This window comes from Amblyomma mixtum, chromosome 2 (genome assembly GCF_055824585.1).
Source record: "Amblyomma mixtum isolate Tamu chromosome 2, ASM5582458v1, whole genome shotgun sequence".
NCBI classification, from domain to species: domain Eukaryota; kingdom Metazoa; phylum Arthropoda; class Arachnida; order Ixodida; family Ixodidae; genus Amblyomma; species Amblyomma mixtum.
In genome coordinates, this window is record NC_143013.1 from 306,183,759 (window position 1) to 306,323,150 (window position 139,392).

Here is a 139,392-nt window from a genome sequence, read left to right on the forward strand (position 1 = left end):
ACGGCTACAGTGAACTAGGCAGTCAACAGCCTTTGCCATGGAGCCTTGCTAATAAAATTTGTTTTAACAGTCGATAAGCATTTCAGCTCTGAAAACGACTGAGTATGTTTCTTGCGGCAGGAGGTGCTCCACTATGAGCGGCATAATAGGAAAAATCCCGAATTTCTATTCAGTACTCGTAGTAATTATCGCAAGGTTGTACATCAATTGGTAATTTTACGTAGAGCAGCAGCTGGCAAGAAAGGTAAGCGCGACACAAAAAATAGACAGGACAGCTAAAGAACTCCAGGTGGTCGAAACTTCCGGAGCCCTTCACTACGGCGTCTCTCATAGCCTGAGTAGCTTTGGGACGTTAAACCCCACAAACCAAACCAGACAGGACAGCGTTTGTCCCGAAGAATGTACAGAGTCTATGATGATGCGATCAATGATAAGCATGTAAAACTTCAGCATTTCCTTTCTGTTAATCTTTCGAAGCGCTGACGACACTTTCTGGACACATTGGCGCTCAAAGCTGGCCGAGCCTCGACAGTCCGTATACCCCAGGTGCGTTCAGTCGAATAGAGGCCAAAATACTTTTTTTGTGTGTGCGGGGCAGCACATGCTCAGCACTACGGATAAGGGGAAACGGGTCTGCGCGAGTATCGTATCGGCACTCAACCTATGACTCAACGGCCATCAACGGCACATCCCATCATGCTTCCCATGAACAATGGCCGACTTAACACGGCTTATGGCTAATAGGCTATGGCCTATACTATGGCTATGGATGTTCCGCTGCTTGCCTCGCCGTTTGCCGTAGCAGCGCGTGATAAATGCTTATGAGGCGTTGAAGGTTCGCTTTTCAATTGTTCTGACGGCTCTGCGGAAAGAAAGAGAAATAAGATAGTGGAAGGTAAGCGCTCCTAAAGCGCTCTGAGTGGAGGCCTAGCGTGAGCAGTACGATTCAAGGATTGCAGAAGAGGTGGCTAGTGTGCCATGCCGCAGTCAGAGCGTGGTACGTGGATGGGTTGTACCCGAACACCTAAGCGTTACAAGGTCGCTGCGCGTATCGTGGATGCCATGAACCAGAAGCCCCCTCAGTCCATGCAGTCCTTGCTGGCCAGTGCCAAATACCCGGTGAGTAAGATATAGCGTGGAACCACCCACGACTGCTCGAATCGTTTTCATCTGACTTGCGGTTACCTCGGTCGTTTTAAGAGGCTATACCAGGCTATACTGAAAGCCTTTTCCTAAGTGAATTAGGCCGCCGCGGTGGCTCAGTGGTTATGGTGCTCTGCTGCTGACCCGATAGACGCGGGTTCGATCCCGGCCGCGGCGGTCGAATTTCGATGGAGGCGAAATTCTAGAGGTCCGTGCACTGTGCGATGTCAGTGCACATTAAAGAATCCCAGGTGGTCGAAATTTCCGGAACCATTCACTACAGTGTCTCTCATAGCCATAAAACCAAACGTTGACTTCGTCGCATATAAACTGTAACTGGCGTTTTGTGATTGTGTCGTGAAATGCGATTCTTCTAGTGTTCGTTCAGACTAGAGCATTGCTGTTAAGTTGCTGCTCTGACCAGACACGTACGCTGGACCTCCTTGTTACATGGTGGCCGTCCTAGCAGTTACCATAGCACCGGCTGTCTGAAGGGAGAGAGAGGTGAGACTATAGTAAGGGCATATATGAGCGTGTGCTTGCTTTGTGGAGCTGTTATTTCATCACGTATACTCGTATTTGCACGCTTTGCCTTTTGATGGCACCAAAATGACAAGCGAAAGTATATATGCAATTGGCGACGGTGCACGACGGTTTCAGAACAAGAGCCAGCTGGCTGCCCTGGTGATACAAGTTTCACAGAAGCTACCCATCTTGGAGGCAGTGGTGGCCCAAAGCTCGCTTCTGGAGCAGGGCGTGCCTAAGCCCATAGCATTGGTTCTGGTGCACGAGGCGCTTTTTGGGGAGCGGCCACTGCCGCCAGGCGCATGCCCACGCTTCGACCAGGTGCTCGCCTGCCGGCCGCACCTCGAGAAGGCTCTGGCAGCCGTGCCCCAGACAAAAGGTAAAGCTGACTGCGTATAGTAAGGGGGCGGCCTCGTGTGACGCAGGGCTACTAGGCAGCTATCATGGCGGGTCCGCTGGCTACCCTGCTGCTGTACACGGCGCTGATGGTGACGCTGCCACTGGGTGCCTTCTTCGGGGCCCAGTGGGCGCTGGCCGAGCTGTGGCACGCGTCGGCCACTGCCTGCTCGGTGGGTGCCACCGTGGCCAGCGTGCTCTGTGTGCACCTGGTGCTGGGTCTGTTTGTCTACGAGGCGTACCACGAGGCCGTCCCCGCCCAGGACGACAAGAGCGACTGAGCGTGGCGCGCTTGTGCAGCCCCGCCCCCGTTGCCCCGCTACGTCCGCATCAACACGCTGCTGCTGAACACTTCCGCGGCAATACGGCTTCTCGAGGAGGCGGGCTTCACGAGGATCCGGTACCCGCGCCGCTGGGGACTGGACTGGTTTCTGAAGCGAGTGCGCCGTCTAGAGCCGCACGAGTTCCTCAAGGACTTCCATCTGCGTGACTGGCTGGTGTTTGGCAGTGGCGTCCAGCTGTCTCAATTGGATCTGGTGCGCAACACACAGATTCTGCTGCAGGACAAGGTGCGCTTGTTTGGCTTCACTTGTTCGTCCTGCGGGTAATCTGAAAGACTTTTCAGGTGACTTCACCGTCCTGTCTTATTTGTTCCTGCTCTTGTGTCTGCATTTCATTTGTGCTGCGAATTTTTCGACACCATGGATAGCAACCAACTGGCCCGAATCGCCATGCTACTACACGGGACCAATCATTTTTGAATTTGTCACCTGCCATGAAGTAATAGGCAGTGTACACTTGATGTAAGAGTTCAATCTTTTTGTCCATAGGCTAGCAGGCCTAGTAGGCAACACATCAGCAGTGCACCACAATGCAGAAGACAAATGTGATGCATATCACTACACATTGACACACTTGCCAAAAGAGGAAGCACCTGGAACATATGCTGGAACCACTGGAAAGTGGTACCAAGGTTCTACCAGCATCAACCAGCCATGACTAGATCCGGGAACTGTCTAAATCCACACTCCAGACTAATCCAGACCAAATCCAGACAATATGTATGCCTATCAGATAGCAGTAAGCAAGTTAGGAAAGTGCCCAAGCTTTTACCGCACTTTCTGGTCCCAAACATGGCGGCCGCTATGCAGCATTACTTTTCAGATACAATTGAGCCCACTTATAATGGCCGTCTATATAATGAGCGTTCGCTTATTATGAACGAGTACGGTGCTACCGCCAAATTATAGCCGAGCACCTATGCCTAGCTCATATGTCTAGCACTGCGCAGCTTCCACGCTTAGCCGGAATGACGAACGATGGTAATTAAAAACATACCTCCTTCTTGGGTTCTCCCCTACCTGCATGGCTTCTTGGGTCGTGACAGTATGCATTAAGGCAATGGAAACTCATCTCAGATACAACAAACAACTATGGCCGCGCCGCTCGGTTATAGTGAATGAGCAGGTGCCTCACACTCCCCAGTAACTGAAAGTCGCGCTTCCAGCTTAGTGTGGAGGCCAAAGGGCGTCTCTCAGCGACTGCAACATTGCCCGGAAAGAAGATGTCAAACCAGAAAACCAAGAAAAAGGGGGCATTGAAACACAGGCAACCACCGGCCAAGTACGCGCTGATGGCCTATAATTATGGTCTCTCATTGCCTGCACGTGCGAATGGAAGAAGCATCCCAAGTGGAAGCAGAAGCACGTTAGGCACGAGCCAATGGTAGCATCAGAAGTGAAGCTAATATGCATGGTTGTGTATCAGTGAGTGGCAGCGATTTGAAAATCGCTGCTGCTGCTTCTCCCACCACTTAATACTTTTGGCAGCATTTTTGTTTGCTGTTTTCCTACCGTGCCAATCGTCAGAACGCTAACGATGAATGCGAATGCCATTTTCAAACACTTCCGCGCTGTTTAGGGTATGCTCCGCCATCTGCTTTGAAACTAGAAAACTGCAGTTTTGTTTTCTCTTTAGCTTGTATTTTTTCTCATGAGTGGGCTATTTTTTAACCGCTTGTGGAAACAATGGAGGATAGAAGTTGACAGCAAGAATGGTCACCTCTGCCAGTGCAGCACGTGCCCTGTAATGCAGCACATGTTGCGATTCAGTTGTGTCCATGGTTGATTTTGTCGATCTAGGTAGCAGTGTCTTTAAGATGCTGCCTGAACATCTGACTTTAGTTCAGAGAGTGAAGACCCAAGGAATCTGCCCACTATGTTGGTGGTGGTGTTTTGCTCAACTCAGCGGCTGATATGAAGAGGATATTGACATCACCAGCGTTATTTGTCTATAATTTTTAGGATTTAGGAAACTGCAGGCCTGCAGTTTCAGTATGCCTTGGCATGGATATTGCATGCATTGCCTTGCAACATAAGTGTCCAACCAGCAGGAGCACCTGAGTGCAGCATGCTTGATTTGCTTTGGGAAGTCTCGCCAATTGAAGTACATGCATTCTTTGCAGGCATCAGGCATGGCAGTGGTTGCTTTGAACCCCCAGCCCGGTGCATTCCTGTTGGATGCTTGTGCAGCCCCGGGCATGAAGACATCATATGCAGCAGCACTTATGCAGAACAAGGGGTGGGTACCCAATTGACTTTATGCTTGTGCCCTGCCCACAGCCTTGGTTCATCTCAGCATTTGCACCCTGATGTGGGCTGAGGCAACATTCTTTTTGTTCGTTTTAAAGGCTCGCCATATATTTTTTGTGTCTAGAACATCAAGTTACCTGGCCTAAAAGGCAAGACGAACCTACTGTGTTCACAAATCATGGCTGGTGTGCAGTGCAGTCAGTGACAGGAAATTCGTTTGTGTGAACCCAATGGCATCACTCAGTATTTAAGTCCATTGAAGTGCAATTTCGTTTTCCTGAAGTCTGACTGGCCTCCTGAACCAGATTTGATCTGGGCCCGTTTTATTTTGACGTTGGTGCGTTATTCAAAATTGTTTTGGAGTGTGTTCATTACATCACAACTGGCAACATGCCATTTTGGGTTCTGGAATAACTGAGGATGTATTCAGACACAGTGGAGCTGAGGTAGCAACTTGCCATTTTTTTCAGCTCCGTGCAAGCATGTGCATGTATGAACATTATGCTAATCATCATTCTGCGGTATCCCTGAGATGTTAAAGGATGCCGCTTCATGAATATCCTCCAGGAAGAATTTTATGCAACAGTGTATGCAGTTCATTTGGTCAAAAAGCCGTCAGCATCGTAGTAGTTGTGAGCACTGTCGTCAGAAAAAATCGTATTATGCCAACCGTCTGCGGCAGAATGTTCCGGATGGTGCCATACCATTCAGTGTTTCATGCAGCATAAACTTACTTGTAAAGCCTAGCTCATGGCAGGGATTTGAACCGGCGGCCTATAATCGGGGGGGGGGGGGGGGGAGCCAGCGACCTCTAATTGGGGGCATGCGCAGTTCGGGTGTCCACCAAGACAAGTGAGACTGTTACTGCATCATTTCCTTCCCTAAAAAAAAAAAAAATTAGATTTGTCTAACGAGCAAGGCCTCGCGCCGAATGGCTGATGGCGTCCGGTGGACTCCGTGGCCGCGCTGCAAACGCTGTTGTGTTCCACTCTTAAAGGTTCACTGGAGAGGAATCTGAACTTGTATTTTTGCCGCTGGAACTCTATCTACACGTTCCGAGCATTCTTGGAAACTTTGAATTATTGCCCTGTGCGGCCGATTTCCCTAATTTAAATCGGATTAATGTCGTGTTCCCGCCTTTTTTTTTTTTAATTCCCCACAAATGGTGGGAGGAGTCTACCAACCTTTCACCTAGTCCCCTGGTGGCTTGCTGCTCTGCCATCGGTGGAGTAATATGTAGTGATCGGCGAAAGCAAAGAGTCCATGCATATTTTTATTTTCATGGGCCTAATTTACAGCTATGTAGTCTCTGACTAGACCTATTTATTCACCGAAACCTAAAAGAAACAAAATAAAAGCGAAAGCAGTCGCCACGCGACTGCCTGAAAGGCACTTCATGCGTTGGTCGACTCCTCCCACCGTATGCGGGGAATTAAAGAAAAAGGCGGGAGCTGGACGTTAATCCGATTTAATTAGGGAAATCGGCCGCACAGAGCACTAAAACGAAGTTTCTAAGAATGCTGGGAACGTGTAGATCGATTTCCCGCGGCAAAAAGACCAGTTCAGATTCCTCTTCAGTGCACCTTTAAAGGCGAAGCTTAAGCGTGCTGTAAATTTCTAAGCGCTTTGTAGAAGCTGAGTTATCTATCGTAAAGATTTGAATTTCAGCATCTTCGTGCCTTTCCCTCTCGTCTCGTCAATTTTTGCACACAGAAAGGTCAGCGCTCCTCTGCCAGCCCCACCACTGGGGACAGTGCTTCCTGACCCACCGGAGCCACGCTGCTTGTTGGCTGCAGCCATGGCAGCTGCCTGACATCCGAAAGGATCTAACCAGTAGCCATCTCTGAACTGGTATACGCAAGAGCAGTGTGGTTGAGGAGAGTGCGAGCATGAAAAAGTCACCGGAAAGGGCTCACCAACTTTTGCGCATGATTGTGGGTTCTCTGCTGCGTGTAGAAATGTATTGCTTGGCTCAGGTGCTCACGACAACATAATGCAGTGATTCAGCGAGTTGATATGCTCTCCTCAGAAGGTGTTTCAGAGAGCTCCTTTAACATTGCATGTCACCATGAAACGAACAAAGGCTATCCCATGGCAGTATAACATTTCTTGATGTCCCTTTTATTTTGGGTGCAGACGCATCCTGGCTGTGGACCGGAATGGGGAGAGACTCCAGGCGCTGCGGGACCTGGTGCAGAATGCGGGCTTCAAGTCCATCTGCAAGGTGCAGGAGGCCGACTTTCTGAAAATCAACCCAAGGGCAGAGCCCCAGTGTGCCACCGAGCTCATCCTGGTGGACCCTTCTTGCACGGGCTCAGGCCTGTGCGGCCGACCAGGTCAGGAGCCTGACCTGAACAGTGACGAAGGCAAGGAGCGTGTGCGGCGCCTGAGCTGCTTGCAGGCCATGCTGCTGAAGCACGCCTTGCGCTTCCCGCATTGCCGGCGCGTCGTCTACTCGACCTGCTCTGCGTTCAAGGAGGAGAATGAAGACGTGGTGGCAGAGGCGCTCGAATGGTCCAGGGGACGCTTTGTGCTTGCCCACGCATTGCCCGAGCTGCCCAGTCGAGGTCTGGGCCCACTGGGTGACCGCTGTGTGCGCATGGGACCAGAAAGTTCTCTCACACGAGGTTTCTTCCTGGCTGTGCTTGAGAGAGCAGCTGCTTACTGAGTTGTGTATCTGACTGTGTCCGGTAGTGGTGCACTGATAGGGTAAAAACCTTGACAGCTGTATTTCGTGTTGAAGGACGACACATTTTTACCTTAAGGATGTGCAGCCTTAGAAGGCTGCACAGCCTGTCTCTGCTATGATTCTAAAGCACACTTTATTTGTGAAAAGCAAACAGGAAAGTGTTGTATAAGAACAAGCTTTTGCAGCCAGCCACTTTTTCAAGCAGCATATGTGACACCTGCCATAATATGGCCGTATGATGTGCTGCCATCACTCCAGCTGAGATCAAAGGTCAGTGCTGAAGGAAACATCAAGGGTGGAGAAATGGCTGTAAAGTGGTGCTGCACATCCCCATTGCACTTTTGTTCTGGTGATCTGTGTGTGGCTTTCAGTTCTGAATGTATGTGGTGGCATGTCTCTGCTGAGAATGGACAGCATGTGGGTGTCATCTGGCTACAGTTGTGCAAACCTGTGTGACTGCATTCATTGTTTATGTTGTACATTCATGAGAACTGAGAGCTTTACAGAAAATGCCAAGAGGCATGATTTGTACGTAATAAACTGAAGATTCTTTCCCAGAAGCCTGTCCTTTTTTTCCCCCTCAGTTAAACCAAAATAGGACTGTGTGTTTTGCTTGTTAATCATTCATCTTGCTGAAGGTGCTCTAGTACAGACAGTACATGAAGAAAGACGGTGGTACGGCACGCCACAACTAATTTTAGAGGGCACGTGCAAATATACTCAGACACCACGTGCACGAAGAGCACCCCAGAAGCGCAGATCGAGATGTGGCAAGGAACTCATGAAAACTCTTGGAAATCTGTTCTCGGCTGTACGTAACGAAGGTTCATTCATATGAGCTTCCTTATTTATTTCTGGCGTATAGATTGTCGGCAGAATGAACATGAAATTCCTGGAACCGATGACTTGTGAACGTGAATGAGTAAAAAGTTGAATAAAGCATTCAACTAGACTCTAGCATTCTGAACATATCGCAGTGGAATAAGCATCCAAATTTAAGAACGTAAACTATTTCAAAATTTCTCGAATTTTAAACCTTATCTGCATTTCGAATGGGCATTTGCATTTACGGCGCGTGCTGCAATCTCTCTTTCCGTGGCGGGCGACATGAAAGCGCAACAGGGCGTGTACAATTTCTAGGCGAGCCATCGGCCGCGTTCCTACATATCGTAGACATCTGTACATGCGCGCATCGCATTGCGTGCATTGGCTGCAAGTATTCATCCTTTAGCGAGTTCACATCCTGCAGCCTACGCACAAAGTTTGGAACGATCACCCGCGGATGTGTGTTTGAGCTGGTATCCGCTGTCGAACACGGCCTTGAGCAATCGATATAGATCTACAGATTCCTACGCGTCAGATTCCTACGCGTCAGATTCCTACGCGTCGCTTTCGGTTTAGCTTCGTGGCCATGTTTTCGCCTCATCGACGTTCGGCCAGTACGTCAGCAACGTCAGCACGAAGCTGACGAAACTACCTAGCCACCACAACGAAGCCAACGAAGCGGCTCATAGCTACGAAACTGCGCGGCTTCGTAACCCGCTTATTATCGTCTGCTCGCGCGGCTTGCGGGAGCCCATTAGAACCCGCATTACAGTGGCTGTACCCGCATATAAAAGCGACTGACGCCCTGAAATACTGCACTCAACCTTTTTCTACCCAAGCATGCCTGGGCCACCGGCAAAGAGCGCTAAATAAAATTATTATTTCATCGTTCTCTCATGCCGCGGCGCTCTTCCTGAACTATGCGCATGCATTCTGTTTACAATTAATCGTAGCAGCGCGCATAAGCACGTGTATAAATATTACCAGACATGTCCAGCGCTCCCCGCATCACCCCAGACTATGAACGGTGGCGTCCGCTAGGGTTGGGGATGCGCGGACCACCACTTATCGAGCAGACGACGCTCAAGCGGGACGCGCGCGCGCGGCTACTCTGCCACCTCCACTGCTTCACTTTTGCCGATGCTTCGCTTATTGCCATTTACAATCTATGGAATCTGAAGATTGTAGTCATGCGAAAACCTTAAAGGAGATCCGAGACGCAATAATATATATGCTTTCTGCACTGCAAAACAACGCCGATCGATTGAATTCTTTAAATTTCACGGAAACCTTGTTTCACATTACAATCTTACGGTCATGTCGTTGTCCGTGAACTCGCGAGTGAGCTACAACGCGTCCTCCTCGTTCGGAGACGACGGTTTTGGGCGCGCATTAAGCGGCGACACTCGCGTGATTGTAGAAGTGCCCCCTACTTGATGAGACCTTACGCCATGCCTTACGCGCAGGCGCCGCCTCCTCCTCACGCGCGGCGACCGCAACGCAGCAGCCGCCGCAGCAGGCACAGCGCCACCAGCGTGGCTTGCCGTGGTCGCGTTGTTGCGTGTGTCCGCCTTCAACATCCGTGTGCTGGGCTGGGCCGGGCGGCGAAGCGGTGGTGGGGCCTGTGTGTGGCTCCGGGAGCCCTGGCCGCGGCGTACGACGCTGCTGCATGTGATCGCCCCTACCGGTACTGGAAGCTGGCCAGCCTGCAGCCGCAGCAGCGAGAAGCCGCGCCGCGGCGGCGGGCGCATGCGCTTGTCAATGGCGGCGGCTCGGGCTGCAGCGCCGCACGCAGCCCTTCGTAGCGGGCTGGCTGACGCCACGCCGGGCCGGCTAGGCGGCCACCTCTGACGCCTTCTCAGATGACTGCAAGCAGTGCCAGTATGGGGTGAGTGAGCCGCGCTTAGGCCCCCAGCCGGAGTCCTCCACGGAGGGAGGCCGCGGCACCCCGTAGCTGGCCGGGCCGATCGGCGAAGGAAAAAAAAAAAGTATAAACGAAAACATAACGGTACTGTGTATTTCCCCCGGTGCGCATGCCTTCTTCTGAACCAGGCGCATTGATGAGTAAGGAAGTCAACATCCGCTGCGAAGGCTTCGGAACTTCGGAGGAGCCGGGCTGGGGCTGCTGCTCGATTGCGTCTGCATCGCATCCGCTTTCCCAAGAGCAAACATTGATGTGTGTAATGTTGCGACATGCCCGCATACATTTCAGCTCGGTGGGGACTAACTATCAGCCTATTTGCTTATACTACCCGTTATGTGGAGAATCGGACTAGGCGGTGAAGACTAGTGGTCATCAGGCCCGCTCGTTCACACTTGATCATTCCCGTTAGTGCCCGAACATCAGAAATTGAATGTTTGCTGTAACACTGGGAAAATATAATATACAGTGCTTGAATTCAGTATCGACTGCCGCGCTAGTTAAGAACCATCTTAACTGTGACACTTCACGGATATTCATCGCGGAATTTACTTATTTGTGCAAAACATGCTCATTAATATTCAAGAATCATATGGTAAAGATCGACCCATAAAATATGCCACTATGAGTGACCATCAAACTTATTGCTTATTGTGCCCCTCTCCACGATTAAACTTCTAAGACTGTTGAACCTCTCACTGCCTGTTTAGATTGGTTACTCATATATCTCCCTGTAAGTTCTTTGGATAAACTGAACTTGTTTCTCAACTGTTGTAAAAGACTTTCTGGGTGGCACCTCTTATTCTTCTCTGTTTTCAACTGTTTCCAGCTATGCCCAGTGCACTTTTGATCTTAATCACAGTGCTTATTTCACTTTGAACCATTTGTTTGTAATCAATAAAGATGGCTACTAATGGAAGCGATAAAAAGTGCTTATATGTGTTATGTATGAAGTATTCAACTCTTGACAGCTGGAAGCGGCTTTGCAGTAAGTAGCTCAGGGTTCGGCAGAACAGGCCTGCAGTTGGACATTAGCCATAGCATAAGCATAGTAGTTGGACATAATTAATGTGGACATAAGTATGGCTAAAAATTCAGTAGAAGATAGCAAAATTAGGTGGCGCAGTTTCTTGAACCTTTTACACCAGAAGCTACTTTAATGCTCACATTATACAAATCAGAATAAATGTTTGCATAGAGCAGTAATATTGATATAGTGGCGCAGCTGTAGATCTGTATCAACAGTTTGCACTTGTTGCACGATCCTCCCACTCCACAATGCCTCAGTAAGCTGCTGAGTAAGGTGGGAGAGTATTGAGAGGATGCTGCATTGTGCATGAAAGCTGAGTGTCGATTGACGCTAGCGTGCATTCTTTTCATGCTATCACCAACTCACAAAGCAGGAGCTGTGAAAGGTAGATCATGGCAAAGCCTGTGCAGCTACTTCGTTGGGTCACGTCTGTTGTCTTGCGGAAAAAAGCCTGAGTAGATGAGGCCACAGAGCCTCTCATGTTCACAGGGGGCCCCTGGTTGGGAGCAGGGGCTCTGATTGCGACATCCTCATCAGTGCCACTCATGCCCTTGCAAGCACGTTCTGAACCTCTGTTTGTTTTATTTTATACTGTGCTTTGCTTTCACATGTCAGTGCACTTATATCATCGTATGGCTTTGTAAATTCAGCTCTTGATAACTCACTTTTTAGCTTAAAGTTTCTGCATAGCTATGTATGCTTTTTTTTTTATGTGTCTATAACTTCTTTCAGATGATTTAGCTGATTCCCACATTCCTCATAGTCCTGATTGGGATGTGGCATCAATTTTCTGAATATCCTGAAAGTCAGCTGAAGGAACAGTCACTAAAGAAATGGTAAAAATTTACTTTAACATGCATCATTATTGAAATCCTGTCACAAACATCTTAGTTTAGTTTCTACTTGTGGCCCTGATGAATTCAAGATATTAGCCGTTAATTCCTTTTAGTTGCCAAGAAATCCTTTTCTAACATCTTTGTATGCAATTTATTAATCGTTGAGCAGCATTGATGTTGTGGTGAGTATAAGGGTGGGCTCCTGTTTAGATTTTTGTTGTTTTACCTGTAGAAAGCATTATTTCTACCCTTCTTTTCTTGTTACCAACATCGTCTATTAAATGTCATGACAATACATACAATACATACATGACCATATGCATTGTACGACTACAAGTTCAAATTTTAAAACATTATTTTTTTGCCATCTTTTTGCAGTCCCCTTTCTGTTTTGTTATTTTGTCATAAAACTTCTTTACATTGAGGAGCTGTGAAGTAAGTGCCTGTGCCTAAAGCATAGCAGCTTGTGCAGATGCCTATGAAGGTGCGATGAATACGTAAAAGTCAGCAAAAAGCAGAAGTTCCAACATTTGTATGGCAATCTTTACTTGTTTTCTGTCCTTCTCAAAGCAGCTTTTGTGGCTTCTGCAAGGCAAGGAAGGTCAGTAGGTATGATAGTGTCAGTGAAGTTTTAATACAAACGCAACTTCGTGTACATGTGTCAGCTTTTATTCATGCTCCGTACACGCTTGTGAAGGGACAGATGGAACTGTGGAATGAATCTTGTAGTGTTGGAAATGCCAGCTCTCTTATCTTGTATCTGTGGTGTCCTTAGATCAGTATACATGTTCTGAGAGATGGACTGTCTGTGCTCTCTGGTGCAGGGAGCAGCCCATCTTTTCCACGAAAGCGCACGTGTTCCACATCGACCCCAAGACGAAGCGGTCCTGGATTCCAGCCAGCAGCCAGGCGGTGAGCGTCAGCTTCTTCTACGACTCGAGCCGCAACCTGTACCGCATCATTAGTGTTGAGGGCACCAAGGCGGTCATCAACTCCACCATCACGCCCAACATGACCTTCACCAAGACCTCCCAGAAATTTGGCCAGTGGTCCGACATCCGGGCCAACACTGTGTACGGCCTCGGCTTTGGCTCGGAGCCTGACCTCAATAAGGTGAGACAGTCAGGAAGTGTTTCAAGGTACGGTTAAAATGTACGTAAGCCACAGTTAAGGCGTACATAAGTCATATCAGGCTGTAGAATGAAGGTGTAAGTGTTGCGAGGACTTGTGGTTTGCTAGCTACTTTGCTCTTCGATGTTCCTTGCATGCAAGTGGCACACCTTAGTGCTCCTCCCACATTACCAGGTACCCAGTTTTTGTTGGCTGGTTTCGTAGCTGTGGATGTAGCGAACACTGTGCAAGAAGCTTTGGAGCACGGGTCCGAAGAGTAAAAGCCTGCAGATGATCATAGTCGTGCTATGATTTCTGTGTGTGCGCAGTTCATCGAGAAGTTCCAGGAGGTGAAAGAGGCGACCCGGCTGGCTGCCCAGAAGGCTGGCAACAACGGTGTGGCGGCCGTGCGGCCCCCCGAGGGGGAGGCTGGTGGCGGGGGGGACCCCGCAACGCTCCACGGTGGCGGCAGCCCCAAGCACCAGCAGGCAGCCAAGGCGTCGCTGCCCCAGACGACGGCCGAGGCGCAGCTGCGCTATGAAAACGATAGGCTCAAACTTGCGCTGGCACAGAGCTCGGCGAACGCCAAGAAGTGGGAGGTGGAGCTGCAGACACTCAAGAACAACAATGGCCGGCTCACGTGCGCCCTGCAGGAGAGCACGGCCAACGTGGAGGAGTGGAAGCGCCAGCTGCAGGCCCTCAAGGAGGAGAATGCCGCCATGCGCGCCCGCATGCTCGACTTGGAGGCTGGGGGCGCACCGGACGCGCAGGAGCTACGCCGGGAGCTGGCCGCCTTGCGTAGCCGCGTCGAGCTGCTCGACCGCGAGAACAAGCAAAAGGACAAGGTGCGTGCATGGATTCCGCTTGTACTGTGGGGCACTCTGCTGAGTATGACTCATCAACACCTGCCGCAGCCCGAGAGCACAAGAAGAGGCAGTCACCACTTGTATTGAGCTTCCAGAAATCTTCATTTGGAAACGTGTCAAATACATGCAGCTGTGTCTAGATCCACACATGCTACTCCTGATGTCTGCTGGCAGCGGTGCATTACCTGCACGCAAGTTGGGGTACTTTAGTTCCCGTTAACTGACAGACACGAGCTACCTTGAATACATGTGCTGATGACCCTCTGCCCTTGTGGATATCAGGTGCATTGTATGTGGCGCTTTTAAATTACCATATGAACTCGTGTAAGGGCCACAGTTTTTTTTTTTTTCTTTTTAAAATTCAGGTGTGAATTTTGAAGGTGTGGCCCTTACCCGAGATTATACGGTAAACAAAGGTTGCTAGAAGTTTGGTACACTATGCGGTGTTCCGTTGCTGCTCCCATTTGTAACTTTTACATTATATCCTTGCTATTGATGGGCCTGAGCCATATTTCTTTTTTCACGTAACTGCTCTGCGCATGCACACTTCTCCTCCTCTGCCTTTTTCCATGCTCCAGCAATTGAAAGCAAACTACCAGCCTGTAGCGAGCATGTACAGTCCGTATTGGTGACAGGTGCAAATGGCAGTGGTGAGTTTACACCTGCCACTCCACATGCGCAGTTCACGCTCCACAGAACTGGATTGCACTTGCAGCGTGTATGCACATGTTTTCTCAACCTTTATTTTTATTTATTTATTTTGTAGCAGATGAAGTTTCGCGCCTTTCCCTTAGGGTGTCACATCTTGTGAAAAATTAAGTTGGATAAGAACAAATGCAGGGAGTGGTATCGCTCCAGCTTATGACAAATAGTGAACACTAGTGACAATAGTGAATAGGGAACAGCAGTTCGCAATTGGTAGCGAGATGCTGGAAGTAGTAAGAGAATATGTTTACTTAGGGCAGATTGTGACCGTTGATCCGGATCATGAGAGGGAAATAACTATAAGAATAAGAATGGGGTGGAGCGCACATGACAGGTTCTCTCAGATTATGAATAGCAGTTTACCAGTATCCCTCAAGAGAAAAGTATATTACAGCTGTATCTTACCAGTACTCACCTATGGGGCAGAAACATGGAGGCTAACAAAGAGGGTTCAGCTTAAGTTAAGGACAACGCAGCAAGCTATGGAAAGAAAATGATAAGTGTAACGTTAAAGGGACACTGAGGAGAAATTGAAGTTGACTTGCATCGACAGAATACCAGCTCCTGATTACAAAAACGCCACTCATACTGACAACAAAGCTCTTGTAACGTAGAAAAGAGAAAGAACCAAAATACAGGTATCGCCGCCACAGGCCAAACTCGCAAGTACAAGCGTAATGATGTCATAGGACAAAACAGTGTTGCTAGAACCAATAGTTCTAGCAACCAATAGTTCCAATAGTTCTAGAACCAATAGTTCTAGCAACACTAGGACACGAGAAGCTACGAATCACTGAGGTGCCGCAAATGCATGCGCAAATCTCCTTGACGTCACCAGATGGCGCCACATACCCGACAGCTACGCGCGCTCCTGCAGCATCGGGACCAATCAGCGCCTGCTCGCAGCGGTAGGCGGGCTCCCGGTATTCTGCTAACGGTAACAAGGTACACGGTATGCTAAAGGTGTCTATTTGCGAGAACTTCGTTGACGACTTCGAGAACGGGATCCATTGTAACGCTGGCAAAGCGCCGGTGCAAACGTAAACGAAGCGACGGCCGCAACAGCCGATAGATGCCTTCAACGTGCGGCCGGCGGTAGCTTTCTTTTCGGCTGCTGCTGGGCCGCACTGCTGGCTGCCAGAAATCACGGAGTCTGCGTTACGTCATGTGCACGTCATGTTTCACGTCACTTAGTCCTGTGTCGTCATAGGGGAATCCCAAGTTTGAATCAGAGCGGCGGGAAAAACTTTTTCAACTTCGAATCCAAATTTCTTAAAAATAAATGCATCTTTCGCTGCCGGCCAAGTGGCAACAAAACCATGAAAGGCCGAACTATCGGATTTTGCTATAAAAAAAATATTAATAGAGCTGTCCTCAGTGTCCCTTTAAGAGATCGCAAGCGAGCGGAGTGGATGAGGGAACAAACGTGGGTTAATGACATCCTAGTCGAAATCAAGAGGAAGAAATGGGCTTGGGCAGGGCATGTAATGCGAAGGCAAGATAACCGCTGGCCCTTAAGGGTAACGGAGTGGATTCCAAGAGAAGGCAAACGTAGCAGGGGCCGGCAAAAAGTTAAATTAAGAAGTTTGCGGGGATACGGTGGCCGCAACTGGCAAAGGACAGGGTTAATTGGAGAGACATGGGAGAGGCTTTTACCGTGCAGTGGGCATAGTCAGGCTGATGATGATGATGATGAGACTGGAGCAAAATGGAATCGGTTGAAGAATTATAGGATAGCAGCCTTGCATTTCACCTGCTGGCCAATGATATTGGCGTCCAAAAAATGGATACAGCTGAAACAGCGGTTTCAGCTTGCACCTTGCGGTCCCTTTGCGCAGGTGGTCCCAGCGTAATGACAGTACTTATTCTTCTGGGCTGGCGTCAGTTTAACTGCATAGTTCATTTCAGGGTGCAAGTACTGAACTGCAATGTATGACAAACTGCATGCTATATTTGAAAGAGCTTCACATTTCAATATCAGAATGAGTTTTCCTGCTCATCAAGCTGGCTCGCAGCAGGAGCAGGAGCAAAGAGCGAGTATAGCATTGTTTCTGCGTTTTGTCCGTTTGCAGGAGTTGGAAGCACTGAAGCGCAAGCTGGAGGACCAGACGCCGGGCAAAGCAGACGAGCGGCTCAAGGTCAGTGTTTCTGCCATGCATTTCTGCCAAAGAAGAGTACTCTGGGGCACAGCAATGACGCCTGGTGGCACATCTGCAGTTATAACTACGTCAAATGGGTGTTTGTTTCTAAGGCCTTTGAACCAATAGTCAGTTGTCTGAGCAGTGTGCCGAGTGCTGTTGTAGGAGTGTCTCCAGTGGCGATCAAGTCAGTGCTACATATCAAATCATTAGAGTGGCACGACAGTAGCATGAAATGCCCCTTCCCACCATAGGAGCAGCCACGTCACTTCTCACATGGCAGAGATTTTCGATGACCAACAAGTTGGCACAGGAGTTTTCGATTATGACGCATGGCAGCAATGGTGGTGTGATACCGGTATTATTCCTTACAGCCATACCTTCTAGAGTTGTTGCAAGGCCTTCAAGAGCACAAAATTGGCTTTGCTTTCGGCCTCTTACTTCGTTCCATTCTGTACCACTTCATGGTAGCAGCACTGTCTGCCACCTGTTTAGCAGTGACTGAAGGTGTGCATGCAGCCTCTTGAGTGCGTGAATGCTGAAGCAGGGTGTGCGTACAGAGTATGCGTACAATTCATCGTGAATCTTGTGTACTACTTGGACGTCCCCAATGCAGGCGCTGCTGTCTGAGAACGAGGCACTGAAGGGTGCAGCACAGCGGCTGCAGGAGCAGCTGTGTGCGGCCCAGGCACGCCAGGCCGCCTGGGACCAGCTGGCCCAGAGGCTTGCTCACCGCCTGCACGACCTGCGCGACCTGCAGCACGAGCTGGCCACCCTGCTGTCCACCTCCTGACCCCCCTTCGTGCTGTCACACCAGCAGCAGCCCCATCTGACGATGGCGGGGGCCACAGCTAGGATTCCTTCAAAGGACGTAGCGGCCCCCCCTCCAAGTGTGCTAGCCAGCTTAGGATCAAGGCCTCCCCCTCAGCTCCCCTCCTCCTCTTCCTGAGTGAGAGAGGGCCTTGCACACGGGAGGGTCGGCCTTCTTCAAACTGACGGCTCGAAAACTTGGTCCACAACACTGTGCAGGCAGCTGGTACCAAGAAGAAATGTATACATTTTTGGACAGTGCATGTGTGGCCGTGACGCGGTCTCAAGTCTAGGATGTCACGTGCTTTTTGTCCACATAAACCAGTCATTGCTCATTAAACTGTCAATGTCGAGACGCGAGAGAGCATGGTGACGCGGCTTATAGGCAGCTTGATTGATCGAGCTTCTGCGGTGATATTGTCGGGTTTGCTTTGCAGGGTTCTATTGGCGAGAGAGCAGTCTAGCAATATAGGAAAGCTTCGAGGTTTTGTGAAATAATTGTGGAGGCAAGTGGTTCCAGGAGGACACCAAAATGATAGCTAGGTATTCTCTCGAAATATTGTGAAATTCTTCCTTAGCATGTTCAGGCCAGTCGTCTCTTTTGTTCTTCCATTTTATTTTTCCTGTGCTGGTGTCAAATGACACCGATGTGCCACAACTGAAAATTGTTTAGCCCTCAACGCACTGCCCTCAGTCTAGAGTGAAAAATGAATTGCCATATAGTCAACCCTTGGAGCCAACCTAATTCTCATATGAACACAATCTCAGCCAATTTTTGGTGTTGAGGACTCACAAGATCAACTGTCACATGTATTACCTGAAGAATCTCTTTTTAGTTTGCATCACACTGGCTTGTTGATGCATTCACAAACATGTAAATTTAGGAGCACACATATTTTGCACTCATTTCTGCTTCAACTTCATTCCTGCGTTGACGGGTAACATACATACAGATACCACTGTCAAGTGTGTACAGTAACACACAAAAATAAAAGACTGATATCAAACTTGTATTGTGTGTCATGCACTTGTATATACATGCGCTATGTTTTACTTCAGCTTGGATTCTCAAACCTAACACTTTTTAAACACGCTGTTTGTAAATGCTTCTTGTATAATCACAATTTTAAAGTAGGGTTCTCTGTACAAACTAGCTCAGCACATGCATCATTTAAGGTAGTGTTTGGTTTGTTTTATAAATGCTATATTTGAACGCAATATCCTATCCATTTGCTTAGAGCTTGTAGCAACCTTCCATTAATGCAAAGTAATCTTATGTCTGATCAGTCGCATCAGTTCTGGGGGCTTCAGTTGGGTATCATGCGGTTTGAAAAACATAGAGCTACATGCCTACGCTTGTGACACCATTTTGTGATGGGAGCGTGATGTACTTTGTAGAACACCAGGCCTTCTGAGCTTGTGAAAAGTCGGTGGCACAACCTCCAGACACTGGTTAGACAAGCTCGTGGCATACAACAACCCTTGGCGTGTGTTAAAAAGACCAAACATTGATATGAGTGGCAGGTGCACCACCTGTTTCCTTCCCTCCCATTTTACAAGGTACAGTAAGGTTTATCGAATATTTTTTAAAAGCAGAGAAGTTTGCACCCCTTGCTGCATGCATAAAATCTATAGGTGTGCGAAGAACTGCCTTGTAGGGAAGAAGGAAGAAGCTCCTCCTGCCCCCTTTTTTAACGCGAGAGCGTTTAGGCTCCCGTGCTGAGGAAAATTCGGTATCTGCGGAAACGGCGTTATGAGTGAAAAATCTCCTGAGAAGCAGCCTAGGAAGGCCACCTAGGTCACCTGACCTTGAGGCGTCATCACAACCTGCCCACCGGATCGTGAGCAAACTGACCACCATGTCAGGCGGCAGTTAAATTAATGACTGGTTGCGAGAGGTTGCTCGGGAAGAGCAACCTAGGTCGCACAAGCCCCACCTGCCATCGCAGGACAGCTAAGAAAGCCGCCAGTAGTGGCATGAGGACTGCCAGGGATCTATGAATGTAGAGTCGAGAATGACCAATTCCGAAAATATGGGCATTAACTCATCAACGCTATCATGTCATACCCTTCAGGTGGAGTTTAAGTGACCCCTACAATTTTTTCATCAGGTAACTGGCAGGAGTGCATTAAAAATTCTGTCTGGGATCGGTTCTCATCCCATGTAAAACTCTGTTCATGACTAGACCATTACTAGTAGAGTTCCTCGAGAAACTTGTCTCGTAACTGATGTGAGGCTCAAACTTGAAGACGCTGAAAGGGAAAAGTAGGCAGGACATATGCCACTCTTGCACTGCAAGTAATAAAAGCTTGTAAAACCATGACAGTGTTATTAACTGATTATCTCTGGAAATTTGAACACTGTCATGTTTTTGGGTTCTTACATTAATTTTGTTGTTGTCATGGGGTGCAAGTTTTTCGTTTCCTAATAAACCAGTTTTCAGGAATGGCGTGTGTCCTGTAGTCTTCTCTTCTTGCATCTTCATCAAGTCTGTGTCTCACATCGTCATTAACAATTTTGAACTCAACCCCCAGCTTTTTGCTTTGCTCAGCACATAAGCTTATTTGTATGTAGTCCCTTCAGTTAAGGTCCATATGTGCCCCTTGAAAATGTGTTGTTCACTAATTGGAAGCTTTATCATACGTCTCCACTGTAAGGTGAAACAATATTAACTCAGTGCTCCCATAATTAGCTCTATAATTAGAAAAAATTGTAAACACTCATGATGGCACTTGCTGTTTTAGTTCATTCCTGGAGCATGTACAGGTTTGACAGGGCCGCCGCTCATCAATTCACCATCTGCCTGAGCCATTCAAAAGCAATGTCGCTTTTTGCTTCCTCATCACTTGATTTTAAGCGCGCTATGTCGCTTGCTAACATGGCAATCAACACCTAAGGAAGCCAATAGCCACCGACACCGTGGAGCATACAGAAATGTTTTTTTTTTTTTTTTTAACTTATGGTGTTGATCAATGGCATCTGCGGCTTAAAAAGACATGCATAAATTTATAGCATGGTGAAATAAACCAACACATCTCCACCTCAGTCTCAAAGGTCTAATTAACCCACCTGCAACCCGGACACATTCTGGACCTCCGCTCTCTCTTCCAATGGGAAGCCCGGCCTCTGAGGACCAGGGTGGAACGCAAACGGCGCGCATGTGCTGTGCCACGGCCGCTAGATACAAAGCGCAAAGCTTTGCGCTTTGCATCAAGCGGCCGTGGCTGTGCGATGTTAGTGCACATCCCAAATGGTCGATATTATTCCGGAGCCCTCCAGTAAGCACCTCGTCTTTCACTCCCACCTTCAACACCCTTCCCATAGAGTAATGCCCTTCCCCCACGGCGCAGGTGAGGTGTCCACCAACAAGTAGAGACAGCCACTGTGCCGTTTCCATGATGGTAGCTGGTGACCCGGGCCCGCAGGGCGGCACATCGCTGTTATTAACCTCTTCAGAACCATATAAAAGTTCACCCCTCTTCCTCTTCTACGTCCTCGCGGACTTTTCCAGCACCCTTCCCCGACCCGGAACTGGGATCCACCCTGCTCAACGGCGGCCCTGTTTACGAGGCATTTCTGGCCCCGAGCGTTAACAGGGCCGCTCCGTAGAAGCTTCGACCAAAGGAATCCTGAAATAGGGACTCCAACCACGGGGCTCATACTCAATTTGATCAATAAGCTTTTTCAACAAAAACGAAGTTTTTTTCGTGCAAGAAAGCGTACCTTTTCCCCTATGTGTGGATAGATGATATGTGCATCACGGTTTCATTAGCTTCATATCTATCTTTTTCATATACCGTTAATTTTGAGAAACTTTGGACTCCATGAAAAGAATCTCCTTCTATGCAGTGTGCTGACAAGTGGCATGTGCTTTTTAGTTTCCTAACAGCACTAACAGCACTAAAATCACTGGAACAAGTGCATAGCTAGCCTGCAAGCCTCCGAGACTACTTGCGGAAATTACCCGATCTCGGGGGAAACCATCTGCGCTTCCGTGCTAGCTTCTGCCACTTCCGCGCAATAGGACCAACGAAGCTATCAACCTGAACTGCCTGCACGTTAATCTAGTGTTGCACTGTTGCAGCCTGCAGGTACTTTTTGCAGATCTTCGCAGTGCTTAGAGTTGTCGGAGTTCGACATGAGCCCGAAGCCAGTCACCATCGATTTTAATCGCGACCGCTTCCCGTTCTGCATTGTATGGACGCCGATACCTCTCCTGACGTGAGTTCATGGTTTCTCTTTTCATTTGCGGGGCGCAGGTGTGCGCAACTTGCGAAATACTGTTCGCGTTGCGTTTTGACAGTTCATTTGGGTTCTTTGGTTTCAACGATCAGTTGCTTGGAATATTGTCGCCGATGTTAAATTAATCTGAATCGGTCAATCAAACGTAGTTCCCGAAATTCAGTCGGTTACTTGCATGTTTCTTCGTGCTTGCCAGATACGCGTCGCTTTGTGATGCAAGCCGCGTGTAAGAAGACGTAGTGTTTTGTGGCCATGGAATTCACTGACAGAAGCAGGACAATTCTCGGTCCAATGCTCATGCGTTGTGAAACATATTGCGTTAACTGCGTTCAAAACCGTTAAAATGTGTACTGTAAGCGGAGGCATGCTATTAGCTGCTGCATTTTATACATTGACATGATCTTAGATGTTACTTCATGATTTTTTTAGCCTTGAGGTACGACACATTTGTGGCTTGGAGCGAACGCCCTTTCATTATGCGCAGCGCTGTTTACTCCTCGCCCGTAATGTAAACACATTTGTGGCAAGAGGAGCAGCGTACAAAGTCCTGAATGAAAAGGGCTGAATCGGATGGTAATAGCAAAAAAGTGAGAGTGCCGCTTCATTTTGTTTCCGTAAATTGCGAATAACAGGCTTTAAGCTTCTGCTCTGGCCCCTAAAGGTATTCAATGGGTGGCTTTGCAACATTCTAACATCACTGATTTTGCAGTGCAAGTAAGCCGTATTAAGCTGTTTGTTATTTCAGAAGCTAGACGCATGTTTCACTTGCAGGTTTGATAGAGTTTTTCATTTAAGTCATTAAGTGTGCCATTGGCGTATTTGTATTTGTGCAGATGGTTTTGCCCCTTGATCGGCCACATGGGCATTTGCACGTCCAGTGGTGTTGTCCGGGACTTTGCAGGGCCCTATTTTGTGTCGGTAAGTATGGCGTGGGTGACGTGCAGACTCGCTCATGAGATGTGGACATCACTCATGACAAGCGGTCTCCTTGCAGGAGGACAATATGGCCTTTGGCCGGCCTGCAAAGTAAGCAAGTAGCTGCCGAAGCAAGAGCTGTTGAAGTGGCATGTGCTTGTTACAGGTACTGGATGTTGGATCCCAGCCGTGCCAGGGATGGGGTGCAGGGCTGGGACCGGGCCGTTGCACAGGGTTCAGAGGAGTACAAAGGTCGCATGGTGGGTGCATACACTCTGTGTTCTCATGCAAAGCTTTTTGCAGCTTCCTTTGCCTCCATGTGTTTTTTGAGCAAGTTTGCGGAACGGAACACCAGAAATTTAAAGGGATGCTGGGGACAATTGAAGCTGGCCTATATGGATGGCTTACCACATTCTTATCACAAATACACAGCCTTTACTGGAAACGTGGCTTCTATAAGCTAGAAACAGCGAGAAAGTGAAATACAGGTGTCGCCATCACCAGTCGATTTTGTAAGTGAACCACATGCATCACTGCAGTTTTTTGTGAGCGGATCCCAGAGGCTAGGTGAACTACCATGCAGTTCAAAACAGTGATCATGGAGTCCTTTTCGGTGTAGACGTCACAATTTTGAAAGGAATGCGGGAAAATTTTTAAATACAATTTTCTTGGCAATAAATACGTCTTTTGCTGTCGGACGAATGTCAGCATTGCTGGAAAGTTCTGTAGAATTGATCTTTACTAAGAACAGAAAATAGATAGAATTGTTCTTGGTGTGTTCATTGTTTTCGCAGCGCCCTTTTTCAGACAATGTTCTAGCCAAGATACACTAATTAAATTGAGATACGAATGAATCTCTTACCAGGCCATCCTTTTGCTGCACCAAGTGTCACCGCATTGCATTACTTGAAGTAGTCAACTGTTGGTTTTCTTTCATCAAAGCTAAACTCTGTAGTCTTTAATACTTGAACTTTTATGAGAGAAGTCGTCCTGGCAAAGGACTGTACCTCTTGTTCTACATATTATTATCTTATTATAGAAGAAAAAACTATTAACCTCACATCCAAAGTTTGGAGCAGGGATATCAGTATAAGACATCACATCTGTGTGCTGGAATGATTTCATACTCGTGCAGTTTCACATCCTTCTGTGCAAAGCTAAGTTCTAACTGCAACTGAAAAAACACTTAGGAATTCTCATTTACTTCTTGCTTTCCATGGTGGAGAGAAAAGTGCCCAGACAAACGAAGCAAGAGGCGGAGGCACATCTTCGGTTTCCTAAATTATTTTTTTGCGCATTTCTTCATCCTTTTTCAAGCACCTGCACTGTATATAGACTTCAAGAAAAAAAGTTAGCATAGACATTTTACGACTGCTTACATGTGAGAAGGCGTAGACTCACCCGCTCACTGTGTGAATGTTGTCGCTGCACGTTGCGGGGTGATGTAACCCGATGCCACGCAGCTGGCTATTCTACCTCTGCATGGCTTTACGTAGCCTCCGCTGCGACACCACCACACCCGTTCTAATCTGCTCACTTACACCATGAAAGCAGAGTTGCAGAGTTGGTCTTTCTCTACTTAACATTCATAGATCCCCCTAGGAGTCCTCATGCTACTCCTGGCACAGTGGTGCGTCACTGTCCTGGTATGGCAGGTGCTGCCACCGGTGGAATCTGTGCGATCCAGGTTCTTCGCAAGCAACCTCTCGCGGCCAATCATTAATTTAACTGGCCAGGTTGCATGAGGATGCCATCTTTTATAGGTACTACTGTCACTCCCCCCCCCCACACACACACACACACACACACACGCATGCATGCACGCAGAGAGAGATAGATAGACGGGTTTTTGCTCAGTGCGGGCAAGTAAGGCATACGTCTTAAAAAGAAAGATGCAATGGCATGCAGCAAGTCTTTTTATTGGCAATTGTACAAGATGGAGTGCAGTTCCCTTGTGCTAGCAGCACGGGACGTTATAGCGACTAACGGCCAAGCTAGGGTTTCCTGCATTTTTCTTGGTTGCCTACTGCAAGAACCTCAGATGTCCACCCTGCTTTTGATGTCCTTGCTAAGTTATGGCACCATTTCAACCAGTAAACAAGTTACTTTTTCTTTTTCCAGCTTTGTTCATGTCCATATTCGGACCACCACATGACAGTATACTCAACAATTTATTTGTATAACAGAAAATAGTGCTTCATCAAATTTTAAATATACCTATACTGCACTGCTGGAGAGCACTTAGTGAGGTTAGGGTGAAAGCCAGGTTTATTTACCCCAGTGTGGCCCCCGGAATGTGTGTCCTCTCCATCATGGGAAGAATTGCAATGTTTCATACATAGTACTTGCGAAAATTCACCATTGCATGGTGCACCGTTCTTCGATGAGAGGTATGACAAAAGTGTGGCAGGGTGTGACATGACACGTAAAATATTGCAGCATGCCGTATTTAGGCTCCACAAAAGTGATTTCTTAGGTTGCCAAAATTGTAGTGTGTTCAGTTAAAGCGTGGTGGATTGGTAGAGTTCGGTTTCTTTTCTTAACATTTTTGCTTTGGACACTGTGCAAGAGGGCTCCTTACTCTTGTGAAGCAAACAAATTGTATACACTCACTGTGCCATTTCATGCGGTGTACCTGGTTTGCAAACCTTTAAAAATGTTTTCCCTTGTATAGCATGGCACAGAAATTTTTGTGCTTTATGCCATGTGATGGCTACAAGCAGTGATTATAATTGCTTAGTAAGTGCTAAAGCTGCACCATATAAACAGTGTGCCAAACCCACCACTGAATAGAAATGCATCATCTGGAAAAGATTCCAGCATGCTTCTGTGTGCTGATTTTTAACTTTTCTAAGCCACAACCGTAATCGCAGTTGATTTCACAACATCTAACAGTGATTTTGCAGGTTTCTAATTACTTATTTCAGAGAAATGTGCAAAATAATAGTTGACAGGCATACATGAATACAGCAAGAGTAAGCAAGACAGAATATGTTAGGTTATAAACACACCAGCTACCAATGCAAGCTGGTAGACTGCACTATATATTCGTGCCATAGAGAACACAAATGCCACAAAATAAAACTCATTAACAGCAGTTTTTATTCTTATTTACACAGTTCTGTACAAAACGCTGATGCCCGCACACTTTTTTCATGCTTTTTAATATTCAGTGTTACTAGTAGTATGGTGCTTGACAAACATTCCATTTGTGTATTTCATGCATTCTCTTCTTGCATCCACATATATTGGGAGCAAATAAAGTGGCTGGTGTATTGAAGAGGGCTGCACTAGCAGCACTAAGCTGAACCTTGTCTGCACAGCACAACCTGTGCTGTGACAACTGCCACTCGCACGTCGCCCGCTGCCTCAACCTGATGCAGTATAACAGCAGCACAGGGTGGAACATGGTGAAGTTGGCACTCATGATGCCCCTGCATTCCAGATACGTCAGGTGGGTGCTTGGTATCTCTGTGCTGCGCAAATTGCGGTTCGTGTCAAAGCATGCTCAAGGACTGCACAGGCCATTGATTTTGTTCAAAAAACAAATCTATATTTGCTATTCAGCCATTAGCAGAATATTATGCCCCAGCCACACGGTCCCTTTGAAACAAAGGAATGCGAAGAAGGGAGCTCCATTTTGAAGGAATGGAGCTCACTGTCACACAGCTTGTAAGGAGCTTTCCACAGATGCTAATTAGGCACTGGTTACTTGCAGTGTACACAAGCATTTTAAGTACTAGCAGTAAAACCATTGCTAGAGGTCAAGTTTCAAGATTGTTGTGAACTATTTACTAACTGCGCAAGCTCAATGTGAGCGTACTTCCTTTGGCTTTGAAGGGAAATCGGTGAACTCCCTTTCGCATGCACTCCATTCAGGCGTTTTTAAAGGGACACTGAGGAGAAATTGAAGTTGGCTTGTATCGACAGAATACCAGCTCCTGATTACAAAAACGCCACTCATACTGACAACAAAGCTCTTGTAACATAGAAAAGAGCAAGAACCAAAATACAGGTATCGCCGCCACAGGCCAAAAAGCGTGGTGACGTCATAGGACAAAACAGTGTTGCTAGAACCAATGGTTCTAGCAACTCTAGGACCCGAGAAGCCACAAATCACTGAGGCGCAGCCAATGCATGCGCAAATCTCTTTGACGTCGCCAGATGGCGCCACGTGCCAGGCAGCTACGCGCGCTCCTGAAGCATCGGGACCAATCAGCGCCTGTTTTCCGGTGGTAGGCGGGCTCCCGGTATTCCGCTAGCGGTAATAAGGTACACGGTATGCTAAAGGTGTCTATTTGCGAGAACTTCGTTGACGACTTCGAGAACGAGATCCATCGTAATGCTGGCAAAACGCCAGTGCAAACGTGATCGAAGCGACTATAGCGACGGCCGCAATAGCCGATAGATGCCTTCAACGTGCGGCCGGCGGTAGCTTTCTTTTCGGCTACTGCTAGGCCGCACTGCTGGCTGACAGAAATCACGGAGTCTGCGGTACATCATGCTCACGTCATGTTTCACGTCACTTAGTCCTGTGTCGTCATAGGAGAATCCCAAGTTTGAATCAGAGCGGCGGGAAAAACTTTTTCAACTTCGAATCCAAATTTCTTGGAAATAAATGCATCTTTCGCTGCCGGACAAGTGGCAACAAAGACATGAAATGCCGAACTATCGGATTTTGCTATAAAAAAAATATTAATAGTGCTCTCCTCACTGTCCCTTTAATGACCAGTATCCTAGGCATTAATAATGCTAAGCTAGCCGACAGTATATAATACTAAGGCAGTCAACTCTGCATTAATTCAAGATGCAGTGCAGGGTGCATCAGCCATGATTGATGGCGGTGTGGTGATCCTGGTGAAGAACTTCCTATAAAAGGAAGTATGGCTAAGAAATGTACAGGAGGCTCGTAACAGGTAAGCACAGATGAACATGCCAAGAGAACCACTGCAATGGGATAAACCCTATTGAAGCATAAAATTCGCTATTGGCATGTGGACAGCCGCTGCCTCAATTCTCGAAGTCACATTTTTACTCGGAGTTGCAACCTACAGTGCAGCACAGTAGGCATGGTACAGGCTGCAGACGCTGCTCAAACAGCCTCATGTCTAGCTAGTGAAACAATCCTCCCACCAACCCCAGCAATCCAGTGCAATTGATGGCTTCTGGCAATGCAAAGAACTCTGCCAAGTGAGAGCACTACAACTGCCATTGTCAGCAGCTGTTTCAAGCTCACTGCGTGACAAAGGCCTCTGTCGCTGATCTCCATTTGCCCTTGTCCTGCAGCTCAGAAATTTCTTTAACCTCATTTCTCCACTCGGTTATCTGCCGCCACCAGTACCAATTATGATGTGGGTTTCCAAAGCTCGTTTTTTCCTTTCTCAGTTCAGCTAGAGAAATAAACTGTAACAAGGTACCCATGTGGGCTAGTTGCTGTACATCAGACATAACTTCACCAGCGAAAGAATGAGACACGAGGAGAAGAACAACACAGGACAACGCTGGACTAACAACTGAAGTTTAATCGAGAAACGGCCAACCTAGGTCACCATGAGTCTTCGCATGCGTCTTCTGGTGACCTAGGTTGGCCGTTTCTCGATTAAACTTCAGTTGTTAGTCCAGCGTTGTCCTGTGTTCTTCTTCTCCTCGTGTCTCGTTCTTTCGCTGGTGAAGTTATGTCTCAGCTAGAGAGTCAGCTTGTGCTGTCAATGTTCTGCTTATCACCTACTGCTTTCCTTTCAACGAGGTTCGCGTTAAGGCAGACCACATACCTTTCACTGCAGCACGTGGGCTGTGATCAAGACCTGGCTGCCCCCGGCACTGCTGCTCCTGGCCCTGCTGCTGCTGCTGCTGCTGGTGCCAACAGCGTGAACCGCTGGAACAAGCCACGACCCAAGTAGTCGGCCACCACCGAGAAGCCATCCTCCGAGCGCTCCAGCTGCATTGTCAAGACAACACACATCCCCCCCGGCTTTGTTGTCTCCACTGAACTCACTGTTTACCTCAGTAAGGGGGTGGTGTTTGCAGGTTTAGCAAACGCCACGACACATGAGAGAGTGTTGTACCGAAGTGGACTTCGCGGGTCACTTGAAAAATTTTGAAGTGTGCCACTTGAAGTGTGCCATACTCCCAAGTCATGCCATACTGCAGACTGCAAGAACTGATTTTAAACAATGTCATCTTTACCTGCAGCGAACGACGGTGTTCAGGAAAGTGGTCTTCGCGGGTCACTTGAAAAATTTAAAGTGTGCCATGGTCCAAGTCATGCCATATTGCAGACTGCAAGAACTGATTTAATCAAGGTCATCGTTACCAACAGTGAAAGAGTGTTCAGTGCGCCAGCCAAATCTCGTGAGTTTTTAGCCTGGGATCACCATTTCAAAAGTACCACAATTAGTTTTTACGACAGGGAGAAACAGTGGCACTTCATTTCGACCATGACAGTGTGGCTGGTCATTCATGCTCCTCCTCATTTGTTGTCTGCCTAAAAATGTTTCAAAAGAGTTGTCAAATGAGTGACTGCTAACCACAAGTGCTGTGGTGAATTTTTCTCGATGAAATACTGCTACAAAGAACTCTTTTATGGGCACACATATGATCTCGTAACTGGCAACTATGTGTGTTTTTCTTTCCCCCTCCCCCCTTTTTGTTTCTTCTTTTTTTGCTGGTGTTTCAATCTGGCAATAAATTTTAACAGTTTTGTTACCTTAAAAAGATTAGACTGCGTCACTGATGCTCCTGGAAGCTGTTATGTCACAGATAACGAGCAGACTTGCACTTAAAATGCTGCAATCCTAGGGGCGGGGCACACGAGCTGCAGTTTCTGACTCAGCTGGTAAAAATAATCTGCAAACAAAAAGTTGTACTTTGATGATTAATACTATCTTGCATAATTTTGAAGACAGACAATACTCACACATTCCGCTATTAAAGTCAGTGAGTTGAAGGCGGGGAGAGGCAATTCCTTCATTCTTATTTATTGCATGTTTACAACACATATTCACAGCATTGAATTGGGCACAAAAGTTACTAGGGTCACACTTTTCAATGAGCTCCGATTTGCAGACGACATATTCCTGCCACTTGAAGCATATCTCACTACCGTATATTGCCGCGCATAAGTCGATGTTTTTTTTAAAAATGTCCTTCCAAAGTTGGGGGGTTGACTTATAATCGGAGTCGACGTATATGCGGAGTCTTAGTCGGCTTAGCGGGGTCAAAAGTAATTTCGACCAAGTCACGGATAATATCACACCCCGTGAGCTCGTAATTCCATAATAGTTGTCAGACACGGTGCGAAAGTGGATCTGCTTAAAGAAACTTGAATTTAATTTAGATATGCACCAAAGGTTTGTTTTAATACGGTAGCGACTTGTTATCGACAAACCAGCGGCAGCAGTGGCTCATAAGATGATGATCGCGACTGTGTCCTCACAAGCGACGACGAGTTGAGATGTCTCGTGGACAAATAAATGTTTCCTTATGACTCGGCCTTCTGAAAAACTTTTTGGGCGAGGTAGGACCGCAGGGTGTGGCAGCGTCGACCTAAATTCGGAGTCTAACTTTTTTTTAGCCCAAAGGGGGCCGAGAGTTGGGGGGTCGACTTATAATCGGAGCTGACTTATAATAGGCAATATACGGTAACTACTACAAGCTGCTAGACAAGTGTGAGAGTGGCTGCTACAAACAGAGCACTACACACAATGTTACTGATGTGCCAAATGAAGCCTCTGCAGATTGAACAGAGAATGTTTTAAAGTGAAGTGCCAAGAGAAAAACATGCAAAAACCCTGCACTATCTATGTCTTACTAGAACTGCGTCATCTGTTCGGCAAAAGCAACCTCTTCTACACACTGCACACAAGTTTTCTCAAGCCCGAGTATTTCTAAAGAGTAGGGCTTACCTGATGATGAAAGTCTTCGTGAAGGTTTCGTGACTGCTCCTGAGACCGCAGGATGTCCATCACCTTGCTGCAGTGCAAGAGACGGGCAGAGGAGGGGCATATAATGCGAAGCCGTCTTGATGCTTGATTCAAATCAATTTTAGTTTCCTGGCACAAACATCTTCGCAGTGCCCTGCATCAGCCACTTACTACAAGCTCTCACAGAAGCCTTTCAGGCTTCACATCCCATTCAGTAGCGCATGCTTATGAGGCACAGCCAAGGATACTCGCTCCATACCACACCTGGATAGCCTTCTCATTATCTCACAGGTGAAGGCAAAGCTGTCGGTTGGGACATTAGGCTGACACCATTCACTCCGGAGAAGTCCCCAATGCAGCTTTAGCTGCAAATTATGTTAAAGGGACATGCCAAGTGCACGAAAAATGAGCACAATTAAGCTACATTCACTACGGCAACAAATTTGAATAGGGGCGTTTCCCGCCATTGCGGTGCTGCTTATTTCGGATGTAACCTCCGGAAGTTTCGCAGCTCGAAATAGAAATTAGAAATTAGTGATTTTTCTGTCCTCAGAAGGTGCATCGTCACTGGCTCTTTAAATGACTTCATACGCATTATCCTCGATCATTTTCATGCAAAATGAGTATTTGTGCATGACATTATTGCACTTACTCTTTTCGCATCACAATGAAATTTGGTAAAGATATGCCTGACTGTACGCAAAATGCAGCCATACTATTCCTATTCAAATTTATGGTTGCGAAAAAGATTGAAATTTGTTGGAACAATTGTAGTCCCATAGTAAGAAGACATTCTAAACAGTAAAATTTTCTTTTTAATTAGGAAATTTTATACATGCCACAAAATTTTCTCTTTGCATAAAAGGAATTGTAGCAAAATGAGATATTTCTCACTGCTGTCGCGAGTAAACACTAATGAAAAATAGGTGCACAAAAACATCCCTATATTTAAAATTCCCGACTTGCAAGAGGTTTATAAAGAGCTAGCAAAAGTCTCTCGGCGGAGAAATTTTTAGTCACCTGGCACAAATAAAATATTTTTGTTCTGAGCATATCTCCTTAATTCAGGAGAGAAAATAATGGTGATAACTGTCAATAAAATGCGACTACGATGCATGCAAGAAATCCTTTACAAAATCGGGCCAAGACCACTGCGAAGCTCAACACAGAAAAGGTGTGATATGAAACCTAGAAACCGTGAAATGTTGGATGAACACTGAGACCCCATGAGGAATAAAAATAAAAGATGACCTTGGGTTGCTGCCTAGTGCAGTCTGTCTTACCTGTGCTGTGGCAGGCACTCTGGGCAGTCTGTGTCACTCTCGGCATAGTTCTCAAAGCACCTGCAGCAGTGTGGCAGGAAGTGTCAGTGTCATTCTTAAGGATGCGAGGGTGCAAGCATGCAAACAAACCACACTGCAGCACAGAAATCGAGGCCGGTAGCTGGTGATTCAAAACCAGTCTAACACTGATGCAAAAAAAAAATAAATAAAAAGATTAGACACTGTCCTAATGCCTGGGTTGAATGTGCAGTCCTTGTCAAATGTATACAGCCCAAGGGGTTCGCTTCTAAGCAATCCAAAGCTTGGAGAGATTGAGGACTCGAAGCCATTAATTGTTTGAGAGATTACGGTAGCTGAGTATGCACAACCAGGCACGCTGAGGGCCTCGCAAGCAAACCCCCTTGGACTGTGTATTTTTGATGGGGGATGTACAGTCAGGCCGGAATGAAACGCGAACACGCATATGTCATACATTTCTGCTTTGCAGCGAGATATTCCTTTACAACCTATTTTCGATTATGCATTTCAGCAGGCCCTCTACCCAGACACATGAATCAGGCTAGTTGTACACTTCAGCTGAAAGTAGGCAGGTAAAATATTTTGTTTTCTTGACATGCTCTGTTCGCGTTTCATTCCGGCCTGACTGTACCTTCCCAGACTTCACTTCATCATTCTATTCTGCAACACACTGCATGACATTCTCTTAAGCTAGGGCACATTGGGCGCCTGCAGATTTCAATTATGCTCACTGGCAGCGTGCACCAGCTTGAACTGCAATCTGAAGTGGAAAGTGGGCCACTCACTGCTGGTGATAGGAGTGGCCACAGAGGAAATGAACCGACGGCAGCTCCAGCTGGTGGTTGCAGCCTGAACACTTGGCATCCTGCAGATGGCAACGACATGAGTGCGCTGTTCCTACGAGGACACGAGGGAAGTGTACTGGAGCGGAACCCATCGGCAAGAAACACAGGCACAGCTGAGTAACGGCCTGTATCAAACACCCAAAGCGGCATGAAGGCTGTTGCAGTAAGCTGCATTGTTTGCACTGAGCTGGTCATCAGGTATCTATACAACCTGAAGCAGAAATGACCACACCTACAGCTTTATTATTTCTGTTCCTCCTGGCATCTGCCATTTCACAATTGGTATTCAGTGACAGCCATCAGTGCATACAATGTATGCAGCTGCTTCAGCAAGATGAAAACCCGCAAATGCAGCTAGCCTTCAAAATTTCACCAGCGCTGCGACTAGGAACAAGAACAGAGAAGGAAGACAAGGACAAGCGCTACTAACAACTGAAAGTTTATTTGAAAAAACACAGATTATATGCACACAACTGACAACCCAAAGCGCCTGCGCTTCCCGCAAAAAGCACGCAAAAGAAAGTTAAGAATCTAGATACAAACTCCGCAGAGGGAGTGGTATATGACATAGCTTTTAAATGCGGCAAGAATTACATTGGGCAAACCGGGAAATGTATAAATACACGCTTACGTCAGCATAAAACCTCTTTGAATGGTGCTCCTTCATCAAATCTCTCCCCTCATTACAGAGATTATCATCTGAAAAAACCCGGTGTGTCTAATAAAAAAGCATGCTTTCCACTGCTTAACAGGGCGAAGATTAAATTCAGACATCCACATCAGCTGACTAGGGAGTTGTGTGAAGCCTATCACATTCACAAGAACAGCGACACGTACGTTAGCACGCCATCTGTAAACTTACATGAATGTGAAGTTTTGTATCTAGATTCTTAACTTTCTTTTGCGTGCTTTTTGCGGGAAGCGCAGGCGCTTTGGGTTGTCAGTTGTGTGCTTATAATCTGTGTTTTTTCAAATAAACTTTCAGTTGTTAGTAGCGCTTGTCCTTGTCTTCCTTCTCTGTTCTTGTTCCTAGTCGCAGCGCTGGTGAAATTTTGAAGATGTACCAACTAGCTCAAACCACCATTTTGCTGCAGCTAGCCTTTTAACAAGCTTCTCCTTCCATGCCTTCCCTGGTCAACATTTTACACATGCTCATAACTTGACAACACAGCCAACTTGTCATATCTTGATTCAAAAAAGTGGGGAATTAGGCCAGTTGGTCACAAATAATAAAATTGGCGCTTGTTTCGCATGTGCAGAATCACTGCTGAAGGGTTGGTATGTGAACTTCACTGAAATACGGTCAGTTGAAGGTCCCACATCATCCTGTGTCCTTTACTGTGTCTGCATCCCCTTTGCTGGTTTTATTCTTTGTGTTGTCATAACTTGACACGCACAGGCCTGACACCTGAGTACCGAGAAAGCAATCTGCAATGTGCAGTAATCTGCAAAATTTATTTCACTCAATGCTGCACTGTTCACAATAAGCAGACATTCTGAGTAGTAAAAAAGGTGCTTTTTGTTCTGCTTCAACCTTCTTACAAAACAATGTATAATGACCTATTAATTGTTAACCATAGACAGGTTTGTTAGTACTAATGACAGGTACATGCTGAACAAACCTGCATAAAATTTGTGGTCTATTGAGTATGCTTTGTTCTTTCTTTACAACCAAGCTTGAAGAAAAACGCTGTGGGTGCTTTTAGGTCTCCAAGGCTTAAATGACAACCACCAGACTTCACCTGATTGCGTGGCAACTAAAGAGGCTTGCCTGGAAGATGCGTGGCCCGTGGCGCAGCTCGTGCATCTCCTGGCGCACGCGTTCAGTCTCCTGGCGGTACTGGGCGATCAGGCGCTGGTGCTCGTCCAGCTGCCGACTCTCAGCCTGCAGGTGGCGCACCAGGTAGTCCTTGAGCGCCGCCAGGGGCGCTGGTCGGGTCATCTCCACCACCAGCACAGGCGGCAGCAGGCGCCCCTTCTCCACCTGTGCGCCCACAGCAGTCAAGGAGCATGCCACTCTGCCAGGGACAGGAGGGAAGTTCCCAAGGCCACACGGTTTTAATTAAGCAGGCTTCAAGGTCATGTCTGCCAAGGAAACACAAGCTAAGAGAGAGAAGAGAATAACAATAATAAAAATGACAAATGCTTGTGCTATGCTGCTTAGAGGGGCTCTGAAACACCTTCTGAGGAGAGTACATAAACTTTCAACTAGCCGTGGTGGCTCAGTGGATAGAGTACTTGGCTAGTGAGCCGGAGTACCCGGGTTCTAACCCGACCACAGCAGCAGCGTTTCGAGGGGGGGCGAACTGCAAAAGGCACTCGTACTGTGCAATGTAAGTGCAAGTTATAGATCACCAGGTGGTCGAATTTATTCCAGAGCCACCCCGCCGCGGTGGCTCAGTGGTTACGGCGTTCGGCTGCTGACCCGAAAGACGCGGGTTTGATCCCGGCCGCGGCGGCTAAATTTCGATGAAGGCGAAATTCTAGAGGCCCATGTACTGTGCGATGTCAGTGCATGTTCAAGAACCCCAGGTGGTCTAAATTTCCGGAGCCCTTCACTACGGCGTCAGTCATAGCCTGAGTTGCTTCGGGACGTTGTTGTAACCGTACTTCGGACCACGTGGGCCCGATCAAGCCGCTACCGTGAACATTCATCGAGGCCTGCTGTTGTAACCGTAATTCGGACCACGTGGGCCCGATCAAGCCGCTATCGTGAACATTCATCGAGGCCTGCTGTTGTAGCCGTACTTCGGACCACGTGGCCCGATCAAACAGCTACCGTGAACAATCACCAAGGTCGACAACCCCGCGACGACCATGGGAAGTGGGATGTTTGGAATGCCCCTCCGAGCCTCAGCGGATTAGTGTAGCAAGAATGTCGAGGGCCATTGTCAGCAGAAACCCCAGCGACCACAGCGGAGATGACCACTATAGCGGCGACGAAGGCAGGCGAGGCCCAGGAGCTTTTGTCCGAGCAACCACCGTGAATGCGGAGGCGACTTGGCGGCGCCGGTCACGCTGGCGGATAATTGAAGAATTCTGTGTCCCCGACTCGCGTTCTGGGAAATCGGCGGGGAGGCAAGTTCATTCCCCTGCTGGAAGACTTCGGGAGGTTCCTTTCCCGCTGGGCTGGTTGAGTCAGCATTCTCCCCCTCTCATCGACCCAGCTGCGTTAGAGTGGAAAAACCCGCACCTGCCCAGCCGTGGGTGGTAACAAGAACGTCCCCTTCGGTCCATCCGATTGGACAGTGCTCGTCGACCATTATTCCCCAGCCAGGGATCTGGGGAAACCGAACGATATTTAACTCGGCCGTGAGTGTGGCCGAGAGAAGCCTGCTAGCTCCAGTCGACTACGGTTGACGAAGACGTTCCCCTTCCACTGAGAGCCATTCTCAGTCCCGCTCTATGTAAATAATGTAAATATGTGAATACAGTTTTTTCCTTCACTTCCCCTACTCCCCGTCTCCGGCCCACGTTTCCTTCCTCCTTCGGCAATGCGGCGGTGATCCTGGATCCGATGCCTGGTGGGACACGCTTCTAGCATCGACAAATATATCAACTGGTTGGCAGCGGCGGGATCTTCCACGCTTGGTCCTGGCTTCAGCAGTGGTGAGCGCTTGACTTTCTTTAAGAATCTGCCAGGCTTGATAACTCTGGAAATTTATCACTACCTGTAGATTGTTTTTCTGCACGTGCTCGCTTAAGCATTTCACGTAGCAGCTTATTTTTGAAAGTCCTCGTTCGGGAATTGCCATGGATTTGAGCAAGCTAAAGAAGCCAGAGTTGATGTTGCTGTGTGAAAAGCTGGGTATTGAGGCCAGGAAGAGTCACAGAAAGCCGCAGCTGATTGAGGCTATAAAGGAATGTGGTGCTAAGGAGGGAGACAAAATTTGGGAGACCTGGGAAGTCATTCAGGAGGGAATCAGGAACGCTAAGGAGGAGGCCGACAGGGTTGAAAAGGAACGCAAGGAGAAGGCCGACAGGATTGAAAAAGAACGCCTTTACCGCAAGGAAGCCGCTAAAAAGGAGGCCGACAGGGTTGAAAAAGAATGGCAGGAGCAATGCCGTAAGAGACTCGCTGAGCTCGAGGAACTACGAAAACGAGAACAGCAGGAGCTCATACGTACTACTCAGTTTCTCAGACAGCGAAGGGCCCGAGATCGGTTGCGGACTTTTCAGAGAGGCGAGAGCTTCACAACGTTCCTCGCGAATTTTGAACAGGTATGTGCGGAAGAGGAACTAGATCAGGGCGAATGGTCAATGATGTTGCTGGCCATCCTTCCTTGCGATGTCAGCGCCGTATTAGCGCGACTGTCCGATAAGGATGCCAGAAACTACGACAAAGCCAAAAGTGCCCTCTTCCGATACTTCGGAATTCGCGTACAGACCGAGTCTAAAAGCCGAAGTGATAGCAGCGGGCCGCGCTCCCGTCAGTGCGTCAGTGACCAGCCAAAGAGCCTCGCTTGGTCAGCTACGCACAATGTAGTTGCTCAGAAGAACAGTGGCAGTCGGGAAGTTGACGAGATAATCTACGGCACAGAGCGTCGTTGTCAGTCACCTGACAGCGACTGTGGAGCTCCAAGCCAGAGCGCGGCGTTAGCTGAAAAGCGCGATGCCGCGCAGATTGCCCTTGCAACCCAGATAGGCGTAGGCGCAGCGCAAAAAGGTAGTCCTCCAGAAAGCAGTCGCGCGCTGAAAGCGGCAACTGCAAGTTCTATTGTAAGCGAGGAATGCGCCTCAGCGCTGCCTCGAAACAATGATCAGTTCAACGATCAGGGAACGACAGCCGCTCGCGACCAAACACCCGAAATTGAGTTATGCGTCAATGAAAACTGCGTGTCTTTGCCAATTGCCTGCGTCGCGATCGAGAGCCCGCTCGAGGTGCGTCTGACCGAGGCAGCCGTCTCCCAAAACCTGCCTAAGCAGCATCCCTCGATTTTCCCTAATCGCTTGGATATGCTGCCCCAAGAAAAAGGCCTTTGTTTTGGAGATAACGCTGCGAAGGTCCTTACCATTTCGAAGGCTCGTGAGGTCGCGGCGCCAGCAGAGCACGTGGTTGAAGAGGGCAAACCTGAACCTGTAGGCCCGAAGCCTGTAAATTCTCACGGTGATGAGCTAGAGCAGGCTTTATTGCAAACTGTGGGTGAGACGAACGCCGGCGACTTAAACTGTGACGGCTCCGCGTTACCTAACGGCGAGCCAGCCCAGGACTTACTCACTTCTAGCACAGGGGTTAAGAGCACCGAAAGTAGTGCAAGCTATAGTGAGTCTTCCGAATCAGGCGCAAGTGATGACCTGGAGCTAGGTGAGGAATTGAATTCCAATCTTGTGTTACCCCACTCGGATGGATTTCTCGAACTCCTTCGTGTGGACAGAGAAACGTTCACCGCTGGGCAAGAGAAAGACCAATCTCTACGCAAGTTGAGTCACCAAAGTGACATAGGTGTGTCACGGAAGAACATACCTTTCCAGCTCCGTTCTGGCCTGCTGTACCGCCAGTATAAGGATAGGAAAGGTATCCAACACGACCAACTTACTGCCCGCGTCGCGATCGAGAGCCCGCTCGAGCTGCGTCTGACCGAGGCAGCCGTCTCCCAAGACCTGCCTATGCAGCATCCCTCGATTTTCCCAAATCGCTTGGATAGGCTGCCCAAAGAAAAGGGCCTTAGTCTTGGAAATAACGCTGCGCAGGTCCTCACCAGTTCGAAGGCTCCAGAATTCGCAGCGCCAGCAGAGCACGCGGGTGAAGAGGGCAAACGTGACCCTGTAAGCCCTATAAACTCTCACGGTAGTGAGCCAGAGCAGGCTGGATCACAAACTGACCATGAGGCGAATGCCGATGACTTAACCTGTGACGGTTCCGCGATGGCTATTGACGCGCCCCGCAAACCAACAGCGAGGGTTTCCACAGAGCGGCAGCGTATAGAGGTGGCCAAACGGGGAATGTTAATGAAGGGGAAAGTGCGCCTCATGTTGACTGCTGCACAGAAAACCGGACAACCGGTTACCCGCCCCAATTTGGCACCTCAGCGCTCAAGAGTTCGCACGCGCCGCTTGAAGGGAACACAAGCTAAGGGGACGCAACGCGCGAACCCAATCCGAGAAAGGCAGATTCGCTGGCACGGCATTCGCACTCGTTCGCTCCCTTCTCGCGTTCTGCTTTCTGAGCGTCAGCTAAACTTCAGAACCGCGAGACTTGGACGAAGAACAGTGCAGGGTCCCAAGCGGAAGTTTCTAGCCTTGTGTAATTTTGCACCTGCTAGAGTAGCTATCGGACCGCGGCCGCGCAGAGGGCGGCTGAAGAATAGGAACCAGTAAATTCCTCTAATCGTAACGCTGTTTCTGGACGGTTTCGAGGAATAATCCTGTTCAGTTTATTGCTTGTTTCTTTTTGTTCATTTAACTCTCCTGTACAGAAACGCAAGCTGAAATTCCTAGCATTATGCAATGTCTCATCTGCTAAAGCAGCTGTCGGACCGCGGCCGCGCAAGGGGCAGATATGACGCATAATCTCATATTGAGTTTAATGCTTGTTTTTTGTCTTTTGTTCATATCACTCTCCTATGCGAAATGAGAGCGAAAATTTGGAGATTGGCATTGCCGGACTCAGTTTACATGCGTTGCAGTAAAGTGCGAGGTAATGGAAACGCTGATGGCCTCAGCCGAAGCTTTCCCGTGTAATGCCCTTTCCTGACTCCCCAGACGTTATTCCGCTATGCAAATTTGTATTTTGTTTTTTTGCTTTAGCGGGAATCATTTTTGTCTGTTTTGTATGTGTGTTCAGCAGCACCACCTTCCCTTTGTGCTCTCACGGGCGGTGGCTTTCTGTGACATACACCGTGCTACGGCACCCCCCCAAAATTTTAGAAAATTTTTCCCTTTTGACTAATCAAGCTCTGTGTATTCTGGTTTGGTCAAACTTGGAAACTTTCGGAGGAGGACGTAAATTTCACGCGACAGCTCATTTTTTCTAAACAGACTTTGTCGACCGAAAACAGCTTGGCAGTTCTTAAAGTCGGTTTGGCGCTTTCTGCTGGTTGGGCTGTGTACCTTGCTGGTTGAGCTCGTTACAGCTGTCAACGAAGCAGGAAGAACCTTTGGGCCCAGCTGTGACCAAAAGCCGAACGGACACAACTCCAGGTCTCTGCGCGCAGCAGCGTTGGCTGCAACCACTACGAGACCTCTTCGGGCGGCGGACGTGCTGTTGTAACCGTACTTCGGACCACGTGGGCCCGATCAAGCCGCTACCGTGAACATTCATCGAGGCCTGCTGTTGTAGCCGTACTTCGGACCACGTGGCCCGATCAAACAGCTACCGTGAACAATCACCAGGGTCGACAACCCCGCGACGACCATGGGAAGTGGGATGTTTGGAATGCCCCTCCGAGCCTCAGCGGATTAGTGTAGCAAGAATGTCGAGGGCCATTGTCAGCAGAAACCCCAGCGACCACAGCGGAGATGACCACTATAGCGGCGACGAAGGCAGGCGAGGCCCAGGAGCTTTTGTCCGAGCAACCACCGTGAATGCGGAGGCGACTTGGCGGCGCCGGTCACGCTGGCGGATAATTGAAGAATTCTGTGTCCCCGACTCGCGTTCTGGGAAATCGGCGGGGAGGCAAGTTCATTCCCCTGCTGGAAGACTTCGGGAGGTTCCTTTCCCGCTGGGCTGGTTGAGTCAGCATTCTCCCCCTCTCATCGACCCAGCTGCGTTAGAGTGGAAAAACCCGCACCTGCCCAGCCGTGGGTGGTAACAAGAACGTCCCCTTCGGTCCATCCGATTGGACAGTGCTCGTCGACCATTATTCCCCAGCCAGGGATCTGGGGAAACCGAACGATATTTAACTCGGCCGTGAGTGTGGCCGAGAGAAGCCTGCTAGCTCCAGTCGACTACGGTTGACGAAGACGTTCCCCTTCCACTGAGAGCCATTCTCAGTCCCGCTCTATGTAAATAATGTAAATATGTGAATACAGTTTTTTCCTTCACTTCCCCTACTCCCCGTCTCCGGCCCACGTTTCCTTCCTCCTTCGGCAATGCGGCGGTGATCCTGGATCCGATGCCTGGTGGGACACGCTTCTAGCATCGACAAATATATCAACGTTAAGCCCCAATAAACCAAACTATACCAGAGCCCTCCACTAAGACACCTCTTTCTCTGTTTCTTCTTTCACTCCTACCTCTCCCCTTCACTCACTGCACAGTTGAGGTGTCTACCCAGAAGTGAGACAGTTACTGTGCCACTTTCATTCCTAAAAAACCACATTAACTCTCACTGGGTCATCATGCACACCTGAGCCTATACACTTACACGCAGCAGAGAACCCACAATCGCAAGCGAAAGTTGGCAAGCCCTTTCCAGTAACTTTTTCACGCTCGTGCCTTCCTCTGTCTCACATTCCTGTGTATTTATATTCAGAGATGGGTATTGGTTAGATTCTTTCAGGCGTCATGCAGCTACCATGGCCGCGTCCAGTCAGCGGTGTTACTCCAGCCTTTCAGGAAGCTCTGCTGCCCTGGGAATTCTTACGCGCGTCAGCGCCAGTCTTTGAACATGCAAAAATTGATGAGAGGAGAGGGAAAGGCATGAAGATGCTGAAATTCAAATTCTGACTACAGATAACTCAGCTTCTAGAAAACGCATTAAAAGAATTCTTGCTGGAGGATATTTGCGAAGCGACATCCTTTAACATGCCACGAATACTGCACCTTCATTGAGAGCCCCTTTAATGTGAGAGGTGAAAACCTAGCAGTGATCGTTGCCATGCTATGTCCTCTAGCGCCATGCTGCGGCACATAACGCATAACTTCTTCCTTCTACCACTATCTCTTACCTCTTTCTACCCCCTTCCTATACCCTTCCTACCCGCTCGCTGTGAGGATGTCTATGGCACTACAGATCTGGCGGTTTGTGCTATTGACAGCTATCGCTATAAAACCTCAACACGCCAATGTTACACCAGAAATATGGAGGATGCTGAAGTGGAAGAATCCCAAAAAATTTCAACCAACTGGGCTCCCTAGGTGCCTGCCTAAATCTCCACAAACAAGCTTTATTCATGCGGTTGACATTTATAGACATATACCCATAGCTGCTAGGAAAAAAACCGACAACCTTGCAATCAGCTGCAGAGTGCTTTACAGGTCACACCAACCAGATCACAACAAAAGGATATGCTGCAGCACAGTAGCAAGGTGCTGGCTAGCACCTTCAGCCCGAGCAAAGAAACCAAGCGCTTGGATCCAAAGGTTGGGGTCGTAGGCCCTGCAAAGATAATGACCCATGAATGTCACCACCAGCAAGTCATTGCACAAAGGCCATGCACATACCCGAATTTCTCGCACAGCTTGATCACACCGTCATAGTCACCCTGGTCGATGTGGTATGCCAGAATCTGGTGGTACCTGCAAAATGCCAAAGTTGTCAGTTAGGAATCCAAAGCACCTTCACAATAGTATCTCCAATATTTAAGCTAATGAAGCTAACACTACAGGCCAACATGCCAAAGGCAGTCATTAACATCTGACCTGTAGGGTCCATTCAGGCTACCGTGACTTTGCTTGAGCATATTCGTATTTGAATTCAAACTTCAGCACACAGAATGGCATTCACAACGATGTTAGTGCAAGTTTGTCCATAAGTGAATGTACCAGTTCACAGCATCACCCACACATTTATGAACTATTTGTGAACTATTTGAGAACCTAGCCAATTACAAAATATGTACAACTGCGCAAAAACTCCTAGACTTAAGATCAGAGGCAGAAATAAAGGCAGAAATAAAGGCAGGCAGAGTATTACAGCACAGACTTGAAGGTGAAGTGTTATGAAAAGAACCGTAAGTATGCACAGAATAGAAGAAGTTACTGGCAGAGGAAATGCAGCATCAAACCTTATTTCACAATAAATAATTATAAAATGCCTCAGTTCTTCACAATTTAGTACCAAGATGTTTGCAAGTACTATATATGGCTGCCTATTTTTGTTAACTGTTAAGCAGGCAGATGTGTAAATTAATAAAATTTGTTTTTGAGGAAAGGAAATGGTGCAGACACCTGAACCACACTGTATGGGAAGAGAAGAAGGTGGGAGTGAAAGAAGAGAGAGAAAGAGAAAGAGGTGCTGTAGTGGAGGGCTCCAGAATAATTTCGACCACCTGAGGATCTTTAACATGCAGCCATTTCACCTCCATCAAAATGCGGCTACTGCGGCTGGTTCGAACCCAGGATCTCCAGCTCAGTAGCCGAGCAAGCATCAAGTGTGTACCGGGACATTTATCTCCAATGACAGAGACACTCTATGCAACTCACTGTATTATGACATCACCCACTATTCGTACTCTACCTCTCCCCTTTTCCCCATGTGGAATAGCAGGCAAAGTTCTCCTTTTTGCCAGCTGACCTCTCTGCCTTTTCTCTCATTAAAGTTTACTTCCTCTCTCTTCTAAACTCTAACAAATTTTTGCCCCACTAATTAACTGGGATTAGGTCACCCTAGTGAGGATACCAATATTTGTGCACAGAAAAGCATAAAACATTTTCAAACTTATTTTGGTTTGGTTTGGTTTGGTTTATGGGGTTTAACGTCCCAAAGCGACTAAGGCTATGAGAGACGCCGTAGTGGAGGGCTCCGGAAATTTCGACCACCTGGGGTTCTTTAAACGCGCACTGACATCGCACAGTACACGGGCCTCTAGAATTTCTCCTCCAAAGAAATTCAACCGCCGCGGCCGGGATCGAACCCGCGTCTTTCGGGTCAGCAGCCGAGCACCATAACCACTGAGCCACCACGGCGGCTTTCAAACTTATCTTGTCTCCAATCTCAGCACAGTCAGACATTAGCATTAGATGTGTTAAATTTTGTGCACAAGAGCAGAAGAAATTTTCCCGCACCTACCATTAATTCAGTTATACTGATGTGCCCTCCCATAGATGGGTTGTGCCAAACTATAGTGTTAAGGGTAAAGACTCACATCTTGGCACCCTGAAAAACTGTCAAAACACTGCTGCTTGTGCTTTTCTCGAGATGATGCAGGCCTCGCTGGGTCAGTGGTATATATAGTTCAAGAGCCTGTGCCAGCTCTACATTCATGACACTCACAGTTTGGCCTTCTCGTAGAGGTGCAGGATGCCTGCCTTGAAGCCATTCATCTGGCACAGCACCAAGGCCTGGTCCAGGTCATACCGTGACTGCAACAAATGCAACGCTTACAAGCTGTGCCAGTGCCATTTGCACAGGCCTGACACTCCACTGGAGTTCTCTAACCATACCAGTTGGAAAACTGAAGTTCAAATTCAGAGCATCTCCTATCGCAAGTTTGCAGAGGCTAACAGATGAAGCCGCTGCCCATGAGTTATAATATTGGCTTTCAGTGATGCCCTGCAACTTCGCAGCAGCCTTGAGTAGTTCATTTTTACTGCCACAGGTGGCACAGCAATCTCTGCACCTCTATACTCTGAGCCAACCACTGATTTTGAATTATGTAAATGGCATGGTTAAAAGAGTGGCAGCACTCACCTGCATGCTCCGCAGCATCTCCATGATGTGCTGCTCACGGGCCTGCCGTGCCTGCGTTAGGGCAGAGGTCGGTTAGCCACTGCATCACAAGTTCTCAATTTAACCTTCAAATTTAAAAGCTGGATTTCCTCTGACTTTTATAAAGTGCCAAAAAATTCCTGCGTCACTGGCCTCTTTCGCCAATGTGTGTGAAATCAACAGAAAACACATGCAGACCCTAGCACAACATCCACAATCAGCCAGTGAAATCATGAAACAAGGTATTAAATTAGACAGAAATGAAAACCACACAGGATTGAATGAAAATAGCACATACTTCTTCCTGTAGATCGACAAGGTCAGTGCACTAACCTTTCCACAAACTTATTTTGCACAAAAGCTAATGCATTCATTTCAGTGCTTGTACAGCACAAAAAACCTGCCACTAAAACCCAGTATCACTAACCCTGCTCTATGCAGCCAATAATAAGAACTGTTCATGAAGGTACAAGGAACACTAAACACATTTTGTAAGGCTTCTCTCAGCATACTGACACTGGGCACTTCGAACCAAGGCTGAACATCAAACTGCTCTTGTATCGACCTTCTGTCAGGACAAAAAGCTGCTGCTAGCCTCCCCACAGTCTCCCAAAAGTGTAATCTCCCACATCTCACCTCGGGGTTTGCTTCTCGTTTGTATGCCTGCAGGTGCAACTCCAGCAGAGTGTTGTACACCAGGCTGGATGAATCTGGCTGCACCTCCACCATGTGCTGCAGGAACCGCAGCAGCTCATCCGAGTTGTTCACAAAGATGTGGATGAAATCCTCCGGCTGAGACCGACAGGGCCAGGCTGCAACAGCACAAAGAGATTTTTAAGTTTATGTCAATAGGTAAAGTACAGTGATGAACAGACACCATCACCATACCCATCACTAGTTGTGTAGTTTACAATTTACTTATTCCTCGTCACAACAACAGCAATAAATGTCGCCATTTATCAGAAAGACAAAGTATGCACCCTTCCTGCTGGTCTTTTGGGTTCTGTCCTTCCCTGTCAGATAGCAACGCCAGCCTCTCCCCCGTAGTCTAACTCGGCAGGAGGAGGTATCAGTGCGCCGGATTCGGGCAGGGGAGGCCCTGACCCCATCTGTCCGTTATCGGTGGGGTGATAAATATCTGCCAGCAACTGACAGGTGCCCTCACTGCGGCGCTGCACCGGACATTTGTGATGTGCGGCACCTGTTGTGGACTTGCCCAGCGACGGCCCCTATTAGAAAACAGCTCCTCAGGGAGGTCGGCCTGTGGTGGAACCGCGACGGGGACTATGTGAGGTGGACTATGGACAATCACTTCACCAGCAGCCTATGCGAGTACCTCGCCGAAACTGGTCTACACTCCTTCTTTTAACTTTCTGTAACCTACATTCCACTCCCCCTTTTCTCAACTTATGCCTCAAGGCAGACTTCACGAAAAAAAAAAAAAAAAAAACTATGTTGCTGAACATGTTTTATAGGAGCCAGGCTAGAAGTTGATGGTGGCTCTCAATTTCTATCGCATGACCCGAACGAGTACTGATTTCAAACATATTATCATACAAACTAGGCCCTAAAATCTTGTGCGTGCAAAACTTGAGCACGAACAAGCCAATGGTAGAGGAGAAAGAAACTAAGGAGAAGTGCAAAATTATATCCATGGGTCACTTTCTCAAATTTTCTGTGTTTTGTTTTCAGTCCATGCTTTGTTTCCCAATCAGTTTCAGTTTACCACCTACTACAGAAGGCATTCCCTCCTGTAATAACGCTAGCCCTTGATGACGTAATGAAATAAAATTGGAACTGCAGCCCTTACTGCCACTGCGGCCAGTGCAGAGCTGCATGAGCAGCTGCGTCGTCTCGGCTGGGATGGCATCCAGCAGCGCCTTTCCATACTTCTGCAGATAGCCCTCGGCCTGCGCATGGTCCAACTGGCTGATGTACTGCAGTGCATCAGCATAGTCCTTGCAGTCGTCCAGCTGGATGTGCAGATACAGGTCATGGCAGCCATGTTTCTTGGCCAGGTGCCGCGCTTGGGCGAAGTAGCCAGCCTGACGGCAGACCCGCACGGCTATCTCCACGTCGAAGGCCACGTCCTCTGTCTGCACACACACACATGTGGGGCCAGTCATTCGTACCATAATGCATTGCAGCAGAGATTAGCAGATCCAACACTGGTACATAATTCGACCATATGAACCAGGATGTGCGGGATAAACTTTTAACAACAAACCTATGTATGCCATCTCATTCTTTGTATGCCATGCTGCTAGAGCTAGCAGACTAATTTGCATCGATCATGTTCATGCCCCAAGAACAATCAGTCAGCAGTTCGAACAGAAGAACTGAACATACTCTTCAACCAGACCAAGCAATACATGACGAAATCATACAATGTTAACAATGTAACTATGTATTTACTTTTTTACAATGTTCAGATGTTGTATAAGACAGCAAAAATTTGCATTCTGTTTTATATCCTGCACTGAGGAACGGTGCAGTAGACTGGTACTTTTTGGTGTGCACATTACTTGCAGAGCTTCCATAACATCTCATACTAAGTAAAAAGAAGCATAGTATACACGGGTCACCCCATGCAACTGAAGTGGTTTGGTCACAAGTACAGTGTTTGCAGCTCCATTTTTAAATGTACCGAAAATTATTCAGTTCATGAGTAATACCAATGTACAATACATGGGCACTGCAACTAATTCAATAACCTTCTAATAGTTCAAACACAAGCCATCGCAAGCATGTGTATGAAATGAGGCATGTAGGCTGGATCAAGCATGAGCAAAAATGTAGTCACGCCAACAAGGACACACTTTACATCAAAGTACTACAGTCAAATGTTTCACAACTGAAGCAAGAGACTACGGCTAATCTGAAATGCTAGCCACACCATGCTGAAATGCCCCACCAAGAGCAGTATGCCATAGCTTGCCTATCGTTTTTCAAACAACCCAAAAAATCTGAAAAATGTACTAGAGAAAACGACAGATACTTCATGTTTCATAGTATTAAATGGAGCTAGCTGGAGCAAACAACATTGAAACAGGTCTAGAAACTAAAACAGAACTATAATACCCTGTGCTATTTTCATTCTTTGATCTTGTTTTGGTACTGTTAATTCCAGTCAGGGCATGTAACTTCCAATCATCCATGTGAAAGTTGTGAAGAGGTGCCTGGTGAAAGAGGCATAATGGTGCACACCATAATGAAGTCTGTGAGCTTGTCGTCCTCCTCAAGCTTGGTGTAGCAGTTGAGCAAAAGGGTGGTGTGGTCCTCATTGGCAAAGCCTCGCCTGTGCAGCTCCTGCAGGTACTCGGTCAGGTTGCCAATCCGCTGGGCATCCAGAAACTGCACAGGAGACAGAGCAAGAGAGACAGGTCAGGCTGCTTGAGAGCCACCAGGCATAGAGTTTCTCAAAATTACCAAGAAGGTAAAGTGGCACCACCATCTATGCAAGTTTCTTAAACAGTGCTTCATCTCTCAAGGGCATAATAAGGTATATTATTAATATATGGCTTGGCTAGTGTTGGGCCAAAAACGCCAATTGTGTCTCAGAAATCAGTGGCTGTGCCGCGATGCTCTCTGCAGTGCGTAGATTAAATTATTTTAATAGTGCATTTTTCGCCTCGTCAATAAATTTAATGCACTTAAAAGCTCGATGTATGACCGGTATGGAAAGTTTCACAGCACTGCTTTGAGGTTTGCCTTGAGAAAAGTGGTGCTGTTATAGATGAATACACATTTTTGGCCCAACACTAACCAAGCCAAATACGAAACCCAGTCCTCCCGGCATGCCTTTGACAGGTAAAGTGCAGCGCCACCAGTTTTTCCTCTAAGTATGTACGAGAAACTCTACGCTACTGTATTCTCTCCTCTCACCTCTACGCTTCTGTAGCACGTTCAGTGCAATACTTTTAGCGTGACACAAAATCTGCCAAGCTCTTTTTCACAGAGAAGAGAATGTGTGCATGTCATCATGTTCCTGCTGTTCTGCTCCACACATACAAAAAACAAAACATTGCGGCTAACATAATTGATAGTGTATGCACTTCATCGACACTTAAGACTCAATAAGCGATGCAATAGCACATCGGTAAGATTTCTAAACAGCCTGCAGAGGCAACAAGAATATGCACTCTCGTCAACAATGCCAAGTTAAAAGCGGTTGAGACTAGACCAGCGCTGTCTGTTTTGGAATAGGCTTGAGGGATAGTATTTTGTTTCAAGAATCTAACACTGATGGAATGTATGCCTGCCCATGAAATGTATTTGGTTCAACTGCGTGACCTAAGAGGCACGTGCACATAGAAGAACAACCTCACCTTGCGGATGACGTAGGAGGCCTCCAGCTTTCCCACGGTGCGCAGGTACTGCTGCACGGCTCCTTCATAGTCACCTTTGCTGCAGGGTATGTCATGCAGCTAAGCAAACCAGCACCTGACACAAACTATTAATGCCATGCCTCAGAAGTATTTAACACTCAAAATCAAAACTTCACCGTTTTTAAATCAGGTGAAAATCCAGGGTTCTGCAGCAAACATCCAAGGCACAGTTATGGGAACTTATTTTTAGACTATTTATGGATGTCATTGAAGATGTTAGCCTTTCACCAAAAGATCCTGAAGTGTGTTGAGATGGGAGCTTGAGAATTTTTTTTTTATTCAGTTTGACTTGTTTCCTGTAAAATGGTCGTTCGCTAGGAGACAGCCCACCTGCCACAAATGATCACACATGCAAACAAGAGGGAGGAAAATGAGCTTGAAATCCATCTACACTTCCTGAAACTCTCATCTTATAAATGTGTTATATAGCACCCTACATCCCCTGCCTTGAAGCCTAGCACAGTAATAAGTTACGCCTACAAAAGTGCACGGAGAACAGAAAAATCTGTCATATGATCTTTTGCCCCACACACTTGTAGTAACGAAACAACAACCAAGGGAAGTACGACTAGCTATGTGCCAAAGGTACTGACATGCGAGATCGAACTCTATTTTAGAGTGCAGCTCTTAGGTGCTCGTTCCCAGGTTGAGCAGCGTGTCTCGGTGAAACAGAGTGAGGAGCGCAGCAGAGGATGAAAGATGGCGATAGCGAAGAGAGAGCATGGGGAGGAGGAGGGTACGGTGGTAGCAAGAAGGCAGGTCAGGGGTAGGAAACTCTGGTACCAGAGTTTCAGCTTCAACTATACTTCAGCGCACCTGCTTACTGGAAGAGAATTGATGCTTAAAACTGGATGATTCCTGCGTACGCACGTAGTGCGATAGGCAGTGACAGTGGCCGAATTGTCTTAGGCACCGGAACATGAAGCTGCTCTATGTTTGCCAGTGGCAGTTTGAACCCTGCTCGGGGGTGAAGTTTTTTTTCTGCTGGATACTGCTTTCGTGATGACGATATGAAGCTCCAGCTGGCTTCCCTCCTGTTGCTATGGGAGGAATTAGCACCGACACCTATATAATGGCATGCATGAAAGTTTCCTACCCCTCGGCAGGTTGCATGGCGGTGACCCGTGGCATCAGAGTAGCGCATGCCGTCGCCTGCTGGCCAATGACATTATCAGCAAAGTACGCATCACTCGCAAGAGATTGCGCCACAGTAGCGCATGCTGTAGGTGCTCTGGTCATTCAACCGAGGTGAGGCTCATCGGTGGCAGAACGCAGAATGCAGTGTACCCTGCCCACGTCAAAACCCAGAACTACCTCCGTTTGGCACTGCATGCTCCATATGTGGTCGCCTACAGTTCGAGTACCGCAGCAACTGCACTCAAAACTTACATTACTGAGAAGCGTAATCATTGGCAAATTTTTTTCTCCGAAAGTTAAAACTACCATGCAGCTGCAACTTGCACTGAATACGTTTATCTTGAAAATGACTGCACATCCTGTAGGCATTTTCCACCCACCTGTACAAGTGGTCACCGTACTGACGAAAGATGTCAGCCAGGCCATCCTGGTCGTACTTTTGGCTTCTTGCTAAACTGCATAGAGAATATCCATGGGCACCAAGAGTTGAGTGAAGCAAGATTTAGCACTGATTCAACAGAAAGCAATATTTCTTTGCTTTTGAACCTGTACTAGAGATAGCTGGACACAGGCACATGACAAGTAGCCAACAAACACCCACTTTTATTAATTTATTTATTTAATTCAACTGCCCTTACATGGTTTCACTTCTGTGCATTACATAAGATGAGGTCAACAAAAAAGCTTTAATATAAATAAGCAGTTACAAGATATCAATGTCAAGAGCCCAAGTACAAACTGTTACAAGGAAAAATAAAACAATCTGGCTAAGTGGACCACATGACAAAAAGCATGTCAGGGAGTATATGCTCAATATTATACACATCAAAGCTGAAAAAAAGTAAAATTTCGTACACACTGTAAGCAGCTCAATGTTCACATTATCGCCTAGTGCAAAATTCAAGCAATGACAATGTTGAGTCAAGGTGCTTCGGTTCCAAGGATTAATTTATTATGGCAAAAGTCAAACAACATCGTCCTGTCAACTTTCATATATGTTATTCTTTTCGGCATGATGATGACATGCAGCAAGGTAAGGAGAAGCATGTGGAACGCATTACAGTGAGGACTTCACGAGATGCGTCAGCACTCCAGCAACTCTAATCAGCATGCTTCCCAAACCCAACAACGAAACTTCAATGACAAAGCAGTGTCTTGAGCAACTGTTTCATATTGAGTTTTTCTATTGCCACTGTCACTTTGAAACAATTAGTGCATGACTCACTCTGAAGCCGCTGATGTAGAGAACAGAAACCAAGAAGAATGAAAAGACAATGCCAGAACCAAGTCAAGTCAACCCTTCCTGCTCACTAGCACAAGATGACGTGCTATCTTGAATGAAGATTTCACTATGCAAGAAAGACCAAGTGTGGCTGCCCCAACAGGCCTACCTGATGGCCAGCGAGTACTGGTTCTTGCGAAAGAGCAGCTCCAGCTTGCTCTGGGTGTCCCTCTCACGGAGGCAGAAGAGTTTGCCCTCTTGCACCAGCACATACAAGGAGCCCCACTCCGCCATCACATCCACCACGCCGGGGATAGCCGCCGAGTAGGCTGCATGAAGCATGACGGAACAGGCATGTCTAACACAGCAAACTACACTCACTTTCATACTCAGGATGAAGCACTCCTCCCTCTGTGAGGTTATTTTATTCACAGTTTTCATGTAACATATATAAATAGACACAACTAGCATGCTTGCGCATCTTTTTAGGGGCACTTCTTTTAAGAAGAACTCTAATAAGATAAACAAATTTTCCAATCCCTTCAAGTTTGTCTTAAAGGAAGTCAACTGTATATCCTGTTGTAGCCACTGTGTTGACCTGACACCACACATACAATGAAATCCTAAACTCAAAAACCATCCTCCAAGTCTCTTCAGAAATTGCAAAGATGTTTTCAAATTTATACATGAAACATATAGTTCAACAAGCATAAGCAGTTTCCTGACATCCAAGCTAACTACAACTGTTTCAGCTTGTCTGCATGCAAACTCACCCACAAATTTGTTCTGGATATCATAGATGGTTACTATTGTTTTGTCTGGACCACCAGCACTCCTGAAAAAAATAAAAAACAAAAGTCAAAGGGGAACAGCAAAAAGAACCTTCAGCTCTATTCCCTGCAAATAATTGTAGATCCCCATTTTGTAAAAACAATTACGTGTAATCAATGTGTGACAGTTAGGTACACAGCATATGGGACATTCCACTGACAGAGAAACCTTCTGTAGCCATCAGAGCTATACAAGGTTTATATCCGCAGGCAACAACCAGACAGTTTCTTGAAAAGCACAGCATGTTGTACAATGATCAGTTATATACTGATATACAATGGAGGAGTCTTCCGACGTTGGCATTCACGGCATGTTTTGACGTAGGCCCGCACCGATGGGAGTAACCTGGGCCAATAATACTTTTGTCTAATCCGCGCGAGTGTACGGCTGACTCCAAGATGGCCGGCGGATGGTGCATCATGACAGGCACTCAAGATCTCAGACCGCAGCTGTGATGGTACGACAAGTAGGAACACTTCTTCGCTGTTGGCAAAGTTGCGCTTGTAGAGAACACCAGACCGTAAAGTGAAGGTGTGAAGCCCTCGAAGAAAAACACGCGGAATGGGAGCTTCACTGCCTTCGAGGTAATCGATGAGCGGCGCCAACTCCGTGTCCGCCCTCTGAAGCTGCGCCATTTGGGTGGTACTAACAGAGCCCAGGAAAGGAAAATCATCGGTGGTTTCTTTGGTATTGATTGGGATAGGCGCGCGCGACAGACAATCCGCATCCTGATGCTTGCGGCCAGACTTGTAAACTACTGTTAAGTCGTATTCTTGCAAGCGTAAGCTCCATCTAGCCAAGCGTCCTGAGGGGTCTTTGAGGCTCGCCAGCCAGCATAAGGAGTGGTGGTCGCTTACCACACGGAAGGGTCGTCCGTAGAGGTACGGTCGGAACTTGCAGATGGCCCATATCACTGCAAGACATTCTTTCTCCGTCGTAGAATAATTGGTCTCGGAGCGCGTAAGTGTCCGACTAGCATAACTGATGACCCGTTCTGCACCGTCTTGCCACTGGATCAGTACTGCACCAAGGCCAACATTGCTGGCGTCAGTGTGGATGTCCGTGGCAGCATGCTCGTCGAAATGGCCGAGTATCGGAGTGCTTTGCAGACGGCTGCGAAGCTCGACAAATGCAGCCTCTTCGTCGGTCCCCCAGAGGAAGGGCGTGTCGTCACGGGTCAGTGCGTTCAGCGGTTCCGCGATTTTCGAGAAATCTTGAATAAAGCGCCTATAATAGGAGCACAGGCCCAAAAACCGGCGAACGGCCTTCTTGTCAGTTGGGCATGGAAAACCTGAGACGGCAGCAGTCTTGTCAGGGTCCGGGCGAACACCTTGTGCGCTGACAACGTGACCAAGAAAGCGAAGTTCCTCAAAGCCAAAATGGCATTTCTCGGCTTTGATGGTGAGTTGCGCGGATTTGAGCGCTTGTAGCACAATGCGCAACCGCTCCAAGTGTTGGTCAACGGTGGGCGAAAATATAACGACATCGTCCAGGTACACCAGGCAGGACTGCCATTTCAAGCCGGAGAGGACAGTGTCCATCATGCGTTGGAAAGTGGCCGGTGCTGAGCACAGACCAAATGGGAGCACTTTAAACTCATAGAGGCCGTCAGGCGTCACGAAAGCCGTCTTCTCCCGGTCTCTCTCGTCCACTTCGATTTGCCAGTACCCGCTTTTAAGATCCAATGACGAGAAGTATCTGGCGTTCCGCAATCGGTCGAGCGCGTCATCTATCCTGGGCAGCGGGTAAACGTCCTTTTTGGTCACGCTGTTAAGTTTCCTGTAGTCCACGCAGAAACGCAGAGTATTGTCCTTCTTTTTGACAAGAACCACAGGCGATGCCCACGGACTGGTGGACGGCTGAATGACATCGTCTGCAAGCATCTCGGCAACCTGATTCTGAATGGCTTCTCTCTCCACCGGGGAAACACGATATGGGCGCTGGCAGACGGGTCGCGTAGTCTCGTCAGTGATGATACGATGCTTGGCGAGTGGAGTTCGGCCGACCTTCGAGCACGTAGCGAAACAGTCCGCAAATTCTGCCAAGAGGGCCGACAGAAGATCCCTCTGAACCGACGGCAAGGCAGGATTTATTCTGACTGACTGAAGAACGTGATGTGGGCCAGCATACTCCGGAGAGGGTCCTCCCACGGTGCACAAACCTGGAACCTCAGCAATGTCGTGGAGGAAGGCAATAGCCATGCCTTTGGCCAGGTGCTGATATTCGTTGGCAAAGTTAGTCAGGAGGACGTGGGTGCGGCCGTCACGTAGTTGGACGAGACCTCTTGCAACGGCAAGTCCCCGCTTAAGCAGCAGTGGACTATGGCTGTCCGCTAGGCCCTCGTAGTCATGAAAGAGGTCGTTCCGCACGAGCACCAGAACACTGCACCGCGGCGGCACCGTGACGTCGTTCTCGACAATGCGCAGAGCGTTGCTGCAGGGATCGCGGGAGTCAAAGCGCGCCACGGCCTGTTTGGTCGAGAACGTGACACGTGCCTCCTGAAAGTCAATCACAGCGCCGTTCGACTGCAGGAAGTCGATCCCCAGAATCAAGTCTCTGGAACACTCGGGGAGTACGACAAATTCACCAACGTACGTAAAACCACTAATCCCAACTCTAGCCGTGCACTTGCCCACAGGGGAAATTAGGTGGCCACCAGCGGTGCGAATGGGGGTCCCCGTCCACGGTGTCAGAACCTTCTTAAGTTCTCCAGCGAAGGCACGGCTCATAACAGAGTAATCAGCACCGGTATCGAGCAGCGCGGTAATGTCAGTGCCATCAATTGTCACACGCAAATCGGATGCAGCGTATCTGATACTGTCGCTGCCTCTCTCTGTCCGGGTATCGTCGGCTCGAGGGTTCCGCGATGGAGGATCTTGACACGTCCCGACGTCAGCGGCCTTGCCTCCAGAGGTCGCTGGTGTTAGTTTTCCCGACGCGGACTCGGCGAGCGACGGCCAGCAGAGCTACTCTGGCGGCCAGGGCTGGAAGAGCGATAACGGAGAGGCGAAGGGGAACGGGACTCGCGCCTTCCAGAGTAGGCAGGGTTCTGGCGTGCCCAGAGATGCTGTGCAATCTCATGCGGTCGTTCGCCGTTCTGAGGGCAGGGTGCGTCGGGATGGAAACCGCGAAGGCCCACTTGGCGGTACGGACAGGCGCGGTAGAGGTGACCAGGCTCCCCACAGTGGTAGCAGAGAGGCCTGCGGTCCGGTGTACGCCACAAATCCGACTTGCGAGGGCGTGGCCCAGCTGCAGCAGATGCGGTTGCAGAATACGTGGCGATGTTACTCACGGAGGTCGACGGGGTCACACCGTAGCCAGGCACGCTTGCGTGACATGTGCCGATGTTGCTCACGCCAGGCGTTGGGGTAATGGGACCGTAGCCTGTCGTGCGACATACAACAGATGCGTACGTGGGTCGGTCATCGAACCGGGATGGCGCTTCGGGGACAGGAGGTGCCTGCGCAGCCTGTCGCACCTCGTCCCTGACAACTTCGGACAGCGCTGCCAGCGGGGCAGGTGCAACCTGAGGCAGATGGATCCGTTGCAGTTCCTCCCGGACAACGGAGCGAATTAGTTCACGCAAGGTGTCTGCACTGCCGCCGAGACACGACGAAAAGCCTTCGGGCACCATGCAGTTGATGTCCCGGTTGTACTGGCGGGCCCGTTGTTGCAGCGTCGTCTCCATCGTGGTCGCCTCGGTTAGAAATTCCGCCACCGTGCGGGGTATGCTGCGCACGAGGCCCGCGAACAGCTCCTGCTTAACCCCACGCATGAGATGGCGCAGCTTCTTCTCCTCTGTCATGTTGGGGTCGGCGCGCTTGAAAAGACGGGCCATGTCTTCGGTGTACATGCGCACGCTTTCGTTCGTGCGCTGATTTCGGGAGTGCAGCGCAGCTTCAGCCTTCTCCCGGCGGTCAGAGTTGGGGAACGTAGCCAGGAGACTCCGGCAAAACGTCTCCCAGGTGGGAAGTGTAGCCTCGTGGTTTTCAAACCACGTCCGAGCAGACTCTTCCAGGGCAAAGTAGACGTTATTCAGCTTGCGCTCGTCGCACCAGCCGTTGTAGCGTGCGACCCGCTCGAACGTCTCCAGCCAGTCCTCAGCGTCTTCGAACACGTCACCGTGAAAAGATGGCGGTGTTCGCGGTGGGTGGCAAAGGATCGGCGCCAGGGGCCTGGTGTCAGCGGCCATGGCAGTTGGACTCGACGGTAGAGGCTGGATCGGCGGCTGGGTCCTGGTGTCAGTGGCCATGTCAGTTGGACTCGGCGGTCGAGGCTGCGTCGTCCTTGTTGGCGGGGGAAGGGGCCCAAATTCAGGCGACTCTCCGCGGAGACGGCGGCTGGGTCGCTGGTGAACCGGTGTGAGGTCCGTAGTGACGCTGTACGGAGTTTGCAGGTCGGGAAGCGTACCCCGCATCTCCACCAAACTGTAGCGTGCAACGCCAAAAAGAACACCCGCGCAGAGACGAAAAACCTGCGGCAGTCCCCCAGTGGTTCGAGCGCGCGCGAGAGAGCCAACTAACTTCTTCCTCTTCTAGTGCATGCACTACTTCTGTCTCTTCTTCGAATGCATGTATCAATATAAACTTGCAATGCACATCTATCTAGAAAGGAGAAAAAATTATGCATTGTCTGAAAAAAAAACCTGAAAGAATTTAATTAATTATGTTATTGTTATAACATAATTATATATCATTAAATAACTATAATTATATTATATTATACAACAGTGTTACATAATATTGTAGAATTATATTTATTACAATAGTATCATAATTATTTTAATTAAATAATCAATTATAGTAATTAAATATAGAATGCTATAGCACAGGAAAAATTATGGGCAGCACAGCATTAAATACCTAAATACTTAATAACTTGACTTTTTCGCCACCACGGTGGCTCAGTGGTTATGGCGCTCGGCTGCTAACCCAAAGACATCCTGGCCACGGTGGTCAAATTTAGATGGAGGCGAAATTCGAGGCCCGTGTACTGTGCGATGTCAGTGCACGTTAAAGAACCCCAGGTGGTCGAAATTTCCGGAGCCCTCCACTACGCTGTCCCCCATAGCCTGAGTCACTTTGGGACGTTAAACCCCGATAAACCAAACTAAACTTGTCTTTTAAATCAAAATGGAGAAAGCAATGATGCAATGGAAACTTCCTTTATTAGAGTGTTCAAAAGAGATTTAGTTACATATTTAGTTGAGCGATATTCCTCTGTTTGATACATCTTTATGTATTTCTACGTTTATTATTGTGACCTCTACCTAATAATGCCTCACAAATTAGTGGTATAAGTGGTCCCCTTTTCGTGCTAGAATATTTATTACACTACTTCATGTATTATGTGTCCCTTGTTATTATGTTCTGTTATTAATGCTGTATTTTAGTAACTGAATTGGAATTCCATGTCTTAAGTGCATGTTTTTTGTTCTTGTAAAAAAAAAAAATTCACTGCTCCCGAACTTCGTTTAAAGGTTTACGGACACAGACAGGTACTCTGTACTTTGTGTTCGTGACCTTTGAGTTTCCTGTACATAGCAAACTAAGAATAAATAAAATGAATGAATGAATTCACATCAGTCCCACTGCTTCTCCTGCCTCCCTGCTGTGACACTTATCACAGCTTCTTTTTTCCTCTTCTTAGGACCAGAAAGTTGTCTCCCATTTCAAGAGTACGAAGAGGGCCCATTTGCCCGAGTGCTTCCCTGTCTTTCATTTGAGGAGCTGGACACTCAAGTATGTTCCGTCAGGTTCATTCACACTCATGTTGGTTGAGTAAATCATAATACACAATCACAACAGCTTCCTACAGAGTACTGCACAGAAAGCTATTCTTAACATGGTTACCACAACGGCAGCTGGTTCTTATAATATCTGAGTCCACCAAATGTTGGTTTCAACGGTTGCTGAGAACAATTACGCAGCAACAAAAAAAGCACACATGCTTTCAACTTTGAATGGGTGGTGAATGACTTGAGGCACTGAATTAGAAATGAATAGCTGATCGCTCAGTCATGAAGGACGCGGCAAGAGTAGATAGTCATATCTTTGCCCTTCGTCAATAATGGTAATGCTGAGAAAATGCCAATGCTGCAGCAAGCGAAACACTCACCTAGTTGCCTTGGCATCCCTGGCCACAAGCACCAGGTACGTGCGAAACCAGCGCAGCAGCAGTTTCTCATCCTCAAAGACAAAGCAGGAGCCACGGCCCTCTGGGTGGTAGAAGTACACAGCCTGCGGACAGACACCTCTCCTCACTCTTGCGGCACTGCAGTACAGGTTGAGCACTGGCCAAGATAACACGACAGCTAAAATACCTTCTTTACGTCACAGCCAGAAACAAGCAACTCTGTTAACACTTCTCTGAAAAGCGAGATCCACAGTCTACCAGTTAAAAGATGAGATATTTTTCAGTGCTTAAATTCAATATCTGACACACATCAGCTTTAATTAATAGATGCTGTCATTGCATGTTCTAGACAGTTAATGTGGGAACTATTTCACTGCATCACAAATGTGCAAGGCTATGAAATTCCTTCGACTAACTCAGAATGGGGCTGTAAACTTATCTTCAACACTACAGAGAGCAAGTTTGTTCCGCATTCAAGACAGCAGCATCCAGCGACCATCTGACAAAATTATCTAGGGTCCTAAAAGTAGGATGCGAAACGTAGCAGCTGACTGGCTGAGCTATTTTGAATAATACTTTCAACGTGCAAAATCGAGAAAATTATGTCAGAACATATTTGTAATTTTCATCAGTATTTGCACTAGGCTACATGGGTTCTATAGCATTTAACGAAAAATAAATGAGTGCTAAAGAAAACTTAGCATGGCTGATACTCTTCATGCTAAAATGTGAAGAAACCACATTCATACCCATACAAGAGTCTCTTGGTTTCAGAAGGAGGCTCATCCTAAAGTATGCAACATGTTACCTTCATTAAAGAAACACAGAGATCCTGAATCTCTAAAGGATTGGGTTATTCCACTGTGAAAGTTACATGAAAGAATAACCAAACATACTGATGCAATTAAAGTGCCACCACTATAGGGAGAAAAAATAGAGTGTTTAGCATAGGCAAGTGCGGAATATCATGCAGTAGCAATAATTACGGTGGGCACTAAAGGTCCTTGCGTGCTAAATGCATTTGGCCTAAAGGCCTTTGCTGTGAAGGCCTCTGGCCTAAAGGTATTTACCTGTGAATGCCTTTACAATAACAAATTTTTCTAAAGACCTTTGCCCTAAAGGCATCTGACCTGAAGGCATTTACCTTGAAGGCCTTCACCCAGCTGTACCCTTCATTGAGGCCTTCACCTGTGTACACATGGCAAGCTGCCCACAACACAGTGGGCAGGTGGCCTGCCTGCTAGAAAGAAAGCGTAAGGGATGTATGTATATACGTATGTATGCCCGAGATCTGAAAATGTGCCTGGTAGTGTGACTGCACTAAAAAAAAAACCTGCTATCGTACCTTAACAACCAGAGGTTAGGTAAGCCAGACCGGCAGTAGGTCTTATTTGTAAGCTGTCAAACCCTGCATGTCAATTCTGCAGTGGCACAGGAATGTCTTAAATGGAGCCACTCACGTCCTCTCGAGCGGCGACAAATTCGCCCTCACTGCTGAGTGCGGCACACTGTGGGGCACAGCCGTGAGCATCCAGAACAAGCTGCTTCGTAGGTTGCCCATGTGCACCCAGGACCAACGACAGGACCTGGTTGGCGGTTGCTGCAAACAGCTGGCTGGCCCCAGCGAATCCCAGCGCATTGATGGAGCCCGACTGCAGGTCCACCACAGTCTGGCGGCTCTGCTGGCGTGTCACATCTCCACGATAGAGGAGGAGGCGTCCATCTTCCAGGCCCACTGCCATCAGTGTCAGCCGCTCGTCCACAGCCAATGACTTGGCCTGCCCAGAACAGCTTATTACTCTCAGTGTGGGTGCCCCAAAAGACAAGACCAGAGAAAATGGCGAAGAACAACGTTCTAGGCATAGCATTGTACCCTTCAAGTGATTAATCATTAACTATAAACTTTTTCCAATTGCTCATATTCACATTTCGCACTTCGAGACAAGGATTGTGGTCTGATACATTTGACAACCCTGACAGCAGCTCAATGGCAAAACACAGTATCATTTGATGATGGACCTTGCAGTCATCAGTATAAGAAGCTTTTCAAGCACTACTCTTTTTCTTGAGATTTTTAGCTAATGTGACAGGAGAAGGTGCCATGCACTTCCTTTCATGTGCGCCGACTCCAATCACGCAGCAACTTCAACAAAGCGTCACTGAGCTCTCTAGGACGCTCAAATGTTTTCAAGGCAACGAGACCGGAATAGTGAATAGGCTGTCATTCTAAAAGTCAGTAGGTTCAGGCATTCTGATAGTCAAAAGGCAGGCAGGGAACTTGCACAGCAATTTTAAAAATGATCAAAGATATTAATGTGTCATCAGCCAAGCATTACATATGGTCCCTGTGTAACAATAACTACCCACCGGAGAGGGTGTTGTACCAGCAGCTGCTCTGACGATCCGACAGCAATGGGGAACTCCATGCTTGTCAACCTATGCAGAACGAGACGTGAACCACACAATACAAGGTCCAAACTCTATTCAATGCTTCAATGCACGTCTAATTGCACTTCGCAGTACCTGGCTCGTGCATTACCTGTATGATCCATTCAAAACAAATACGGGTAATGTGACTAACCTTATCCTGGTTCCAGACCTTAACCAGAGGGTTAATTCCGCTCTCGTCTGCCTGCGCAATGCATCATGAATCCGCTCAGAGAAGGAAAGAAGGCGGGGCAAGGGTCACCAAATAAGAGAAGAGAGGGCACTCACACCCAGGGTGATGAGCAACGCATGGTTTCGCATCTGCTGCACCAACTCGACAGTCAGTTCATAGGCGCGGAAAGTGGTCAGCTGGAGTTGCCGGCTCACGCACACCACGTGACCGCCCACTTCTCCCAAAACAAGCTGGCCTCGACCGCTCGCGCTGCATGTCACGCTCAGTTCCTGCGTATGGCAACTTTTTTGGTTAGCTGTAACTGCACCCGAACCACCAGGCACTTGCCTGTAGCCGGTCGAATGCCTTGTCGCCATCTCGGACCACCTCCTTGTCGAAGAAATTGAACCTGCGCCACTAAGAGTGATCGCTTGTTGCAGTCGAAGCAGCGCTGTCACACACGACTCACCTGTTTGAAGGCCATAGCTGTCTGCTGCTGCGAAGCGAATCAAGCACAACGGCTACTGCCCTTTCGGCATATGGCTTGAGTCGTCAGCTCTCTCGGTCGGAACCGAGGCTGAACGCAATGAAACCTGATCAATGCAACAAAATATCATCGGTTCATCATCCAAATCAACAGCGATCAGGAGGCGGGCACCATGATCGCACTACAGCCAGCTAGAGCCAAGACCTGAGCCAACAGTAGCCACTTGTCAGTTTATAAATGTTGATGATGATAGGGTGTGAAGACCAAGAAGTACCGATGATGTTGATAATGAGCGTACGTAATTTTTCAGTTTCGGGCAGAGGCGGCGAAAGTCGGAGGCGTTTGTAACAAATGAAACGCATCTGCTAGCTGTCTGGCGACTTTTAAAAATCGCGTTTCATATGTCCTCAGTATGTCCTCCATACGTCCTCAGTTTTCTGTAATGCGCCAAAAACTGGAATAAAGAAACGAAATGAATGAAATGAAAACTGAACCATGTTGAAACCATAAACTCCGTTTCAAGCCCTGCCCACGTAGCACGCGACGTTTTTTAAAGTTTAATGATTTAATTTTGAGACAGATCGAATGATGCAACATTAGTAAACGTGGATCACCGCGTGGAATTCATCTACGCTTGCCTTCTCTTGGAATCCACTCTGTTACCATTAAGGACCATCGGTTATCTTGCCTTCGCATTACATGCCCTGCCCCAAGCCAATTTCTTCCTCTTGATTTCGATTAGGATGTCATTAACCCGGGTTTGTTCACTCTGCCACGATCTCTTAACGTTACACGTATCATTTTTCTTTCCATAGTTTCGTTGTCCTTAACTTAAGCTGAATTCAACAGCGCTCAATAAAAAAAAAATTGCAATATTTTCCCCCCTTTTGTAGTTTGTTTTAATTTCAGTTGCCAGACCATGGTTGTGCCGTTACAAGCTCAGAGGTCATGTGAGGTGCACAACCCTACTGAAAGAAGTTGTCGGTCGGTCGGTCGGTCGGTCGGTCGGTTTATGGGGTTTAACGTCCCAAAGCGGCTAAGGCTATGAGGGACGCCGTAGTGGAGGGCTACGGAAATTTCGACCACCTATGAAGTAGTTCTATGATGCAATAAAGTCATACAGTTTGTCATACAAATATCATACACTTATACAAATCATAGAAAATTATCATACAGATGTCATACATTTCTGTAAAATCATACAGTCGTCATAGAGATGTCATAGAATATCATACAAATTGTGCCGCCGCGGTGGCTCAGTGGTTATGGTGCTCGGCTGCTGACCCGAAAGACGCGGGTTCGATCCCGGCCGCGGCGGCTGAATTTCTTTGGAGAAATTCCGGAGGCCCGTGTACTGTGCGATGTTTCAGTGCACGTTAAAGAACCTCAGGTGGTCGAAATTTCCGGAGCCCTTCACTAAGGCGTCTCTCATAGCCTGAGTCGCTTTGGGACGTTAAACACCATAAACCAAACCAAACCATCATACAAATTGTATGATATTCTATGATGAAGCCTCTATGAGGTTATTATAACTTTTTTTCAGCAGGGAAAAGCTGCTATATAACCACTGCTTTGTCGTTTTAATTCATTCACACCTTTACGCTAAACTGTTTCAAAAACTGGAATGGCAGCAAGTGAGCGAAGAGCAGAACGCGCCGTCTTTTGGGGTCCCTATCATGGTCCTTAACCAACCGCCATGACGTGGATTATGCAGGTAGATCGCCGCGCTGAGTTGCATTAATATTTATTCAGAACTTAGGGCAGACTTTAAATAAAAGCACATGTCATAAAAGCGTTTATCTAAAAGGTGCCAGAGCACCTATCCATTTCTTTCTTCGTGTATGGGTGTCGGTATTTTTTTGGCGCAGTCCTACCACGTGCTGCACTTGAAGTGGGGCGTCATAATGTCCCCGAGCTGGCAGTCGAATGTCTTGCCGAATTTCTCGAAATCCATTAGTATGTGGTTCACCCTGTGGGAGCAGAGAGAACAGGTTAGCGCAACTTCCGTGCGTACAACGTTGCACGGCTGAGCCGTCCAAAACAAGCTCAGTTTGCAATAATGTTCATTATTTTACACACATAATACAAAAATCTGTCGCAGCGCGAACGAAACGGGGTAAACAAGAGAGAACAAACAAGACAGGACGAGAGCTGCACTTCCAACTGATAGTTTATTGAAAAACCGAAGCTTGTGTACAGTCCTACTCATCATCTTGTGGAAATCAGTAGGACTGTACATAAGCTTCCGTTTTTCAATAAACTATCAGTTGGAAGTGCAGCGCTCGTCCTGTCGTGTTTGTTTTCTCCTGTTGTTCCCGTTTCGTTCGCGCTGCGACAGATTTTTTATTATGTATCAACACCAACTAGCCCAAACTTCAGTACTTCTGCACAGGATTTTACACAGCGACAGGGCAAGTCAGTACTTCAGATGTAGTGCAAACACGTACTAAAGATGTTATTTGGCGAGCTTTTAGTCAGAACCTCGTCATAACATATCTACGGTCTGACGAAATGTTCGACAAAGTCACATCTAGAGCCCGTGCTCCCGGGAGTTGCAAGTGCAAGAGAAAAAAGACCCCAGAGCACACGAGCTGTTTGCAAAGTGGGCTGAACAGCAAACTGTCTGATCACGTTACAGAAGTTACCAAGGCGCAACTGTATGGAGAACAACGTAATCGACTGCTTCCATATGCAAGACACGCTAAATACTGGCGTTATATATCTGTCATGGAGTTACCGCGATTTCCTTGCCGCAGGCGTCACTATACTGCTTCTTCTATGCCAGTAAGGATTTTCGTAAAGGGATCGCATACAGTAATGCCATTTGCGAGTAGTACATACGTACTCATGCGGAATAGTGTGACGTACGTACGTACGCGTACTGAAACAGCTGCGAATTGCTGGAACTCACCTCAGGTCTGGAGGCGGTTGGTTGGTGTCCTCAATATAGTAGGATTCGTAAATACGGCGCCGAGTGTGGCACCAGCTCTGTGAAAATAAATAAAAAAATAAACAAATAAATAAATAGATACATAAAAGAGGTGCACATCGTCACCAGATAGCTACATCCAATTATTCCCAGCAAAAACTGATTACTTGGCTCTTTTTCCTGCGCTCGATTCAAACTCGTGACGTCCACACAAACGACTGGCTGCCACCGTTTTGAAGTAAATGGTGGATCCACACCATTTTGTGTGGATCCTCTGGGATCCACACAAAAATTCGGTGTCGACGCACGTAGTTTACCTGCAAAATTAACTGGCCGGTGGTGACATCTGTATTTTTTTTCTTGGTATAAAAGCTCTGTGGTCTCGTCGGAGAGTGGTCTCGTCGTTAGAATGCCGTACTATATATCGCTGCACGAATACGCCTACATGGGAGTAAAAAAGGGAGTAAAGCTGTCCTCTAGCGCACACCCTTCTTTATAGTGTATGCTCTAGAGGACAGCTTTACACCCTTTCTACTCCGTCCTGTTTAGAGTGTACAGGCCGGCTCAAACTCGTTCTCAGTGGCCCTTCAAGTCGAGGGGGCACATCGCATCGAACAGGAGAACACCATGCTGGTCCAATGCTTCCGTCCCCACTTCGAGTTGTTGATCAATTTGCTCACGCCCGACCATATGCTAGCCTTCCTGGTTAGCTCTGTTGATAGAGCGACTGCTCCGGTAAGGCGGTGGTACTAAGATTTGAACCACGGACCAGTATGCATTTTTCTTCAACTATGAAGTTTCTGTGAAAGCTGTATAGCTTTTCTTTGTAGCCGTATGACTGTGCTTGGGTAGCTGTCAGTAATTACTCTGTGGCGCACAGTGGAACCAGAACCGGTGCAGCCACGTTTATTTCAGCTAATACCGTTCCATGCATGGACGAAGGTGGTTTGCAGGCCTCGAAGAGCTAGATGATGGCTGCCGTTCGAGCCGGGAGCCTAACCTCTGCTCGTGCTCGCCCAGCTCTTCTTCATCGCGCAAGCAGAAGCGGTGGCGCTACAACTCCATTATTAGAAAATACCTTGCTGTGATCACTCAGTGGCCAAGTTGTTCGACTGTTGAGCACGCGGGTTCGTTCAAAACGCCTTGGCGCACATTGAGGAACACCAGGCATCCACTCCCCACAGGTGTTGCTTTGGTACATGGAAACCCATTAACCAAACAGCCTAGCCAGGACTTGTAGATTGAACAGAAATTAATCGTTAAGCTGTACCGGGTCTTTCGTCTAAGATGTTCTGCAATTTTTGAAAACAGGCTTTTTAGTTAGAAAAGCGCTTTTTTTATAGCATTGTCAGCGGTGTAGCGCACCATAATACAGGTAAGCCGTGTTAACTAGTAGTCTGGTTAAATAATACTGAATAGGGGTGTGCGAATATCAAATTTTTCGAATACGAATCGAATACGAATACTTGGTTCCGAATATCGAATCGAATATCGAATAATCAAGGTCAGACGCATTTAACCACTACAAAACATTATTTGAGCACCCAAGAACATCACAGTTCAACTATCAGTGATGAAATGAATACAAAAGATGTGTGTGGCTGCACAAAAAGTATCAAAGTATCAAACATTATTCATAGAAGAGTGGAAATATCAGAGAAGATAGCTAGTACACAGCATTGATTAAGGCTAGCTTGCCATAAGTACAAAAGCGCCTTGCTGGGATGAACATAAAAGGTTGTCGTGAAGGAAAAACGGCTGCTCCACACGGTCAGGCAGAAGTAGTTAGTTACCTTCTAGCTGAAGCGACTTCTCCAGCCACAAAAATGTCCTCTCACTTGGCACTGAACTGGCACGTATTGCGAGATATTTCGTGCAGAGCTCCGACTATACCAGCTTCCCACGCATAGCCACAAAGAAGCTCACCAGCGTAGTCAGCTACTGAATGGCCCAACGTTACGCATTGCTCTGGGCGCCGCTATATTGTTATGTCTCTTTTGATAGGACTTGCGGACCGAAATGAACGCCGGTGCTCGCAATAGAATATTCGGCTGGGTACGAATATTCGCGTCGGACCGAATATTCGAAACAACACGAATACTTAGATATCGAATCGAATACGAATACTAAAAATATACTATTCGAATTATATTCGAAAATTTCGAATATTCGCACACCCCTACTGAATAGTTAACTTCTCGACTACTGCTGTTCGTCTCCTTATTTACCGAGAGGCATGCAGCTAACCGTAAACGTAATTTCCATATCAATTTTTATTTCTATAACGCAGTTACCCTTGACAACCTCCTTGCCCTTGACGCAGTGCCGATCCAGTTTTGCCTACATCGCGACAAAATAGATGCGCTTTCGAGAAGTTTGCAGGCAAGGCAATCCCTTCAGTGAATGTAAATCGTCGAAAGGGACAAAATTTATTGGACCACAGCGCAGAACGTAACTGCGTTTTCGAAATTATTAAAACTGATATGGATATTACTGATATTACTTACGGTGGGCTACAAGTACGACCCTCAGTAAATAAGGAGTATAACAGTAACAGTTAAAAAGTTAACTACTCAAGATTAGCTAGCCAGCTTAGTAGTTAGAACGTCTTAGCTGTATTCTGAAGTGCTGCACCGCTGACAATGCTTTGCGGAAAAGCCACTCTTCTAACTGAAAAAACCTATTTTTAAAAATTGCAGAGCACCTTAGATGAAACATCCAGTATAACGCCACACGCCTCGATACCCCGAAAGTGCCGTCATGGAAGTTTACTGTGGGTTGAGCGAGTTTGGCTATGCCAGCAGTTCGACAGGAGACCACCATACGCGCTCCCTGGCCGTAACCATATCGCGCGCTGGACTGTTGGGTGCCGATGACTGTGACGTCAAAGTGTGGGTATAGGTCACGTGAGGCATGAAAAAACTGCAATATAATCGCTGCTTCGACATTCGTTGTTATTCCGGCTCTTGAGGAAGGCTGGTTTCAGCACTGTAGTGAATTAAACTATGAAGCAGCGAATTATATCGCAGTTTTTCATGTCTCACGTGACATATAACCACACTGACATCACAGCCAGCGTTCGGTTGTTGACACCGAAACCGTAACAGCACGTGTGACCGAAAAAATCGATTATAAATTACTCAGCGGTCGTAGGCGAATGCTACATGGTGACTGATGCATAGTGGTGTCTTGCGCATCATTGCAGAGAAGAAAACATGCCACCAAAATTAGGTGTTTGTACTACTTTAAACCACTGCACCACTGCGCCAGAGTGGTATGAGACTCCCAGAGATCTATGATTGTTAAGTATAAAATGGCTAATACTGCGTATATCGGCGTTAATAACCCATCAAAGCTATCACATCGTACCCCTATAAGGCGGAGCTAAATGCTCCCTCCAATTTTTCTTCGGCACGCATGCCGCACCCGCCCAGAGTTAAACCATATATGGCCTTACATGATATGGTCGACCCATTGCTTAAATGTTCCTATCGTCATTCATTATTGCATTAATACGTGGCTACCGTACACATAATTTTGAATTCACCATTATGCAATAAAATAAAACGAAATCAAGTTACCTTTGCGAAATAAAGGAAAAACAGTTGGTTCTGCGAGAACCGAACCCTGGGCAGCGAGCTGAACTCGGACTCGCCCTCGTACCGCGCCATGAACGTGCGGTAAGCCTGTACGCAGCGGGGACAGAAAAAGAGAGCATTTGTAATGGAACGATTCTGCAGCGTTAAGAATGCACGTTAGCACTTCCTTAACGGATGTGATGCAATGATCCAGTTATTCCATAGAGTTTCTTAGGTTTGGTTTGGTTTATGGGGTTTAACGTCCCAAAGCGACTGAGGCTATGAGAGACGCCGTAGTGAAGGGCCCCGGAAATTTCGACCACCTGGGGTTCTTTAACGTGCACTGACATCGCACAGTACACGGGCCTCTAGAATTTCTCCTCCAAAGAAATTCAGCCGCCGCGGCCGGGATCGAACCCGCGTCTTTTGGGACAGCAGCCGAGCACCATAGCCACTGAGCCACCGCGGCGGCCCATAGAGTTTCTTAAGCTGGCAACCCGTCTATGGGAGTTTGCATGGCGACCCCTCGAGACCACTTCAGCCACCATGGGCGCTCAAAGCATCATGGGGCGGTGAGCTACTTGTTGCGGAACTGCAACTTTTGGCCAAAAAATAATAGGCAAATAAAACTGTTTGATAACTACAAACGTCCTAATATTCAATATCTTGTCTAATGATTGCAACAAACGAGCAGAATAGCATTTAAGTGAAAAGTTTGCCCAAAATAAGAGACGACTCGCTCTCCTATTGGCCAAGTAGTGAACACTATAAAAACTAATATATCGTAATTAACAGGCGCACTTTTAAAAGCAAATATGTTTTCAAAAAGATGTTGTTCCTTAAATACTATAAGAGGTTTTTTAATGGCATTTCGGAAAAGTTAAACCTTTTATTGGCGTCGTGTGTCGTAGCGTTTTCACTACTATGGGTTTTGCCCACTGCGCTCGCGGGAAAGTCGTCTGAGCACACACGAACAGCGTTTTCGGAATGAAACTTCTTAGTAGTGCCACTCTGTGTTCCCAAAAAACTACGACTGTCTCGCAACAAGTAGCTCACCGCCCCATGATGCTTTGGGCGTCCATGGTGGCTGAAGTGCAGCGCCGCCAGCTTTCCCTCTAGGTAGTAGTAAGAAACTCTATGAGTTATTCCACGAGGTGGGATGGTTCCGCCCTGAGATTTGGGGCAGGGACTAGATGAGGCTAGTTTGGACGTGTGGTCCCTCCCAGAAGCTACTAATAAGGTTACCAAGGTAGCCCACGCGGAGAACGCATGCTGTATTATGTGCAGGCGTGTTTCAGCCAAGGCCACCGGCAATATTTACAGATAGGGCCTTTGAGGTATAAATGGGGCTTTTCTGCGTAGTGATAAAAGAGATGGCGGACAAAAATAGATTAATCATGTTAGCTGCAGTAAAAAGGGTTAACTATAAATTCTAATTTTTAGCTATTGTAGCCAGATGCATGGCTGTAATTAGAGATTTGTCATTTTCAAAATTCTATCAGCGCAATTATGCTGGTGTCTGCGACACAACGAATTCATTCCTCCTGGCGCGTCAAACCGAAACCACGAGGCCGGAGAGCACACGAACCCACATCTGAATACACACATCATTCGGTGTAGCGTGTGAGGCGTGACCTTCTCTGTCCCAGCAAGACTGGAGAGCTGGAGCAGCGAGGAGTGGTTTAGATGGAACTAAGGTTCACGTGGCACCTATCTGCCATCAGGACAGCCTTGCTCAGAAAACGGCACAGAAAGTTGATCCGCGAGCAATTCGATTACAATGATCAAATACAATGATTGATTACCGATTAGCCCAACAAGAAGTTTCCTTAAGCTACAATTCGAATTTGCGACTGGAATGCAGAAATGCAGCAAAAACTGTCTGCAGACCCGCTGGCGAACGGACCTTGAAGGCGGCCGGCAGGGCGGTCGAGCCAATGACGAGTTCCCGGCTGAGCATCTGCGACAGCGCCACGCTGCTAGCCCGCACCTGCACGCGGTCACATTAAACACAAGGCATCTCTGCAGTTGCGTTACAACTTGTTGTCTGTACGTTGATTACTCCGGTTTTTAATGAATGAGAAAAAAAAAAGAGCCGGACCTCTTCTTTTCATATCAAAGGCCCGTGAGGTAATTACAAGGTAAGGGTGAAGGCAACGTGTGAAGCGAAAGAAAAGAATGCATGGAAAAATCCTTCAGCAACAAAGTGTCAAAATATATTTTAAATACAGCACACACACATTCGTCGTCATCAGCATAATCAGCATGCCCACCCTACCAGCGAACTGCTCAATATCATCTCTCCACCTGACTTTTAGGCGATAGTCTTGAAAATGGTAAAAAAAAAAATCAGATGGAAGGCTGGGCCCGTACCCTCCTCATGAGCTCGTTCGTGATTGTTCGGCGAAGCATGGACTCGAAGCAGTTGACCAGGATGCGGAACTTGGCCGGAGTATCCCGGAAGTGCCAGTTCCGGAAGTTGCCTTCCGCGTCGATGACGCTGCCTGCATGCACCCGGCGCGTGAGTCATTGTGACGTAAGGTCTCTTCGATTTGGCAGCACCAGCTGCACCAGTTCAAGGGGTGCAGCACCGTCGTCCTCGTTTTTCCGGTGCCGCGCGCGCCCTCTGCACTTTTCTCCTCGTTTTGTCAAGGTGCAGGCCTGGTTCTGCACGAGTTCTTCGCCGCCTTGCACTCGGTCTGAAGGTAGTGCTGGAAGTAGTGCAGCATGGCGCGGCTGCACTTGCGCCTTCGTTTTGCCAATGGCCGGTGCGCGCTAGTGTACGGGCTGTATCTGCACTTGATGAACTGGCGCTGCACGCTCACGTGACCGCTTGGCACCGCTGCAGAACTAGCACAGCCAGTGCAAGCCAAATCGAAGAGACCTGTAGTTCCATGCTTCCGTAGAAGGAGAGAAGCACGACTGAGCCCCCCCCCCCCCCCCTCCCCAATATACTTGGCGGCGTTTGGACCAAAGCGTCGATTCGCATAAAAGGGAAGTTCAAATTAATCGAGTTCGAAATAACGTTAATAACAAACGGCGGCCTGCCAGCAAAAATAAATATGACTGCAAAATGGTATGAAAGTGACAATTCCCATATACATATTTGTTGTCATTTACACATTCACGGAGGAAAGGAAACAAGAGTGAGGCGTACGGGAGCCCAAGCTCAAGTTTGGTGACGCGACGCCAGCGCCGCAGCGGCGAACGGTGGAAAGTCGAGGGGCGCCGCCGGAGCAGCCACTCTGCCAGCTCTGTGTGCACGTGCGATGGGCGAGTAGCGCGAAGCGCTATCTTCGCGATGGCAGACGCGGTCCCGCCGAAGCAAAACGGAGGTAGTACGAAGTAATGTTGTGTCGTGATGCTGTAACGCTTGTGTCGCGCCAGCGGTTCGGTACCATTCACATGGAACACCACATTCGCGCCACAAGTCTTATGAGTGTAAAGCTAATATTCTCGCAGAAATTAAGTAAAAACATTACCTAAGAACTGAAATAAATTAGAGGAGCAGAACGCCTGTGTTCACAGAGTTTAAAGTTCATCTGCCTCGCGACTCAGCGAGCGGGTTATGTCCCAGCGCACGGAGCATGTCCCATACTTTACCAGATTTTCCACTCGACTAGCATGCTTGACCATGTAGAAACATTTTTTTTTCTCTGCTACGTATACTTTCTTGCCGGATCTACATGATTTAATTCGTAAGGCCGCAACGTAAAAACCAAAGCGCATGTACAGGGTGGTCCACTCTTACCGTGAACACTACTACTAGCGGCGGGCTACCAATCTATAATTGCAATCAGGCGCCTATTGGAACTACTTAAAAGGTTAATCATTAGAATTTAGTAGTTAATCGCTTCACTAGGTAACTTGATTCGCCTGTTTTTTGGCATCCGCCAACAGTGGTATTACTTTGCCGCAAAAAGCTTCTCTTTACCTCAAAAACTATTTTTTTAAATTAATGGCGGGCTTCTCTGAAGCACCTGGTATACCGGTGCATCACTCACCGCTGAACATGATGCTTCGTAGCATCTCATGAGCCACCAGGTAGCCGAAGGCGCCGAAGTTGATGGAGCTGCAGAGGCACGTTGTAGGTAGTAAAAACATGCTTTCATTTAGTTTCCTTTTCGGTTGCCTGGGGTCAACAAACTACTGTACTTACGGACTGAGGTCAAGGGCCAATATTCCGGGTGTCGATAGGCCCAGTCCCGTCAGTATGGCCGGCACAACTGCATGTATGGCATATATAAGGTGCGTTGAAATTTTCCCAGCTTCTCTATGTGGTACAACACTGCTGGAAGGTGACCTCAGGAAAAGAGAATACCTTGGTAGATGCTGGCTCAGGTCGTTCAGTAACTTAAGTAGATCTCTCCTTTAAGGCGTACTGCAACACTACATGGACGGCCACGAGGACGCATTAGAGAACAGTTAAGGCAGCGCACATTTCGCCTCAAACGTAACTTGTGTGGGCCGCCACATCTAATAGCTAATAGACTTCCAGTTACGAGGGAGGCGCTTTACACTGCAGCAGATCACAGACAGCAGAATAACTATTCCTTCACCCCAGCGGTACATGGCCGGCCAGCGCACTCTAACTCATGGTAGTCTCGTTTACAATCCATTGTCTTTTGCAGTCCGCCCAGACACAGTACCTATAGTTAACCACCCCCTCCCCCCACACTGCGGGGACTTCTTATGTTGGTCATCATACATGCTCTATGGGAATGCCCCACATACCATGAATATACGCCGTTACGCTCAACTTACAACACACCCGGCCTTCTATCATGCCTCCCTGATTAGCTAAGCTTGCCCCGCTTAGGAACTCTATAAGTTTGAAATTTTAAGGCACCTGTCGCCAAAGCAATCACAACTTCTATATACCTTCGCAGCGCTTCCAACCGTGCCTCCCATTCAGCATCCACTAAGGACTGCAACTACCGATATCTTTTTCGGCAGCTGTGCGGTGTTGAAGTTCGTGATAAGGTCGGTTGCTTCTATCGAATATTAGTTCCCATGTGCAGAACCAGGTGATGTCGGAGCCTAATCTTTCCTGACAGTTCATGACATTGATTCCACAACCGTGTTCTCGGGTTCTTGATATTCAGTGCCGTAAGAACAAATTGGCTAATGCAGTCGTCAGTCGCGTATTTCACCATCAGACAAAGGTAATGCACCATGGAATCTGAAATCTGACGAAATTACTCGGCCCCTGCGCTCTTGTTGGAGGCATGCGCTGGTCACGTCAACGTATACGCAGGGAAAAAGAAACGCAGCATTCACCAAACGTGCAGCACCACTCGTTTCCGAAAAGTGTGCGTAGTATTGGGTGCTGCGAAAGGGGACGCGCGACTCACCTATGGCATTCCGGTAGACATCGTACGAAACGCTCATCCGCAGCTGAGGGACTGGCACGCTGTAAGGAGCAAACAATGAAGCATCCGCGTTTACAGAGGCGGCTTAGATTCCAAACTGTACTGTGTTTACAACTCGGTCTGGGTGCGTTAAGCGTGGCAGCCAAGGACCTGTGTATAATGGTATAATGGTCCAGCCACGCACAAGACTAATTAGTGGCCACACAACGCTCACCTATCCAAGTAGTTATATTTCCCCAGGCGCTTCCAGTTGTGTTCTGCTTTGGCCGCCAGGAGAATGGCGACGTTCGTTCCGAAGCTCGATTCTGGGTGCAGCTCCTATTGAGAGAGAGAGAGAGAGAGAGAAAATGGTTAATGTGTTAAATAATTTTTAAATGCGAAACCAACACTGTGCACCGGCCGGCAGGCACGCCGTAACACGGAAGACTCCGCATTGATTTCGACCATCTGGGGTTCCTCCTATAGCAGGCTAGGGAAGCAACAGCTCGCTCGCCTCGCCTCCCCACCCCTTCCCACCTTCCGGTGTACCTTGGGCTTTAAAACTGGCACTTCAAACAACCGATACGGCAAGGCAGATCGCAACCCTCACGAACCATGCCTGCTTGGACTCACAAAACACAACTGCGCGTACATGTGTTAATTGCCAACTTTAATGTGTAAAACCAAAATCGTTGTTAACTCACGGGAGGTTCCCACTCGAGTACGGTGCTGTTGATGGGCTGCTGGATGAGCTTCAGACGCCTGATCTGAAACGTAGTGCGGAAGACATCGTCAGTGAAGATGCGCTTTCCTACGTGCGAAGTATAATACGCTAAATCATGGCGGCGCGCATTTAGAGAACGAAACCAACCAACGTACACTGACAGGTACCGGTTTTGAGTTCTAATTTCTGGCAAAACGCCAGCTAAAAAGACAGTTTTGTACTTTTACGCGAAGATCATTGAACTATATAGTTCAATCATCACTATAAACAGAATGGGGTAAAAAGGGCTGTCCATAAGCGCATACCCTTTTATACAAGGGAGTGCGTTAGAGGACAACTTACTCCTTTTTCACACCCATATAGGCGTATTTCTGTTTAGATTGTAAAGTGAACTCAGCGACAAATGTTTGACATCGCAAAGGAACATACCGGAACCAACTGACGCTTCCCATACACATTTCGCAGATCATGCTTAATCCGCCACGGTAAACCCGGAGTTAAGCCATTTTAAATTCACCAATTTTAAGCACGTCATTTTCAAAGAGAGGTTACCACATAAATTGTCATTGTGAGCAAGCGGTGTTCAAGACAGCTTCAAATGTGAGCTCGCGAACGGATGGCTACGCGCAGGCCCAAGCTTACAGCCTAGCACCCACTTCCACAGTTTCGTTAATGTGGAAAAATGACTTAATTTATCAAGGGTTGTCCAAGCTCCATTGATCCCCAGTTAAGGACTCTACTGTCTGTGGGGCAAGTCCCGGTAATGGAATAAGCACCCATTCTTCAACACTTTGTGTATACGGTCAGTCGTCCTACCTATACGAGCTAAATTCAAATCCTCGTACAGCTCCTCAAACAGCACAGCTAGGCTGTACCGTTCAACGGACGTAGCGTATGGATGATGAAGATGGTTAATTAGGTCGACATCTATGAGCAGTGTTTCCGGAGGGGACATGTGTACACGCTCAAGAATCGAGACGCTCGAGGTCGACAGCTGACGCAGACCTTGTTGATGGCGACCTCCTTGGACTGCTCGTTGAGCCAGCTGACGTCGCTTCCTCTCAGCAGCAGCAGCAAGGAAGCCCGGATCTCTTCCACCATGCGAGCGACGAGACGCTGCGCGAATCGACGGGGCACCGCAATTCCTCAATTCTCGGGGAGAATTCTTTCCAGCGTTCACTATTCAAACAGGATCGCGAAACACTCCACGCACTGTCCCAGTCTTCCAAAATCTGGTAAGCCTGTTTGGCACAGCATTTGAGTATGAGCAGACTGTCATGACACCTGCGGTGGTAAAATGAACCGCTAAGTGCCTAACTATGAGTTTAGAAACATCACTGATATCGAAATTAAAAGGTGGCAGAAGCATTTGCTTATTTTGAAAGTTTGGCCATCGGCAATGTTTGAAATTTTGGGGAGTTTCACAGCGTTACGGCGATTTCGAAAGAAGCCCGCTGGATGTGCATTGCACAGATGGTAAAGCCGCAAATGTCAGTGAATCTCCGCACTTTCCAATTATGTTATATAGTTGAACCTCGTTATAACGAAGTTGAAGGGGCCCGGATACTACTTCGTTATAGCAGCTTCGTTATTGCCTGTTATTCTCGTTATTCTGTCGTTATATTGTCATTTTGTAGTGACGGCAGTCCAGCGGTCAGGAAGACAGCAACAAGTCTTGCAAACGAAGTTCTTTATTTGGGCTGACTTGCGCCCGCAAAAGAACTAAACAGCACGGCAGCGGCGTAAGCAACAAACGTGCTCCTCAGTCGTCGAACCACGAATGCCCGCCGCTCGCTGCATAGCTCAATTTAAAGCCGGCAAGGAAACTTCGAGATAGCCGGTCAATATCAACTACAGTAATCTAAAAAAAACGTAGATGCAATTATTCATGGCTGTAGTCCGGTAGCTTCTAGCGTCGCGAACAAAAATGATAACGCCTCGTTCCTGCGGCCTTGCGCGAACGAACGGACACTACAGTGATACGTGGCAATATCAAATGTTTCTTTAGAAACCGACTCTAACACGAACTTCTCAGTGTGGAGCGTCGCCGCGTCCTACAATGAAAGACTGCGCAATGACAGCCCACCATCAAACACAGCTGATAAAGGACTCACTGGCACAGCCCCGCCTAAATCTGTTTATGCAGCTGGCACAAAAGCACGTATTTCACTACTGCAGCCACGAAAGGAACGCGGGCCGCCACCAACCTATGTAGCTTGGTGATAGCACGCTGCCTGTTGCCAAGCAATACGAAGAGTTCATCATTGGTTGAAGGCGCGAAAAAAAGACACAACACAAGGCAGAAAGACGGGACGAAGCACCTCCCGTCTTTCTGCCTTGTGTTGTGTATTTTTTCGCGCCAGTAACTAAAGATGAAAAGTTACCAACTTGCCCAGCAAGACGTTCTTTTAGTACGAAGAGCTCGCCGCGATCATGCAGTATTTTTTTAATGCTGTTATAACGGTGCCGCAGTTTGACATGCGGTGTACAGGGTTCGTGCAGTAGACGATAAGCAAGGAATCAGACAGCAGAACCAGTATTAGGATCGAACATCCCTGAAGGCGGCACTGGCAGCCACAATAGCAAGCGCCCAATGCGAGCAGCCTGGATTTATTTTTTAAAGTTGCACTGGTTCTATTGGTCAATTCCCAATTTCTCGTCCTTGCGTGTGTGGCCTGGTTTCTCGCATAGCAACAAAGCGTGACCAGAAGGCTCCACCCAGAGCCGCCATCTTTATCCCAATAATGAAGATCAAGAAACGCAAAGATCGAGATAACTTTTCCTGCAAAGATAACATATACGTGGGAGAGCTATTTCATCCTTGAACTGCGCGACCAATCGCCCAGGCTTCCAACGTTTCGAATGTTAAACTATGACATCTGGGATGATTTTTATATGCACTACAGCGCTTTGCGTTGTAGGAAGGTGCTTCGGAACGGGTAAGGTTCCTCGCCTAGCCATGTGTTGAGGAAAAAAAGTTGGGCGGCGTGTAAACTTTTTGTTTGGTATGAACAGAATTTCCCCGGGATGCATGCAGATTTTGCCCGTTAGGACCTCCGCTACTTTATTTCCTTGACCTCTGACCCCTTGTACTAGAATGCGCACGATGGAACACACTTCATCGGACTCGTTCGAGACGGCGAGTCTTGTAGACAGCGGCTATCGCACCAGAGATAAGAGGGCGCCCCACCTGCGTCTGTCCCGAGTCTCCGGCGCCGTTGGCCCGGAAGGCCATGCGCCCCACGGCCACGGGCAGCATCCTGGCCGCCTGGTCGAAGCAGAAGGAGAGCAGCTGCGGCTGGTCCTCGGCGCCGAACTTGGCCATGTGGAAGGCGTGCCGGGCGTTCAGCATCTCGGCCGTGGTCGCCGGCCCCAGGAGCGCCACCACTCGCCAACCCAGGTAATTCAGCAGCATGCGCCTGAATCGGACACCTCCAGCTACGGCAACCACTCGTCACCAATGCGTGGCGCCACGAGAATAACAGTGTCGGCAGCGTAGACCAGATACCATTGCTGACGTCTGGCATTACAAAATTTTGCCATTCATTCTCCTTTGCGGGCGGATGGATCGCATGAATGCTTAACAACTCGTCCCACTATAAGTCCTGCTGCAGCACCCTGCTAGCGTGACAATGCAGGGAGGGGCCGATGAAAGGGGATAGTCCCTTTCCTCCATAGTCGGGGATAGGGTATCTCGATGCGCGCGCCCCCGCTTAAGGTGAAGTCACTCTTTGAACCACTCGGCGCCGCTTGCGTGATCAAGGCAGCCGTGCGCCGCCTAAACCTGTTTTCGCGCGCTCCCTCCGCCATTGTGTTGCCCGCGTCGACCTCGCCGCTCTGCTGTCACGAGGACGTCAGTGCTGCGTGCCTGCGTTCGCGTGGCTTTCATCGCCGTGTAATGCCTGGATGTTGTGTTCCTCAGTGCTCCAACCATGCGAGAAATGGTTGGAGGATGTCCCATTTTCCCGCTTTTGCGTTTATTCAACTAAGTGTAGCACAACATTTGTATTGGTCAGATTTCATTTCCGCTCAATTCGTCTTGCTCGGCGTAAAAAAAAAAAAGAAAGGCACGCTGCAGCGCCAAACCGGCCATTGCCTGCTGCTTGCGTTTGCATTCGAAATTGCATGACACAATGTTTTCGCTCGTAAATGCGTACCAAACGTGCTTTCGCAGCTTCTGTTCATTATAATATAAGAGGAGGAGGAGGAGAAAAGCGTTTATTTAGTAATGTACAGAGAGGTGCTCGTGGAGAGGCCCCTAATGGGTCTCACCCCTTACAATACTAGGCGGAGTCCCTCATTCCGGGATCCCGTTGGTCGAGACCGCTACACAAGTCCGCCGAACCAGGGCCTGTTGGGTCGATAGTTCCTGGCAGCTGAGCAGGGCCGCCTCCCAGTCCTCTCGGGTAGGGGAAGGGGTGATTGGGGGGAGAGAAGGATTTTTTCTGCATGCCCAAACCATGTGGAAGGTGTCGGCCACCTCCCCACAGAATGAGCAGCGGCCGTCAAAAGAAGGATTAAAGTGCTTGAGAACCGCCGGGCACAGCAGGGTGTTTGTAAAGAGCCTGAGGAGAATTCGTTCGCCAGCTCTACCCAGTCCTTTCATAGGAATTGGGTATCGCCGGTGTTCGGCACGATAGTGCTCAGTAATTTCTTTAAAAGAAAGGAGAGGGCTGTGATCTGGGTTAAGCTCCTCCCAAGGGACGCCTGGTGGCCGGTGAGTGAGTGCGCGGGCTGCCTTATGGGCGGCTTCGTTACCTGGCATGCCTTGGTGGCCGGGGACCTATATGATTGAGCGATGAGTTGGAGCGCCGTCGCGAGTACTGCGGTGTAAAATTTGGTGAGCGAGTGGAGTGATCCAACCGAACTCAAAGTTACGACAGTCTCCGCGAGAGTCTGTGAGGATGAATTTAGAGTCGGGATGGGAGGCTGCGAGGGCGATCGCCACCTCCTCCGCATGCGTTGAGTTGGGCGCTCTGAACGAGAGGCCGTCCACCTGTTTTCCCTCGTGTATGACTGCAGCCGTGTACCATTCCCCCCTGGAGCGGTAGGGGCCCGCAATGTCGACGTAGAAGACGTGTTTCTTTGAGCCATATAGTGGCGGTGCAGGGCATTCGCCCGCGCCTGGCGCCGGCCATTATGGTCCTCCTTGTTCATCTTAGTCGGAAGGGGTCGAACGTAGAGGGCGCTTCTCCACAGTTCTGGCACTCGAACCCGTTCCATGGTATGGTGATCATGTCTGATATGTAACCGGTCCAAGAGGCGGCGACCGGACACGGTCTGGGCGAGACGCGTGTATTGGTTAACGAGATGCGCCTCGCGCAGAGTTCTCGATAGGTGTTCACCACCCCCAACGCGAGGAGTCGCGCGTTGGAAGTGGATATCGGGAGGTCGAGGGCTCTCTTGAAAAGTTTCTTCGTGATCTTCGTCATGTTTCCGTAAGCGGAGGTAAGGAGTCGAGTACAGTACTCGACTAGTTACGAAGGCATGCGCGAGCCGCATCGCATCCTTACTTCGCAACCCTCCTCGCTTGTTGGAAACGCGGCGAACCATTCGGCCCACCTGGTCGCCGACTTTGCGGAGTTTGGCAAGAGTAAATTGCGTCTGCCTTACGATGTTGATTAATGAAGAGACCGAGTATTCGTAGCTCCTTCGCTTCACGGATGGGGCCGCTTGCGAGAGAAAGCTGAACGGAGATTTTGCATTTCGGAAAAGATCGAATATGCACAAATTCAGACTTGGACGGGGAGCACTGGAGGCCGCAGTACGTGGCATAGTGGTCAACTATGCTCGCCGCTGCTTGCAGGCATTCCTCCATCTCTCCTATGTTTACCGTAGTGGCCCAGATGGTGATGTCATCGGCGTACAGCGCATGCTGAACACCGCCGACAGCCGCCAGCTGTGCCGGGAGATACATCATAGCAATGTTAAAGAGAAGCGGGGACAACACAGCGCCTTGTGGTGTGCCCCGCGTTCCCATCTCAAACGGGCCGTACTCGGTCTCTTGTATACGTATATAGGCCAAGCGGTCTGTTAAGAAATCTTTGATGTAATTGAATGTACGAGGACCACAGTTGGTCTCGCTAAGGTGCTTTAGTATGACGTCGTGTTTAACATTGTCAAACGCAACCTTGAGATCGAGTGCTAGGACTATTTTGTCGTTATAAGAGGCGCTTGTCAGCGAACCACGTCCGGCACGAATCAAGGCCCAGGGCACGAGAACAAGCGAGGGCACATAAGCGGTGGCAATTAATGTGCATCTGGCTCGCCTAGGGACCAATACGGATTAATTTACTTACAATTTTTTGAGTTTTTGACGCGTATGCTGCGTTGGGTAGCTTGAGCTGCCTGTTAGCCCGATGTTCGTTTAAGGACGCCGCATTAGGTCAGTAAATGAGATTAACAGAATATGTTGTTATGTGCAGATTGAGGTCGCCACTTCGTTCTTTGATCGCACATCTTGAAGAGATAGACAAACCCTCTGTGAAGACTTGCATGGCTCACAAAGAGCGAATAAGAAAAACGTTGACCGCTGCGTATGCCAGGCTTCGAATTCATCTTCGACAAATTCCGAGCCCTCATTCTAGTGGCCACGGAAGCAAAACTTGTGCTGAGTCAGTCTTGCGTAACCAAGCCGGAATATGAAGTTTCGCGAAAGTTTTGCTTCTGATTTCTGCATATATGCATATATGCATATATGCAATCACAAGTGTTTTGTCAATTACAGGCATCTATTTAACATAGATGTCTACTTTGAAAAAGTGCAATAATCTTCACGTTCCCATAAACAGAAATATTGGTAACTTTATTGTGTGTTTTCATAACCACTGAACAAATGATTTCAAGTTTGCTTGGGTAACAGTTTGTTTTCACCTAGGTATACCCAGACGAACAGGCGAGTGCTTATATTTCATTACCGTTGCTGATAATCTTTGTTTCTTTAAAACGTGCGAAACCAAGACACTGTGTCACTTACCGCGTCTGCTCAGTTTTCTTACCCATCCATTGCATTCACTTGTATTGGGACATTCATAGCTAAAAATTTAAAAATACCGCCAAACAAGCTTGGATAGAAATCACCCGATGCGTTTCAACGATTTTAATAAGTTTGGTAGTTTGAAATTAACTACAAAAGAAGTGAACAGAATTAAATGCTTTCAATTGAGGGAGGTGTGGTCTAAAATAAATGGTCTAAAAATTTGGTCTAAAATAAATAAAGCGAGCAGCCCTTCTCCCACGAGAACGAAACCTGCATGCCGCGGGCGCAAAAATGGCGGCCGCCGTAGCAGACGACGGACGCTGCTGTCCTCCCTGAGCGGGGGCGCGCGCACCGAGGCACCCTAGTCGGGGATAGTGCTTTGCGGACCGCTCCCTGCACTTACAGGCTAACAGGGCCGTGACAATCAGCTGACGTCATTGGCTGGAAAGGGGTCCTTTGTCGGAGAAAAGCCGCTTCGTTCTTGAGTTGTATCCGACTATAGTACTAATTTTAATATATTTCAATGTGGCGGTCCCATGATGTGAGAAGCCATTAGGCTTCGCCAATGCATGCACACGAGTCGGCTTGCCAGCAAGCTCTACCATAATACTTTCGCAGCATGAAATCTTTCCTATCCATGACGGCCAGCACATTAGAAACATTCTCCCCTGGAAGGCGCCAAGTATCACCGTACGTACCGGTTCTCCGAGGCCAGGAGCTTGTCGAGCGCCTGGAAAGTGCTGATGTTCCACACAAGTATCTCCTCGTCGTATCGCGTAGGCACGCCACCGCGCTGGTAGATCTCGCGCACGATGTTCGCCAGCAGCTCCTGCGAACGGACGTTCGACAAATATAGTCGAAACTCGTTATAATAAAATGGTTTCTAACGAAATAGCGGACATAACGAAGGAATGACGATTCCCCTTGGAAGCCCGGTCAACGCGGGCTATAACGAAGCTACGGTTATAACGAAGTAATCGCCGGGCCCCTTCAACTTCGTTATAACAAGGTTCAACTGTTAGGGCACAGCCCGTCCCAGACTTTGGGATCAAGCAAAGTAGATGCACAGGGAAGCTATCCTGGCAACAGCTGCTATTTAGCGCCATGTCAGATACTTCCACGTGGCTTGCGATCCGCTGAGACATTTAGGAGGCAAGTGAAACGTTTCCTCGTGATTCCTATGCACGTGCGCTTGTGGGTTAATGATTGAACTCCAATCAAACAACGAATAGTTTATTTATTTGATGATTCAGTAAAACAAAGATTATGCGGAACGAGGATGCCATAATCAGACACTGTGACAGGACCTTCTGTATTTGTAAATGATTCGTGATAGAGTTCGCTTCATGAGAGAATATTTTAAGTAGAGAAAAGAACGATATTTTACCGATTCCCACAACTTTCTTCCTTAACGCCTCTCAGTGCTTAGTAGCTACATAGTTCAGATTTCTGTGGGTGCTTGTATGTTCATTCATAACGCTACTGTTCTGTTTCGTGCGCAATTAACTTTCACGCGTATGCGCCTGAACAGGCTTGAGCACAAATGCAACACAAATTCAGCCTCTTACGAGGCTGCATTAACACCAGTGCATGTACAGGGCCGACGGAAAGAAACACGAACAGAGCGGAGCCTATAGGCGCTTCGCTGTTCGCATCTCTTTTCATCGAGCTGTTACTTCGATGGTAGCAAAAAGACACTAGAGTCGTCCGTGAAGCATTCTAGGACGACTCTAACGTCTTTTTTTTTTTTTTGCCACCTAGGTAAAAACGCGATCGAAAGAAATTCGAACCACGGAGTGCGTAGGCGCCGCATTGTTCGCAGTTCTTTCCATCGCAGTAGTACAGGTTATCGTCTACACATAAGCACTTTAATGCGCTTCAAAAGATATGCGCGACTGAGTGAATAAACAAGGGGGAAGCGGTTTGGAAGAGAACCGCCTCCCTCTTTCCAAACTATCGTGAACGTAAATCCGAGCCTATAACAAACTCAAAGTTTTACCTTTGTCGGTTCGACAAGCGTCGTGTTGTCAACACTTTGATGCCCCTGTAAAGAAGCGTACTCCTTGATCTCTGGGCCATAGAGGCGAAGCCAACGGATACGCTCACCAAGGTCGCTCCGGATTGGAGTTGGTCCAGGGTGACGATGTTATCGCTGCTGAACTCCGTCAATTCTCTAAGCGTCTGGTAGTTAGAAATCTGGAAGCGAACAACGATACTGTTAAGTTAGAAATCTGGAAGCGAACAACGATACTGTTAAGTTTGCCGCCGCGGTGGCTCAGTGGCTATGGTGCTCGGCTGCTGTCCCGAAAGACGCGGGTTCGATCCCGGCCGCGGCGGTTGAATTTCTTTGGAGGAGAAATTCGAGGCCCGTGTACTGTGCGATGTCAGTGCACGTTAAAGAACCCCAGGTGGTCGAAATTTCCGGAGCCCTCCACTACGGCGTCTCTCATAGCCTTAGTCGCTTTGGGACGTTAAACCCCATAAACCAAACCAAACTGTTAAGTTTGTTTCGCTGCCGAGAGTTGGTCTGCAGTTTAAAACGCCCTCTCTTCGGGAAACTGGTAAGCATATAGGCATGTAGTCAATGTGGCCGCAAGGTTACCGGTTCCTAGCTGAAGTCGCGCCCAGTTAACGAAGTTATTTGTTGGAATCAGTATAGAAACGCCCTAATGGAGCGCTTAAACATTCCGGAACTGCCGCATACCGCCGTGCACCGCATCAGGTTACTGGCACCATCACTAATGGCGCACTAGACACGTGCCAGTTACCTCGGCGAGCGCGAACTCGTAGTCGTGCACGTCCGCCGTGACGGTGGAGGCCATGTCGTGCGCGCCCATGAGTGCCATGGTTCGTCGCACATAGGCGGCGTGCACATTCAGCAGCGCCCGGTACTCGTCAGCGTCGCGAGACACCACGAAGTTCGCGTGCAGCAGCGGCTCGCCCAGGTCCACGGCCAGCAGGGTGGCGCGCGCGTCGCGTGGGTCCGGCACCGCACGCAGCGACACGAAGAAGGGCAGCCCGTAGTCGACGCTCAGCCGCTGCAACACGAAGCGGGCGTGCGGAAGCCGCTCGCCCAGCTCGTACGGCCACTCGCTTAGAGACAGGCCTCGCATGACGCGCGTCAGTGGCAGCAGGCCCTCGTGTTGGCGGCCGCCTGCGGACAATGGACAACAGAGCTACGTAATTATAGCAGCCACGGAACTTCCCACTGGGCCCATATATACACCAAATCCGATGCTCAGGATGGGCCGAATATTGGAGGTACTAGAAGGTTAGTCCTAGTTAGCATAAATTCAGGGGACAAGGGAAAAGAATGCCAGGTAACCCATGCATACAGTCAAAACAATAAGCATACAAAAGGAAATGAAGTTACTTCCTTTTTTTACTTAGGGACTAAGGAAGAAAGGTGCATGCATTTGTATAGTCCAAAGAAAGTTAAAAGACGTTCCTTCCGTCAAAAGCCTGGACAAGGTCATGTTCCATTGTTTCAACACATTTACCACACCCTGCAGATGCGTCATCCTCATGGATAAATTTATTTTTGTAACTTCGCGTTCTGAGACACGCTGATATCTCTTCGAAGAGCAAGGCGCTGCCTCTTGGGTTACCTTAAATCGAATCCTTCCTGATTTGCCTTTCCCATTTTCTATGCACTGTGTGGATTCTGCTTTTTTTCCACTTAATTCAGTTATTACCTTATTACCCTCTGCGTATGACGTTTAAAGCTCCTCATTTTTCCGCTTTCGTTTTTTGCATACTTACTGGTTAGTTTTCTATAGTCCTTTTCCGCCATTGTCAGTCGACGCTCTTTCTGTACAAGTATTTAAATACCTCCGCTTTCCATCTGTTATCGTCCAGTTTCCTCAGGTGTTCTTAATATAATATTTTACTCTAAGCTTCCCGTGCTTCAAACGATGCCCAGCCCATTACGCCATGTACTGACTGATTTGTGGTTTTTCCGTGGGCAGCTAGTGAAAATCTGCCAACAACTCTGATTTACAACAAAGACGGAAAATGAGAAACACGATGGCGCACACCGTAAATGACTTACCCTATAAGGGAGTGAAACAAGAGTAAGCAGACGTCTAGACCACTAATTTGGCGTTGGCTCCTTTTATTTTCGATTGGTTTTGCCTGCGATAGCGTCTGGTTAGGTGCGAGCTTCCTCTCACATTTAATTTTTAAGTTTGGTTTGGTTTTATGGGCGTTTAACGTCCCAGAGCGACCCAGGCTATGAGGGACGCCATAGTGCAGCGCTCCGAAAATTTCGACCACCTGCGGTTCTTTCTTTCACGTGCACTGACATCGCACATTACATGGGCCTTACCGAGGCAAGGTATGCTGCCCAAGTTCGGGTTAGATTTCGATCCCTAAATATACAGAATGCGTACTGTTGGCAAGGGAGGCATATTAGCAATGCAGCAGTTAGCAATGCAGCAGTTAGCAATGCGGCAGTTAGCAATGCAGCAGTTAGCAATGGTAGGAGACACGGCGCCGAAGGTCTAGAGAAGTAAATACAGGAGATTGAAACCGCGGTTAAAATCTTCGTAACAGCAATAACTTTGCACGTTTCGAAGAGGGAATCTGCTTCCGTTGGCCACAGTACAAGTATTCTGTATTTTAGTGAAGGAAATCTACCCCAGGGCATAGCCAGCATACCTTGCCCCGATTAGGGAGCGCGCTAGAGGTCGGGCTACTCCCTTTGAGGGTAATTCGTGTTTAAGTGTACGATAGGCCAATAGGACTGAATGTGGTTTCCCTTGCAGATCACCCATTTTCTTCGCCATTTCTTGTGGACGACTTCGCATAAATGTTGACAAGATAAGTATACTTTCAAGCCTATTTCATTTAGATTAATGTGCGAAGATGGCAACCAGAACAGGTTGAACTTGCAGCGATTAATAGGAGTGTACCTATGACATGCTCGTTTACACGCTCACCTGCTCGTAAATGCCGTTTTTGCAAATAACTTTACGCGCGACATTGGACACTCTGTGGTCTGCTGAGAGGGAATTTGCCTTTGAATCGTTAGGCACGAAACAGGAAAGATGTGGCACGCACGGAGGTTGTAGCAGCTGTAGAAGAGGCGCATCGCTGTTATCTCGTCTCCAAATCGCTGATCTACGTCCAGTGGCCCCTTTCGGAGAGTTGCTGCAAGGAAATGGTTTGGTTTGGTTTATTAGGGTTTAACGTCCCAAAGCGACTCAGGATATGAGAGACACCGTTGTGAAGGGCTCCGGAAATTTCGACCACCTGGGGTTCTTTAACGTGCACTGATATCGCACAGTACATGGGCCTCTTGAATTTCGCCTCCATCGAAATTCGACCGCCGCGGCGGGGATCGAATCTTTCGGGTCAGTAGCCGAGAGCCATAACCACTAAGCCACCGCGGCGGGGATAAAGAAATGGGGCAGAAACAGTTAACTCTGAGAGCCTTTCACCAGATTCCAATGCTTTCTTAAAGTAGTAGTAGTAAGGTTCACTTTATTTCACAAATGTGCATACAGTCTTTAGAATAAGCCACAGGCCAAAAGCTAAAGAAAATAGCTTGAAAATGTCTGTGGCTCATCTAAGAGCCACTACAAAAAATAAATAAAATAAACACATACATACAACGGTCGCTAAGGCGAAGGCAAAACAGGGTTTTCTTGACTTTCCGTGCCATTTTTCGTGTGACCTGAACAGCTGTGACAGTGAGGGCATAAACACATCACACGTTATGCGGTAGCGGCTGCGACGTTAGGGCCCAATTAGACCGGGGACGCATTTTCTACCTCGTTTTGATTGATTCGAACAGCGACGTAAAAAAAAATTACTTATTGGCCTAGAGGTTGAACCCCCAACAGGCAGCTTGTGGGTCGATGGTAGAAACCCCGGAGCGAACGGCAGCCCTATTCTCAGTTGCTATAAATGCTTAACACAGGAAACTCACTTATCATTGCGTAAAATCTCTAAAGCTAAACAGGTGCATGCCGCACCTAAAAGCTCGCGACTATGTCAGTAATATGTGAAGTGACCAGAATCTTTTGAAAATAACTGCACGCTGATGCACAAGAAAAACATAAAGGGCCAGTATTGCCCATATCGAGTATACTGTTGGCATTAGACCATTATTTCCACGGTGGTTAATCCAAGACCAACTGGCCTAACATTAATGCACAGGAGCTTGTCGTAATATTTATAATTCACGTTTGTGGTGCCAAATATTCTCGATGGCAAACATATTTGACCACATTGTCCCTTCGTTCTTACGTCGGTGTGTTTTTTGCGCTAACCATTCCAGATAAACAAGCAATGTTCGCCAGCGTACTGATTTGGGGGGAAGGTTTGCCTTATGATGCGTACATTCCTGCACTTTTAAGCCGCTAGTGACATACAATAGGACGCGCGCTTCAAGCATCTGGAAGCGCCATGGTAACTTTCGTACCGTCGCTTGCGTTATATTAGGGGACTTCATAGCATATGTAGCCCTGCACAATAATTGAGAAGGGTGAAGCTCAGGGCGGTGCGTTCACACGTACCGAAGATCCTCTTGGTCACTTCGTCGCGCAGGTAGTCCTGAACCGAGTAGTGGCCCATGTCGTCGGGGACCGGATAACGGTTCGGCCACAGGCTGCACACGTACTCGTAGAAATTCTTGCACGGGTCCTTGTTTAGGTTCAACGTGTCCTTCAGTTCGATTGCTGCGAGCACGGTGATCGAAGGTCATAGATTGCGCCAGATTATAGACACACGTACGCTGCAGGTGAGGTTGCTGCGCACACTCACATGCTTGAACGTCCAAACCCGTATAAATTCAACGCCCTTTGTTCCTTTGGATAAAGGGCACAGTGGACAAGGACAACGGAAGAGCGATGCACACACAGGCGCTGTGCGTGTATTTAAACACTGGGGACATACTCAAGGGCAGGCACGTAGCCAGAATTTTTTTTTTTTTTTTGGATGGTGTGTGCCCGACTAGAACACAGAGAAGGAGAATGGAAGGGAGGGGGGGGGGGGGGGGGTCAACATGCTCGAAGGTCTAGTGCCATAATCAAAAAGTGCAGGTAATGACCCGCGTTTCCTGTATAAGAACGCGTCACTGGGCAGACGACGACACAGGCCAGCTTGGAATCTGCAGGATACAGTGCAAGTCCGAAGTGCTCCAGTTCTGCTAAGTGATTCTGGTTCAGCTGCTGTAATTTAGGCTAACGATGTCACGCTCAAGGAACTTTGCTCTTGATCTTTTCGGTGCTTACCTGTGTCTTTGCACATTTGTGTCTGGCAGTCGTAGTACTCTATGCCGACCTGCTTCAGACGTTCGGCTAAAAGAGAGAGGAGTACATCGTGTTAGGCGTGCACGTACGAATGCGGAGTTCGCCAAGCCTACACAAAGCACGAGCTGTTAACCGAGGCGGCCGCTACGCGGTGGGAAGGCGCTGACGTCGTTAGTAGTGCACACCTCAAACTCACCTTTGCCGTACTCGCGAGCGTAGTAGAAGGTGTAGGTAAGTGTTATGCAGGTCGACAGAACCACCGAAGCGCACAGCACCAGTAGCCACTGCTCGAACGTGGACCGTCGCTCCCAAAACCCACTGCGAGAACACACGAGACAATCGATGACGTATTCAGTGAGCAACACTTTTAGATGCAACGCTGTAGTTTCAGACGAGAGCGAGCGCACACCCTTTCAGCGCGAAAAATAAGAGTACAAAGCAGGTACGAAGCACGGCGAGCTGGGCATCTCCTTTTGTTTCGTTTTGACACCGGTGATGACCGAGATAGTATGTACCCCACCAACTAGCCTGTGCTTCCACGCCAAGTCATTGTTCGATTTGCGCGACCTAGATGGGCCATCTGTATGACCCAATACGGCGGCGCTACGGAGTAATGCTTCCAAAGCAGGCCTTTATGGAATCAATAGCTTGTTTTAAAGCTTCACAATAAACTCGCGTTTGTTTGTCAGCGGAATCAACCTCATGGGATTCAAAGAACTCTCTCTTTTATCGAAGGTGTAAAAGAATAAATGAGAAACAACGAAGAAACCGCTGTCTTGCGCTTGAAAACGATCGGCCTGATGGTGGACCGATATATGGTCTACGCGCACTTTGATAGAATTTAAAATCAACATCGACAGTGAAGAATTTTGTGCAGCAGGTGAATAAAAAAGTAAGGAGAACAGGGAAGCAAGACCCAGCGACTGCTTCGCACAAAACAAGCTAAAAAGTTTGTCAGTCACTGCAGCTTGGGTTTTAGTTGATGAAGCTATGCTTTTGCGCTTCTTCGTGCTGAAATTTTATTAGCAATCTGCTATATTAAATAAGTGTAGATAACTAATCGTATATACAGGAGCAAAACGAGACCAATGATGTCGAATTTACCAGCGCGTTGCCTTTTGCCCCGAGTTTTGTCGATATGCAGTGGATGGAAAGCATGTAATGAATGCAAGGCCATTATGGTACAATTATTTTGGTTCAATTTTGATCGGTTCTTGTGATCCGTACGTCTGTTAGTCTGACTGATGCCAGCGACAGCGAGTGCAATGGCCAATAGAAGTCCAAAAGTATTCAGAATGGTACCGAATTCAAATGATGTCCCCTTCGTGGAAACAAGTCCCCGTGCCGTAATAATTTGATTTATTGGGGTTTAACGTCTCAAAGCGACTGAGGCTATGAGGGACGCCGTAGGGTTCCGGAAATTTCGACCGCCTAGGTGTTCTTTAACGTGCACTGACATCGCACAGTTCACGGTCCTCTAGAATTTCGCCTCCATCGAAATTCAGCCGCCGCGGCCGGGATCGAATCCGCGTTTTTCGTGCCAGCAGCCGAGCGCCGTAACCACTGAGCCACCGCGGCGGGTCCATGCCGTAAAAAGGCTGCATCTACAGAGCTAGAAAGTCGGACATACAATTCATCAAGCTTGAATGTGCCCGTTAGCCATGTGTACTCCGCGATGTTTAACAAATATAGCGTCTTGTATTTAGTAGGCCCTTGTAGCCCAGGTAAATCATCTCTTTAGAAATATAGACTGGATGCTTGACATGCTGCCACGGTCCTGCAAGTGTTTCACTGCATAGTGGTAACCAGGCCTGTTCTTATGCTCTCTGTGTAATGCGCGCTCACACCGGAAAATTCAAGCAGTGACCCACAGCGGCTCCTCTATCACGGTAGCGTGCAGACATCCGCTTAACAGCGCTGCTAATTGAAATATCTTTAACGGGCCAACGGGGAGCAAATGAAGCTGTTCCGCGCGCGCCTATCCTTTTTAGATCGCAATGCGAGGAGCGCTTGGTTTTGGAAAGTTTCTCCACCCCTTTTCCATTAATGGAGAGCCTTGTACACGCCTGACCGTAAACAGACGCTGAAAAGCTGCAGATGCACGCAGACGGTTGTTTTCCCGGCCACCAGATGTCGCCATCATGAAAATGGCTCCGACGCAAGGTGGGCCCGCCGTGTGTTGAGCTACATTCATCGCAGAGATATGTCCGAACCCAGTGGTGCACACGCGTCAAAACCCTTCGACGCAATTTTGTTGTTGTTGTTGTTTTCGCCAATCCCGTGGACCAAAGCTGTAAAGGCGTGGGTCAAGGATGAGGAGACTGCTCACTGGCAGAGGGCTGTGCAAAGTCAATCGAAACTGCAGCAGCATACAGGCCACACAAGACAACCGCCATCATCACCGAGCCGTCGGTGACGTTATCGCGGCGCCCCAGGGCGAGAGCGGAGTGTCTGCTACATACCCACCAAATATTAAATTACAAATTGCAGTCAGTATCAGAATGCGTTGGATCACTTACTCTGTTGATATGGAGAACGATGAGTCAGTATCAGAGTCTGAAACGTGACAGAGTGAAAGAAAAAAATGAAAAGCTTTCTTTATCATTTGTTCGCGCAGCCATACATGCGCTGCTGTATGGCTACACATAGAGTAGAGTGGGAATTAAGAAAATAAATAAAAATAATAAAGCCATGCACGTGTATGGCTACACAGTAGCACCTCTGAACTGTTACATTACGAATCGTAAATAAATGGGCAGTAAGAACGCAAGCGGTGAACTACAGTTTAAAAGAGTGTTGTGTTGGGTTTTATAGCACACAAGCAACTACAAAGCTATCATGCACTGAACACAAGGCAAAATATGTCTGTTATTTTAGGTCTGCACTGTTGTGATGGGAAAACTATATGGCGGTGGAGGAGAAGGAGCGGTTCCCTCCTCTTAAACATGAAGTGCTTTTAGCTCCCATTCTAAGCAGGTTAAGGTGAACATCGTCCGGAAAACGCGGAGAACGTGACGTCTAACCTGAAGCCGAACATTCCTAAACTTCGGTCTGAATGGTGCCCATGGAGCTGGACGCACGAGGAACCGGCGCGCTGAGGACAGAAGAGCACCGTGCGGGTCTTCTTTGTTGCTTGATGTGGGGCTGGGGATACGATTCTCCTCGGAGATCACCGATGAGTAGTCGGGGGAAGGGATTGTTGGAAGGGGGGGGGGGGGGGGGGGGGGCTCCATGGACACTGTGGTCTCCAATATGCTCCCACGAAATCGGAACTTCTGCACACCAGTGCCAATCCTAAAGACAACACGAGTTTGGGAATCTCTCTGACGGGAGGTCCTGTAAGAGAGGTCGAGGAGCTCCGCATACTGGGTCTGTTCATCCTTAACAGGCTCAGCCCGGAATCCACTACTGCCCATAAACCAACCAACCAGCCAAACTCAAGCGCGTAGTCGAACAGGTCGGACGCATGATCCAACACGTTTCAAACAAATGCGGCGGGTTGCGGGGCAGGGACGCGCTTCGGCCCGCCCATGCCTTCGTGACCATCAGGATCCTCTACTCCATTTCCTTTCTTCGCACTACGAAACAACACGAGACACGAATCGACGCCATCATTAGAAAGGCTACAAAGCGAGCGCTGGACCTCCCAGTGGCCACGTCCAACACTAAGCTGTCACAGTTGGGGGTGCTCAACTCCTGCCAAGTTACGAGAGGCCCACGTCGTGAACCAGCTAGAACACGCGACTCTTACAGACGGCATCCGGGCGCCGCCTGCTAGACCACCTGCACATCCAACACGAGTGCACTCCAGGGTATCCGTGTCGGATTCCGGAGCTATGGTGTCACAAGCTCTGGGTCCTTCCACTTCCGCGCAACATGGACACGCAGACACACGAAGGCAGACGAGAGGCGCGCGCTCGGGCCCTCGAACACCAACACGGATCCAACCAGGGTAATATACAACGTGGACGTGGCAGGGCCGTCGCCCATTGAATTCTATACGGCCGCCGTAGTTCACCAGGACCAACCCGTTAACGACCTCGCATATCAAGCTCCAAATTCAGCGCAGGCCGAGGAGGTAGCCATTGCGCTTGCCGCCTCGGACCCGAATCCAAAGGTAATCATCACATATTCGCATCGAGCTCACCTGGAACTACGGAGGAGCTACCTGGCTGGCGAGGTTTCACCTTGAGCCTACCCTATTCTAAAGTTGGCAGTAAGAAAATCGGCAGTAAGAGAATCGGGCCATCAGGGCCTTAGAGGTAACGAGGCTGCGGACGCGGCCGCCCGGGCGCATACCCACCGGGCAGCTCATTCAGGCTCCACCGGCTCAGAGATTCGGCAACTGGTGCTGCGGTTCGGGGAAATTGTGGAATACTATTGCTTACGGCATCGGTTTTTCCAGGTCCCTGCTAAGGGCCTGGTAAAGCCGATGAGCGAACTCTGAGGCGCCTGCAGACCAACACTTTGTTGTGTCCTGCAATAGTGAAACATTTTGACCCCAAAATTTGCTGTGTGCTGCCCTCACTGTGGGGAAGTGTCCGATAACTTCCACATGGTTTGGGCCTGTCAGGAGAATCCTTCCCTTCCCCCAAATCCTACCCCTTCCGGAGAGGCATGGGAGGCAGCCCGGCCCAGCTGATCGGGGCTGGAGTCTCAAAGGGTTCTAGACCAGCGGGCACGAGTCGCGGCCTCGTCAAATAGGGTCCCGGACTAAGGACTCCACTTATGTAAAGGGCCAGCTTTGCCTGCAAACTCTCCTTTCACTGAACAAAATGTTTTCACCTACCCCGCCACCTCCAGCATGACAGTGAAAAGTCGGGTTTCGGCTCCTTTACACGACGCAAGTGGAAGTCTAGATTCATTACTGTCTGTAGAAGCGCTGATGGCGGTGGGACGCACCGAATTCGTGGGCTCTGCGGAAGATGCTGATGTCGACAGTCTGGCGGGCCAGGTCGTAGGCGGCGTAGCTATTCCAGTGCGGCTCCAGCTGGTCGCGCTCATCCTCGTCGTCCAGGTCGTCTCGCCGGGGTTCCGGCGGTATGCAGACCACCTCGACCGACGGGAACCGCGCGCGCCGGGACAGCGATCGCACGCGACGCCGAGGCGGCTCGCGACCTGGCGGCGACGAGTCGAACTGCAGTCGCCGCGCCACGTGGTGTGAACCGGCCCGCTTAGCTGGTGGCGACAGCCGCTCAAAGGAGGCTCGCTGCCGCACGCTGTTGGGCCTCGGCGCTCGCTGGGTCCACCCTGCTGCGCGATGAGGTTATCATGAGGTCAGGACGACGCTGGGAAATTCGTAGGTTCTCCTAGCGTCATCCTGAGCTTCCCAGTAGGAGAAACGCAAGAGTAGTCAAGTTGCACCGTAAATAGACGGTGCGCACTTTCGTAAGAGAACACAAAGCCCAATGACTGTGTTCTTTGTGGACATCACCTTGAGCATTGTCGAAGTTGGACGGTGGCTTGGGTCCCATGTCGGAGACGGCGCGGTACACAGGTTTTGAGAAAGGAGGCAGGCGCACCCGAGGCTGAGCAGTCGGGCCAATCGAACAAAAATGCGCGTCTTCTGTTTCCTCTTCTGCGGTGACAGCACGAGCCTATATCAGGGAGCTGACCAAACGCTTTTCTGTGAGAAAACACACTGACCTCATATTTTGGGTAAAGACACTACAGCAATGTTCGATTTAGGCGGAGTTGGAACTAATATATATGGTATGCAGTGTTTGTATTCCACTTAGAAGTGGACAGCTTCTGGTCAATTTCGACAACCTTTAGCTATTTAATATGCTCTAACACGTTAGTGTGCGTTGTACCAAAAGTATATTCAGGGCAAAGCCACCGCGGCTGTATAGACCGACAACCCAACGACAACAGCCTACCTCACATAAGACACAGTCTAGACCGCTTATAACGAACACTCACTTATTAAGAACGAGGGCGGTGCCAGACGTGGCAGTAATTACTGTAATTTACTTTTTCGGGTAATTTGAAATTTAATTAATTCACTTTCGTCTCTAGTAATTTAGTAATGTAATGAAATACTTTGCGGCAGTATCGCAGAAAAAATATTTAGTTACTTGCGTAATTAATTAAGATACGCTACTGCTCTTTGTGCCGGAAAAGCTTTGGTCTCGTGCGCACGGCTGGTCGCCTCGAAAGCAGGAACGACGCGCGGTAAGATGTGCGTAGGACTGTGCCTCCGAGAACGCCGTGTCATCTGCTGTCGGCTCGCTCGCTGCTCCCGAGTACTTGAGTAGGCGGGAGTTGCTGGGATTCACGCAGGTAGCATAGTCAGGGTCGGAGCAGGAAAGAGGAAGCCAGACATGGGGTTATGTCTCACATCTCGGTGGACACCTCAGCCGCGCCTGAAGGGAAGAGGTAGTCTGGGAAGGCATACAATTGAAGGTGCATATGTCGTCGGTTCGAATCCCTGTCGCAAGCTAGCCTCCAACTTGACTCGTACATACATGTGGGAACGCTGCATACGACCAACGGTTGCGTCACAAGTTTGGTACGTCCTCCCTTCTCTTAGGGCGCGGTTCAGGTGTCCGCCGAGATATGTGAGCCAGATACTGTGCCATTTCCTTTCCTCGAAAAACCAATTTACCAATGTAATCGAGAAAAACTGGCGCCACACTGAGGTCTGCCGGTGTGGAGTATATATATAGACGACATGCACATGACTGTCTGAAGTGGCGGTGCTCGGCTTGTTGTCTGCGTCATAAGGCCGCTTGATGATATCACCCCATTTTTCTAGCCATCGATCGGATTTTATGTATACCATACAATAACACAGCCGCCGGCGTAATGGGAGTAGTAATGCTTCCGCTGCCAGACATATTGGACATATGGAATGCCGACAAAACTTTTTACTGGATGCGGCCGTTGAAAATGCATGCCTTGAAAGGCGACAGCTGGCACTAGTGGATCAAGCTTCGTGTTGCCGGTTTTCAGTGCGCGAGCGTGAACGGCAGCGACCAGCGGGAAGACTCGCACGGCGCTTTAGAAGCTAGGTACTCGTACGCTACCCTCTCAACAAGAATACACCTATGTGGGAGTAAAAAGGGAGTACACTGTCCTCCATCGCACTTTTCTAAAGGGCGTTCAGTAGAGGACTTTACTCCCTTTTTACTCCTTTCTATTTAGAGTGTGCATGCACGACACGAGAGGCTCGAATGATGCGAGTCTTTTTTTCTTTTCTTCGACGAGCGTGTCACTAGGCATGGGAATAATTGTTCGCCGAGTGGCCTGTTGAGCTTGACCACGACATGGCGAATAAAAAATAAGTGAAAACTCCATTTAAGGAAGTGGAAAGCAGCCACGAATTACTTCGTTAAATCGGGAAAATTGTAAAATCTAGGAAGGCATTTCTCTGGATCTCAAATTGTAATGTTGCCGCACCCAAAAGCTACCACGGCATCGCATTTCCCGACAGCCGGCGCCTGTGCGTTTGAAGAGGCCGCGAAAGCGGCCCAGATCGCTTGTGCATGAAAACACAGGGTTCGTAGCAGTTTTAGAGGAAAAAATTCAAGGGTTTTCAAGGACTTACTATGAACTTACTATGAGGAATTTGATGATTAGGAGACTGACCTACCCCTTGTGACCACGAGCGCTTCCACCGCATCCCTTTAGCAGCTTACTGGTAGAAGGGCATCAGCAAGGTGCAAGAGACTGTGCTCGAGAGCTTCGAAAGTGTCGTATAGGGTCTCGGCTGAATAAGCAAACGCATATAAACAACTTACGGTGTCAAACTTTGTATTCTTCGCTGTGATGTGGCAAGTCCACACACTACGAACCCCTGATACAACAAACTATCTGCAGAATTACCAGGTTCGTTTTATGTGGGCTTGACTATTAACATTCGCAGCTCCAATAAAATTTTGCGATGCGGCAGACCGCTAGCAGGTTACCGATGCTTCAAGTGTGGTACTGCATGGTAGACTGTTCACGAAGACTACTTCCCAGTAAGTAGCAACTGACAAGAAAATAGCACACATCCAAAAATCGAGGCTGAAGGTCAAGTTTATTATAAAAATTCGTATTTTTTTCACAGTATACCAAAAACACTGGCTTTAAACTGTTACCACAGAGAACTGCTAACTGAATGTTAATCTGTTAAGAAGTGCGTCATCATTGTTAGGAAGCTCACTTAAGTATTTTTCCTCTCTTCAATGTAAAAAAAAAAATCAAAACAACAAAGGGCCACTTGAGGCAACTAAAAGAAAGATGCAAGTTTCGATTTGCACACAACAGTAAATAAATAGCATTGCATCCTCCAACCAACATAAGAAAAAGCTCTCGATACACCAACACAGGCTTCACAAACGCCTTAGTCATGGCGCAAAGCAACTTTCTAGGCAAAATCATCATTGCCATGGGAAAAAAAAATATTAGAAAAGGACACCTGAAACAGCAGACAGCACTACAACAGCAGGGCGGCAGTTTTCATCGCACATGCTTTTATATAGGATGCTTCTGCGAACTAGTTTTTTCACAAGTAGGGTGGGGCGGCGACATGCACAACCCCAGGAATCAATGTGAAAAAAAGGCCTCCTGACCAAGACGGCCACGCCCTGCGGATGACACTTAGTCCAGTACCTGGCTTGGCTCTCTGTACATTTGACACTGCACTGAACAGTAAGACAACTAAACTTACATATCTAAAGAAAAAAATGTAGGAGGCGGCGGACAAGGTTCTTGATAAAAAAAAATAAAGCAGAGCGCAACGATGCACACCCATTCAAATACTGCAGTACTTGGCTAACACAACAAGGCTTTGGCAGCGGCAGCTGCCATTGACTTCTCGCCTGGAGAAGCACGCGCTGCCTAGGGTTCCCATTTCTTTCACGGCAGTTCTTTTTTCCCTTAAAGGCGCGAGGAGAAAAATGAAAAAGACTGTGGTGGCGAGCCACACGTTTCGCTTTAAAGCAAGAGACACCTATGCGGCGGGCATCGAGAGTTGCTGCTGCAATTGTGAGCAACGCCCGCTCCCTACTAAAGCAGCCCCACCGCCCCCAATTCCCCCCTTTGGGCAGTTGTTACTCCTATGGACTCTGCAGACAGCTTGGTCAGCCAGACTTCCACAACGAGCGACACCAAAGCAGGGAAGGAGGCGTGCGCACAATGGTGTCTCTCCTCTCCCCCTCCGCGAGTTGTTGGCCCCTGGCTGCCCCCGTGTGGCTGGTGGGCAGTGGCCCTCCCACCCTTGGCTGGAATCCCCCTCCCCCCAAGGGTCCATCTGTGTTGTGTCGGCAGCTCCCGTTTCGTCCTCTTCTCGCACAGCTGGCTGCTGCAGGTCCTTGCAAAAAAATTTCTCTCGCCCTTCGTTTTGTGCTGCTTCTTTGCTCCCTGGGAATTGGCCACTGTCTATAGAAGGGCACACCTTCGCTTGGGCTTAGGCTCAGGAGGCTCTAGGGCTGCCAAGATGGCTTCATCAAAGACGTTCTTCAGTCCTTTCTGCAAGAAGCGAGGGACAACAAAGAGCTGCCTAAGCACCTGTGTAGACCAAACAGCTTGCGACAAGTGCAGCCAAATAAGGCTGCCTTGGCCATTCTGGCCCGCAGAACAGTTTCACAATCTGGGTATATGCGAAAGACAAGAGACGCTATTACACAAAACGCCTCCGAGCACTGCATTTCCTTTAGTGTGCTCAGTAATGAAACTGACTGATAAAGTGCAATCTGGAATACTTCGGAGAACAGAAACATTGATTTAGAAGCACTCTGGAGCATGTAGCTTCTAGTTTCCAAACCACTTAGGCTGGCAAGCAATGCTGGAACTTTTTTGAGCATGATGTAAGGACCTGCTACACCTTTAGGTTTGCCATTACCAGCACATAGTCTCACCAAATTCAATACTAGCAAATCTGGAGCAAGTTGGCGCTACATCCCCCATTTTTATTATGATGGCACAGCTTATCTGGTTTGGTGCAGTTTGGCCACAATAACTAATAATTCGCAAACCGAGAAAATGACCCCAATCCTTGGTGGCTGAGATGAAATGAACAACATGTCGCTAGTGGCCAATGCACTATATGCTACATACCGCAAACAACAATTTTCACCAAGGTTCCTAAAGTTGCATTTTAAAAGTATTTCGCGAGCACTAAATTTCACGCAATGGAATTGGCAGGCCCCTCAATGCTCCTCTCTTCTATGAAAGTTTCATTTCGGTCTGGTATGTGTGTACAACAGGCATTGAAGCAAGGCCAAACTTCAGTGACCGTAATTTGGGACTTGAGTATGCGCAACGAAGCCTATTCCTGTGGCATGGCTCAATGAAGTGTACGCTAAACTGAAAGGGCACAATGTGCGGAATGCTGTGCAGAAATTCAGATAGAGTAGAACCCCATCTATAGTGTAGTGATTTGTACCAGCGACACTATGACAGCGACTTTAATGTATCAGTTGTTGACTGCATGGCTCTGAGGATGTCAGGTAATTAACTGGCCACTTAACACATGGTGTTGGTTTATAAAAGAAGCACTCAGAAATAGCTTCCATCCCACTCTTGTCGTCATTTCATGTGATAACTATTTTCAGTTATCAAATTTTATGTTATCCTGATTTCTATTTTGCTTAAGTATTGTGGAAGTACCACATTTACATGAATGCAGCACTAGTCTGATCTCACAGTGAATACAACACTAGACTGATAGTCTGATCTCACAGTGAATACAACACTAGACTGATGACACAGTCAAGCGTGGCAAAACCACCCGTGCGGTGCCGCCTCTCCACTGCCAGCGGCCCAAGCCACCCTCTTTTTACGTTCATAGACCAGATTTACCCCCCATGTGCACTTCGCACTTAGCCTCAGTGCCCCAAGGCCGCCCAAAAGTTGGCTTCTCTTCGCAGCTAAAGAGCCGTGTGGTTAAGCCATCTTGAAAAGCGCTCTTTCATTTTCTTTGGTACTAACTGCCTACGAATGTTGGCCTCGTGATTACGCCGCTACGTCTGCAGCTCTGAGATGTCCCAGAATGCGCGTGTGCCGCGATGTTGTCATTCTGCGGGAAGTACGTCACCATGGCTAAGTGCTCTTTACTAGAAACACTTCTTTATTATGAGGGGGAAGCTGGTCCTGAGAAATTGTTTTTAATATTGCAGTTACAACAACAAAATTTTCAGAGAACTTTTGTTTTCGCATGCCGAGTCCAAATATGCCACTTAATTTCGTGTAAAGCCAGTGCTCATGCACTTGCGCCGAGGATTCGAGAAGAATGAACGATATGTGGCTGAGTAATATGGTCTTGCAGGAGCACTACTTCCATAGCCTCCGTAGCATTGACTGCTATGTATGCAACAGAGTACAGTTAGTGAAAAAACGTAGACCGTTTGAAACAACTGAAACAATTAATTGATGTTTTGGTCATGGAACAGCCTTTGTAAGAGCGTACTGACGAATCCATGGCTGAAACATCAATAAATCGTTTCAACTGTTTCAAACGTTGGTCCTGCAAGTTTCATCCAGAGTTCACAACAATGACAACAGTAGCACTCGTGAAGTTTTTTAAGGCTAGACTAATTTCACAGAAAAAAAGAAAAGAAAGAAATGAGCCTTCATATGAAGTGTGACATGGGGGTTTTTCTTGGCTGCCATATTCTAATGAAACTTATACTGTAGGTTTTTTTCTCTCTCTCCCGATTAATTCTATAGTAGGTTTTTTTCTCTCTCCCGATTACTCCCACCAGTCATGCGACATTTTTATGTGGCGCAACCGATTTTGCTGTATGCATGGCCTCACTTCAAGGGAACACTACATATTAGAAATCACAAACATTACCCGCACATTAATACCGTTCCCCGCTTGAGCAACAAAATTCTTAGGCTTGTATTAAATCATCTAAGGAATTTTATGACAGGACTCATTTTCAGTCACTACTTCAGCTATTCATGCATGGATATGTGTTTTCCTAGTAATGTTTGTGTAACCCCTATATAAAACACAGCATCATCCCTGACCACAGACAGTCTGTTAGCTGTTTTAAGCTTCTTACAATGGTTCCACTTGGTATATCTAAAAACAGTTTGGTGTGGCAGAGAGAAAGAGGGTGTGTGATGCGACTATCAACTCAAAATGTCTGAAACCCCCCCCAATAGTTGCCCTTCAACGAGGTCTACCAATTCCAGTCCTTCAAATCAAATGCAATCCCAGAAGGCATAGAAATACTGCTACACAAATGCTTCAGGCTTTATTTTGAGGGCCTGCATTATACACAGTTATAAATTGCTTTTATCACAGCACCATATTTTATTAACAATGCCAGCCCTCATTAGTATGCCTTATCATGTCCCAACAATATTGGCAGGCACATCACTCCACTAAAGACTGATCACCTGGCAGTCCCCAGTTAACATTTATTCAGATTTTCTTGCCCAATGTCACAAGGCGAACAACCTGTAGCCTGTGCAAATGACATGGTCAACTTCCCGCAACAGCTGCAGGCAGCATACAAGGCTGCTTGCTACCAGAGCATCTAGGCCTGTTCCACTAAGTGTAAACATTAGAAATGATGAATTATCTATAACTCTGGCACGGTACCATACCAGCTGTCAGAGGCACTCAAGGCACACAACCACGAGCATCTGCCCCATTTCGAGAATTCCCCTTTCAAACTTGTACTTCCACTATACTACACTGCCAGCAACGACCAGTCACTCAGCTGTTACATGCACCACCAGCAAAAGCTGCACAAGACGAAGATGAGCATGTGGGGAATCCGTACCTGTGTGAGGGCTGAGCACTCGACGTACTTGACAGCCTTGAGCTCCTTGGCAAGTTTCTCGCCCTGTTCGTTGGAGATGGGCTTCTGCTTGTTCTTGGCAAGCTTCTCGAGGGTGGCTGCATCATCCCGAAGGTCAATCTGTGTGCCCACCAACAGGAACGGCGTCTTCTGGCAGTGATGTGTGATCTCTGGTACCCACTGCACACACAACAGAAACAGGCACAATGCATAAGCCACATGCAAGGGTTACTTCTACTGCATTCTATGCATTGACCAACACTATCAAGAGCCTTGTCAGCTATTAACACTGCTGTGATGATCCGATCCCAACAAATACGACAAAGTTCCACCTCCACTACTAACAATATGAGCAACACGAACATGTTTTTCTTTATATGCTGCATATCACCAACACTGCTCTTGAGGGATATTTAACACCAAAGGAGCTGATTTACACTCGTGGTCACCATACACAGCCAGGAAGTGGAGGCACGATTTGCCATGGATAATAATAGGCCAGGCTTGGCAAGACAGGCTGAGGATCGTAAGAGCTGAATTCGCAGCTTTGGGCCTAGCCTTTGAAACTTCCAGCATGCCATGTAAGCTGAGTAGAGAGGCAAAGCTTTAAAAAAACAAGAAACGGCAGCACCGGTGGTAAACGTTTCACACATTTCACTCTTACACTAGAGGCTAGCAAAGCCAACTCCCTATGTAGCCAAGTGTGCAGCATGCTTCAAAAGGAATAGTTATAAGATGCTGTATGTTCATCTCACAATCAGCTTCAAATGCAGGTCATTACTGTGCTTTATTGAAACTGATGACAACATTCAGTGCAGCACTGCTCAATGGTGTGGACTTTCTTGCATCCTGCATGGCACATTCCAAGTTGTCAGCAATAAGCTTGTAAGATCATTTCGTGAATTAGGGGTCCCAGAGAAGAAAGAGCATCCATCAACAAGGAACAAGATCACTGCCGCAGGCAGCACTAGCAGTGGCAAACCACACCAGTACTGCAGTAAACTAGTGATATTATAACAAGTTAAGAATAAAACACGACTTGGTCGCAGTAACATGTCAGATATCCTAGACCCTAATGCACCAACATTATGGAGCACCACTGAAGAGTAGTGGCAAACTACAACTGAATACACTGAGGCCAGAGCATAAGACTGAATGTCACCAGGAAAGTCACTGGACTTCAAGACTAAGTGCGAGTAAAAAGCAAGAAAGAAAGAGACTCAAACAATCTGTTTGCTCGGCACCAAAGAGTAGAAAAGAAGCCATCTTAAAATGGTCACTGAGGGAAAATAGAAGGTGGTCTGCATTGATAGGGCACTGAAGGCCACTGTCACAGGAACCTGAGCTGTTATAACTAGTAAAGAGAGAATACAGGTGTCACAACCGCTGGCAATTTTGCAAGTGCGTGCGTCGACAGATTTTAGGACGCAGATTCCAGAGACCGCTACATTGCCATTCACTTCAAAACAGTGGCGACCTGCCCTTTTAGGCAAGGACGTCAAGAGTTCGAATTGACAGGCAGGAAGGTTTTTAAGTCTATTTTTTCTTTGGGATAAATGAGTGTTTTGTTGCTGAACAAACATCAACAGAGGCAGAAAGAGCCAGAGAATTTTTACCCGCGACAATAATCAGATAGAATTGTCCCGAGTGTCCTTTGAAATGCATTACCAATGGGCACACTGCTGCCAAGTTTTGTACTGTCTACTTTATCATGACCACTCCTGTTCCCACCACATTATGTGCAAAGGCTTATCTTCTGTTTCATTACAAAAAGGCATATCCAAAGCCTTCCTGCAGATCAATTGTTTCATTTGTGAAGAATCATGACAGAGTAGGCGGAACTACCCTCCACACTCCGGAGCACTTGTGATAGCGCACAAAGATAATCTGTTGCGCAACTCAGAGCAACTCCTAAAATCCTTCTCTCCGCTAAACTACTGGCCCGTTGGCCGTTAAACTACGCACAAAGGTGGCTTGTTTTGTTTATTAATAGGTTAAATGCTTGTCCGTTTTTTTCATGTCAGAACTGATTGGAAGGCTATGTGGCTACGTCTTTTCCCTTTCGAAGAAGCCCTACAACTGCCCAATTTTTGGACCTACTAGCACCATCAAGGATTGACAACCACATAGCAGAACTGCCAAGAACTGCACTACAAATGCTGAAGGGCGTCAACCCTTCCAAGGTGGAGAGCATCAAGCGTTTTTTTCCTTCACAGGAGGACTGAGAACAAATCTCCCAATTTCTATTCTCAGTAAATATCAATTCTATGGCCCTTTCTAGCTATGCTGACGCTTGTCTTACAAAAAGACATTTACTGCTGAGGAAAATGAATTGAAATATTTTCCCATCACTCAATTAAAACTCTTGACGCTTACACTAAAAAGGATTACATCACCACATTCAAGTGAACGGCACAGTAGCCTAGCCTCTGAGATCCGTGCAAAAATCTGTGCCCTGAGACACCTGTTTATAAAAGTTCCCTTTTCAGTGAAAGGAGTCTTAGTTGCTGGAATCAGGTAATCTATCAATACTGGCGACTACAATTTGTCCTGCAAATCCCTTTGAACCATTTGTCCTCCGAATCCCTGAAATGAGTTCGATGGTCATATTCTAGTGAGATCTGTAGAGGTGGTCTTTGCGAGCATTAGAGTCAAACTTAAAATCTCTGTGTGGACCCCATAATTCACAAATAACTTTAAAAAATTGTTGCTCAAAGTAGCTTGCATATGATCAGGGTTTTTTATTTCTTGACAGATACTAAAGTAGCCCAGTTTATCTATTTTAATGCACTGATACCAAATATGCACATTTTCCCTTTGAGACATGTTCTCAAAATATGAAATGTTTGTCTCAAACATGCAGGTAACTGAATTATGTACAGTATGCCACAGTGAAGTTTAGCACACAGAAATTATCTACAATCTCCAAGGAGTGCATTAAGGTTCTAGGCCCATTCGAACAGAAGTTATAGCATGTTAAACTTTACCAGGGAAAAATTCTACATGATAGTTCAGGCATATTACACATTTTTAATGATCATAAATTGCTGCTGGCTTTATGTAATTGTGCCGAATAAGTGCTATTGTACCTAATAACAAATCTCCATCAGGAATGATGCCTACCCACATTCAGGACTGCCACATACAATTCCTCCACGACAAAAAAATAGTCTGTTGTCGAAACTTTTCGTGTTACCTAAACAGGAAGTCAATCAAGAAAAAAGAACTCAGCTTTATAACTTTGATACCTGGGTTGTTTATAAAGTAAAACATTAATAAACAGATTTCGTTTACTGTTGTGATTGGCTAGCGGAGTAATACAGGACATCGCAGAATGTGGCCCAGTGTAACTAACTGCTTTTTTTAAAATTTTATCCAACTGTATGCTAATTATCCTCGCTACCAAGAGAAGGTAGAGAGTAACAGCTTTAAAGACGCACTGATGGCAGAAGTGCAGTCAGCAGAGGTTCACACTCAAAGCTACTAAACACAGCTGTTTTGCAACTGTATCTTAAGTGTGCGCAAGTACACTACAGTCACATCTTATGTAATTAAAAGAATAAGCACTATGAAGACAGTTTATTTAAGCAATGGGCGCATAGATTACAGCCTCTGCCAGTCATTGCAGGAAAGTACAATGGTGCAGGAAAACATTTCAATTAATGCAATAATTAGAGTGCCGACACAAAGTTCCACTGCCACTCTTGATGAATGCGTCTAGGGTTTCACAAAGAGAGGAGTCAGCAGTTCCTGGGACCAAGCAATGGTAATGCTGAGTTTGCAGCCACCTCTTAAAGGCCCCCTGCCCACCCGCGGCCAGCAGACACTCTCTACCTCACTTTGAGCGAGCCTCCTCTCCTTCCATTCCCTCCTCGAAATTTTTCTCTCCCGCTCCTCGTCGAGTAGGCTCGGCAAGGCAAAATCACCCCTTCCTTCTCCGGTGTAAGCCGGAGGCGTGGTGTCTGTGGAGTGCGTCACAGGGCGACGTCATGGCCCCGCCTTCAATAGAATTCTTTTCTTGGTTTTTGCATTTTCTCCGCACACTGAACGATCGAGAGGCGCGATCGGCTCGACCACCTAGACTTGTTAGCGAGCGCATCCTTTCATACATCTGTTTGTCATTCCCAGTTAACGAGCCACCTTTTCATTTTCTTTTAGGCCTCCCCACCGTTTCACGAGCGGAGGGGCGGAAGTCGGTTGTGTTCGAAACACACGGCGAAGCGCGGACCCGGCAACCGCCCGTTTGCTTTTCTCCATGCGTGTTTGTGTTCTGTGTGTTTGTGTCTTTTCTCCGCTCCAAAGCATATGTCATTCATTGGAGTCAAGGCGTACGCAAGATGCACGAAAGATAAGCGGTATGTGTGCGGAGCGGTAAAGTGGGCGAGCGAGGGAAAGGCTCTGCTGCACTACTAATTAAAACCTTGTTTTGGGGGGCTCGCATAGAAGAAAAGAAACTGAGAAGGGAGCGCGCACGCAGAGCGTCTCGTGACGGGATCACGGCGGGGGGGGGGGGGGGGGGGGGGGGGGGGGCGAGCCAACTCCCTCAGTTTTACTGTTTTTTTACTTTTTATGGCTAGGGTTCAAGGCTGTCGCCGCACGCTCCCTCCGCAGTTTTTTTTTTTTTGTTCCTTCATGCGGGTTTCTAGGCATGAGCCAGAACAGAAGGCGCTGCGGAAAGTGTTGTGCAGACGATGCGACGCCAAGGCTACACCCAACCTTCTCCCGTCAGTCAGAACGATGCACCAATGGAGTGCCTTTAGCGAAAGTAGCCCCCCCTTGACGTCAGCGGGGTGCAGAGTAGTGGGCCGGGCCCGTTTTTGAAGGAAGGAAAGAACGAACGGGCTTTGATTTGAATTTTCGCAGCTTTTCGGGGCGCGCATGGCTCTAGTATTTTGCAGAGGTTATCTTCGATGCCTCATCTATGCAGTGGGCTTGTTTTTCAAAAATGTCCGGACCCTGGTCAGTGGCCCTTTAAGGGGTCCTTTTAATAATTCGGCATGCTTCCAATTTACCTAACTGCTGAATTAATTTCTAGTTTGTGGAACATGCTCTAGTATTTATGACAGTGGTATGTGGTACAACACCGCCTAAGCACAAGCTTTTACTGTTCGCATTTTTTTTTTATGAACAGCCCTGGGAAGCAGAGAGTGAGTTCGCATATGCACACATGAAGCTTGTCCATGGTTACTCTGGCACACAATCTTCTCGAAGCAGGTATTCCTCTTAATATTGCATAAGCACTTTTTTGTCCACACTTTTTTGTTCACCATTTTGAGCCTACACTCCCCGCATAGTGTGGATCACACAATGCCATTTTCTAACCAAGATTGTCCTTGTTGACAGTACTGATTGATTTGACTGTCCCTAGACTACACACATGAAGTTATTGCTGTTCTGTACTGCAAAAATAAAATGTGTTTGCCCTATGATGCACACTCAGTATGTTCAATTCGTCTCCCTTGCTTAAAGTATGTACTGCTGACATTATTATGCAATACAGTTTCACGGTATGCAAGCTAGCCTTTTTATTGTAAATGTGTGCCAACTCCTTTTTATATCACCTGGATAGTGGCACATACCCCCTTATGTATTTATACAAATACCTACTCAAACAGGTACACTGTACTCATTTGCACTTTATACATATACTCTCTTATGTATCATGGTGCACCAGTGTCCAGGCAGAACTGTTTGCAGGCACCTGAAGAATAAAATAGATTTTCTTGTCCGCGGTGAAATGGTGCGGTATGGCGGGCACTAGAGGGACGAAGGCGTGCACATTCGTGCGGTTATGGGACAGCTACTGGCAACATAACAGCCTAATCTATAACTGATGGACTACAGTGCAAATTGTGAAGTTGTAAAAGGTGTAACTACTATGTAAAATACATTCTCTTTTTTTTTGTTTAGTTTAAGCCTTGTGTCACGCATGTGCAGAATCGAATTCAACGTCTATGTAATCCTCAGTGTTGCCCTTTTCACCAGCGTTCCCTCCTTTGTGCTCAATTTTTGAAGCAAGGAAAGATTTACATCAGCACTGCTCCAAGGGCAACCTGCCTAATAAGCTTGCCAATGCAGGGTAAGATGCATCTTGGCCGAATGCTCTGGCAAGTTGTACCAGTAGTCCACACTCTTCACTTCTAATATACCTTTCCATCTCTTTTGAGTTTTCTTCGAAATGCCTTTTGTGCTACAGACTAAACGAAGCGTTAATTGCTAGCTACCTGCAACGTCCATGTGTTTCCCTGTTCTGGCTGTCTGGATGACGACTTTTTAAAGAACAAGGACACCTGTGGCCAAAGAGCATCACGGCACAAGGTGTTTTCAACTGCTCAAGGTGTGGTTAAAGAATAATCAGCCTTATTCACAAGATGTGGCGCCCTCTGCTGGGGAGTGATGAAAATTCATCTGCTAGCGGTTGAAAACAAACGCATGTGGGAAACGCAGGCGTGATCCAGCTCCCCGTGTGAAGTGGCAAGTTTGTGCTTGATAGCTAGCACCTGTCACTAACATGAACTGCGCATGTGCAGTAGAAGCTAGAAGTTTTGTTTTCAACCAGTGGAGGCGGAGGAGGAGAGGCGAACATTCACAGAGCAGCCGCGTGAAAAAGACAGATTTCCCGAGCATTTCTCCCCAAGGAAGCTGTGCACCTGGCCAGGGGAAAGCTATCACCGTGGGCACACGGCGGCACTGGGGATGAATTATCGTAACAAAATGGCTTGGATGTGGCAAGTGTTAGACAGGCAAAAGTGTTGCTCACCTTTTCTCGGACATTTTCAAACGAGGACGGAGAGACGACAGAGAAACAAACAAGGAAAACATCTGTCTGGGGATAGCTGAGAGGCCGCAGCCGGTCGTAATCTTCCTGGCCAGCTGTGTCAAAAAGTCCTAGGGTGTAGGGCTCGCCGCCAATCATTACTGTCACAGCATAATTGTCGAACACCTGGAAAAGAGCGGGAAGTGATACACAAGTTAACAAGACGTCTCACGCAAGGGTCATGGTTTGGCACGTTTGTCGTGAAAATGGAAGCACCAAATTTTAACGAAAAAAAATGGCAAATTACAGTTTGCTCTTCACCAACTTTGAAATAGCACTTTCTTTTCCACAAAACCGCATAAGGAACAAAATGTGGAACACACCAACACGAATAACTTGTCTAACGTATGTGTGCAGGAATACGGCAGGTCCATAAAATTTATTGACATATGTGGTTGAATATGTGGTTGCTTAGACAGCAGTAGACAATCTGCAGTAGGATGCTTCTGTTATGATCATGTGTTTAATGACTAAGGAAACTTACTAAAACTACTTGGTCTAGAAAAGCTTCAACATAAAAATTCCTCTGGTTCATTAATAAATTATGTTTTTGTTATTCAGAGAACACTGCAATGAGTATGATCAGACATGCAAGTCACTGCAGTTATCATTAAAACCGCTTTAGCTATACACTAGGTCTGTTCGATTCAGAACTGGTTCTCTGCACTAATTCTGAAAAAGTTCCGTTGGTGCCGGCGCGGTGCAATTGCAGTTTCTTGGTGCAGGTGCAGCGCGTCAGCAGCGTCACAAATCTTCAATCGAGCGCGTGCACGCACAGGCCTTGTCGTCTGCTATCCGGTTCTCGTCCGTCGTGCTGTGTTGTGTTGCTGTGCGTCGCGTGTTTTTCGTGCCTCGTGGAGTCATGGACTACGACATTGCCGAATCCACTTTTATGGAATTTTCTGAGTCGTCAGACAGCGAAGATGAGGAAGCCGACGTGGTGCTTTCTTTTGCAGCAACACAGTTCGGACAGACCGCAACAGAATCCCCAACTACTACGAAAGCGTAGTAGCTAGGTGTTTCAGCTTCGAATTCAAGAGGCTGTTCAGGCTGTCGCGAGAAACGGGAAAAACTTCCTTTAGTTGGCCATTGATGTTAACAAACAAAACGTCGGCTGAGCTCGTCGTCTGCTTACGCCGTCAAACACGTGCACCACTATCCTGCACCTCCGTCTCTGAGGGTGCCGCGGTTCTTTGCACCGAAGCGGCACCACGACTGCACCAAAATCAATCGCGGACGGTGGTGCAGGGGGCGCTGTGAATCGAGCGCTTTGGTGCAGCGCACCGTGAACCGGTTCCGGCGGTGCAGAGAACCACGGCTGAATCGAATGCAGCTACTGGATGCGAGTGTGCAGTCTGGTGAAGCTGAAATTAAGAAATTCCATCCATTGCCCCCATAGCACAACCAGACTTTACAGAGCATCGAGTGAATATCCCCTTCTGACCCAATCATTAACTTAACAGTGATGGCAGTTTTATCCAGTACTTTTTCTGTACTGTTGAGAGCTTTTTCACAACAGAGATCCATTAGTAGCAAGATCACGATGTGCATACGCGGCACATCGACTCGTCCACTTCCGCAACGGCAATTCTTCCCTCATTTGACATATCAGTAAATGGAAGTGACTCATGCAACAAAAAAGTGATATGACACTTACCGTGGGGACGTATTCTGATGGAAACTTGTTTGTTGTGTATGAAATCAGCAAACATGTTTTACCAACAGCACCGTCGCCAACCACAACACATTTGATGGTTTGCATTTTCAAGCCACTGTCCCTGAAATACAGAAGGGGAAATTTAGAATCCGTGCCGGAACACAGGCGAGAAAGATGACAAGTTACAGTCGGAGCACAATTCTGACACTTGCCTGGAAAGCTGCTCCTTTCCAAGGTGGAGGGGGGCCTAGCCTTCAACTCGCAGTCGCTGCAAAGCAAGCGTCAGCAGAGTTTGAAGCAAACAGTCCTAATACACGACAATTTCCACTTGGGTGTTTTAGAGCGAAGTGAAATCCACCGGCGAAAAGAATAAAGAAAGCGCTCAGACGCGAACGGAAGGAGGAAACGACGAAACAGCGGCGTCAACCACGAAGGAATGCCGGCACACCTCCGCACTCTAGAGGACGCGAAAACTCGAGTGGGCGACGAGACTTTCACGCTCTCAAAGTAAACGACATGTCCGAGAAAACGGCAGCCTCAAATATTCCCACCTCTTCCCGTTACGCAGTGTGAATAACGCGGAATCAGCAACGAAAAAGAAACTCGCAAACACTGTCCACTTAACGTGCAGATTGCATTCAGCTAGCCAAAAGGATACTGCAGCACTCATACCAAGATTTCGGTCCCGAACAAAACGTTTGCACTATGCCCGAACGCCGCTGCCAAACGCTTCTGTTGTCAAGCTGGGATTCGGCGTCGGGCCCGTGCACGATTAAGCCCGTGTGGTTTGCAAGGACGGCCGATCTTCGGCAAACTAGCAAGTATGTTAGGCCTAGTGCAACGACACTCATGAAGCGCAGTTCTACGGCACACCGCCATCTTGATAGCTTTGTCAAAAACGGCAAAGGAAACTTGACAGTGCTTCGCGGCAATCTATCGTAGCGAATACCGCCTGTTTCCGCGCTGCCTTAACCGAATCTACGAAGCAAATGTGTGAACAGACCCACCTTTGGGAGAGATCAGCGATTTATTTCTCACCCGGCCTCCACAAACTCGCCTTACTGGGCGTAACTAGTGGAGTGGCGTCACATCCGCTTCCGCTGTTAATGAGAACGGGAGCGGCGATGAGTGCTTCTCCGAAAAACGAGTTCCACCGTCGGCGCCGCTTATTGCAGTTGCTCGCGTATGCATCGTAATTACGCATCAAAATAGGTAACGGATAAAACAAAGTGTGTTTCGCTTTTATAAACACGCATTTGGGACCAATTTGAATTTGGTGTTTTCTTGTTTTGGCTGCCACTGCGATGACGCGCGGGAAATTCTCGGTTTGTCTCGCCAGTTTTTTTTACGTGTCAAACAAAATTTACAGCGATAAACCATGACAAGAGCTCGTTTTGCTACTTCTACTGGTTGGATGCTGCGCAGCTGCGATCAGGGGCCTTCTTTTATCAGAACTGCGAAAGCAGACGCTAAAGTCGAGCATGAGCGTTGGGCGATGATGGAAACCATGGACAAGTGCTAAAAAAAAAAAAGGTTATTAAAATCAAAAGGTCAACTACTACGACAAAAATGAGTGAACTACAATCTCTGAATTTAAATGCCTGCACATATGCGCCTACCGTAGTAGTCCTCAAGCGAGTGACACCGGCGAGGGATCCATCTGACGCACGGTGCAATATACAGTGGGCGCATTTGTTTTTCAGTCCCGGACTGTCCGGGACTACTTGCGGACTCGAGTCCGGTATTTGTTTTTCTCGGGCAGCCCGAAAGCTCCGCCCACCTGCTTGCATCGCCATAGCAACGCGTTCGTTTTTAGCCTATGGCAGTCCGCGGGCTGCTTGGGGCTGCTGAGAAGGCAGCAGACGATAGCTGCGCGCCGCGCTGGCAGCCATATTAAGTTAGACTCCGTGTGCATTTTGAGTGCTTTTCGTGTTCCTGGAGGTCGATATCATGCGTTAAACCTTCACATGAGCTCCGTAGCTCCTCTCTGAGCCATCGCAAGACTTTTTGTTCTTGCATCTTCGTTTATTTTCTTGAAATCCACCGCACACGGACGCGCGTTCGGAGCTACGAGCGCGTATTGTTTGCTCGTGTCGTCAAGAGGTTCTTGTTCGCTTGTTTTGCCACATGCTGTCTGTACGCTTACCTGAAAGCATCGCAGGTGAACCACTCGTATACTGGAGCAGCTATAGAGCTTGTTGTCAACATTTTTGCGGAGGCTTTCGTCTATCCGCCTTTCCGCAACGAGTTGGGCTACTTTGTGCGAACTTCGCCGCAAGCAGTAGCGGCGAGCATACCTCCGAAGCTGAGTTCTGTAATGCACCTACGCTAAGCTGACAGTACAGTCTTTAAATCGACTCAGTATCATGATCGAGCGTACGGCGTTGCTTCGGCGTCGTAGTGGCCGTGGCTTGCATCGTCTGCTAGCAGATGACAGCGTCCTTGCACGGTAACCGAGGGGGAGCCCGGCTCTGGCGCCGTGTTCGAAAGCAGCCTATGGCAAGTAGGTCATGTGACCATGACGCTTTTCCTGTCCGAGAGGAAGCCGAGACCTGCCAGCAAGTAGTCCGGGACTGGAAAAACAAATGCGGCCAGTATTTCTTTCACAGTCACCTGATGGATGGCGCGCGCATGCAGTTAACTTCTGAGCAAGTTTCCCCCTCCCCCGAAACAAAAAAAAACTTTTCCCGCTGCGCTGTAAAGGCAGTGCCGGGAAACAGATTTTCAATGTTGAAGTTAGCTGCATCAGGAAGTTGCAGCTTGTACGAAAACGCGTAAAAATCTCAACATTATTCAAACCCGTAAGGGTAAAGGGAGCCTGATCAGGCTTGAATACGTGTGAGTTTGATAGGGCCAAGGCATCAGTTAGAAAAACAGGAAGTTTGAATTAGGCAAATTCAAATTGACGAGATTCCACTAGCTGTATTCATTCCTCGATTTGCAAGCGTGCAATATTCAGTTAGGAAACCTGAAAGGCTTCTTTTATTTGTGAGATCATCTTCAATGCATAAAATTGCTGGTAATCATATGGAAGAAGCTGGAGCTCTTTCACTGCTTTTGTCACTGAAGCAAGTGCTTTGCCTGCCGGTATTGGATCCTTGTTTCCATAGGGATCATTCCCGTCATACAAACTTGCATCCAGGTGCCTCCAGAACACATTCACAGCTATTCCAAAGTCCAGTGCAGTCATGTTGTGGAACCACAATGCTGTAAACAAACTAACGTCAGTAAAGAATGAAGCTGCCAGTTCATTTCCATTAAAGCTCACCTGGTATGAACAATACATCACCAGCATTCAGCACAGCTTCATATTTTGTGGCCTTTTGAAACTTGGGAAATTTTTCCAAGTCTGGATGCTCAACATCCAGAACAAGTGATTTGTCACCTAAAATAAGAATGTGAAACAACATCACATCATTGAATATGCTGTGTATAGAAGTCCTGAATCATAAAATGATCAGCTAGATTAACTACTCTGACAGTCATGTTTGGGTTGCACGACTTGCCTCTTATGTACAAGTGGTCAAAGTCATTTGGATGGAATAGAACAGCCTTCTTTTTGCCGCGAACTTGAATTAAAAAGTTGTCCATCACCTGTAAAATGCAAGCAGTTTTGCAGCATGATGAGCAGTTTAAAAGACTATTGCACTGTCCGAAATTTAATGCACACACTTCTAATTCATTTCACATCCAGTCCTCTAGGCTCATTGACAAATATAGTAATATATTTACCATAAAAGTAGAATAAAATAGTTTAGATCTCTATCTTCGGTCCTGTTGTGTTCTCTCAAATAGGCGTAGTGACCCGTCTTCTCAAAATTAGGCCAGCTGTGACATGACCACTAACAAAACGTATAGGGCCAGAAAAAATGCTCAAAGTGTAGAAGTGGTACACTTATTGCTAGAAACAAAAGCTTGAGTGAAGCTAATATGATTTTTGACAATTTGTTGATGGTGGAATTTGCAGGTTCCCATTCTTGTCTTAATCTCATGATGCCTGCACAATGAAGGTCCCAATTCACATTTACATACCAGAGTTTTGTGAGCTTCTAAGAGTAACATATCTCTCATGACAATAAAGCCTCCAGGGAAAGGCAACCATAGAAATATGCCATCAGCAAAAGAGCTCTCCAGTGATTGGTATAATTCAATATTTTCATTTCAAAACTTTGCCATGACGATCAGAGACAAAAGAACCGATGATAGCGCTTCAATTTTACCCAACCAGGAGTCCAAGTGAAATCATGACACTTGGGTATTCTGCATCACTCTCTCACTGAAATGCTGCCAATACAGCCAAATAGCGAACTGGAGGCCTAGTGCTCAGCACAACGCCCCATAGTCTGCCAAGCCCGTGATATAGACTGAATGCAAATCAAGCTGCCAAAGAAGTACTCCACTTTGTCTTATAGATGATACTGCCAAGTTTTCAAGGGGAATTCTTAGCCCAATAGGGTCATACTTCTCACTATGACATCCCATGACTGTGTTTCCTTTTATTACACAAATATTGGCACCCTACTTCACACCAGGGCATTTGAAGGTCCTCCGACCAAACATGTATTTCACAAAAAAAATCCATAGATAAAAAAAAATTCCTTTACAGTGAAACTTGATGATATATTAGATAATGATATTAGCATACGTCATAATGGGTCCACAAGCAGAGCTGTGGTGATGCAATCCGAAGTACACTTGAAAAAAATGCTTCTTCAGGAAACAGTTTAGGCAAGGTGACATCTTCAGCAAGTTCGGGAAACTGTGTGGAAATGTTGGCAGGCTCTTTTCTGGAGTCGGCGCCTAGCGTCCTCAAATAGTAGAATTCTGTCTGTTGAAAAAAACAAAAAGAAACAGTGCACGATCAGGTTTGCTGATGTACATTAAGCATTCCTTACACATTTTAGCACAATGTTTTTCAGCTAGGAATAGTTCAGAGCGGAAAATGCACAACTAGAAAACTTCCTAAAAAGCTTCAGAAAAATTAAATGATGCCAAAATTTTCCCTGAGCATACAAAAATGCTGTGATGATTCAGAATGCTCAGCCAATCAAGCACCTTGCATGAGCAGACATACAAGGTGTCTAAATTTTAATAACGCCTGTGCCTTCCCCTAGCAACATAGTTCCTTGTAAAAACATGCCCTCACGCATTTATGTACAGGCAAGAAAGTTGGCATAAGTGCGCACCACTTCTGAACTTTTCCTCGTAAACCAAGCCCGTTTCTGTTGTGTCATAAAGAAATGCCTGTAGTGCAATTGTCTTTGGCATTGTAAACAACACTGTTGCAAGACTTGGGCGTTTTACATCGCTTGTGATGACGCTAACGTCTTGTGTGATGCTAACCTGAAGCGCTTAGCCGGCATTCGAAGCTTGTCAACAGGCGAACTGAACTGGAAACAGTCACTAGGCAACTAAGCCAAGCCCATATGATATGAACAAGCTTTGTTGTTTAAATGTTGGCACCAGACATAAGTGCCAATACCCTTGTTCACCGCTGAACTCGAGTTCAGCAACTCACCTCACTGATGAAGTAGTCAGTCTGCTTGGAACAAGATGCCCGCTGTACAAGCTCGCAAAATGGCAGCGTTCTGCATGGATGGCGCAGATAAATGTTGTTCTTCATCCACACACTAATAAAATGGTTTTAAGGTCTATGGATCTAACCTGTACACAAAGTTCTTGCTCAGGAAATCCATATGTCTCTCCTGCGAGACGTGCACTTTGACACTGCGTGTGCCACCACGAGTACAGAGGTAGTCCCTGTCCCATAAGGATGTGCAGCAGCCAACAGGAACACCTTTCAAGACAGCAGGTTGCCTCTGTTGCACAAGAGAGCATAATACTAAGCTTTTAAGCATATGTTTGCGCCAGCATAAGTTTTGAACAGCTAGCTTCATGGCTTACGTCAAAGCAGTTAGCAAATTAATTAGAACTCGCACTGCATGACTTACGTCAAAGCAGTTAGAAAATTAATTAGAACTCGCACTGCACCGAAAAAACAATGGCAGTGGCATCAAACATCCGATGGATCTTGATTATATACCGATGGTTTATTCATGTGCTTCTAGTTCTAAGTGTTTCGTGTTTAGTTCTATTTTTCACTACAGGACAGGAAGGATTCCATTCAAAGTAAGCATGTATAATCACCGCTGCACAGCGCAAATACTAAAAGTTAGTTGAAAGGCATATTTGGTAGGTAGAAAAGGGCTCATGCAAAAGTGCGCTCAGAAAGACAACTGCAAAACATTACTTCCGACTATGTGTGCTAGCATAGATGTACCTTTTCACAGAAGTATGCATGAGTTGAGTCCTTGTATTCATAAAGAGGACACATTCAAGGAGTGTCTGCGGCCGGCCATGCAAACATAGATAAGCTAACAGCATAAGTTATAAAAGGCTCGATTTATAAACCAAGTAATAAACTTAATTGCCATATGACAACGCTGCTACACCGGAAATTTTTGGCGCAGCCTTTGGTATTGGGTATGTTGCCTAAACCTCGTAAATAATTATGCCGAGTAATGCTAACGCTTGGCGTTAATTACACCGCAAACTGCACGCCACCACTACGGCCGGGCAATGGCGCGCAAGCGAGGTGCTCCGCTCCATCAATCAAAATATGCAGCATGATGCCCACAGTTTTGAGCGAAGTGTAAGCTAGAGTTGCCGCCAGGCAATAGGAAATGCGATCATGCTGATTATGATGATAACACTGTTCACGTCCAGGGCTTTCCATGCACTGGCACAGAGCGCACAAGTCAGCTTGCAAAGCCGCAGACTCAAATGAGCAAGGAAAAAACACCCGTCACAAACGGCAGCTTGTGCAAGTGAGCCAAAGCGACACATCCGGGCATGCTTGTTTCGCGACCCACCAATAACTAGACGAACCTACCGCCGGATATATCTCCGTGCGGAAAGTTTCTTCGTCAACGTTATCCCAACAAGCAATGGGTTTCACAGCCGCAGCCATCGTTGCCTTCGAGCTGCTGTTGCTAGCGTAAGCTTCGTTCTTTACGAAATCTGGGGCTTCGAAGTCAGGAATCGATCTAAAAATCGCGCAGAAGTTCGTGTCAACAAGGTAGATGCACTACTACCAAGGCACTACCCGACCTCTGACAAGCTACGACCCTACGACTGCGACAACATTCACAACATGATTCACCATTCGATTCACACGAGCATGCATGAGCTGTTCGAAACTTGCGACACGAGAAACCACTGCGTGCATTCAGAGATGGCGCCACAAATCTGCTCAGTTAGAGCAAATTCGTCATTGAAGCCAACATATTACTTTTAAAAACCTTTTATGTAATAATATACTAAAAAAGCAGCCTTGGATTTCATTGAGGGTTCTCGTGAACTTCTCGGTGTAATGAACGAATGAATGAATGAATATTGGCAGAAGTGATCCTCGCTCTCACTCAGTGGGCCTTTGTCTCCGGGTGGCGGGGTTTCATGGCCGCTCGGGTGGATACGAGGCGATGATCAGCCTCATTTCGTGGTAGACCCTCATGAACTGGAGCCCAGATGACTGAAACCTCCTGGTTTAGTGGGTGCTTCCTCAGTAGACTGGCCGCCTGCTTGGAAATTGGGCCTTTGCCGAAGTTCCTAAACGCCGCCTTATTATCTGAGAGAATATAGTTTTGGCTCTAGTACCTGTACATGATAGCGCTATCGCAGCCTCTTCAGCTATTAAAGCCTTACGCGTATTAACGGATCCAATGAACTTCTGGGAGAGGTTCCCATCTACCACTGCTATGACCGCGGTCCCTTCTAACCCGCAGGCAGCATCGCAATAGGCTGATTCCTCAGGAGGGTATTTCATTAGTTTGCTTTGAATAAATTCTGCTGTACGCCCCCTTCGTTCCTTGTCATGGATCGGGTGCATATTCTTAGGAATCGGTGCAATTTTGAATAGTTTCCGCGTCTCAAGCTCCAGGGGTTCAAGCTCTGGGTACCTTACTCCCTGTATACCTCCACTGGTTTGTGTCGGTGCGGTAGGTGGGATCCTCGGGTTAGTTGTGCTTTGCTAAACATTGAGACCAGTTCGATTTCTGAGGAGAGCAAGATAATCCTCTACCTAGGACGTAGTTCTCAACTATATACGCCGCTTCCTGCAGCCTATGCGAAATATCGGCGTTGGAGCCTCCTTCGGTCCAGATTGTGATGTCGACTGCATAGATACTATGTTTGAGAGCTCTTTTATTCTTTCTTTCATTTCAGAGACCGGGGAGAGGACAGATCTCTGGGGCGTCCTCTGCCCCCGGTACTGATGGGCTCGGACCTGAGTCCCACGAAGCTAACTTCAGTTTTCCTGCAGGTGAGGAAATCTTTGACATAGTTGAAGCACAATTGCTTCCCACTCCAGCCGAGTTGAGGCCTTCGAGAACCGCGCTCTGTGCTCAACCCAGATGAAAAAATTACAACTGGTCCTAGCTGGTGCCAGCTGGGACCAGTTCAACTGTGTTATGGAATAATTCCCAGCTGGGACCAGCTGACAATGGGTCCCAGCTGCCCAGTTGGGACCCACTGCCAGTTGGTCCCAATTGGGAATTACTCCATAACCCAGTTCAACTGGTCCCAACAGCTGGGACCCATTGCAAACTGGTCCCAACTGGGACCAGTTGCCAGCTGGTTATGGTTACTACTGGTGCTGTTTTTGCCACAGTGCACCGAGGCTGGTCAAAAGCCGCTCAAAAGGCAGGTAGTGACCCTCCAGTCAGCACACACTGCCCACAGCATGAAAAGTGTCAAAACTATTTATTAGCATGCACTTAGGTGCTTCCAAGCTTCCTGAGGAGAGGTTTTTTCACATCCTAAATCTTCTCGGTCAGGAGTCCCGGGATGATGGCCACAGTCCCTTCCACATCCACGCCTTTTTGGGAGCCCCACTGCCAGACTGTACCTAAAAATTACAGAAAAAAAAACAAATTTTAAAGTCAACGTGCACAATATGCAGCAGTCTTGCTGGCGCATGCCTTCCCAAACTAAATAGTTGGGAAGGGCAGCAACATGAGAAAATGCAAAATTCCAGCCCTACATTCCATAAAAATTGTCACACAAGGCACAAATGCAGCCGCGAGTTACAAATACAATTGGAATCGCCTGCTGTGTGAAATTTTACAGAGGAAAGGGAAAATGAGATTGTAGAACATTAAAAAATACTATATGCAAGGATATTTAATCTCTTATGGCTATCAATGTACGATACAGCATGCGTGGTAAAAGGGCCAAATAATTCAAAATAAACAGCCATGCTTCTTGAAGTAGTGAGCAATCACAGTCATACATTGCCCAACTAGTGCACTGCTCAGCAGACAGTAAACACTTAAATTGGTTGAAAATTTTGCTCAAGATCAGCACTGACCCTTTCTGAGGCCATTCACAATTATGCAGATAATTGAAACAGATTAAATATATTATGACCTACCAAAAACGCTAACAGAAGCAGCCATGGCAGTTCGGCTGGCGGGATGCACCAAAATTAAGCTAACTAGTGTGCACACACATCTGCACTAGTTTTAATCTCACGCCACTGGAAGCAGCAACGAAAACAAGCCAACCTAAATAAAACAGACCAGGTCTTTTGCTTCATATTTGCTTGGCCCATGTAATCCACTTCCATGTCCGTGTTTTTGCAGCCTACACGTATTTTTCTATTCCGATCGCAATATGCCCTTAATTTCAGTTCTCTAGTAGGTAAAGGAATTAATACCATTAAGCATGCTTTGGCTTGGTCGAACCAGCGCTACACGTGTTTGACACCCTATCGCAGCGCGAATTAAGTTCTTGCTGGTGCTGGCTGCTGCGCTTCACTAAAATAACAATCCGCTCAGGCAATTACTCCGGATCGATGCCAATTACTCGAACGCCAAAGTGCGCTGAATGTCCGATTCTGTCTATGCCAGTACGATAAACACGTCACATAGTGTGTACAGTACGTGGTATTTACATTCCAAACGTGGGCTATGGGGGAGGCTATAGTGGAGAGCTCGGACTGATTTACTCTACCTTGGATAGTTGAGCGTCCACTGACATCGCACAGTACACAGGCGTTTTTGCATTTCTTAAAAGAAATGCCGGGATTCGCGATTTTAGAATCAGTAACCGAACGCCAAGCCACTGTCAGAGTGCCGGGTCTTGACACAGGGTTAAAACTTACCGGCTAGTAAGAGGACCTGCGCGACGTAGTAGCCGGTGTCTTCTCCGTCCCCTTCTTTGTCTGTCAAGAAGACCGAGTAGACAGACTTGTCGAAATCCTCTGTTGTCGTTGGGCGAAAGTCTTCAATATCGGACACTGGCACCACGTGCGGCTTCTTGTCGATATCCGCGAGGAATCTTATTAAGGCAAACATGGGGCAAAGAATCTAAAACATACCTACTGCTCAGAATATATTAGGGAAATCACTAGACCCGACGACACACAGACAATACACAATCGTAGCCAGTGCGGCCAGTGACAGCGATGGCGATGGCTGCCGCTGGTTATGTTCAAGTTTCAACGCGGTTGAACGATGCCAGACAAAATGCGATATGTGGCACCAAATGCGCAAAAAAAATATAAGTACTTTTCGTATTTGTCGTGATGTTTTGCAGCAACCGTATAAAGATACTTGTTAGAATATGCTTAGAAATTGTACTTTTTGGGGAGATATCGGCGAAATCCTCAGCCGCATCAACATCAACATCAGCATTGGCGGTGAAAACAAACCAAACGTCGTTTGACATTGTGGAGAGTAATCTCCATGAAGAGAGGAAGACTCCAAAATAGGCTAGGACACTTTCGGAGGTTTTTCTCCGTAAGGACCGCCCGATCCAAAGGGAAAGCCACATATCCGAATCCGAATGGCCGCGCGTTGAAGTGTGCTCCGTGCATGGTTTATTTTGATTGTTTTGATGCATGTTTGATGTCTGCTTTGCAATCTGTTCTGATCTCCTAGTCGCGTTATCGAAACAGCATAATGCGGCCTCACAAATGATACCTCGACTCCACACCGAGCCGATCATGAAGAGTGTGGGGTACTCAAGATTTCTGACGTGAAGATTGATGCTGGGCCTATCCTCATCATTCCTGATGAAAATGAAATGCAGCGGGGACAATTGTTTAATAAGGTGCGCACTTTTTTCATGTCATTGACGAAATGGCCACATCTAGACTTCCAAGGCAATGTTGCTGTCTAGAGTCGAGATGATTTTTTACTGCCTGTATGCTGTCTTGCAGTGAATATGATCTTTGTTTGCATATATGCTATAAAATCAAACTTTCACTAATAATAAAGTCTGCTGTGTCAATTTTGAAATAAATCTTGGTTTACAGTTTTTCCTTTCAGATGTGAATTGTTGCATGTTCAGTGTGCATAATTTCTGCCTGCTTTTTGATGCTCTCTTGCAAGATCTGAAAAAGTGTCTTTAAACACAGGTGATCAATAACAGGATTGAGGTAATAGTCAGGACAAACCACGTTTTTAACTTAAATCAAAATGCAGTCATGCGGATTTGAGTTCGGGCCAGTTGGCCCCAACTGCCGGCCAGTTGGCCCCAACTGCTGGTCAGTTGGTCCCAACTCCAGGCCAATTGGTCCCAACTGCAGGCCAGTTGGCCCCAACTGCTGGCCAGTTGGTCCCAACTCCAGGCCAATTGGTCCCAACTGCAGGCCAGTTGGCCCCAACTGCTGGTCAGTTGGTCCCAACTCCAGGCCAGTTGGCACCAACTGCAGGCCAGTCGGTCCCAACTGCTGGCCAGTTGGTCCCAGCTGGGACCAACTGATCCCAGCTGAAACCAGTTAGAACCAATTGAAACCAGCTAGATTTTTTTCATCTGGGAACATTATCAAAAGCCTAGATCGAGTCCCAGGATGGCTCTATATGATGTATCGTTCTCGGGAGCGTCCAGGATGTTGTGCTTTAGACATCCTGGGCACTTAATCCCGGCCTTTAGCCTACCATCTCCAATGGCCAGAGTTCCTTGGTTTCCACGTGTCGAGAGATTCTAAGTTGGACTACTTTTTCCATGAGCTTTCCCAGACAAGAGATATGGGCCTCATGTCGAATAGTTCAAGTTTCTTGTCCGATTTGGCAATAAGCACCAATTTGGAGATTTTCCACTCCTCTGAGATTTCAGCCCCTTCCAAAATTTTATTCATTACTTCGCAAATGAAGTGTTCAAGTTCAAGATAACTTTATTGCCGTTGATGTAGAGGCCCCTCCGCTAGGCACCCTACCTCCGCTCCCTCAGTCAGGGGGGTCCTACAAGGGAGAGGGAGCCCCGCAGGGGGACGTCTTTCGAAAAGCGTCCCGTGCCAGACGGATTGCTCGAGCTTGCTGCTCCGGAGCCCGGCTCCGGAGGAGAGAACCCCAGGTTTCTTTCTCTGTGATTCCATCAATATGCCCGGGAGAATCGGGGAATTTCCGAATGAGATGATCCTGATTATCCCGCGTTTGGTGCAGAACTTTGGAGGATCCCCTCCCTCCCCGTATAGATAAGGGGGGAAAGAATCGGTTGGTTTGCAATCTTCTCCAGTCTCTGCACTCCTTAGGTGTGAGAGACTGGTCTGGAGTACGTGGGAGGTCTAGTCTGTCATCCCTGTATTCAGCCGCGATTTCCGTATACGTGATAAGCGGGTCCTTATTCAACCCGGGTAAGGGTAATTCCACCGCCGCCCAGGTGTAGATATCTCGGGCAAGTCTGTTAGCAGCCTCATTGCCTGGAATCTCCTCGTGAGCCGGGACCCATATGACGGAGATCTCTCTATTCAATACCGATTGTCCAAGCATGACAGCTGGTGCTCCGACAACAGGAACGCACACAAAATAATCGAGAAACTAATGTCTGCTGCCGCCACGAGGCAGCAGCTATAAGGTGCCAAAACGCGGCAAATTTTAAAGGTTAGGCCACATTTGCACCACTTCATTTGCGAGCTTTAATAACGGGATCGCTTCGAAACACGCAAATGAAGTGGTTTAAATGCGGTCGAACATTTAAAATTTGGCGCGTTTAACATTTAAAATTTGGCGAGGTGCTGCCTCGTGGCGGCAGCAAACATTATCTTCCCGATTATTTTGTGTGATGAGTTCCTGTTGTCGGAGCACCTATCATGCTTCTATCTTCTGTCAACATTTAAATAAATTAGTGGTGCAGATGTGGTCGAACATTTAAAATTTGGCGCGTTTTGTCACCTGATAGGTGCTGCCTCGTGGCGGCAGGAAACATTAGCTTCCCGATTATTTTGTGCGGTGTGTTCCTGTTGTCGGAGCACCTGTCATGCTTCTATCAACATTGAAATAAATTAGCGCATAAATTCGCAGTTTTGAAGTTTTGCTACCTGGCTTGGCAAATTCTAGGTCTTAGCGAAGTGTAAAGTTTAAAGATCGGCGACACATGTTACTATAATGTTACTCGCGCTCTATGTGTAGTCAACAACATGGACCTGCGGAACGTTGCTCGACAACAGCCGCACAGTTGAGTTGAAATGTGAGTGGCGTCCTTTTATATTACGTTACCTTTAAATTGCCGTTTTTCCCTTAGGCAGCATTTCAAAGGGCCTGTGCGCATACAGTAGCGTAAGCGCCACCATGGTGCGACTTTGCAGAGTTTTCGGGCACCTTACCTGTCCGTGCGGTTCCATGCATTTAGTGAGTTCATTTTGTCCAGGCCTCCTACCTCTGTCTGCGTCGAGCATAAGAAAAGCGTAAGTCATTGGTCATAAAAACTTTTATTTCGTGCAAAGGTCGAGCGCCTTTGAGTGTTTCGCTAAAATGGCACGACAAAACTCGGACGACAGTCCAAAGTTTAACCGCGCGTCTGGAGCAAACGAACAGTTTGCTTTCGACGCCCTCCTTCAGGTACCATATAACTTGCCGTGGAAGTTAAAATTACTTGCGCCTTCGATGACGTCGCTATCTGAAGTGTTCTTAAAACAATAAAAAGATAAAAGTAAAGATGCGTGCAGTCGTGTCGGAACAGATCTCTCCTTGCAATCAAAAGGGATAAAAAAAAAATGCACCACTGGAAAGTAGTGGCTGGACTGCACATCCTTGGAGGGTGTGTACGAGTTGATTACCCTTAGCTGCCTTAATTGTTTTGCGATATTAGTTATCTTTGGGCGGAAAAGCATCAGCTCAAATTATTTTCAATCGCGCACAGCGAATAAATTTTGTTGCTCTGCAGCCCTGCCTTGTGCGTGCAAAATTTTGGAGCATTTCATAGCAAATGATAGCAACGGTTTGCTTCAAAAGTCCAGCCATGACGAGCGGCTACTTTCCTCGAAGCTTTTTCACAAATAAAGGAAGAAATGAGAGTTTAAGACAGGCTACAAGGACAATATAAAATAGACTGTACAGAAATAAATACACAGCACAACAAACAGATGTCTGGCGTTGGGTCAGTTCCTATTCAACTCTTGCACAAGCTCATCGAAGCTGTACACAAACCACGAGGCTGCCTTCTTGACTTTCTCGCGTACTTGGTTTCCACCATATCCAACAAATGCATCCTGAAAATGATGTGGAAAAGAAAAAATACCATAAGAATTATGCAGATTTCAATGATTTTCATTTGTCGAGTTAGCAAGTGGTTCAGAGTAGCTTCATCTGTTATTAGAGTACTAGCTTCACTTGCATCCGACCTTCCGAAGAAGTCTTGCATCTTTTGTTGCGATGAGGTATATGAACATGTTTGCAAAAGTATCTTGTTACACGAGGGGGATGTTTGCATGGGGCAAAACTAAACATCTCATTCAGAAGCCTTCATTCTTTCACTACTGCTGCCACAATAGATTGCCAGTTGCCACGCACGTGATGGCAGCATGACCATCAAGTACTGTCTGCAGTACTGTCTAAATCGCACACCTTTCTGTTTTCATCTGTGTATGCTAGGTCTCTTGAAAGCCCAGCGATACCCGATCAGAGATGGTGGACCTACCGCAGGAGGGCAGGCTGCCAGATCTGTAGCCCCGTCGCCGACCATGACGACCCGCTGATAGCTGTATTTCTGCTTTAGGAATGACACAACCCGTGCTTTGCCATCTTGATGGGATGTTGGCTGCTTCTCGTCATAGCCAGCATACTCGCCTGGAACAAAGCAAGGGCCTTCGGTCAACATGGAAAAAGTGATGCAGCACATTACATTATCTGGAGAGTCTGTACAATGTAATCAGTGCTGAGATGGGCGCACGGTCAGCCTCTATGTACGGTAACACTTGAGATTGATAACTGCTCAGCAACACATTTGACTGGCACATCCTTACTTGAGTACTGCTTCTACTGACAGGCAATGGGCAAATGTTTGGGAAGCTTTCACCATCTCTTCATTGAAATGCATATAAAGCTCTTTCAGCCACCTCATTCAATTCACATAACATATGTGTTCACAGGGATGCTACCATGAACAGTAAGGCATTATTCATCCACATTTTACAATTTTGAAAAATTCACCAGTTGCTTTGACCAACCTTATAACTTCAGGACAGCAGAAAAAAAAAATGTGTCAAGCAGTTTGGGCAATAAATTTTTGCAAGATGCAGCTGTGTTTCTTTTCACCATTCTGTCAAAAGGGATGCATTCTGTGTAAACATCTATGCCAGCCTAATGTAAAATCCAGAGAATATGCCTGTGTGCTGCTTTGACTGCATGTGACAACGTACCATTAAAGTAGAACTTTATTTGGTTGGCAAAAATGTTTTTGCGAGGAACGCCGATCTCATCTGCCACTCCCTCGATGATGGACCGGAAACCGCCCGAGACCAGATAAACAGCTACTCCGCGAGATTGTAATTGAGCCACCAGTTCCCTGCAAAGTGAAGCAGAGACAGTTGTATAGCAATGTAATCACAGAGGTTAAAAGAAAATTAAGTGCTGATTTGAGATAAGGTAAAACTTATGCTCCAAGACAATTAAGTCCACACAAAAGTCAGTGTCTTCAAAGATTTAAAACAGCATGCCCAAATGCTGCAAGAGGTCTCTGAATAGGTATAGAGGATTAAGATACAACACATAATGCATGAGCGACACATTACGCAGAGTTATCTCCTCTGGTATGAGAACAGATTTTTAAAAGTAATTCATTCATGCACTTCAAAGTACACTGCTGCGAGAGTACTTACATATTTGCTAACCAAGTCATGCTTGAATAAAATCTGCTGGAATTATGAAAACCGAGCATATGTCAAAGCACACAGCAGTTTCAAAAAACATTTTTAAGTGAAGCACATTTAATGTTACTACAGTGACACAAACCAATGCAAACGAATTTGGAAGACATATCCATCCCAGTGTTGCAACTCATCCAACTTCAGACATTATCACATAATGTAAATTCAGAAAGAAAAACATTCATCTTGCAATACGAATGGCTGGCACAATAATGCCATGCAAAACTTTGCCACATTGCAGCACTGGCAGTGTTCAATTGCTATCCAAGAGGAGGCATTATCAGCTGCAGTGGTAATTATGCATGTGCAAAGTTTTATGCAAGCAATCTGCAACACTTACTCTATGCCAACGGACAGCCGTGGTGGATTCTGCTCAATGTATTCCTGAAGCATACGAGCTGTTGGCTTGATGAGCTCTAGTCGCCTTTCCAGGGCTTCCCTGAATGTCATGCCCCCACGCATGGCTTTATTGGTTCTGTATAATTCCGGGGAGAGGGTGGGGGAGAAAAAAAGGAAAAATCAATGCAGCTTTTCATGTGCAGTCGACAGGACTGCTATTGCTTGGCGATTGGGACCTTAAAAAGTGGGGTGTGTTTTTAATAGCTGAGGGCATGGCAACACATTTCAAAATCAGCAACAAAAAAGGATGGCTGCCCTTACGGAAAATCTTTTTCCTGCATGGAGTAAACGCGATTAGAAACATTTCTGATCCATTTGCGTGCGCCCAACAAGGGCCACGCTTGCGGCAGCTATTCTCGCGAAACTATTATACAGCTTCACGGACGAAACTATCCCGATAAGTTCTGGACAGCTGCAAGTTTATCGCGGGTCGACCACGGCGTATACAGGATCGCAAGTACCATTTCCAAGACCCAGTTTAGGCGGTCACATATCATTCAACTAACGTTTACAAGCTCTGCTTTGACAAGTGCGTCGAATAATCGTTCACCGAACCCTGCTGCGGATTCCAATAGCTTATTTTCAGGCGAAGACAGGAAACCGCGTGATAAGCGCCCTGAATCATTTTTGTCGAGTCACGCGCGCTATATCCCGGCTCTGTAAGCAGCAGCATCCCGTGTCCTGCTGTCGGCAGGAGGAACCGCGTCATCGTAATGCACATCTTTCGGGAACCAGCTGCGGTCGCTTCCTGTGGGCCAGATGTTGCGATGGCGATGAGGAAAGGATGGCGCCGGCCGGCCGCTCGCGCGGAGAGAGGGGGAGGTGCAGAGCGGGGAAGAGGACTGTTCGCAGGTGTGCTCTGTGGAAGAGCCTGCGCGCAGGGGCTCCTCTCAATCCACTTTTTTTTTTTCTTTCTTGGCTGACAATCCGTTGGTGAGCTTTTGCGGTTTAATAAAGCAGCGCGCAAACACGAATCGGGTGCAAAGAAAGACACGCGATCTACTTACAGGTCGGCGACTTCCTTGTCCCTGCCGGCAAACCGGGCCAGCTCGTCGATGGCTTCATCCATGCACACGGTGGAGTCGACGTCGAAGCAGACACAGTCGGCGGCCCTCCACATGGCACGCGTCTGGCTCTCGGTTAAGTTGCTCTCCGTCACCGACCCGGGCATGGTGCTGATGCTTGGTGCGCTGTTCAGCTTGACGCCAACTCGAACCCACAGCTGCCGTTGTTGGTGGCCCACCGCCTTAGGTTGGTACAGCTTGACGGGAAGAGAGGAGAGAAAATGAGACGGACGGCCGGTCGACGGCTCAGCTGTTGCGGCGTGGGAGGGGGGGAAAACGGCCAAAGCTCCCAGCTCTAGCAGACGATGTTCGCGAGCAGACGATCGCGAATGAAATGACTGGTCGCGCGCGAACAGCTGTTTACACGTCGGTTTCTACACTGGGTACGAGAGAGGGAATGACCGTACTTACACGGATGGCCAAGAATCTCGCGAAGAGATTGAGCATGAGGACAGGGTAGCGTAAAATAGATTCCCAGCGGCCAATCAGGGCCCGTCGCGCGCGGGGCGGCGGCGGACCAGCCACTCTCCGCGCTCGGTTCCCCCTGGCGGCGGCGACCAGCGCTCATCAGGTGATATTTTTTTCTTCCCGCCGCACTGTGTGTATGTATGCCAGTCAGCTGGGAACTTTCCACTACTCCTTTTTCCCCCTCCTCCGATCGTCTTTGCTCGTCTTTTCATTCTTTACTGTTGCTTTGGCCCCCGGCTCTGTTTGGCCTCGTCGCCGGTATGCTGTCTTTGCGGTCATTTGCTTTCTTTTGCGGTTATGTCGCGCGCGTTGGCGACACCGCCGCCGCAACGGCCGAGGTAGGTAGAGCGTTGCCTCTCGCGCTGCGTGTGCCCTTGGTGACACGGTCGCCAGGCGTCCCGAGGTTCAAGGACGAGACGCTGACGTTTTGTTTACACTTCATTCCTTGTCGAAAAGAAAAGTTCGAAGAGCAAACGGCCGTCCATTACGAAGCGTCCCGTAACGAGCCACCGCCTACGGTTCTTCATCGGCGCTTCCTAATTGTCTTGCACAACTGGCGTCGTTGCGAGAAGTACTTGGACCGTTGCCTGCGAGTCCGTCGTTCGCCTTGGCGCTGGCGTGAGCGGGTCGGCCGCCACCTTCCCATTTCCTCGAAGGTAGCGATCAACAACAAAGTTGTTTGCCACATTTTCTTTCGTTAGCGTGCCGACCCTCTGCTAGGCGTGCTTTTTCTTCCGGGACCGATTGTTAACGCAAGCACTGGTTGCGGTAGTCGAAAGCGTGTCTTTCGATCGGACACGCGTTTGCGAAAAAGAAGGATATCTTCTCAGAGTCGGGGAAGACGCGCTCCCGCCAGCCGTTGCCTCGGTCGCGCGACCGGCGCGAGAGCTGTGCTGACTTCCGGTTCCCGCAGAGCACGTGCTGAGCACGTGAACACGGGAGGCGCGCGCGCGCGTCTCTCTCTCCCTCCTCCTGTTCTCCTCGCCTCTGCGTTATCCTCTCGGATCCGCTGGCGGAGCAGCTGCTACCGCGTTGCTGGGCGGCGCATTACGTAGGAGTCCCGCCCCCCAAGGCGTAAGAATTGCGCGCCAAAGCCAGACTCGCTGGATGCGGCGAGCTCGGCGGGAAAAAAGAAACCTTGACTTCCATCACGGCCCATCGATAGGTGTCCGTCCGGCTTTCCTGAAACGGTCTATCTGCCGTACGGTTTGCACACTTTCGCGCTTTTTCTTTTTTCTTCGAACTCTCTTTCCTGCTGTCTCGTGGGAACAAAAAAAAAAAAAAAAATAACGGCATTTGTCTGCGGCGAGACGCCGTCGCATACTGAAGACTAGATACTACGCGTGAATAAGCGATAAAAAAGCGCTTACTTACGTAAAAAAAAAAAAAAGCTGCTACCTCTTGCTGGAAGGCTTCAAGATATGTACTTAGATCGTGCGATGTGGGTCGGATGACGACGCGTGACGGGGGCGCCGTAATCTGAACTGCCGGTATCTGACTGAAGATGCGCTAAATTTGGGATGCAGACGGCCAGGACGGGGAACGGCCGTAGAGATTTTTTTTCTGTCGTTTCGCCTCCTCCCAAAGTTTGTTGCCTTTTATCGACAGACTAGGGAAGAAAGATCAGTCGCCCGAGCTATCTGGATGACAACTGTAAATTGCATGAGGTTGACAGTTCTGTTTGTTAGCCAGAGTCGCTTTGGGACGTTAAACCCCATAAACAAAACCAAACTTGTTCGTTTATTTCAGCACCAAAAGAAACCTGGGTGTCGCCATCGTCCACTGACGGTCAGGTCGCTTCAAACCGATGCCTTATCTTAATGCTACTTATCATTTGCCGTAGTTCCGGTGTGCAGGCACTTGCAATGCCAGGCGCTATCTTCAGGCTTCTTTCTGCAAGTCACTGTTGCACAGATGCCACCCATTCCTTTCATCCCCTGAGTACTGATAACGAATTACTCGAAGCATTTGAGATGAGAGCGTGCGTAATCAGGTGGGAGTGGCTAGTGACAGCTGTCAGGTCGGGACGACAGGGTTGCCTGCCGTCCCCTCTGTGACTCTTCTGAACATTCGTTTTCATACTATAACTTCTAAGCGCGAATAAGTGTAGTATATGGGAGTAAAAAGGGCGTAGGCTGTCCTTTAGCGCATTTCCTCTTAGGAGCAGGGTATGTTGCCGAAGTTTCGGAGTAGATTTTGATCACTAATATACGGAATGCTTACTGTTGGCAACGGAGGTGTGTACCCACTGTAAGGCATAGTAACTTAAAGGGTGTGGGAATCCTGGCTTTCCGCCGTTGCCTTTGCGCGGCTGTGCCGGCTTCCTGCGTTGTTTCTCCTCTTTCCCTTGCTCCCGCCTCAGGCGGTGGAGAGGCGGCTAGGTGACTAATCACTGTCATTTGGCCACAGCTCCGCCCCGGCTCCCCAACGGCCTTTGCCATTGGCGCCTTTTGGCGGGAAATCGGGACCCGCTACGGGCGGCCGCGCACGGCGCGACCGTCCGAGCGGGGCCCAGAGAGAGAGGGATCCCTCCGAGACAGCGTAAGGTGCGTACGTTACTGTTTGTCCGTGCCGGCCTTTGCCGTTCGGACCAGTGCTTACTCGAGCTCGCCCGCACGTGTCCTCTGACCTGCAGCGGCTCGAGCCTGTCCAGCGGGGTCCAGCGACCTCCGACAGGCGTACCTTGCGTTGATTGCCCACTCTCTCTCGCAACCGGCCCAACGGTCGACACGAGAGAGAGATCACAGCACTGCCGCGGGGACATTCTCTTGCAGCGGCGTGCTAGCGGCGCGCATTGCTCGAGTCGCTTCGTGCGCGCAGCGGAGCCTTGCTCCTCGCGCGCCCCCAGGACGGGGTGACGATTGAGTGTGTGTGTACTGCTGAAGGACGACTTGAATAAACGTCTCCTTTGTGAGATTGGAGGCCTATTTCTTTGCGGCGAATCGCTCTCCTCCCAGCGGAGGTTGAGTGCGCCGCATCGGTGTCCCAGTGGTGTGTGGTGACGGCTGATCGGGGCCCTTGGCTCGCGCGAAGCTCGAACCCGCGGTGGGTGGTGGCCTGTGTCCACTTAGAAACCCACAAGGGGCCCCGAAACACAATCTTAGTTTACTGTTTTGCCTGTTGATCGCATACAGTGAGTTACAATGGTGCTATTAGCGTCGGTAATACTGCATATATTCCATTTTTTAATATTTTAATGTCCTCCCAAAAACAAATTCATGGCTCTGATGGTGTCCCCACACAGTGGCGGGTTTTAGCAGCGGATATGACATCACCTGGCGCGAGCTTTATGATTGAACAAACAGTAAATATACTGCAAATTGTGTGAATAAATAGAGACACATTTTGTCACCTGTCGGTGTTTTATATTAGATCAGCAAAAACAACTTGTTCGTCTTAGATAAAAGCCCTGCAAAGCAAGTGAAATAAAAATACACCACCAGGGGCTCGGGCATGGAAACGACGCTGTCATTCTCAGCAAGAACGGATTACAGAGAGCAGGCAACCATGGAATGCAAACTTCCGCGACGTGCTCTGGCAGGCTGTTTTGATTGGTTGCGCCTGGTGCCGTCATAGGGAGAGCGAAATAGGAGTGGGAAGCCCCGCCAAAATCGAGTTGAGGGCAGCGTTTTGTTTGCTTGTATTTTGAAATTTCTTCATTGAATAACTCCCGTTCCTGTGCATCGATTCCTGTAATTCTTTTTAAGTCAGCATCTGTGTGACATAAAGAATCCGCCTGAAGTATAGCCGCTATTCCCCCAGTCAGTGTTTCGCAGCCCCTTTAATGGAGTTAGCAATGAGAAGAGGCTTTTAAACGCAGCAGCGGAGGTCCTGGGGTTCTCAAATAGAGGAGATTAATATCTCGGTTGAAATCTGATTGAACTTCGCGTGTTTTGAAGAGGGAATTTGTTCCTGTCAACCGAGGAGGTGATTCCACTTCCGAACCGGGCTCCCTTAGTAGAGAGACTATAGACTCTCACCAGGCGGTTGCACAATGCTACAAAAACCTAAAAGCGTCTCTGCCGCCTTCGCATGACTGGCTAAGTAGAGACCATGCTACGACTTGGAGAAGACTACAGACTAAGCCGCAACACACCCTATCGCAACCCAACCCGCGGGCATGCTCAAATATCTTTCCAGAACTAATTAACCCGTACCGTCTTCTATGCGGAAGCCCCGCCACGCTAACTGCCTAGAGGATCACACTTCCGGTAGAACCAGTGACATCTACCTCCCTCCCTGAAAGAATGGGGAGCGGTTCCCGCCAGCTCGGACCCCGACATCCAGATCCGGGCGACAATGAGGGCTGACCACGTGGGGCAGCTAGAATACCCCACCCCTCAAAGCTGACAAAGTGTTCACTCGCTCACTCCTGTTGCCAACCGTAAGTATTCCGTATTTTCAATCATGGAAGTCTACCCCGGGGCTTCGGCAGCGTACTCTCTCTTTAAAGGGAGTTTGCTAGAGGACAGCCTTATTCCCTTTACTCCTTTCGTGTTTAGAGTGTAGGTATTTTCATTAGATTGAACTCTGGCTCTGGAGTCTGCTTGAAGTCGAAATCTCAGTGCATCGACCATGGGAGGTCACCAAAATCATCTTTATGAGCCGAGTAGAGCCACAAAAGGCTTCTCCAAATAACCTCCAGTTTCTGCTGTCTTGCGTATGCCACGGTCACGCTGTTCCAGAACATTTTCTAAACATTTCGTCGCTAGTGATGATGAAGAAAATTATTGTTACTGCATAATTGAAATTGACGAATTAGAATTTATACTTTTCTTAGAACCATAAAACCCACAGATGTACTCAAGCGCATACAATAAATGAACAACAAAATTGAAAACTGGCTCATAAGATGGTCTATTGTGGAGTATACTTTACGAAAGCCTGCAGATCATTCGGTTGATAGATGTGTAAGGTATTCCTGACTCTATTGTCGATTACCTCAGTAAATACCTTGTAGGCAACAAACAGTAAGCTGATCGGTCTGTAATTTTTCAAATCCTTGACATCTCCTTTCTTATGGATTAAGATGATGTTAGCGTTCTTCCAAGCTTCTGCTACACTTCTGCGGATACAGTGTGGCTCGTATTTATAGCACAATCTCCCCTCCATCCGTCAACAGATCTGCTGTTACCTGATTCTCACCAGCTGCTTTTCATAGCTCGTAGAGCTTTCTTTACTTCCTATGTCATTACTGACGGGATGTCCCAGTGCTGTGCACTACTGCCTCTCTCATTAGCGTCCTGGCAACAATGGGTACTATATAATTTGTGTAGAGCTATTCTGCTACTTTAACTATCTTATCCATATTGCTAATGACATTTCCCTCTTTGTCTCTTAACGAATACATCTGATTTTTGAATTAGCCTATCTTCTCTGTTTTTAGGCTACATCCGTTCGTTCTTCAGAACATGCTTGATTCTCTCCACATTAAACTTCCTTATACAGGCTACCTTGCATTTACTGATTAACTTTGATAGCTCTGCCAGTTCTATTCTGTCTGTGGGGTTAGACGCCTTCCTGCTTTGGCGTTTCTTAATCTTATCTTTCGTCTCCTGAGGTAGCTTGGCAGTCGCCTACTTCTACTACGCATTCAGTAACGATAGCTTTGAGATTATAGTTAATTTCTTGATTATTAAGGTCGTCGTCGGTGAGGACCTCCACATCCTGCACGATGCCAGGATGGGCTCAAAGTATGAAGTCTATTTAATTTTTAGTCTCCCCATTGGGGCTCTTCCACGTCCATTTCTTGTTTTTTTAGTTTACGGAAGGAGGTATTCATGATCCTTAAATTATTTCTCTTTGCGAGCTCTACTAATAACTCCCCCCTGCTATGCCTAGAGCCTATGCCGTAGTCGTCTAGTGCCTGATCTCCGGGTTGCTTCCCTACCTTGGCGTCGAAGTCGCCCATCAGTACAGTGCACTGTGTTTTAACTTTGCTCATTGCCGATTCCCCTAAATATCTGGTCAGTACTGTTCCCACCTCGTGTTATTGATCAATTCGCTCTCGCCCTACCATAAGCTTGCCGTCCCGGTTAGCTCAATTGGTAGAGCGACTGCTCCGGTTAAGCGGTGGTCCCGGGTTCGAACCCCGGACCAGGACGAATTTTTCTTTAACTGCGAAGTTTCTGAGAAAGCTGTATAGCTTTTCTTTGTAGCCGTGTGGCTGCGCTTGGGTGGATGTCAATGAGTAATTACTCCCTTGTCCTCATAGAAGTTTTCTACGATTTGGTCATCATCCTGTTTCTGTATACTGTTGCTGTATACCTGCAGAAAAAAAAGGAAAATATTGCCAGAACATAAAGGCACAGTCTGCGGTAAAACAGTAAACTGCGTTTAAAAACAATTGTGTTCGCGCCTTGCACTGCATGCCAGGATAGATGGACGCTCAGGAACGCCGCGTGGCGGGCCTTATCTTGCCCCCCCCTCCTTCCCCACTCAGGCGCCGTCTGTGGATATTTTTGACGCGTAATGATGTGTCGTAATAAAGTTATTTTTCTCTTTCTGTCTTTGTGTCGAGCCTTAAATTTTGCCAATGCTTATTATTAAACCCGCCGCGGTGGCTCAGTGGTTAGGGCGCTCGGCTACTGAGTCGGAATACCCGGGTTCGAACCCGACCGCGGCGGCAGGGCTTCGATGGAGGCGAAACGCAAGAGGCGCCCGTGTGCTGTGCGATGTCAGTGCACGTTAAAGATCCCCAGGTGGTCGAAATTATTCCGGAGCCCTCCACTACGGCACCTCTTCCATCCTTTCTTCTCTCAGTCCTTCTGTTATCTTTTCCCTTACACTTACGCTTACACTTGGGAAGTAATCTCCAATTGAATTTTAAATGGCCGTTCCCGCTCGTATTTCGCAGCACGGTGTGTAATATCAGTTTCAAATGAAACGCGAGCAGCAAAATGATATCTTGGCTTAGACAGACTGCATATCGGCGCTCTTGACTCTCACTTCAACGGCTGGAGGCAGATAATGTTCTCGTGCTTTTCCGTTCGCATGTCAGTATCGCGTTTCATTTGAAGCAGATAGTATATCAAGCCCCCATGTGTAGTGACCAAAATGGTCGTAATGCTGCATTGGGTGCGTTCCCGAGTGCGGGATAGCTATACTGGCCCACCACCTACAAAAAAAGGTTAAGAAATATTAGGCTTCGAGTCGACTTGGTCGAACCGAGTTCACTGTAGCGAAAGTTGCGGCGAGAAGCTCTCGGTTATATACAACTCTCGACGCTGACGTCGCACCCACACTTCATCACGCCACAATCACGTGGTATCACGGGAAGGTCACGTCACGTCTTCCACACCTCCACACCAACTGTAAAGTCAAAGGGCAAGGGTGGTCCACTGAGTGGACCACACATGGCAAGGCATAAGCGCATAGCAACACCTGCCATAGCTTAACCAAGGTCATTCAAGGTCGGCGGCTAGTCACGCGAAGTGTGAGTTGGGCGCTACAAAAAAAAAAAAGTAGCACTGGTCCAAACGAGAGTGGGATCAGTACGGATATGTTCAGTGGGGTCGACCGCAGTTCAGTTAAGGGAAACGATCACTGATTGACCTTTAATTATCCAGCTGACGGAATGAGCGGCGCACGGATGCGTGGGACAGCTTGGAAATAAGCTAGCAAGCTCGGCGGTGACCGGCCATTGGTCGCTTAGCGCGGATGTCGCATTACTTGCCCGCCTTGTACGCGAAATCAGAAAAAAAATGGTCGACGTGCCCTGCGTCAGCAGTTAAAAATAGAATGACAGCGATGGTTGACACTCAGCTAGATTTGTGACTTTTTATATTTTTTTTAGCGTGAAAGATGATATTCGTTGTCGTGCCCCGACCGTTGTTTTTGGTCAGCTGTTTTACCGTTGTTCCATGTCTCCGTGCTGTTTTGTTCCATGAAGCTGCAGCAGGGACGAGCCCATCAGCACGGACCACTGATTTTGCTGTCTTGCGGCCCTGGACGTGTTGTTTACGTTCCGGAAATGGAGCGTATAAGACCAGTTACGAATGGCGTCAACTGCCACGGGCCAGCGGGGTTAACCACGTCAGCCGTTTTTTTTTTTCTTAGTGGCTCAACCTCGCAGCAGGACCGGTTCATGATGCATAATAAAACGTTAATGTAGTGTAGTACGGCTCGTATGCGAGGAGAGGAGATTGACAAGTTGCTGAGTATATACAGGGGACCCCTCCACTATTTTTTTAGATATTGGCTTTGATGTAAAAAGGTGGCTTCTGCGGTATAGTAATGCTATAGTGATGGAGGAGGTGAGAAAAAAGGGAATCGTGTTCACTAGTAACCTGGTTAACTATTACAGTTGCAGTGAAGGAATTGAGCCGAACGGCTAAAGGTAGACGAAGACGAGAAGTTTGGCTTCCAGGCGTACTACGAGCTTCCAAACCAGGAAACCACTGCTGCGTTACTGACGGCTACCAGTCTGTTAAATTCCGCCGTACACTTGTAGGAGGTGCGCGATTCGAAGATCGCGTACCCGCTGTGCCCACTTATGCACGTGACTTCTTGGCGCGCTTACCACGTGACCGCTGCACCCCCTCTACTGGAGCAGGGAACAGCGCAGGTGGGACAGATAGGGTCGCGTGACACATGCGCCGTGGAGTGACTTGCATTTGTGCACCAGCGGTGCGCGATTTTCGAATCGCGCATGAAATTCCTTTAGCGTCATCGGATCCAGACCCCATCGAACTGAAGGGTGCAGCCCGCAAGCCGGACGGACGCCGACTTCGCGAATGTAGCCCAGTCAACCCTGCAACCCTACCGGCTGGGCTTTCCCGAGGCGCTCATTTCCTCACCCACTGGGCGCACACCGGAGCGGCCTACACTGCCGACAGACTGTCAAGAGAGGGCGACTGCCTGATGCGCATGATGATGCTTCGCATTTACCACAAGTAACCTGTTCTACATGCGACACAGGCGCGAGCCCTACCATGTATCACATTTTATGGAGTGCGTCGGACAACAGTGCATCCGCACCGAGCTCATTACTCGGGATATTCGCTGCCTGCAGGATTGGATCATGCCCCGGAACTCTGCTCGCGCCAAAGACACGCTTCTATCCACGCGGGCCTTTGTGCGCGCTATCGGCGTCGACCGCCGCGTGTGACCTCCCTCCCATCGTCCTCTCCCAATGATTAGGTACACTGAGCCACCCCATGGCCACACCCCCAGACGCCAGTGCCTTTAGTCAGCTACTTTCTTTCGGCCTCCATGGCATTAAGGAGCACCTTGCTGGCTATGGTAGACAAAATGGCTTTATGCGAGCAGTATGAGATGGGGCTTCTCACCCCACTTAGTGGGTTACTCATACCCTTCTTCTAGCCACCGCTATAGCTTAGTGGTGATGGTGCTCGGCTGCTGACCCAAAAGACGCGGGTTCGATCCTGGCCGCGGCGGTCGAATTTCGATGTAGACGAAATGCTAGAGGCCCGTGTACTGTGCGATGTCAGTGCACGTTAAAGAACCCCAGATAATCGAAATTTCCGGAGCCCTCCACGACGGCATCACTCATAGCCTAAGTGGCTTTGGGACGTTAAACCTATAAAACCAAAACCATCATAACCTCCTTCCGATTGGTAGCCCTATTTTACCCGGAACTGAACTATTAGCTCAGCCAATGATCCGCTTCTTCCCCATCCACCAACTATGGCCACAAGCGTTTTTCTGTCTCAATAAAAGTCTATTCATCCATAGTCAGCGGCAGTGTTATTTGTTCTGTTTCTGTATTCTTTATCCGCCTTACTCTGTTGTTCAGTTGGCAATATATCTATACATGCTAGAGCGACGTAAACTTAGCACGTGCGACTTAAGAGGGAACTAGGGTTGGTTTTCCCAATCGGTTATACATATGGTACAATCTTCAAATCTATAGGTGGAGTTTGCGAAATGTTTTGGTTTCTAAACTTGGCACCCGTCCTAATGTGTACTATGGTGTCCGTTTTGACCATGCGAGAGATCTGTACTTGGATACTCGAAAATGAGGCGAAAAATGCTCCTCAAAATAGCCCCTCCAGCCAATGGCGTCGACCAATCCTTTTGGTCCTGCGTGAAATCGCAGGGGGTGGCAGATGAATGGAGAGTGACCATGGCTTAACCGGATTAATCGCAGCGTCATAAAAATCGGTCGACGCCCTTGGCTGGAAGGCTTCCTTTGAAGGGCATCTGCGGCACCTTTCGAGACCTTTTGTTATGTATGGGCGCCGTAAAAGCTCCACTATGCGGCTGAGAAGCAAGCCTCGTTTCTTAGTTGACGAGGTCGGTACGTATGACTGACGCCATATGAACTCGAATCCGTGGATGATCACTTTAGCCTTCTCGATTTGCACCCACTGCGGTGGCCCTGTGGCTACGGCGTTCGACAGCCAAGTCCAAGATCACGGAATCGAAACCGGCCCGCGTTTCGATGGAGGCATGTGCTGTGCAGTGTCAGCGCACGTAAAAGAACCCTAGGTTGTGGAAATTGATCCAGAGGCCTTCACTGTACATTTCCCCCATAGCCCACGCGCAGCCTCGGGACGTTGACGAAATGTTCCTGTTCGACGTGTCGCTAGGAGTATTCAGTGCTATGTGCCATGGCGCAAGGTAAAGCGGAAACATCGTGTGGGATCGTCAAGGGGTTTCATATTTGGTCGCCATGGTCACTTCACTGGCCATCGGCTGGCGCATAACTCTTTCTTTGCTTGAAAACAGCGTGAGAGCGCTGCAAATTACTGAGTGTACTTCATCCCGCAAGCTGTTCGCAGTGGAGACAGCGGCTTTCAGGCTTGTTATGCTGGCTCGCGTGCTCATAGCTTCCACTGCAGTGCGAACAGCTTGTGATATGAAGTGTAGATGTGGTATGTATGGCCGGAGAAACGCCTGAACTTGACTAATTCGGTTTCTTATTGTATGTATACGTACACTCGTGGTAACTGCAGTGCGTACGCCGCCTCTATACTTGCCCCCGAGTCACACGTGCCCTGACCCCGAGACACACTTTTGGCCGGATCAGCGCTGATAGCAACGCATTGTGCACTGAATGGCATAGTTCGCAGAGCTATACATATAAACAACGATAGCCAGCTGAAACATGTGAACTCCGAGCACAGCGCGCGTCTACCTCAGAAGCCCTGTGTCACGGGCGCAGCCTTCCCGAAAGTTCACGTACCGTACGAGCAAAAAAAAAAAAAGAAAATGAATGAAAATATGTGGATGTTCTCTTGCGAAGCCTATCGATTATCGCGGCCCAGAACGTTGTTCCTGCACCACAGGGCAGGCTGCACACGTAGATTTCGAAGTAAACAAGGGAAGGAGATGTAATGCTGAGAACTCTTCACAGGTGGTCCATAGAATTACTAAGTGGGAACGAAGGAAACCGCGTAATCCAGGGAGCGACGAGCCAACGACGAGATCGGGAAGCTTGCTGGTGCGGATGGCCGGCAGGGCACGGCATGTAGTACAGTTCGAGGTCGCTGGACTTAACTCGGCTGATCATGATTGTAATGGCTTGGCTGGCAAGAAATGGCTACCTTTTTTTTTTTTTTCTCGGTGAACATACGTGGTCCGCAAACTTCTGCATCCGGTTGTATGCGAACCACGGCTTTAAAAAGCGACCGGCCTTTGTCGAACGACGTGACCTCCCAGAGACGAGAAACTCTTTCTTTCGCAGTCGGGCATCCCACGTAACTATCTGCGATCACGCTCCTTCCTTATATGCTTTGGCGACGCCCCGCAGTTAACTGGTGGTCGTTACACATCAGGTTTCCTGGCAGTCTGCACCAAGCCTTGCGGCGGGGTCTTGTCGTTCGACATCATCTGACACCGGCTTGGCTCACGCGACACGTGTCCGAAAGGGGCGCCCCAAATCGCTCTGTGCTCTCTGCACGACGTAAAAGCCAAATTGCCGCGGACAGCGCATAAACGTACCCCAGTGGGTGTAACCGCGGGCGCGTTCGCACGGGGAGAAAAGCAACCCGTGCGCAACAACCTCGCCTGTGGCTCTTCCTGCGACCGGTTGTGAGGACTCGCGACACCGTTCGACCCGGCCTGCCAATTCACGTTTCCGCCTCGGGCGCGCGCGAGGGCCCTCGGCGAGTCTACTCCTTCGCTGACCGCGCTGCCGAGCTGTCGTCACGCCGGCGGTTGCCGAACACTCGAG

At 47.9% G+C, this 139,392-nt stretch overlaps 8 protein-coding genes and 3 long non-coding RNA genes across 17 annotated transcripts; 5 read left to right on the forward strand and 6 right to left on the reverse strand.

Annotated features, from left to right (window-relative positions):
* The first annotated feature begins 720 nt into the window (after window positions 1–720).
* Window positions 721–7,904, forward strand: Nsun5 (Nop2/Sun-like domain containing protein 5). Its single transcript, XM_089574740.1, has 5 exons — window positions 721–1,119; window positions 1,804–2,047; window positions 2,365–2,633; window positions 4,529–4,644; window positions 6,792–7,904. The coding sequence occupies exons 1-5, from the start codon at window positions 979–981 to the stop codon at window positions 7,321–7,323; spliced, it is 1,302 nt and encodes a 433-aa protein (XP_089430866.1). The 5' UTR covers window positions 721–978; the 3' UTR covers window positions 7,324–7,904.
* A 1,765-nt stretch (window positions 7,905–9,669) lies between these two features.
* homer (protein) lies at window positions 9,670–18,596 on the forward strand. Of its 2 annotated transcripts, XM_089574741.1 has the most exons (6): window positions 9,670–10,057; window positions 11,853–11,956; window positions 12,781–13,069; window positions 13,396–13,911; window positions 16,710–16,775; window positions 17,392–18,596. In XM_089574741.1, the coding sequence occupies exons 2-6, from the start codon at window positions 11,895–11,897 to the stop codon at window positions 17,566–17,568; spliced, it is 1,110 nt and encodes a 369-aa protein (XP_089430867.1). In that variant the 5' UTR covers window positions 9,670–10,057; window positions 11,853–11,894; the 3' UTR covers window positions 17,569–18,596. The 2 variants fall into 2 exon arrangements, with proteins under 2 accessions (XP_089430867.1, XP_089430868.1); XM_089574742.1 differs by lacking the exon at window positions 11,853–11,956.
* A 2,892-nt stretch (window positions 18,597–21,488) lies between these two features.
* Window positions 21,489–28,210, forward strand: LOC149364810 (transmembrane protein 222). Its single transcript, XM_089574744.1, has 5 exons — window positions 21,489–21,807; window positions 22,662–22,746; window positions 22,823–22,854; window positions 22,910–23,003; window positions 26,067–28,210. Exons 1-5 carry the CDS (start codon window positions 21,725–21,727, stop codon window positions 26,385–26,387), a joined length of 615 nt encoding a protein of 204 aa, XP_089430870.1. The 5' UTR covers window positions 21,489–21,724; the 3' UTR covers window positions 26,388–28,210.
* Window positions 24,647–61,349, reverse strand: Vps11 (vacuolar protein sorting 11). 3 transcript variants are annotated; one of them, XM_089574733.1, is made up of 24 exons: window positions 61,124–61,349; window positions 61,003–61,071; window positions 60,771–60,944; window positions 60,637–60,687; window positions 60,423–60,491; window positions 59,516–59,833; window positions 58,038–58,159; window positions 51,863–51,924; window positions 51,259–51,418; window positions 50,248–50,322; window positions 48,671–48,749; window positions 47,550–47,696; window positions 46,153–46,438; window positions 44,979–45,154; window positions 44,325–44,375; window positions 43,908–43,996; window positions 42,137–42,211; window positions 41,982–42,071; window positions 34,583–34,796; window positions 32,752–32,831; window positions 31,949–32,008; window positions 30,648–30,714; window positions 28,515–28,681; window positions 24,647–26,214 (listed from the first exon to the last, which is right to left on the reverse strand). In XM_089574733.1, the coding sequence occupies exons 1-23, from the start codon at window positions 61,136–61,138 to the stop codon at window positions 28,541–28,543; spliced, it is 2,670 nt and encodes an 889-aa protein (XP_089430859.1). In that variant the 5' UTR covers window positions 61,139–61,349; the 3' UTR covers window positions 24,647–26,214; window positions 28,515–28,540. The 3 variants fall into 3 exon arrangements, with proteins under 3 accessions (XP_089430859.1, XP_089430858.1, XP_089430860.1); XM_089574732.1 differs by having other exon boundaries at window positions 24,647–26,219; window positions 61,124–61,348; XM_089574734.1 differs by lacking the exon at window positions 24,647–26,214 and adding an exon at window positions 26,235–27,612.
* Window positions 61,350–62,679: 1,330 nt separating this feature from the next.
* LOC149364812 (neprilysin-1-like) lies at window positions 62,680–93,194 on the reverse strand. 2 transcript variants are annotated; one of them, XM_089570202.1, is made up of 22 exons: window positions 92,861–93,194; window positions 90,478–90,514; window positions 88,155–88,276; window positions 87,941–88,006; window positions 87,224–87,385; window positions 85,764–85,853; window positions 83,471–83,856; window positions 82,809–82,898; window positions 82,702–82,746; window positions 81,401–81,531; window positions 76,914–77,142; window positions 74,729–74,839; window positions 73,704–73,766; window positions 73,235–73,338; window positions 73,003–73,061; window positions 71,808–71,874; window positions 71,653–71,720; window positions 70,022–70,152; window positions 69,555–69,638; window positions 67,652–67,756; window positions 64,053–64,129; window positions 62,680–63,111 (listed from the first exon to the last, which is right to left on the reverse strand). In XM_089570202.1, the coding sequence occupies exons 4-22, from the start codon at window positions 87,954–87,956 to the stop codon at window positions 63,012–63,014; spliced, it is 2,118 nt and encodes a 705-aa protein (XP_089426328.1). In that variant the 5' UTR covers window positions 87,957–88,006; window positions 88,155–88,276; window positions 90,478–90,514; window positions 92,861–93,194; the 3' UTR covers window positions 62,680–63,011. The 2 variants fall into 2 exon arrangements, with proteins under 2 accessions (XP_089426328.1, XP_089426327.1); XM_089570201.1 differs by lacking the exons at window positions 67,652–67,756; window positions 87,224–87,385; window positions 87,941–88,006; ... (1 more) ...; window positions 90,478–90,514; window positions 92,861–93,194 and having other exon boundaries at window positions 85,764–85,886.
* A 2,768-nt stretch (window positions 93,195–95,962) lies between these two features.
* On the reverse strand, window positions 95,963–110,322 carry Cdc42 (Cell division cycle 42). The gene is made up of 6 exons (XM_089574746.1): window positions 110,183–110,322; window positions 109,388–109,443; window positions 109,176–109,296; window positions 107,462–107,644; window positions 100,684–100,881; window positions 95,963–97,414 (listed from the first exon to the last, which is right to left on the reverse strand). The coding sequence occupies exons 3-6, from the start codon at window positions 109,278–109,280 to the stop codon at window positions 97,325–97,327; spliced, it is 576 nt and encodes a 191-aa protein (XP_089430872.1). The 5' UTR covers window positions 109,281–109,296; window positions 109,388–109,443; window positions 110,183–110,322; the 3' UTR covers window positions 95,963–97,324.
* Window positions 110,323–112,129: 1,807 nt separating this feature from the next.
* Window positions 112,130–116,375, reverse strand: LOC149364814 (tRNA wybutosine-synthesizing protein 5-like). 3 transcript variants are annotated; one of them, XM_089570205.1, is made up of 7 exons: window positions 116,338–116,375; window positions 114,840–114,994; window positions 114,694–114,763; window positions 113,821–114,003; window positions 112,682–112,769; window positions 112,444–112,560; window positions 112,130–112,382 (listed from the first exon to the last, which is right to left on the reverse strand). In XM_089570205.1, exons 1-7 carry the CDS (start codon window positions 116,359–116,361, stop codon window positions 112,135–112,137), a joined length of 885 nt encoding a protein of 294 aa, XP_089426331.1. In that variant the 5' UTR covers window positions 116,362–116,375; the 3' UTR covers window positions 112,130–112,134. The 3 variants fall into 3 exon arrangements, with proteins under 3 accessions (XP_089426331.1, XP_089426329.1, XP_089426330.1); XM_089570203.1 differs by lacking the exon at window positions 116,338–116,375 and adding an exon at window positions 116,068–116,329; XM_089570204.1 differs by lacking the exon at window positions 116,338–116,375 and adding an exon at window positions 115,456–116,059.
* Window positions 116,376–117,790: 1,415 nt separating this feature from the next.
* On the reverse strand, window positions 117,791–119,613 carry LOC149364815 (uncharacterized). The gene is made up of 2 exons (XR_016288629.1): window positions 119,338–119,613; window positions 117,791–118,080 (listed from the first exon to the last, which is right to left on the reverse strand). It is a non-coding gene; the product is annotated as an uncharacterized LOC149364815 (long non-coding RNA).
* A 2,780-nt stretch (window positions 119,614–122,393) lies between these two features.
* LOC149364816 (uncharacterized) lies at window positions 122,394–124,694 on the forward strand. The gene is made up of 2 exons (XR_016289223.1): window positions 122,394–122,645; window positions 124,049–124,694. It is a non-coding gene; the product is annotated as an uncharacterized LOC149364816 (long non-coding RNA).
* Window positions 122,868–127,350, reverse strand: aay (phosphoserine phosphatase). Its single transcript, XM_089574749.1, has 6 exons — window positions 127,197–127,350; window positions 126,729–126,982; window positions 125,663–125,797; window positions 124,816–124,961; window positions 124,095–124,243; window positions 122,868–123,666 (listed from the first exon to the last, which is right to left on the reverse strand). The coding sequence occupies exons 1-6, from the start codon at window positions 127,230–127,232 to the stop codon at window positions 123,556–123,558; spliced, it is 831 nt and encodes a 276-aa protein (XP_089430875.1). The 5' UTR covers window positions 127,233–127,350; the 3' UTR covers window positions 122,868–123,555.
* Window positions 125,917–135,390, forward strand: LOC149364818 (uncharacterized). Its single transcript, XR_016289224.1, has 2 exons — window positions 125,917–127,356; window positions 135,145–135,390. It is a non-coding gene; the product is annotated as an uncharacterized LOC149364818 (long non-coding RNA).
* The last annotated feature ends 4,002 nt before the right edge of the window (window positions 135,391–139,392 follow it).

What these genes read in the sequence shown, in the direction of transcription:
- Nsun5 (XM_089574740.1), top strand. Translation starts at nt 979, where the DNA reads ATGCCGCAGTCAGAGCGTGGTACGTGGATGGGTTGTACCCGAACACCT. An exon ending in TGGCCAGTGCCAAATACCCG is followed by an intron (nt 1,120 to 1,803) that starts GTGAGTAAGATA and finishes CGACGGTTTCAG; the next exon opens with AACAAGAGCCAGCTGGCTGC. An exon ending in GCACTTATGCAGAACAAGGG is followed by an intron (nt 4,645 to 6,791) that starts GTGGGTACCCAA and finishes TTTTGGGTGCAG; the next exon opens with ACGCATCCTGGCTGTGGACC.
- aay (XM_089574749.1), bottom strand. Translation starts at nt 127,232, where the DNA reads ATGCTCAATCTCTTCGCGAGATTCTTGGCCATCCGT. An exon ending in AATAAAGTTCTACTTTAATG is followed by an intron (nt 124,244 to 124,815) that starts GTACGTTGTCAC and finishes GCTTTGTTCCAG; the next exon opens with GCGAGTATGCTGGCTATGAC. An exon ending in TGGCAGCCTGCCCTCCTGCG is followed by an intron (nt 123,667 to 124,094) that starts GTAGGTCCACCA and finishes CATCATTTTCAG; the next exon opens with GATGCATTTGTTGGATATGG.
- Vps11 (XM_089574733.1), bottom strand. An exon ending in AGGTCTGGAACCAGGATAAG is followed by an intron (nt 60,492 to 60,636) that starts GTTAGTCACATT and finishes CGTTCTGCATAG; the next exon opens with GTTGACAAGCATGGAGTTCC. An exon ending in ACGGGCCACGCATCTTCCAG is followed by an intron (nt 32,832 to 34,582) that starts GCAAGCCTCTTT and finishes TGCCATCTGCAG; the next exon opens with GATGCCAAGTGTTCAGGCTG.
- LOC149364814 (XM_089570203.1), bottom strand. Translation starts at nt 116,145, where the DNA reads ATGGCTGCGGCTGTGAAACCCATTGCTTGTTGGGATAACGTTGACGAA. An exon ending in GCTTGTGGACCCATTATGAC is followed by an intron (nt 112,770 to 113,820) that starts GTATGCTAATAT and finishes TGCATTTTACAG; the next exon opens with GTGATGGACAACTTTTTAAT. An exon ending in TGACCACTTGTACATAAGAG is followed by an intron (nt 112,561 to 112,681) that starts GCAAGTCGTGCA and finishes TTCTTATTTTAG; the next exon opens with GTGACAAATCACTTGTTCTG.
- LOC149364812 (XM_089570202.1), bottom strand. An exon ending in ACGAGTTCGCGCTCGCCGAG is followed by an intron (nt 82,899 to 83,470) that starts GTAACTGGCACG and finishes GTTCGCTTCCAG; the next exon opens with ATTTCTAACTACCAGACGCT. An exon ending in TCCAATCCGGAGCGACCTTG is followed by an intron (nt 82,747 to 82,808) that starts GTGAGCGTATCC and finishes GCTTCTTTACAG; the next exon opens with GGGCATCAAAGTGTTGACAA.
- Cdc42 (XM_089574746.1), bottom strand. Translation starts at nt 109,280, where the DNA reads ATGCAAACCATCAAATGTGTTGTGGTTGGCGACGGTGCTGTTGGTAAA. An exon ending in TTGAAAATGTCCGAGAAAAG is followed by an intron (nt 100,882 to 107,461) that starts GTGAGCAACACT and finishes TTGTGTGTGCAG; the next exon opens with TGGGTACCAGAGATCACACA. An exon ending in AGTGCTCAGCCCTCACACAG is followed by an intron (nt 97,415 to 100,683) that starts GTACGGATTCCC and finishes CGCTTCTTGCAG; the next exon opens with AAAGGACTGAAGAACGTCTT.
- LOC149364810 (XM_089574744.1), top strand. Translation starts at nt 21,725, where the DNA reads ATGAGCCCGAAGCCAGTCACCATCGATTTTAATCGCGACCGCTTCCCG. An exon ending in ACGCCGATACCTCTCCTGAC is followed by an intron (nt 21,808 to 22,661) that starts GTGAGTTCATGG and finishes GTATTTGTGCAG; the next exon opens with ATGGTTTTGCCCCTTGATCG. An exon ending in AGGAGTACAAAGGTCGCATG is followed by an intron (nt 23,004 to 26,066) that starts GTGGGTGCATAC and finishes TTGTCTGCACAG; the next exon opens with CACAACCTGTGCTGTGACAA.
- homer (XM_089574741.1), top strand. Translation starts at nt 11,895, where the DNA reads ATGTGGCATCAATTTTCTGAATATCCTGAAAGTCAGCTGAAGGAACAG. An exon ending in GAACAGTCACTAAAGAAATG is followed by an intron (nt 11,957 to 12,780) that starts GTAAAAATTTAC and finishes TCTCTGGTGCAG; the next exon opens with GGAGCAGCCCATCTTTTCCA. An exon ending in AAGCAGACGAGCGGCTCAAG is followed by an intron (nt 16,776 to 17,391) that starts GTCAGTGTTTCT and finishes TCCCCAATGCAG; the next exon opens with GCGCTGCTGTCTGAGAACGA.